The sequence below is a fragment of the Hyperolius riggenbachi genome, chromosome 4 (assembly GCF_040937935.1).
Source record: "Hyperolius riggenbachi isolate aHypRig1 chromosome 4, aHypRig1.pri, whole genome shotgun sequence".
NCBI classification, from domain to species: Eukaryota; Metazoa; Chordata; class Amphibia; order Anura; family Hyperoliidae; genus Hyperolius; species Hyperolius riggenbachi.
Window position 1 is genome coordinate 322464505 of NC_090649.1, and position 144179 is coordinate 322608683.

The window sequence follows — 144179 nt, forward strand, 5'->3', positions numbered from 1 at the left end:
GCAGTTTGAGGTGCACCCACCAGGGAAGGATTTTAAGGTTGCTAAGCCTGACTACATGCTTGTATTCAACTTACATCTAGTAAGTTAATTTTTATTTGCGCAATTTGTTTTAATAAATCGTAGTTACACTATGGAGCACTCCTCTTTTTTTACTTTTAAATAATACCAGTTGCCTGGCAGTCCTGCTGATTTCTTTTGCTGCAGTAGTGGCTGAATCACAGACCTGAAACAAGCATGCAGCTAATCCAGTCTGACTTCAGTCAGAGCACCTGATCTGCATGCTTGTTGAGGGGCTGTGGCTAAAAGTATTAGAGAGATATGATCACCAGGGGTCGGGCAACTGAAAAAATCCATATCCTTCTCAGTTTAGGTTCCCTTTAAGACCAAAGATGATTCGCCGTATCCCTGCGGCCATAGGAGGTCTTTATCCCCCCAAATCCCGGGGCAAAATTCAACGACTTTCAAAGTCGCAGGTTTTGCTGCCCATTGGAGGCAGAGCTTTGCGCTGTAAGCTCTGCCTCCAGTCCATTCAATCACCGCCGATCTCCGCCTCGCCCCGCCCCTCTCAGTGAAAATAGGGGCGGGGACATGCGGCGATCGGGGGTGATTGAATGGACTGGAGGCATAGCTTCAGCACAAAGCTCTGCCTCCTACAGGAAGTACCGGAGAATTTTGTCACAGGGATGTCAGGGGGGATAAAGACCTTGTACGGCCGCGGGGATGCAGCAAATCATCTTTACTCTTAAGGCTGAAGAGCATTCTGAAATAAAGATGTCACAATCTGCATCTGCTGGTAAATTCATGCATGAACTACCTTTGCTTCACCAGCAGATGTCACCAGCCTCCTCTATAAATTTGAAACCTGAACTTTCCTCTGCCCACCAGCAGAGGGCGGACTTTCTAGATATCTCTCCACAGTAGAGTTGGGCGAACAGTTCGGCTGTGTTAGCCGAACTGTTCGCTGCCCAACCTGTCATTTTAATGTGGCTCTTACTACTTCCGGGTCGCAATGTGACGTCACACACATGCGCAGAGAGTGCCCGGCAACGGGAGCGCGATCTAGGACGCGCTCCGCCTCGCCAGCGCAGACGTACTACTCCGGGTCATTGCGACCCGGAAGTAGTAAGAGCCACATTAAAATGCCAGGTTGGGCAGCCGAACAGTTCGGCTAACACAGCCGAACTGTTCGCCCAACTCTACTCCACAGACAGGGAGGAGGCCTGGACTGTCACATGGTCTCTCAGCATGGCATTTAAGCCACACCTGAAAACTCACTAGTTGCTAGCTATTAGAGATGGGAAGTTCGGATCTTTTCAATGATCCGGATGATTCGAATCGGATCATTGAAAAGATCCGGATCTTTGACCCGAATCTCGGATCATTTTACTACCGAAGCATTCGGTGAAATGAATAGCAGGACAGGTCTTTCCCTGCTATGGACAGGAGAAGGGGAGGGGGGGTGGACACACAGAGAAGGAGAGAAGATGGACAGAGGGCAGGGAGTGGACAGAGAAGGGAGGAGGGATGAGCAGAGAGCAGAAATGTTTGCTTGCACACAATACCCACATGCTGCAATCATTATGCTTTACATATATTTCACCTATATGTTCATCTGTATACTCTGAGTGCAAACGTCGCACAGTGAAAGAAAGCATTCCCAGAAGTGAAGTGCAGCTGTTTAGAGCGAGGGCAGGAGGATGATATTGCGCTGCAATCACAGTGCCTGCAAAGTTACTGAGCTGTGCTGAGCTGAGCCAAAAGCTTCCAATGTGTTCACTGTGCACAACTACGGAACAGACAGCCTATAATGAGCAGCACATTTCAGCCAGTATGTGTGCTCTACACATATCTGGCAGTGGCACCCATGTCCCCTCTCTCTCATCTACCTGTCTCCCTGCAAGGCTGGCTCCCATCCAACAGAGCGATCCATCTCAGCTCTGCTTCCAGGACCCCGCTGCCCGCTGAGAGGGGGCGTGTCGCTCCTGGCCCCGCACCTTTTGCGATCCGAATCACTCATTTTCATGATTCGGATGATTCGACTCACAAAATAGATTCGGATCAAAGATCCGAATCGTTCATGATCCGGACAACACTACTAGCTATTTGTTCCTGGTTCTAGCCATCCTGCCCTGAGTTACCTGTTCCCGGTATATTACATTTCCTAGTTCCTTGATTCTCTGCTCTATTGATCTCCCGTGTTGACCTTGTGCTTTGTATTACTGACTATTCTTTGCCTAGCGATTACTGTACTGTTTGATCTCCTGTTGATGACCTATGCTTGCTGACCATCTGTATGTCTTCTCCTTGAGTGTGCATCTTGTACTTGTATATATTTCTAGGTTTATATTGTGGATACTATTCTGGATCCAGGGTCAGTGTGCACACAGTTATATACACTGGGTCTACTCTGCATAAATTGCCTTATGCAGAGAGGTTCTTGTGTGTACATACCCTGATTCTCATACACTTGTATGCTTATTGTATACATCCGCCGGTATCATCATTGCTGTGTATATATGAATATATCTGCCTGTATTATTGCTGCAGTGTATGTATGCCTGTAGAATACTGTGCATGCAAGTCAATGCTGATTGTTTCTGTGCATGAGGTTAATGCACAGCATTACTTTATTTTCATTTAATAATAAATTCTTATTATTCATTTACTCCTGGTTTGTCAGTCCTTTCCTAACAGTGACACTTCTGCCTGGTTGCGGGTTTGTGCGTTTGTTTCTGTTTTGCTCCAGGTGCAGCGCACAAACTCCATGCAAATGTAACAAAAGAGGTAATTTTTTTCACTTCAGACTCTCTTTAAAGGTGCCCATACATCAGCAGATCGACCAAGAGACAGTTTTCTCTCTGATCGAATCGATTGGAGAGAGATCTGTCGCCTGCCCATACACCACAGGCCGATTCCCGATAGATTTCAGAATTAAATTGCTCAGGAATCAGCCTTGTGACTCCGCATCCACTGGTGCCCCCAATGCAAAATGTGCCCCCTGCGCAGTATACGTTAACTGTCTGTCCTGCCTCCCATACAAACACTCTTTATAATTCTGAAGAGATAAGGTAGTGTATGTTTAGATGGATAACAGTACCGCCTACAGCTAGGTCCTAAGGCTATGGAAATATAGTGTCCATATCGCCATGTTATTTCCCTTCTCTCTTCTGTTTTGGATACATTTTTAGACATGTTTCTATACACATATTTTTTATATTTTTATTAAAGGTCCTCACATTCCTTATATGTAGTTTTATGTTGAAATGCTGATATAATTAGATATGAACCAAGTGTTCCCTGGGGTCATACCCTCCATTTCCTGTGACAATTAGGTATATAAACACATTGGGTGCATGGCAGCAACTAGCTTGACAAAGGCGCGGATACGCCGAAACGCGTTGCGAAGTTGCTGCACCCTTTGACCAGAGGAAAGGCTTCCGGTGTCCATTAACATCTAGGACTACTTCCACTGCTGGCCACAGAGGAGGAACAGGTTGCCACCCGGGGTCATTGATTCAGGGTTTTTAACCCATGATATGTCTGATGTTCATCACTTTCTAGTAAGTGTTTTTAACCCTTGCGTGGTTCCTAATTAAAAAGTTTAATACACTACGGAGCGCTCCTCCTTCTTCCATTTTTTTCTTGTGCTCCCATACACGTGCCCTATGTGGCTGCTGGCGCAATGCAGGCGCATGTGGGACGTCACACACGTGCCCACATATATGGCGGCAACCATGTGGGGAATGTTATAGGAGGCAGGACAGAGATGGCGGCGGGCACAGACAGTTAACATCTACTGCACGGGGGAAATTTTACACCTTTGGGGCAGTGCCGGGGGTTTTGTCTCGTTCATTGCTCGCCCCAATATTGCATGCCGTTACTGCTGCGCACCCGATCGAGCATGTCGGCCCTACATCTTGCAGCATGTCAGATACATGCAGCCAATTTTGGCTTGAATTTGGTTGCATCGTCGACTGGGCATGCTCTTGGTGGCATCAATTCTCATCCGATTATAATAATAGAATCAGATGGTCGATTTTCTACCAAGTCGCCAGATGTATGGCCACCTTAAGAGGCCCATTTATAAATTAGTATTAGAGATGAGAAATGTGCCTATTTACAAGGATACGAGTAAGCTCTCTGCTTATGCCTCATCTATAGTGCATAATAAAGGTGGCAAAGGCAACTGAAGTCTATAGAAGTTGCAATAGACCTATCTAAAGTTTGGCAGTGAGCAGAAGCTGACCACTTTCAGGTAGCGGACTTTCGCTCAACTGGCAGACACAAACTGCAGCAAATTGTAATGTGAGTCCAACATTTTCAGTTGTTTGTGAGTACATCACATGACCGAGAGTCAGATAATCAGAGGCCAACAGCAGGAAAAAGCTCAGTGCTGGTAATGACAGCATTTTGAAAAAAAAAAACTAAACAAAACAAAAAACCCTAAAAACAATCATGCCTTTTATATTATAGATAGGGTAACATTCTTTTTGTGAGGTGCTGTTGCAGTGATGCCAGGAGAAATGCAAATGGGTGAAACAGGGCAAACCGATAAAGTACAAGACCGCAGAGAAGAGCATAAGTAACAGTGCATGCACCTCTTCCTTTTACCTCTTGGGTTGGACATGCTGTGATGTTGAAGAATGGACAAATGAATCCACATGAAACATTTTGGGAAGCTTTATAGTTCATGGAGGTGACATTAAAGGACAACGGAAGTGAGAAGATTATGGAGGCTGCCATATTTATTTCCTTTTAAACAATGCACATTGGGCAATCAGGACCTAGCCTTAGCCTGGATCTCCTCCTACTGCTCCTTCACAACATTCTTCAGTGGCCCCTTAGCCACTCCTACACCCCTCTTAGTTGGTGTTCCTCAAGGTTTCATCCTAGGACCACTACTCTTCTCTCTCTACACTGCCTCAATTAGCAAAATCATCTCCTCCATGGGCTTCAATTACCACCTGTATGCCGATGACCCCCAGATATACCTCCACACCCCAGATCTCTCCTCCTCCACCATGGACAAAGTCTCCACCTGCCTCACATCCATTTCCTCCTGGATGGCCGCCAGGTTCCTGAAGCATAATTTGGACAAGAGCTTCTGATATTCCCACCCCGCAGAGCTGCACCCCTCCTAGATTTACACATCACAATCGAAAATACTACCATCCGCCCTACCTCCCAAGCCCGCTGTCTAGGTGTTACCCTGGACTCTGCACTTTCCTTTACACCCCACATCCAAAGTGTTGCCCGATCCTGCAAATTTCACCTCTACAACATCTCCAGGATCTGCTCTTACCTGTCCCCTGACACCACTAAACTCCTCATCCATGCCCTTATCATCTCCCACCTAGACTACTGCAATTCTCTTTTGTCTGGCCTCCCCTCTAATCCCACTTCAATCGGTGATGAATGCAGCAACCAGACTGATACATTTTTCTCCTCACAGCGCCTCTACGACTCCGCTCTGTAGAGCCCTACACTGGCTCCCCATCAGCTTTAGAATCAATTTCAAAATCCTGTGCTTGGCCTACAAATCAGTGCACAAGACCTGCCCGACCTACATCTCTGATCTTGTCACAGGCACATATCAGCCCGTCCCATCCGATCCTCCAATGACCTGCGCCTAGTCGCACCATGCATATCTTACTCCCATGCATAATTGCAGGACTTCACTAGGGCGGCCCCCACTCTCTGGAACTCGCTCCCACCAGCCATCAGACTCGCCCCCAGCTTTAATACATTCAAAGGAGCCCTCAGGACTCACCTTTTCATGCTGTTGGACACCCTCTCAACAGATGCACCTATTGTCTCCACCCCTATCCTTTAGATTGTAAGCCTCTGGCAGGGCCCTCCTCCCTAGTATTTCCAGCTTGATTATGCAATCTTACTGTCAGTCACCCCTCTTGTGGATTAGAACAGTCTCTATTTTAGCCCATGACACTGTACTGTTATCAAATCATTTGCATAATCTTGTTTTTGTTATGAGTTTCCTGTATGTCATCCCATTTATCTATTGTGCAGCGCTGCGTAATATGTTGCCGCTTTATAAATACAATAAATAATAATTTTATTGTTTGGCAGCTCTGCTTGTCTATTTGGCTGCAGTAGTGTCTGATCGCACCACAAAAAAGCATGCAGCTAATCTTGTCAAATCTGACAATAATGTCAGAAACACCTGATGTGCTGCATGCTTGTTCAGGGTCTATGGCTAAAAGCAGAGGATCATCAGTAGAATCAGACAACTGGTATTGCTTAAGGCTACGTTTCCAATGTAGCGTTACATTTTTGCCTGCAAAAAATCGTATAAGATGTTTCTGCTTGGTGAACATTTGCATGAAAATTTTGACGCGTTTTTAGTTAAATTAGTTAAATATAACATAATCTGCCTAGTAACAGCTTAGTCATGACTTCTTACAACTTCCTTATGAAAGTAGTTGTGGAGCGCTCCTCAAGTTCAAGGCGGATGTGCCACGGTTAGACCAGCTGCACTCTGGTTGGTCAATTGTAGAAAGCAGAAAAACTGGCACCATCCATTCAGTATCCAGTAAAGCTCTTTTATTAGCTCTTCAAAGGCATAACAGCAATCATAAGCGACGTTTCAGGGCAACCGCCCCTTTATCAAGCTATGCTGTACAAGAGACAATCTAACAATGAATCCCACCATTTATATATACCCCAGCAGCCCACCAGAACAGCCAATCAAAATATCCCACTAACTGTCTAACCAATCCTTCCGGTCTCACCTTGTGCGGACCTGATGGGTGACTGCTCTCCTGGTTCTGCTATTGGAGGATTCAAACTGTGTTCTCTCCCACCCTCCCCATCTCGCCAACGGACACCTCTATTCCGGCGCACATCCTGCGCTGGAGCCACTCCCACCAGGCCACCTCACCGGCGGACCTGATGGGGAACTGGCTACTGTGACGCGAAGTGCGGAGATAACTCTGCCTTCCGCGTCACCCAGCAACGGCAGACCCAGCAACAGCACCTCACAGTAGCCAGTTCCCCATCAGGTCAGCCGGTGAGGCGGCCTGGTGGGAGTGGCTCCAGCGCAGGATGTGCGCCGGAATAGAGGTGTATACTTCCCGGAGGCATGATAAGGATAATTGGATAACGTATTAAGAACTCGCTGGGCGATTATATCGCCCAAGCGAGTTCTTTTCCACCTGGGGGGGTCTAAAGTTTTATAAGATTAGGCGATGCCCCCATCGCCTAAGTTAAGAACTCGCCAGTGGTTAGCACTGGCGAGTTCAATAGAATATGGCCCTAAGTGTATTACTCTACATTTGTCAGGTACCCTTCCATCTCTGAGCACCCTGGTTACTGTGCTGGACAACGTGTGATCGCTACGCTCCTGGTTTCATGTTTGTATTACGTCTATAAGGATCCCTCCTGTCAGTTGCAGCGGGGCTGCAACCGAGCAGTTTTGATTTCTCTGCCTGCATTTGGTTGCTTGCTTTCACAATGAGTCTCATTGCCATTTGCAGTCACTCTGCAGTTCAGAGTAGCTCAGGATGTTTTCATGAATCCACCTACGGCTTCAGACAGCTCTGGATTTCTTACATGCATGTGGTTGCATAATCTGGCATGCATTTGTAATGAAAGTTTTTTTCCATTCACAGGAAGCGTTTTGCCTTCAATCAGGCTACCACAGGATTGCATGATTACCAATCAGCTGTGTGGGAATCTGCATGTCTGCTCTCATTGGCTGATGTCCATAGAAAAGCCTGCTTTCCCTCTTACACCCTGCCCATCATAGCATTAAGCTTAGCCAAAGTTGATTGCTGGGCTCCTTGTGTGAAGTTTGAATTGTGTATTATTGCATTTCCTTGTCTTGCTCGCTTGGATATTCACTGCACCCGCGGGGGTACAGTAAAGTCTTTCATATCCTGATAGTTTGGAGACTGCCTTCACCACGTTGGTGACTGGTAGTAATCCTGCTAGTTCTGTTCCTGTGGACGTGACTGTAGCAGCAGTTGCTATTAGTTACGCTCCTACTTGTTTATCTTGTCCGTGCCAGTGTGGATGTTTGCTATTGCTGGGGCAGCACTGAGCAACTATTGCGTCTTTTTTTTTGTGATGGTAAACGGAAGCTGGCAAACATTCCATCTGTCTGTCTGTTGTCTTTCTTGTTACTCACTGTTGTGGACATCAGATGCTCAGTGCTGCGGTCGCACTGAGCAACCTTTGTGTCTTGTTCATTTGTGGTGGTTATCGAAAGCCCAGAGCTGCGGTCGCTCAGAGCAATCTTGCTCCCTAGTTCATAGCTCCTGTTTTGATCTGTGTAACTTCCTCCACAAAAGCATTCTGCTCTACTACCTAATATCACCCAGTTGCATTGTCTTGTTTGCTCTGGTGGTACTCTGGCTTTCTTGGCCTCAGCTGCTATATCTTGCATGTTAAGGCCTGGGGGTAACCGAAGGTAGGAGACATATTCAGTGTCCTTGTAAAAACAAAACAGAGGACACCAAGAGCCCAATAGTGCAATATTGTCTGGTAAGCTCAATATATAATGTAAAGTCAAAGGTTCTTATACTCACAAAGGTGGGTTACCATCAGGTAACCACTTGACAGGCAGGTGGGGAGTATTAGTACCTGACCCCACTCAGGTATAAAAGTCGCTCTCTGTAGATAGGAAAATGGGGAAAGAACCCCTCCACCAGGGGTGGACTTAATCGTGCTGTAATATGTACGAACAGAGGCGCCAAGCAGAGTAAAACAATGTTCTAAAAATGATAAAAAGAGGGAAGTCGAGGTGGACTTACGTCCCTCTGGTAGTGGACATATACTCAAATGCAGAGTAAAAAATATACAATTTATTCACAGCTCCATAAAATCGCAACGCGTTTCGCGGTCAACAATCCCGCTTCATCAGGCAGTACAGGAGCATATAAAACTGGTTCAGGTCCATAAAGCATGTGAGTGCCTCTGTCACAGAGGCGCTCACACGCTTTATGGACCTGAACCAGTTTTATATGCTCCTGTACTGCCTGATGAAGCGGGATTGTTGACCGCGAAACGCGTTGCGATTTTATGGAGCTGTGAATAAATTGTATATTTTTTACTCTGCATTTGAGTATATGTCCACTACCAGACGGAGGTAAGTCCACCTCGACTTCCCTCTTTTTATCATTTTTAGAACATTGTTTTACTCTGCTTGGCGCCTCTGTTCGTACATATTACAGCACAATATTCAGTGTCCTGTTCAAGTGGGGGCTTGTCTATAGGTGAAGACGTGGGACGAGATCAGAGCTACGGCACTAGATTGAGGTATAGTGGCTGAAATAGATCTGCCAGACATTACAACATCACAGGTTTTGGACACAGAAAATGATTTTTGAAAAGCAAATTATCTACACACCAGTTTCATGCTTCCAGATGCATCAAGCACTAGAGATACGACTCTATCCTTGTTTTGCAGCACTGCGAAGGTGGGCTCAGTAAACTGAAGGTCAGGCTGTGGTGGAGTAGAGGTAGGAATTGGAAAAATTGTGTGCATTTGTATTGAAGGAAACTTTATGGTGCCAACAAAAGTCCCAACCTGTTCTACTTCTCATTGTGGTCATCTGCACTGACCATTTCCACTTTTCATTACAATTCATTTACAGATGCATTGTTTATTGAGTCATTCACGTGGAACAGACATTTAGGTTCAAGGCCACATTTTTTGAAAGGCCACAAAGGTCCAGGTTTTGGGTAACTGCTGACCAGGGAGGTGGCATTTGCCCAAGAGGGCAAGTGAAAACGAGTAGTTGCTACATATGGAATCATATAATTTGCTAAGTAATATGTTGAGTAGTTAAGCTGTAGGATGTGTTTGATTGCCAGTGAGCTAGCGGGTTATACAGCATGCATATTTTTACTATGACATTTCTTTTTTAAAGGAAACCCGAAGCGAGAGTCATATGGCAGCTGACATATTGATTTTCTTTTAAACAGTGCACACTGTCTGGCTGTCCTGCTCTTCCACTACCTCTAATTCTTTTATCCATAGACCCTGAATAAGCCAATCACAGTTGGCAGGATGCTCAGCGCAGATGCACGTGAGATACCCACTAATCTCCACCCCAGGACTTGACGCGTTAGGCGGTCCTGGGGGAGCCACTCTACTGCCGCAGATCAGCGTTAGGTGGTTTCAGAGTGGTTAACTGCGGGCGGTCCTGTGAAGTATCGTTACTGATAGCTGAGCTGTGGTGATGAACACATATACGCTTCCGGGGTCTAAAGAAAGCCCTAGGTAAGTAAACCTATTTTTTTTGCATTTTGCCTATTTCCTTTAACTGCCACTGCCAGCATGCTGTCCACAATGTGCCCCTTGCCTTGTGTCGCCCTAGGCCACGGCCTTTGTTGGCCTGCTCGGAATCCGGCCATGTCTTTATCCCATAATATTATATCTGTGTGGTTAGAACCTATATAGTTTATTTTCTGTCTAGAAATCTTTGCTTCTTGCTGTGGTAACTAGACCAGAGAAGAGCAGCGGGGGGTGGAGGGGTACTGGAGGCGTGGTAAGTATTTGATTATGCCCACCTACCCAGTACAGGTTTAGTTTTTACCAGATGCCTTCGCATCTGGTATCCTTTAATATTAAGGGTTCCTACACACATCCAATTATGACTGGCTAACTTTAACTCTTCCATGTAGTACGAGAGCTTATTTACACAATCTGTTCAGAGTATTCAAAATCTGTTGGTCCTCATACTGCATTGAAGTGGTAAAATTGGAAAATCATTGGCCAATCAAAATTGTAAGTGTGTACGCACCCAAACACAGCCGGGCAGTAAAAGACACATGAGGAGAGAGGGGTATGGAGGCTGCCATATGTATTTCCTTTTAAACAATGCAAATTGCCTGTCAGTCCTGCTGATGCTCTGCCTCTAATGCATTTAGCCATAGACCCTGAAGAAGCATTCAGATCAGGTGTTTCACTTTAGGTGTGTTTTTTAGACAATGCTGGAAGATCAGCAGGGCTGCCAGGCAACTGGTATTGTTTAAAGTAGGAGGATAAATATAATCAGTAGGTAGGATAAATATAATTATTTATCTAATCAGTTTATTTTTACCTCAGGTTTACGTAAAAAATTACAAGGTCGGACTAAAGTTTCTCATACACTCATCTAATTTCTCATTCAATTCGCTGCAGATTCGATTAATCTTCTGGGAATTCACCAAAATGTAAGTCTGATCAAATTTTGATCGATTTTTTTACCAAAAAATTGTTGAAAGTATCGATCAGACACGAAGGTGAATTTAGATCGATCGTGGGTGGGTGAGAGCGTCGCTATTTCAGTGTTCTCCCCAGGATCAATCAGCCAGGTGGAGAGCCCGGGTACATTTAATCACCGCCCGGCTGGTGAGATTGCATGCCTCGCTGTCACCGTGCCCAAGTAGAATAAAGTATTGCCCGGCTGATGACGCTGTGTCTCTGTCACGGCAAGCCGCATTTGTCGCTGACAAATGCCCATCTGTCAGCATGCTTCTCCTCTGTGTGGTGATTTAGAGCTGCGGCAGGGTGAGCCTGAGGTGCAGAGGCCGACGAGCAGTGGGGAACTTGAGAGAGAGACACGCTGCCCGGACTCATCGCTGCCTCTCCGGACTCCTCTGTGAGTGGATTGTGTAATGCGTAGGAGTGAGACTGGGGGGAAAAAAAACAGACGAACGGGCGCCAGACACAAGCATAGGCCGGAGAGAAGGAAACAGAGAAGGGCGGATGCAGGAAACTGTGATTCGTGGCTTCTGAGAGAGGAGCGCGCACAGGCCGCAGCTGCTGATTACTTCTCACTGAGGCGGGCGGGAAGATTGGATTCTGTGGTGTGAGCTGGTCAGATGACTTTGCTTTCCTCGGTCAGTGAAGCGGGGAAGGTGTAGGCTCTGTATGCCTGCACGAAGTGTCACCAGCGGTACCCGTTCGAGGAGCTCTCTCAGGGCCAGCAGCTGTGTAAGGAGTGCCGAATCGCTCATCCGATTGTCAAATGCACCTACTGCCGATTAGAATTCCAACAGGAAAGTAAAACTAACACCATATGTGCTTGGAAGAACAAAGAGAATTTGAGAGCCCAATATGGTGTAGTATTGTTAAGTTGGTTGTGGTTTAAAGCAAAATATTTAGAAATACTCACAAACATGGGTTACCCATAGGCAACCACTTCAAGTGCAGGTGGGGAGTATTAGAACCTGACCCCACTCAGGTTATTAAGATGCCGCTCTCTGTAGATAGGAAATGGGGTAGCACCCCTCCACCGAGGGTGGAATCAAGATTTCAGCAAGGCTTGGTTTACAGAGGTGCCAGAGTAGAATAAAAATGTTTTAAAACAGTCTAAAAGAGGGGGATGTTCAGGTGGACTTACCTCCTTCAAAAATATAGAACTCAATTGAGTCACAATATATCAATACAAAAAACGTTTTATTTAACTCCACTTAGTGCAACGCGTTTCGCAGGTGTGGTCCTGCTTCAACAGGCAAACAGGAGTATAACTCAATGGGTCTAGATGCAGAAGTGAGCGCCTCTGTCTAGACAGAGGCGCTCACTTCTGCATCTAGACAGAGGCGCTCATATCTGCATTTACGCTCACGCGGTCTGGAGCGTTCTGCGCAGGTGCAGTAGATGCCAGACGGGCGAGGTCGCCATCTGATACGGAGGACTTCCCGGGACAGCGGAGCTGCGGCGAGGGGACAGGACGTCTGCCAGGGGCTGGAGAAAGCCCTGAGTAAGTAGTTCTTTGCTTTTTAACTCCTCGGGCATTTCCTTTAATAAATGATTATATGTGGCCCTTGCACACTATCTGCAATACCTCGCGACCAATGCAACTGGAAACTAAAAGTGGACAGAGATAGATGAGCGTACGCTATGCTGTGGTTGTGCAGCATAGCGTGCTCTGGTAACTTACGCACGCCACCAAATTTCCCCGTGCCGACCCACCCGGCTACTTTTTCATGCCACCCGGCTGAAAATAAAATTCTGGGGAGAACACTGTATCTATTATTATTATTAATTAGTAATTAGTATTTATATAGCGCCGACATTTTCCGCAGAGCCGTACAGAGTATATTATCTTGTCGGGGAGAGAGAGGATAAAGCCAGCACTGCAATTCAGGTAATTTATTCAACAAGTAAAAACAGTAGCACTTACAGTTAGCAAGGTCGGATGCAAAGCGGAAAGGTGGGCGCCAGGTCTATATCCCCCTGCGGACGACCGTTTCGCGCCGCTGGCGCTTGTTCACCGCAACGGGGAAAGTTGGGGGCGGACCGCTTAAGCGTGGGTTACATACCCACGTAGCGGCGGCACTTCCGCCTGCATCAGCTTGTCACGCCCCCAGTTTCTAAGGCAACCAATGGCGCCCACCTCCTCCGTAAAGAAGACGGAGAGCGTCCTTGTAACCAGGCGTTGGAGGACCTGCGCAGCAGCGCCGCCCACCGCACCAATCAGAGCCCAGCTAAGCGCTAAATGTAAACAAAGCGTGGACGCATAGAAGCAATGCGTCCATGTATACAAAAATATGCTTACTATATTAGAAGCAAGAAGGCAGAATAGCACGGGCCATAACAGGGCGGTTGGGGGCGCCGGCGCACAGGAACCCCCACTCCGATATGGCTGCACATAAAAACTAACTGAAGTAGATTCTAAGGAGGAGGAGGGAGGAAGGGAGAAGCAATGATGGCAGGGAGGGAAACCCCAACACATGAGAGAAGGAAAGGGGAAGCAGGGACGGGAAATGAGGAGGAGCCAGGGAGAGAGGAAAAGGGTGTAACACCTAAAGGGGACAGGGTGCATAGTAAGACCCAAAATGGTCCCCAGAAGTAGGATGATGAATAGGGTAACACTGCTCATGCATGTGCGGCCAAAAGGAAGAACACAGGGCATGCGCAGTGAGGAGGCAGTAGAAACCCATGGAGACATAGGGCCCAAAGGACCCACAGAACCAGGATCCCAAACAGCCCAAAAGTGCTGATGTGAAGCCTGTAAAGTTCGTGTATTCAGAAAAAGGGAAGGAGAGAAGAGAAGTGGGCAGGGGTACAGGGCGCAGGTGACCTCAAGGAATAATCAATATCATTTCTCCAAGAAGCAGGCTAACTCATTCTTGTCGTTGAATCCGAGTGGTCCAAGAGCATTAGTTCGTATGATCCAACGGGCCTCGTGCTGCAACAGGGTGCGTTCTCTATCGCCGCCTCTAGTTGTAAAAGATATAGTTTCCAAGGCAAAGAATCTTAAGCAATCGGGATCCCTATTGTGGCAATGGGCCATGTGCTCTATCAGCCTCGTATGTTTGTCCTTGGACTTTAGGGAGCGGAAATGTTCTTTGATCCTGGTCTGTAATTCTCTCGTAGTTTGACCGATATAGTATCTGTGGCATGGGCATATAAGACAATAAACTACAAACTTGGATCTGCATGAGAGGACATCTTTGATTTTGACCGGTGTACCTCCCAGGGTCTGTGATCCATGTTTTAGAATCTGATTACAGATTCCACATGTACCACAGCGATAGTTGCCTGGTTTCTTAAGGGTGTTCAGAGGCTACGATCCCTCACTACTTGAGGAAGCTAAGGACAGAGCTTTTAAGAAATCTAGGAGTGAGTTAATCAAAAGAAAATACCAACATGGGACCCCTAAGAACCACTTGGGTACTGGCACCAGACAGGCGTTTGCGTTTGAGTATTCGCCAATGGCGAATGCAATTAAAGGAATCATCCGCAAAAACTGGCATGTTTTACAGGGAGACCCACTCCTTACAGACGTGACCTCAATGCCCCCTCTGGTAACGTTTAGGAGAGCTCCCACCCTAGGCGATATGTTGACCAGTAGCGAATATAAGGGATCGCAATCAGCCAATTGGCTGAACACCCTTAAGAAACCAGGCAACTATCGCTGTGGTACATGTGGAATCTGTAATCAGATTCTAAAACATGGATCACAGACCCTGGGAGGTACACCGGTCAAAATCAAAGATGTCCTCTCATGCAGATCCAAGTTTGTAGTTTATTGTCTTATATGCCCATGCCAGAGATACTATATCGGTCAAACTACGAGAGAATTACAGACCAGGATCAAAGAACATTTCCGCTCCCTAAAGTCCAAGGACAAACATACGAGGCTGATAGAGCACATGGCCCATTGCCACAATAGGGATCCCGATTGCTTAAGATTCTTTGCCTTGGAAACTATATCTTTTACAACTAGAGGCGGCGATAGAGAACGCACCCTGTTGCAGCACGAGGCCCGTTGGATCATACGAACTAATGCTCTTGGACCACTCGGATTCAACGACAAGAATGAGTTAGCCTGCTTCTTGGAGAAATGATATTGATTATTCCTTGAGGTCACCTGCGCCCTGTACCCCTGCCCACTTCTCTTCTCTCCTTCCCTTTTTCTAAATACACGAACTTTACAGGCTTCACATCAGCACTTTTGGGCTGTTTGGGATCCTGGTTCTGTGGGTCCTTTGGGCTCTATGTCTCCATGGGTTTCTACTGCCTCCTCACTGCGCATGCCTGTGCGGCCCTGTGTTCTCCCTTTTGGCCGCACATGCATGAGCAGTGTTACCTTAATTATCATCCTACTTCTGGGGACCATTTTGGGTCTTACTATGCACCCTGTCCCCTTCAGGTGTTACACCCTTTTCCTCTCTCCCTGGCTCCTCCTCATGTCCCGTCCCTGCTTCCCCTTTCCTTCTCTCATGTGTTGGGGTTTCCCTCCCTGCCATCATTGCTTCTCCCTTCCTCCCTCCTCCTCCTTAGAATCTACTTCAGTTAGTTTTTATGTGCAGCCATATCGGAGTGGGGGTTCCTGTGCGCCGGCGCCCCCAACCGCCCTGTTATGGCCCGTGCTATTCTGCCTTCTTGCTTCTAATATAGTAAGCATATTTTTGTATACATGGACGCATTGCTTCTATGCGTCCACGCTTTGTTTACATTTAGCGCTTAGCTGGGCTCTGATTGGTGCGGGGGGCGGCGCTGCTGCGCAGGTCCTCCAACGCCTGGTTACAAGGACGCTCTCCGTCTTCTTTACGGAGGAGGTGGGCGCCATTGGTTGCCTTAGAAACTGGGGGCGTGACAAGCTGACGCAGGCGGAAGTGCCGCCGCTACGTGGGTATGTAACCCACGCATAAGCGGTCCGCCCCCAACTTTCCCCGTTGCGGTGAACAAGCGCCAGCGACGCGAAACGGTCGTCCTCAGGGGGATATAGACCTGGCGCCCACCTTTCCGCTTTGCATCCGACCTTGCTAACTGTAAGTGCTACTGTTTTTACTTGTTGAATAAATTACCTGAATTGCAGTGCTGGCTTTATCCTCTCTCTCCCCTACACATTCATCAATCTGCCATCAGACAGCCTGTGCACGCTTTCCCAAGGAATTATTCTGCTGCAGTTTCATGCTGAGAGTCGAGTCCAGTCCCCTGCTGTTGTTTTGAGTGTGCTGGAGTTTCATCCTTTCTACCATTTACCTATATTATCTTGTCACTGAACCTTCCCAATCTACCCTATCATAGTCATACGTCTATGTATGTATTGCGTAATGTATGAATCATAGTCTAGGGCCAATTTATGTGGAAGAGAATTCTGTATGTTTTTGTGATGTGGGGGAAACCTGAGTACCCAGAGGAAAGCCACACAGACATGGTGAGAACATACAAACTCCATGCAGATACTACCCTGGCTGAGGTTTGAACCGGGGACCCAGCGCTGCAAAGCAAGAGTGGTAACTATTACACCAATAATAATAATAAACTACCTCTCCAGGTCCCGGCCAATCTCCATTATAAATCTATGGGAGCAACGCCTGGTATAGTAATCCCAGATATAATAAAACTTCTGTTATAGTAAACGTTTTTTGTTCCCTACGTGACGCTGACTCCAGAAGACCTGGAGAGGTAGTTTTCTACACCCTAATGTTTACTACACCAGAGTTCATTTTAATGACATTATACTGTATAGTAAACTTCTGATATAGTAAACCACTTTTCCTGGTTCCTTGGCATTTGCTGTAACGAGATTATACTGCACAAGAGTAAACAGCACACACAATATAGGATCCAATGCTACACAGTATATAGGGGCAGAATGAAACTCTGAGAGGTCCATCCATCCATCCAGGTCATTACAGCAATGTAATGTTAGTAATCACAAAAAGCATCAGAGCCCTGGATACAAGCAAGCAAATGTACCACCATAGGCATCGGATGCTATTTAACAATGTGACCCCATTTGGCAGAGTATATTACTCTTGCGCTGTTTCAGGAAATCCTTTGTCAGAGGGTAACACTATCAGCTCCTATCTGGCTGCTACCCCCATGCTTCCAGTAGACTGATGGCCCAGAGAGTTGCACTGCATTGAACAGTGCAACGTTGTGGTTCGATTGATTTTCAATAGATTCCCTGCTGGAAGCTATTGGAAATTGATGTGCAATGTGTGGTAGAAATAGTTTCCTTTCTGAATTGTTTCTTTTCAGAAATGAATCAATCATTTTGGAACATTAGATGACAATTTGTAAGTGTATGGCCTGCTTAATGCACCATAAACCACTGTGCCCCTCTAAGTGACACACACACACACACACACACACACACACACACACACACACACACTAACAGTTAACTGTTTCCAGGCTCCTGCAGGATAGCGTCTGTAAAAAATAAGAGCCTCAGCCTGCTAACGCAGTTGTGTCCGCTTTTCAGAAACAGAAGAGGGAAACCGAGAGCCCAATATAGTGTAGTAAGTACTGCAAAAATGGATATATGTAAAGAGTACAATATATATACTCACAAGACAGGGTTACCTCCAGGCAACCACTGTATAGGCAGGTGAGGAGATTATCCTGTCCCCACTCAGGAATAAGAAATCGCTCTCTGTAGACAGGAAAAAAGGGGTATCCCCCTCCACCAAGGGTGGATAATTCATATTATGTAGAAAGAACAGAGGTGCCAGCAGGATAAAATCAGGTAATAAAATGTTTAAAAGTGCTTTGGAGGCAGCGGTGGACTTACCTCCTGTAAGCATACACTATAAACTGTCGCGCTCCTGTTGCCGGGCACTTTCTGCGCATGTGCGTGATGTCATGAGTGACGTCACGCTCATGCGCAGAGAGTGCCCGGCAACAGGAGTGCGATATAGGACGCGCACTGCCGGGCCAGCGCAGGCGTACTACTCCAGGTCATTGCGACCTGGAAGTAGTACAAGGCCCAGGGATTCAGAGATGTTCGCTGGCGAACGGTTCGGGAACCGTTTGCAACATCTCTAATTATTTATCACTATACAGCGTCCCCAGTATCCAGCACCAGCGAGGATCGCCGGATGCCGAATACATGTACCTGCAGGTTGCTTGAGCAACTGGCCAAAAAGCAGAAAAACCTCCCCCACAAATACTTAGGCTTTGTTCACATCTAAAATGGAAATCGCTGACGCCAGCATTTTTTGAATTTTTTTTTACCACCTCCCGGCGCTTACCTGCCCGCTGCGATTTCTTTATAAAACTCTTTTCTAAGCGCTTTTGCAGAGTATTCTCTTTTTTCATTTCCTGATGTCAGTCAGGAAGTAAACTCTTTCAACCGGAAATGAACAATGTATTTATTCATGAAAGCGCTGGGGAAATCGCTATACAAAGTGTTTTTTCAAGCGCTTTGTGATTTCCCTATAACTTTTATTGAGACAAATAGTCCCAAAAATCACCCGGAAGTAGTACAAGGCCCAGAGAGATTCGTCCGGTGAACGGTTCGGGCCATCTCTATAAATAATCACATATATAATGAAATATCACCATCTAGTGGTGGGACATTACAATAATGCATTTTCCTATTTTACACATGACCAGATCAAGCAAGATGTTTGGAATTGGGGTGATAGCATTTATTGGCTAATATTATAAAAATGAAGTAGTAAGATTTCATGGATGTGGATGGATTTTCTCTCAGTCTATCATTCTTATGTAAGATGAGTTGAAGTTCTTTGACCATCCTTCTGAAGATCTCAAGATGTGGGTTGTAGGTGACAGCCAGTATGACTGAGGTCTCCTCCAGGATCTGCTCATATTGTTGGGCGTCAGTTAAGAATAAGCACCTTGCTTCCTTAATTTGGGCTTCAGCCATTAGTGGGCTGTATTCTTCTTTGATGAAAGTCTCCTTCAGGTGATTCATGTGGCTGTTTCTGTTACATCAGAATTGAAGAAAACCTCCCTCACTTGGAGACCAAATGTCATCTATAAAACAGAGATAGGCCATGTGCATTAGCAGCATGTACTGAGGTATTACTCTAGTGGTGCCCATAAACGGCACAATAAAAACGTTTAATTTTCCCATCTATTCAAGCAAAACAATCGAATGAAAGTCAAAAGTATTTTTTTTTTTGTAACCAAGAAAAACAAACGATTATCTTGTTTTTTTTTTATAAAAATCCGGTCGGACATGTTGGAAAAATCGGTATATTCAATCTAACAAGATAATTGAGCACAATTCTCTAATAAAAAAAAATTGTACGACGTATGGGCTCCATCGGTTTTATCATAAAAAAGATTTGTATACTGTGGTGGAAATCGTTTGTTCTTGATCAAAAGCTAAGTACCGTATATACTCGAGTATAAGCCACATTTTTGGTACCAAAAAAGTGGTCCCAAAGTGGGGGTCTCGGCTTATACTCGAGTCACCTTTGTTGCTGACCCCTCCCCTGATGGCTGCATGTCCCCTCGGCACATACAGAGCCCTCTCTGCACTGTACCGTGGCTGTATACAGAGAATGGGCATTAGATTACAGCGTTCCGCTCCTCGCCAGACCATGCATACACTCTGTGTTCCTCCTGAGTGTCCCCTGCATAAGCACAGCGCTTTGTGGTTCCTTTAGTTACCGGTCCCGGCAGCGATGTTTTCCCTCTTGCTTGTAAGGCCCAGTCTCTCGTCACTATGATCACTGCAGATGCATCATTGCATCAGACTGCAACTTACAAGCTAGAGATAAAACGGCCAGGATCGGTAAGTAAGGGAACCACATAGCGATGTGCATATGCCGGGGGACACCCGGAGGGAACACAGAGTGTATGCGTCACATCCTGCTCTGGCGAGGGGCGGCACGCGGTAATCTAATGGCCATTCCTTTTATACAGCCAGAGCAGAGATCACTCTCTACGTGCCGAGGGGACATGCAGCCATCGAGGGGGAACAGCAACAAAGGTGACTAGCAGAGAGCGCTCTCTACGTGCCGAGGGGGCATGCAGCCATTGAGGGGGAGCAGCAACAAAGGTGACTTGCAGCGGCACACGGCCGATAAGTAAAGACACCACACAGTGCTGTGCTAATTACTGATGCACTGTAATAGGACTGTGGCAGCTACCGGCTTCCCCAACCTCTTCCTTTGCTTTCTAACTCTGCAGCCCATGATTTAATAATCAATTCATAACTATCTGTGTCCTGAATCCATAGTATTCTACGGTATAGATAATCAAAAGGCCATCCAGTCTCTGCAGTAGAGCAGAATTACAAAATGATTAAAACTGTAATATTAATTAGGGGGCAAATTGTGGTTCGTTTATTATAATTATTTTTAAAAGTGTTTATCCTTGAAAGGTAACCAACTGCAAGAGGAGGCACACAGCCATCTAATGGCCATTAATCTGCAGCGATGTGCCCAATACAGAGCAGAAAGCAATCTGTATATGGTTCTGTAGCCTGCTTCATGTTAGCCTATCAAACATATTGCTGATTTTTTTAGTATTAGCAGTAGGGGGTTTATACCCACGGCTTATACTTGAGTCAATGATTTCCCCCTCTATTGTTAGGTAAAAGTGTGTGATTGGGGGGGGGGGAGGGGGGGGGGGTCGGCTTATACTCGGATCAGCTTATACTTGAGTATATACGGTAATTGTGTTCAAAATAAACCTGAACTTGGAGGGATATAAAGGCTGACATATTTATTTCCTTTTAAACAATGCACATTGCCAGGCTATCCTGCTAATCCTCTGCCTCCATTTTTTTTAGCCATAGACCCACCCTGAACAAGCATGAAGATCAGATGTTTTATAAACCCCAGTTTTCACTAACTGTCCATATATATGTGCACAATGGTTTTTTTTTTTTTTTATTATATGAACAGACATTGCAATGCCCGGCAGCTGTACATGTATCTGATAACTGCTGCGAGTGTCTGGCCTATCAGGTAATGTGAGGCCTGTTGAATAGGCAGATGTATATACATGGCACTCTTTCCATATTGATGTCGGTGGAGGCAGCCATGGTTACCGAGGTGCGGGGCAGCACATGTCCTACGTCGCCCACCACACGGTGCCCCAGTGGCGTACCTAGGACATTTGACACCCGGTGCTGGGTATTAAAAGACACCCCCCCAAAAAAAAAAAATTGGGTGTGGCTATAACCTGCGGCGCACGAAGCGCACTGCGGTGAAAAATGGGCATGGCCATGACCAGATGAGGGCGGAGCTAACTAATTTAAAGTGAACCCGGGATGAGAGTGATATGGAGGCTGCCATATTTATTTCCTTTTAAACAATAGGGATCCTTGCTGATCTATTTGGCTGCAGTAGTGAACTGAATTACACCAGAAACAAGCATGCAACTAATCTCGTCAGTTCTGACAATATTGTCAGAAACCCCTGACCTGCTGCATGCTTGTTCAGGATCTATGGTTGAAAGAATTAGAGGCAGATGACCAGCACGGCAGCCAGGCAACTGGCATTGCTTAAAAGGAGATAAATATGGCGGCCTCAATATTATTCTCACTTCGGGTTCCCTTTAAAAGTGCAATGCAAAGACAGTGGGCCCAAGTTTTGGTGAGCCTTTTCCCAGAAAATTCACATAATTGTGCAGGTTTTCTCAAGAAAATACACGTAAAGGGAGTAGATTTGCCCAGAAAATAAATGCAATCATGGCGGTAGATTTGCCCAGAAAATACATGCAATCATGGCGGCAGATTTTCCCAGAAAATACATGCAATCATGTGGAAGATTTGACCAGAAAATACATGCAATCGTGGCAGACCTGGCCAGAAACCACTTCAATCATGTAGCAGACCTGACCAGAAAATGCATACAATCACGTAGCAAACCTGGCCAGAAAACACTTCAATCATGTAGCAGACCTGGCCAAAATACATGCAATCATGTCGGCAGATTTGACCAGAAAATACATGCAATCATGTGGCAGACGTGGCCAGAAAACACTTCAATCATGTAGCAGACCTGGCCAGAAAATACATGCAAGCATGTGAAAGATTTGACCAGAAAATACATGCAATTATGTGGAAGATTTGACCAGAAAATACTTGCAATCATGTGGCCGACCTGGCCAGAAAACACTTCAATCATGTAGCATACCTGGCCAGAACAGTCGATACACCTGCTAATATAAATAAAAAAAAAAACATTTACTCACCTGAAGCAGCAGCAGACCTCCTGTCCCGGCCTTCGTCCGGCGCAGCTCCCACAATCCTCTGCAGCCAGCCAGCAACTGAAACTCACGCGCTTAGAGCAGGGCTATGGGAAAATGGCGCCCGAAGCCCTGCACTGCAGACTCAAAGTCTCCAGAGCAGGGCTTCAGACGCCATTTTACTGTAGCCCTGCTCTGCCGCAGCTGTGGGCTGCTGCTGTCAGTGAACTGACACGGCGTCTAATAGTTCACGCTGGGGGGTGCTTTAGGGGTGCTTAGAGAATGGCGCTGCCATTGCCCCAGTATAGCTAGTATAGTTGCCCCCAATATAGCTAGTATAGTTGCCCTTAGTGTAGGTAATATAGTTGCCCAAGTATAGCTAGTGTAGTTGCCCCCAGTATAGCTAGTACAGTTGCCCACAGTATAGCTAGTATAGTTGCCCCCAATGAAGTTAGTATAGTTGCCCCAGTATAGCTAGTATGGTCGCCCCCAGCCAGTATAGCTAGTATAGTTGCACCCAGCCAGTATAGCTAATATAGTTGCCCCCAGACAGTATAGCTAGTATAGTTGCCCCCAGTCAGTACAGTTAGTATAGTTGCCCCCAGCCAGTATAGCTAGTATCGTTGCCCCCAGCCAGGATAGCTGCCCCCAGTATAGCTAGTATAGTTGCCCCCCAGCCAGTATAGTTGCCCCAGCCAGTATAGTTGCCCCCAGTACAGTTTAGTTGCCCCCAGTATAGCTTGTATAGTTTAGTTGCCCCCAGTATAGCTAATATAGTTGCCCCCAGTAAGTATAGTTGTCCCCAGTATAGCTAGTATAGTTGTCCCCAGTATAGCTAGTATAGTTGCCCCCAGTAAGCTAGTATAGTTGCCCCCAGTATGGCTAGTATAGTTGCCCCCAGTATGGCTAGTATAGTTGCCCCCAGTATGGCTAGTATAGTTGCCCCCAATATGGCTAGTATAATTGCCCCCAGTAAGCTAGTATAGTTGCCCCCGGTAAGCTAGTATAGTTGCCCCCAGTATGGCTAGTATAGTTGCCCCCAATATGGCTAGTATAGTTGCCCCCAGTAATCTAGTATAGTTGCCCCCAGTAAGCTAGTGTAGTTGCCCCCAGTATGGCTAGTATAGTTGCCCCCAGTAAGCTAGTATAGTTGCCCCCAGTAAGCTAGTATAGTTTCCCCCAGTAAGCAAGTATAGTTGCCCCCAGTATGGCTAGTATAGTTGCACCCAGTAAGCTAGTATAGTTGCCCCCAGTATGGCTAGTATAGTTGCCCCCAGTATAGTTGCCCCCAGTAAGCTAGTATAGTTGCCCCCAATATGTATGGTAGCCCCCAGTAAGCTAGTATAGTTGCCCCCAGTAAGCTAGTATAGTTGCCCCCAGTAAGCTAGTATAGTTGCCCCCAGTAAGCTAGTATAGTTGCCCCCAGTATGGCTAGTATAGTTGCCCCCAATATGGCTAGTATAGTTGCCCCAGTATAGCTAGTATAGTTGCCCCCAGTAAGCTAGTATAGTTGCCCCCAGTAAGCTGGTATAGTTGCCCCCAATATGTATAGTTGCCCCCAGTGTAGGTGCCCCAGGATTGGTAAGCAGGGCTAGATGGAGGGACTGTGGAGGGGTCCCTCACCTAGGACCCCTCCTTCTGTCTCTCTCCCCCTCCAGATAGCGGCGACAAGTGCGGGGCGGCCAAAGGCGTACAGAGAATTACTCACCCGATTTCCGCGTTCCAAGCGTGGGGCGCAGCGTCATGACATTACAGGTCTCCGCCTCCAATGCCGCCCACTGTGCTTCCGCTAATCAGGAAGCACAGTGGGCGGCATTGAAGACGGAGACCTGTAACGTCATGACGCTGCGCTCCACGCTTGGAACGCGGAAATCAGGTGAGTAATTGTCCATACGCCTCCGGCCGCCCCGCACTTGTTGCCGCTAATTTCTGGAGGGGGAGAGAGACAGAAGGAGGGGTCCCAGGTGAGGGAGGGGGGGATATGTCCCCCCTCCCCACCGCTGCCTCCACAGCCCCTCCTTCCAGCCCTGCTTCCCCCTCCTGCTGTGCTGCTGTGGGGGGTCGTGGCGACACCCCCCTGGGTGTCTGACACCCGGTGCGCCACGCCCCCCTGCGCCCTATGGTAGGGACGCCACTGCGGTGCCCACCCATCTTCAGAATCACACTGCTCCATTAGCACTATACACACAGTCAGCGATTAGCGTGTGGCACGTGTGTGATGTCACTCATGCGCCATGTGCTATATGGGCATGCTCTTGACGGCGCCAATTTTCATCCGATTCGACATTTATTATCGAATCAGATGGTGGATTGGCTTCCAAGTTGCCTGATGTATGGGCACCTTTACACCTTGCAGGGCCATGATCCTCACACACTTCTAGCAGTCCTCTAATAGGTAGGGGCCTAACTAGAAATCACTGGGCCCCCCTGCAAAAATTTGGATGCCCATCTGGGAGCCCGCTCAGGGCCGTTTTGGAGGGCAGGAGGGGTCGCAGCATGAGGGGAGAGCATTGGCCCCCACATTGGCGGGGAGGGGGGCTACTCCCTCCCTCCCTCGGGCTCTCCCCTCAGTGCTCCCCTCCTGCTTTAAATAGGTGGCAGCAGTAACACAGTTACTACCGCTGAGATCCGATCTTTTTAAGTGCCACACGCTACTTCCTGTTTATCAGGAAGAAGCGTGTGGCACTTAGAGATCAGACTTCAGCAGTGGAACACAGAGGTATGCCCATGTTATTGCCGCCGCTGCTGCCACCTTTTTAATGCAGGGCTCCCCTCCCCCTCGCGGCAGCCCCTATTGTTATGCCACTAACAGGTGAAGCAGGAAGTACATCTCTACAGCCTATAGGCAAAAGAGACCAGGGCCAATATGCAATTCACTTTTTCTCCTAGCAGATCATTTTTCATGTTATATTTAAAATAACTTCAGCACTTTACAACTGAAAAAGTACTAAAAAGTAGGTGAAAAAGTAATAACAAGATTTCAGTATTTACCTACTTTCTGGTAGTTTAAAAAGCATGGTATTGACACTTTGGAGAAAACTAAGTAGAGAAAGTTAATTGCATATGGCTCCTGGAGCCTTAAAGGGACACTTAAGTAAAAAAAAAAATGTGTTTTACTCACCTGGGGCTTCCAATAGCCCCCTGCAGCTGTCCGGTGCCCTCGCCATCTCCCTCCGATCCTCCTGGACCCGCCGGCAGCCACTTCCTGTTTCGGTGACAGGAGCTGACAGGCTGGGGACGCGAGTGATTCCTCGCGTTCCTGGCCACAATAGCGCCATCTATGCTGCTATAGCATATATCATATACCATATAGCAGCATAGAGGGTGCTAATGTGTCTGGGAACGCGAACAATCACTCACGTCCCCAGCCTGTCAGCTCCTGTCACCGAAACAGGAAGTGGCTGCCGGCGGGGCCAGGAGGATCGGAGGGAGACGGCGAGGGCACCGGAGAGCTGCAGGGGCTATTGGAAGCCCTAGGTGAGTAAAACTCATTTTTTTTTGTTTGACTTAAGTGTCCCTTTAAGGTGCTCATACATTAGGCAAGTTTTGCGGCCAATCAACCAACCAATTCGATCATTATTATTGAATGTGTTGAAAATCTGTTCCATGCTGTACCCGCAGTAGCACGGAGCCACGCATGCAGGAGCAGGGCTGTGCTGTACCTACAGTAGCACGGAGCTGCTCATGCAGGAGCAGGGCTGTGCTGTACCTGCAGTAGAAGGGAGCCACACATGCAGGTGCAGGGCTGTGCTGTACCCGCAGTAGCACAGAGACGCTCATGTAGGAGTGGCTTTGGCTTACTGCACAAGGGGGGCAGTACTTGCCCAGGCACAGTATGGCCGTGTCGTTCCCCTCCTCTTTGCAATAGCACGCGTTTGACAAACACACCCTGATGACGCCAGCAGGAAACTGTGAAATGAGTAGCCAGTTCTAATCCCCTGCCATTTACAGCCACTCACAGCTCTACCTCACTGAATGTATTGAGTCCACATACATCTTTAGCCATCAGAGTAGCCTGTACAGACCACATCTCCACACATGGACGATGGATTGGGTGAGCTCTCCCCATTATAATTATCAGTGATACCGTGTGACAGTCATTTGGCCACCATTTCCAGGCTCATGTCCTGTGGGAATATATACACACACCTAAAGGATTATTAGGAACACCTGTTCAAATAATGCAGTTATCTAATCAACCAATCACATGGCAGTTGCTTCAATGCATTTAGGAGAGTGGTCCTGGTCAAGACAATCTCCTGAACTTCAAACTGAATGTCAGAATGGGAAAGAAAGGTGATTAAAGCAATTTTAAGTGTGGAATGGTTGTTGGTGCCAGACGGGGCGGTCTGAGTATTTCACAATCTGCTCAGTTACTGGGATTTTTACGCACAACAATTCCTATGGTTTACAAATAATGGTATGAAAAGGGAAAAACATCCAGTATGCAGCAGTCCTGTGGGCGAAAATGCCTTGTTGATGCTAGAGGACAAAGGACAATGGGCCGACTGATTCAAGCTGATAGAAGAGCAACGTTGACTGAAATAACCACTAGTTACAACCGAGGTATGCAGCAAAGCATTTGAGGCGGATGAGCTACAACAGCAGAAGACCCCACCGGGTACCACTCATCTCCACTACAAATAGGAAAAAGAGGCTACAATTTGCACGAGCTCACCAAAATTGGGACAGTTGAAGACTGGAAAAACGTTGCTTGGTCTGATGAGTCTCGATAGTCAGAATTTGGCGTAGACAGAATGAGAACATGAATCCATCATGCCTTGTTACCACTGTGCAGGCTGGTGGTGGTGTAATGGTGTGGGGGATGTTTTCTTGGCACACTTTAGGCCCCTTAGTGCCAATTCTGCATTGTTTAAATGCCACGGGCTACCTGAGCATTGTTTCTGACCATGTCCATCCCTTCATGACCACCATGTACCCATCCTCTGATCGCTACTTCCAGCAGGATAATGCACCATGTCACATAGCTTGAATCATTTCAAAATGGTTTCTTGAACATGACAATGAGTTCACTGTACTAAAATGGCCCCCACAGTCACCAGATCTGAACACAATAGAGCATCGTTGTGATGTGATGGAATGGGAGCTTCATGCCCTGCTCAACTGTGAGATGCTATCCTATCAATATGGGCCAGCATTTCTAAAGAATGCTTTCAGCACCTTGTTGAATTAAGACAGTTCTGACGGGGGTCAAACACCGTATTACGGTAGTATGGTGTTCCTAATAATTCTTTAGGTGAGTGTAATGGCACAGTACACCATATGATTACAAACAGGGCTATAATTATCATGGACAGGACTCTGATTCTATGGGAGCGGCTGTGATTGGACCTGTGCCTGTTCACAAGTGTTGTTGGACGGGAACGGCTGTGATTGGGCCTGTGCCGGTTCACAAGTGTTGTTGGACGGGAGCGGCTGTGATTATGCCTGTGCCAGTTCACAAGTGTTGTTGGTCTGGGCTGCAAGTGGGCAGTTTATAATTTATTACCTGTGGCTTCACTGGTGACAACAAACAGATGTTATCATCACCATCAGGATCACCATCTGTGAGTCATTGATATAACACCTGCAATTTGTGCAAAGTCAACAAACCCGTCCTTATGCTGGGAATACACAGTTTGTTTCTGTCGTGCATTTCTGCTCTCGATCGTTTTTGCCGCTCGATTCTGCAGTTGATTCTCTTATCTTCCGCTCGTTTTTCTTATCTTTTTCCATTCACTCAGTGGCGTAGCAATAGGGGGTGCAGAGGTAGCGACCGCATCAGGGCCCTTGGGCCAGAGGGGCCCTGAGGAGTCCACCCTCAACCATAGTATTAGATCTGTATTGGTCCTGTGCTGGTAAAAATCACTTCTATATGTGCTTTTATTAGTAGTAATCATTAGCACATTGTTCCCCATCCCCTCCTTGCACTTCTGACACTGTAGTTGTCCTTGGCAGGTTTTGGTGCGCCGTATCAATTGTTATGCATAGAGCACTTGGGGGGCCCAATGTAAACCTTGCACCAGGGCCCATAGCTCCTTAGCTACGCCACTGCATTCACTTCTATCAGTAATCAAGCGGCAAGAGAATTGAAAGGGAGATCGGACATGTCGGAAATTATCTATCGAACTATCTAATCACCTCAAAAACGAACCGTGTATTCCCAGCATAAGGGCCCATTCAGACTGGGACGATTTGCAGGCATTTATTGACAAATCATCGGCGATCGCTAATGCTTTGAAAAGTGCTAGTTTATATGCCAGTGATCTCACTGCAGCAATCTCCATTGATTCGTGATTTGCAGTAAACAAAAACGTAGTGTATGCAGCACTTTTTTGCATTTTCAGAGAGGTAGAGATTGAAATGTTAAAAAAAGTGATCGCTCAACAATTGCAAAATTGTCCAGTAAAAAAAAACGCATAATGCACAAAAAAAATCCCTGTTGCAAAATGCTAGCGATGTTGCAAGTCTTTTGCAATTCCCAGTGTGAATTGGCCATTAAAGGGGAACTGAAGTAAGAGGTATACGGAGGCTGCCATATTTATTTCCTTTTAATTAATACCAGTTGCCTGGCAGCCGTGTTGGTCTATTTCTCTGCAGTAGTATCTGAAGAACACCAGAAACAAGCATGAAGCTAGTCTTGTCAGATCTGGCATTAATGTCAGAAACACCTGATCTGTTGCATGCTTGTTCAGGGGCTATGGCTAATAGTATTAGAGGCAAAGGTTCAGCAGGGCTGCCAGGCAACTTAGATGGAAATAAATATGGCAGACTCCATATCCCTCTCACTTCAGTTGTCCTTTAATGTGGCAACAACTGTTAAACTGACTGGATTTTAGAAGACACCCACCCTTACTCAAGTCTTCATTGAAAGCACTGAGGTCTGCAGGGTACAATCAATGTCACCAATTCCTAGGCACTACCATCATCAACAATTTGATATGGGGCGAGAACACCACCAAACCCAGAAGAAGGCTCCGCAAAGGTTGTGCTTCCTGAGACAACCGAGAGAGTTCGGTATGAAGCTGGACAGCCGCTGCCGCTATCAAATCTATCCTCTGCTCCTCCATCATCGTCTGCTTCTCACGAACAACTGCAAGGGACAGGCACAAACTTCACAGAGTGATCAGTGCTGCTGAGAGGATCATTGGGTCACTCCCGCCATCGCTGTACCTCTCTCCTCCACACATCCAGACTGAGTAGGTTCCTCAACAGGCCACTGCTACAAGATAGTCCCTGGAACCTCCAGACACAGGAACACCTTCTTCCTCCAAGTGTTGCTCAAGCCCCCCCCCCCCCCCCACACACACACACACACACCAAAACCCCTCAGACTGGAGCAGAGCTTTTCAGCGCTGCTAGATTTGGGCGCAGCCAGTGCCTCCATAAACTACAACAGGAATCACTCCTATTGCAGCGCTCAGTGAGTAACGTCGGAGCTGTCAGCAGACGGAGCCGAGGTTGCTTAAAAACATAATAATTCGGCCTCCAGCAATCGCTGGAAGCCGAATTATTTCATTCCTCCACTATCCATGGCGGCCTGGAGGGGGAATAGTAATTAAATCGGCCCGGACTTGTGCAGAAGCAGGATCAGCCATATACCGGCTGTATTCTGCGCCCAAGTCTACCGGTGCCGATTTCAAATGTACTCCCTCAGACACCCTCTTTAGCCTCCCTGAAATCCTTGCATTACTGAACCTGTGCCTTAATTGATAAATGGGTGTCTTCAATGTTCGCTTTACAATGTTCTTTGCACCTTGATGTATGTTGTTACTATGACCAATGCCACATGCGCACCACAAACAATTCCATTTGCGATACCTGTCGTATTTTATGAATAAAGTTGATTCTGATTTTACAAATGCTGTTGTATGGATTACATACTGAGTGGCCATCAGAAGATCTCTGCAGTTGTGGAACTCTTATGCTACGTACACACATGCGACAACGATCGTTCGTTGAGAACGACGAACGAACTTTTAATTGATGAAAGAACGACCTAAGTAAAGATAGTTTTAAAAGGTGTGTAACGATCTGATCGTTAGAACGAACGTTACATCACAAAAAGCAACTATTGCGCCTGCGCATAAAAATGAGAAGTTTCACGGAGAAATAGTGAAATGCGCATGTCAAGCCTAGTACGAACGATCGTTTCCAACGATGTACTACTTTTGCAAACGATCGTCGTTGGTTAAAATCCGCCGAGACAGAACTTTCTTTTGTAGCGATTTGGCTCGTTTGTCGTTTGCCTTAATAGTCGGTGGTTCGTTTTTTGTAACGATCGTCGTTGGTAAAGATCGGGGAACGATCGTTACAAACGACTATAGTCGCATGTGTGTACGCACCTTTACACCTGCATATACTTGTGGACACTTGTTCAACTAAGTCAGCACTAAGAGAAGGGGGCTGCATTGGCAGGGGTTTTCTATGTATGCGGACACTGATTAAAAAAAAATAATTTTTTTTTGCACAGTGCTTAACCACTTGAGGACTACAGTCTTTACACCCCTTAAGGACCAGAGCCTTTTTTTCCATTCAGACCACTGCAGCTTTAAAGCTAATGGGAACTCATATTTAAATAAAAAAGTCAGATACTCACCTAAGGAGAGGGAGGCTCTGGGTCCCATAGAGCATCCCCTCTCCTCTCTCCCGGTCCTCGTCGTTGCGCTGGCCCCATACCCCCCCCCTTGGTGGTATTTGACCGTTTCGGTCAAATACCGCTTTTCCCCCGCCGAAGGGAGGCTTCGGAAATGCTTTGGGAGCCCGAGTGCTCCCGAAGACCGGCTGCTCTACACTGCGCACGCGCGGAGCGCCCTCTATGACGCACTCGCGTGTGCGCCGCCTGTCTTCGGGAGGACTCGGCTCCCGAAGACTTCCGAAGTCCCCGTGGTGGCGGATGCGAACGGGGGAGCCAGCGCAGCACCAAGGGCACCGGGAGAGGAGAGGTAAGGCTCATTAGGACCGAGCCTTCCCTCTCCTTAGGTGAGTATCTGACTTTGTTTTATTTAAATATGGGGTCACATTAGCTTTAATGTTTTATTGCTCGGTCATACAACCTACCATCTAAATGATTTTTACCTCCTTTTCTTGTCACTAATACAGATTTCTTTTGTTACTATTTGATTGCTGCTGGGTTTTTTAGTTTTTATTATATTCATCAAAAAAGGCATGCATTTTGTGTCTGACATTTTCTGTGCTGACATTTTTCAAATAAAGAAAAATTTCTGTATACATTTTTGTCCAAATGTTTTGTGCTACATGTCTTTGATAAAAAACAAAAAAACATTCAGTGTATATTTATTGGTTTAGGTAAAAGTTAAGCTGGCCATACACTGGCCTGATTTGCCGCCGTTCGACAGCAGATTTGATCACTGGGATCTAATGTGCTGCCAATCGTTCGCGCTAAACGCACCCGCCGATCCGATTTCCTCCCGAAATCGGATCGATCCATCGATCGCGCCGTGCAGGAAATTACCGTCGATTGCCCGCGGGTAGGGAGCACGTCGCTAGCGGCGGCCGATCTGATACAGGTATACATTACCTGACGCCGACTCTTGGGCATCTTCTCCGCGCTGCACCGCTCTGTTCCTGCTCCATCCCAGCGTACATGAACTTCCTGTGTCACTCCAGTGACCAGGAAGTTTAAATAGAGGGCGCACTATTTGAACTTCCTGGTCTTGGAGTGACACAGTGTACGCCGGGATGCGGTGCGGGATGCTGGGATGTGGAGCAGCGTGGAGAAGAGGACCAGGAGCCAGCTTCAGGTAATGTAAACGGGGGGGGGGGGGGGGGGGGGGAACAGGCGGCAGGAGCAGCTCAACAGATTGTGATCGGTTTCAGGCTGAAATCGATTCACAATCTGTTTGCAGTAAAGGCAGCCATACGATCCCTCTGATCAGCTTCGATCAGATAGGGATCTGTCAGTTGGTCGATCTAATGGCAAATCAACCAGTGTATGGCTACCTTTATAGCGTTTACAAACTATGGTGCAAAAAGTGAATTTTCCCATTTTGAAGCATTTCTGACTTTTTTGAGCACCTGTCATGTTTCATGAGGTGCTAGAATTCCAGGATAGCATAAATACTAAATGACCCTATTTTGGAAAGAAGACATCCCAAAGTATTCACTGAGAGGCATGGTGAGTTCATAGAAGATTTTATTTTTTGTCACACATTAGTGGAAAATGACACTTTGTGAAAGAAAAAAAATGTTTTCGTTTCTGCTAACGTGTGACCAAAAAAAAAAAATGAAATCTGCCACAGACTCACCATGCCCCTCTCTGAATACCTTGGAGTGTCTACTTTCCAAAATGGGGTCATTTGTGGGGTGTGTTTACTGGCCTGGCATTTTGGGGGTGCTAAATTGTAAGCACCCCTGTAAAGCCTAAAGGTGCTCATAGGACTTTGGGCCCCTTAGCGCAGTTAGGCTGCAAAAAAGTGCCACACATGTGGTATTGACGTACTCAGGAGAAGTAGTATAATGTGTTTTGGGGTGTATTTTTACACATACAGAGGCTGGGTGGGAGAAATATCTCTGTAAATGACAATTTATTACAGAGGTACCACAAATGACCCCATTTTAGAAAGAAGACACCCCAAGGTATTCCGTTAGAAGTATGGTGAGTTCATAGAAGATTTTATTTTCTTGTCACAAGTTAGCGGAAATTGATTTTTATTGTTGTTTTTTTTTTTACAAAGTGTCGTTTTCCGCTAACATGTGACAAAAAATAAAATTTTCTATGAACTCACCATGCCCCTTATGGAATACCTTGGCGTGTATTCTTTCCAAAAGGGGGTAATTTGTGGTGCCTCTGTAATATTTCTGTAAATGACAATTTTTTGTTTTTTTTACACACATTTGTCCATTTACAGAGATATTTCTCCCACCCAGCATGGGTATGTGTAAAAATACACCCCATAGCACATTATACTATTTCTTCTGAGTACGACGATACCACTAAATTGGCGCAGAAGCCACGCAGTAACGTAGGCACGCACTAGCGTTAAGTCAAGCACTTCCGGCGTAGGGGGGAGGGGGGCACTGCAAAGTGTGACTTTCGCTAGGCAATTTGCCCTAACGCATCGCACCAGTGTGAAATAGCACTTAGAGACCCTTGTGTGCCTACTGCTGTGTCTGGAGTTCCCTACTCTCTAATAGTGTACCTGCTCGTGGTACCTCTCAAAAGACTCCGCTAGGCATAGGCCAGGCTGGCCAGGACAGGTGGGACAGTGAACAGTGGTGTCCTCGTCGTTGCGCTGGCTCCCCCGTAGTGGTATTCGACCGTTTCGGTCAAATACCGCTGTTCCCCCGCCGAAGGGAGGCTTCGGAAATGCTTTGGGAGCCCGAGTGCTCCCGAAGACCGGCCGCTCTACACTGCGCACGTGCAAGCGCCCTCTATGACGCACTCGCGTGTGCGCTGCCTGTCTTCGGGGGGACTCGGCTCCCGAAGACTTCCAAAGTCCCCATGGCGACGGATGCGAACGGGGGAGCCAGCGCAGCACCGAGGGCACCGGGAGAGGAGAGGTAAGGCTCATTAGGACCGAGCCTTCCCTCTCCTTAGGTGAGTATCTGACTAGATACTTCTAGTCAGCCTTCCCTCTCCTTAGGTGAGTATCTGACTTTTTTTTTATTTAAATATGGGGTCACATTAGCTTTTTTTTTTTTCAAAAATCAAGTTTTATTGATTTTATAAAAGGTTTGCAAATGACAACAAAGGTACAGTGGTTACATACAAGTAACAGTAAAGGAAATACCATGCAAATTGTACAACCATAAGCCTGTAAAGCCTGAAGAAGAGTTGAACAAGAAGGCACCTAAAGCAATACTGAGGTATAGGCAAGTCGTACCATAACAAATCTCCGAGAACTGGAGAAACTAATTGGACCAGTATCATTATGGGGAGGAGAAGGATTGGGGGGGGGGGGGGGGGACAGGGTAGTTAGGGAGGGGGAGGGGGCGAGGGAGGCATCTCCCATACGGAGAGCAGGTAGGTGCGCAGGTGGAAGAGGGGGGAGGGGAAGAGGGGGGAGGGAAGGAGGAGGGATATGGGGAACCCTTATCTTCTTGGCAAGCGTAAATATATCAGGTTAGTGGCTGAGGTTAACTATAGCCGGTAGGTAGATAAGGGGGGACACTTATGGCTTGCAGGCTCCTAGCTGTTATGTAGATAAGTAGTGAGTTTATCAGAATCACAAAACTCCACCCAGATGGCCCAGCGTGTTACAAAGATATCGTTTTTATCCTGGGCGGATAGTAATAGTTCGTCCATTCTTTTGAGATGATTGATCTGCACAATTAATTCAGCCTTAGAGGGGAAGGTTTGTTGTTTCCATTTTCTAGTGAGTAATAGGCGAGCCCCAATAAGGATATATCTGAAAATGGATTTTTTAGCTTTGGAAATGGAGCCAGGTAAGGCAGACAGGAGAGCTATTTCAGGGGTGCAGGGCATAGGAATTAGGTATAGAAGATTGTGCAGTTCAAAAACATCTGACCAGAATGGGCGAATATGTTTGCATTTCCACCATATATGGTAATAGTCTCCTATTTCTTTTTCGCATCTCCAGCAAAGATTTGAAGAAGAGGGCTGGAACTTAGCTAGCCGGGCTGGGTCTTTATACCACCTACATATGATTTTGAAGTTTCTCTCTTGAGCATCCACAGACGGGGATAGTTTGTGGGCTAGTGTAAATATTTTGTCCCATTCCTCATTGTCGATTTCTCTACCTAGGTCTTTATGCCAGGTGTCCTGTAATTTCTGTAGGCCTTCAGAGCCATTGGATGCATTTAAAATAGAGTAAACTTGGGCTAGCATATGAGAGGGCCTGTCTTGCATACAGCATAGTTGTTCAAAGGGGTAGAGGGCTCTATGTAGTTTAGATCATGGGAGAAGGGAAGCATAGAACTTTCTCAATTGAGAGGCAGTAAGCCAGTCTGGTTTGGGTGATTGGGTATTATAAGACCACCTATTAGGGGGGAGCAAAGAGGAGTTATCAGTAAAGTGTCTTATCTGTGGCCACTTGGATCTATCGTGGCCTAAGAATGTTTTCCTAGCCATCCCTATACCAAAATCACAGTTGTCAAGCAGGGGGGTGAGCGGGCTGGGAATGGTGGACAGGTGGTGTCTGGAGCAGTAAAGGTCCCATTTTGCTAATAATACCGAGGACCAATAGGGAAGTGAGTTGAGTGGAGGACGTTTAGATTTCGGGGTCCAGGGTAAGGCCCTTTGGTCCAGATCATGAGATCCTTTTCTAAAGAGACCCACTGTTTCTGTTGCCTACCATGGAACCAGTCTAGGATCAGGATTGAGCAGCAACATGGTATTTCTGTATATCAGGGAGGCCCAATCCACCTTCATCCTTAGGTCTATGAAGGAGTTTAAGTCTGACCCTTGGTTTCCTACCGTTCCAGATAAAGTTACTTATTCTACGTCTTATCAATTTTAAAAACGTGTGAGGCAGAGAAATGGGTATAGCCTGCAGTACATATAGAAGTCGCGGGAGGATATCCATTTTTATGATGTGCACTCTTCCTATCCAAGACAAATGTAGTTTATCCCAGGATTGAAGATCTTTGTGAATTTTATTGAGAAGTGGTGGGAAGTTTAGGGTGTAGAGCTTAGAAAGGTCCGCCGGGATAAATATTCCCAAATACTTTAAGGCATCTGCCTGCCATTTAAAGGGGAGTGCCTTTTTAAGACTGGGGACTGAAGCAGGTGGTAAAGAGATATTTAAGACCTCTGTCTTGGACAAATTAATTTTGAAGTTACTGAGGTTGCCAAATGTTTCGGCTTCCTTGAGGAAATTAGGAAAGGAGATGTGTGGAGATGTTATGTATAATAAAAGATCATCAGCATAGAGTGATCCATCAACCTGGATTCCTCGTATATCAGGATTGGCTCTCAGTGCATTGGCAAAGTGTTCCATGCACAGGATATAGAGGAGGGGAGACAGGGGGCATCCTTGCCTCGTGCCATTGTTGATGTGGAAGGCATCCGACAGGATCCCGTTTACTCTAACCCGAGCCGAGGGGGAGCTGTATAGGCCCATAATTTTTTGCAGCAGGCCAGGGCCGATGCCAATCTGTATTAGGGATTCCCTCATAAACTCCCAGTGGATCCTGTCGAACGCCTTCTCTGCGTCAACTGACAACACACACATAGGGATCTTGTGATGTTGAGCTCTGTGGATCAAGGATACTGTTTTCAGGGTGTGTCCCTGGCCTCTTCTAAGGGGCGTAAGGCCCACCTGGTCTGTGTGGATAATCTGGGGCAAGGAGTCTTTGAGTCTGTCTGCTATAATTTTGGAATAGAGTTTGACATCCAGGTTGATGAGCGAGATAGGGCGATAACTCCCACAGGAGTTAGGGTCTTTTCCCGGTTTCGGGATGACCACTATGTGGGCCTGTAGTGTCTGTTTTGGGAAAGGGGAGTCCTGTGTGATAGAATTAAAGGCAGAAGTAAGTAGAGGCACCAGTTCTTTTGAGAATGTTTTATAAAAGGCACCAGTGAACCCATCAGGGCCTGGGCTCTTGTTAGATTTCATACAACTGATTCCTGAAAGAACCTCCACCTCAGAGAACTCTTTTTCAAGTTCCGTAATCGTGTCAGGGGAGAGTGCAGGCAATCTGGTATTTGATCTTTGCTGATAGAGCAGGGCGATCAAGGTCTTTGAATTTGCCTGGGAGATTGTATAGTGATTGATAGAAAATTCGAAAAGACTCTGCTATATCTGTAGGTTTGTGTTTTATTGTTCCTGACTGGGAGGAGATAGAGGGAACAAAAGTAGTATTGGTCCTGGGGTGTAGATAGCGTGCCAGAGCAGTGCCACATTTGTTTGCTTGTGCATAGCGCATGATTGAATTCTCTCTCGGTGTCTAAGAGATTGCTCATCAAGCAGGGAGAGGATTTGGTGGCGGATCTTAGAAAGCTCCACCGTAGTGGACGGAATTCTACTGTTTTCCGTTTTGTGTTTGGCTTCTAGCAAGGTAAGCTTGGATAGGAGTTCAGCCAACTTTATATTTTTAGTTCTTTTTAGCCTTGTACCATGGGAAATGAATTGGCCTCTTATAGTGTACTTAAGAGCCTCCCATTTCACTGCCTCAGACGTCTCGTCGTTTGCATGGTTTGCCATGAAATCTGCAATGGTCCCTCGTATATCCTGCAGACACTCAGGGTCTTTGAGTAGATTGTTATTAAGTCTCCAAATAAATTCCCCTTTTGTGGACTGCAGGATATCCAGGGAACAATATACTGGTGCATGATCTGACCAGAGCTTCACTCCTATATCAGAGGCGAGTCTTGAAAAGTAATTTCGTTGTGTTACACAATGACAATAAAGTGAATTGAATTGAAATGTGTTTTGGGGTGTATTTTTACACATACAGAGGCTGGGTGGGAGAAATATCTCTGTAAATGACAATTTCTTACAGAGGTACCACAAATGACCCCATTTTAGAAAGAAGACACCCCAAGGTATTCCGTTAGAAGCATGGTGAGTTCATAGAAGATTTTATTCATTTGTCACAAGTTAGCGGAAATTGATTTTTATTGTTTTTTTTTCACAAAGTGTCATTTTCCGCTAACTTGTGACAAAAAATAAAATTTTCTAGGAACTCACCATGCCCCTTATGGAATACCTTGGCGTGTATTCTTTCCAAAATGGGGTCATTTGTGGTACCTCTGTAATATCTCTGTAAATGACAATTTTTTGTTTTTTTTACACACAATTGTCCATTTACAGAGATATTTCTCCCACCAAGCATGGGTATGTGTAAAAATACACCCCATAGCACATTATACTACTTCTCCTGAGTACGACGATACCACTAAATTGGCGCAGAAGCCACGCAGTAACGTAGGCATGCAATAGCGTTAAGTCAAGCACTTCCGGCGTAGGGGGGTCACTGCAAAGTGTGACTTTCGCTAGGCAATTTGCCCTAACGCATCGCACCAGTGTGAAATAGCACTGAGAGACCCTTGTGTGCCTACTGCTGTGTCTGGAGTTCCCTACTCTCTAATAGTGTACCTGCTCGTGGTACCTCTCAAAACACTCCGCTAGGCATAGGCCAGGCTGGCCAGGACAGGTGGGACAGTGAACAGTGGTGTCACGCCCTAATCCAGCACTGCTGCAGACACGACAACGTTTTCTTCGGATGCGTTGACCTGGGGTACTCTGAATCGGATAGGCGTAATGCCTAACATGCAGCCGGCTAGTTGCATTTGGGGGTTGGGCCACAGCACCTCCTGGATACAGGAGTTCCGTAACGATCTGTTCCTGAAATTTAAGGAAAGATCCAGTTCTCCCAGCCTTACTGTAGAGAACAAAGCTGTTGTAAACTGCCAATTGAATCAGATAAAAAGACACTTTTTTATACCAGCGTCTTGTTTTCTGGGAAACTAAATAGGGCGCTAACCTCTGGTCATTGAAGTCCACCCCTCCCACGTTAGTATTATAGTCATGGATGACAAGGGGTTTTTCAATTACCTCAGTTGCCCGTTGAATTTGGACTGTTGTGTCTGTGTGAATGGTGGACAGAAAGTAAATGTCCCCTTTGTCCTTCCATTTCACTGTGAGCAGGTCGTCAGTACACAAGGCGGCCCTCTGCCCCCGTTGAAGTCTGGTGTTAACGAGCCATTGGGGGAAGCCCCGGCGACTAGGCCTCACGGTGTCACAGCATCGGATTCCTTCTATCTTTAAGTGCTGATAGAGGGCCACACTTGTGTAATAGTTGTCCACATAAAGATGATACCCCTTCTGGAACAAGGGTGACACCAAGTCCCACACAACCTTTCCACTGCTCCCCAGGTAGTCAGGGCATCCGACCGGCTCCAATTTTGAGTCTTTTTCCTCATAGACCCTAAAACCATAAGTATAGCCTGTGGCCCTTTCACAGAGCTTATACAGTTTCACCCCATACCGGGTGCGCTTGCTTGGGATGTACTGTTTGATGCCAAGACGCCCGGTAAAACATATGAGGGACTCGTCTACCCAGATGTTCTGTTCAGGGGTATAAGCACCTGCAAATTTGGATGACAGGTGGTCTACGAGGGGCCGAATTTTGTGGAGCCGGTCATAAGCAGGGTGGTCACTTTGATGACAGGTTATGTTGTCATTGAAGTGCAGGAAGCGCAGGATGTTCTCAAATTGTGTCCTGGACATGGCAGCAGAGTACAAGGGAACGTGATGTATTTGGTCCGTAGACCAATAAGACCGCAATACATTCTGTTTGACTAGACCCATGTGAAGGAGAAGGCCCAAAAAATTTGAACCACTTTGCATCCAGACCTTGTTTTCAACTTATTGACCAGAGCAGTTTTGAGTTTAGCTATGTCCCTATTTAATCAGAAATAACTTTATCCCTACTTATGACACAGAAATGAAATATGGCTAGGCTTTCATTGTATGCCATTTTTTCCCTCAAACAATTTGGTTTTCTATGAATTTTAATGGGAAAACAAAGAAAAAATTAAAAAAAACATGTATTTCTCAGTTTTACCAATTCCAGTTTAAAAATAAAAAGTGCTACTGTAGATAAAAAACACAAATTTTGTTTGGCTATTCTTATTGCTTATCATAAAACTTAGATCATGTTCCGGTCACAATTTATGGTGAAGATATTTGATTCTGAAATAATGCTACAGAGTGTGTTTTTCACTATGAATGAGAAAATAAAAGTATTTTTAATAGTAAAAATCAATCTCCTTAGCTCAGGAAACTTATATTTTCATTCACCAATTAGTCCTGCATCAGATAGTGCCAGAAATGTGCACAGGAGCAAGCCCAATCCTGCACAGCACTGCTTCTGGACAGGTCCGTAGATCTACTGACCTGTGGCTTAGATGAAGTCTCAGAGGACGTATATCTACTGACGTGTGGACGAAGTGGTTAAGTTCGGAAACTTGGACTGGTTTCCACCAAAAACACTGGGCAAGGAAGCTATTCGGATTGGCGGTTATAAATTGTGTGGCGTAACGGTTGGTCTCAGACACAATTAAGTCGTAGAGATCCTCAGTGATGAACAGATGAAAAAAGTCTGGGGCCGATCCTAGATGAGTTGTCTCCACCTGGATTCCAGACTGGGCGGTGAAAGGGGGCGGTGAAAGGGGGCAGTATGGGTGCGGCAGAAACAGGGGATTTGCCAGCACCTCTGGTAAACTAGAGGTAGTACGGGCCCGTCTTCTTGGTGGCTGCGACCGGGGTCTTAATGCATGTGCCACCGAACCAGTTTCAACTTCCATGCTGGCGCTCGCCACTTCACCAGGGTATAAGGAAGCACTGGTGCTAAGTCCAGGAGATGCTGTGCTGCTGGCGCCTGCCTTACCATGAAATATCAGAACAGCACTAGCACCACTCTGCTGCCCTTGAGGAAGATCTTGCGCTACCTGCGGTCCAACGACATGGGGTGTGGTACGCCTGGCTCTAGCCAGGACCTCAACCTCGTCGTCGCTATCGGTCAGCGAGCCACTGCTCTCTACAGGTACGAACTCTGACCCAGAAGATTCGTCGAATTAGTCGTCCCAATCGTCCTCATCCGACTAGGCCATGTACCTGTACAACTCATCATCGGAATACCCCTTTCTTGCCATGGTGGACTGCTAAATTTAGGGGGTATTCCTCTGAGACTAACCAGGTAAAAGAGCACCTACCTAGCAAAAGGGAGTACTTGCGGAACAGAAAGCTATAGTCACTGAGTTTTGATTAAAAAAAAATCAAAACTGATCTTTACAGTGCCACAGCTATTGTACGGTGTTTTTTGCAGTGATCAGAAAAAAAATTCTGTCACCGCGGTGGGGCGGGCTGAACGCAAGTGCAGGCGAATGATCAGGCCTGATCGGGAAAACACTGCGTTTTTAGTTGATCCTAGTGACCCTAATATAGATCTGACTGCGATCAGTAATGATCACTTACAGATACTATACTAACTGCTAACACTAGTAATACTAAAAAGTGACAGTTTTCACTGATCACTGTTTTTAGATCACCAGGAAAAGGGGGGGGGGGGGGAGTATGGGTGGGGGGTGGTGGCGAGTGGGGAATCAGAGGCAATCAGAAACAATCACGGGACAACCAAAGCCAATCACGAGAAATCAAAGCCAAATCACAAGGTAATCAAAGTCAATCACAGGACAATCGCAGGCCAATCACAGCCAATCGCGGGGCACTAAAAACTATGGGACAATCAAAGCCAATCACGAGAAAACAAAGCCAATCACAGGCCAACCACAGGCCAATCACGGGGCACTCAAATCACGGGACAATCAAAGCCAATCGCGGGACAACCAAAGCCAATCGCGGGACAATCAAAGCTGATCACGGGACAATCAAAGCCGATCACGGGACAATCAAATCCAATTACAGCACAATCAAATCCAATTACAGCACAATCAAATCCAATGCACTGGGAAGGTGATGGGGGGGGGGGGGGTCTGAGGGCGATCTGAGGGTGTGGGGGGTTGATTAGGTGCCCACACGGGGCAGATTGAGTCCTGATCTGATGGGTGGCAGACACAGGGGGTGACCGATGGGAGATAAGTGGGTGATTGCAGGAGAGAATAGATGTAAACAATGCACTGGGGAGGTTATCAGGAAGGGGTTCTGAGGACGATCTGAGGGTCTGGGCGGGTGATCTGGCGCCCCCAAGGGACAGTTTAGGGTCTGCTCTGATGGGTGGTGGTGACAAGGGGTGATAGACAGGTGATCAGTGGGTGGTCAGTGAGTAAGATAGATAGGTACACAAATGTATACAGTATATGGGGGGTAGTCTGGGGGGATCTGAGGGAAGGGAGGGTGATCAGGGGCCCTTAGGGGGCAGTTAGGGACCTAATCTAGGGTATAGCGTCGACAGTTAGTGACAGTTAGTAATTGATGGGTTTTTAGGGGGGTGCTTGGGTGCAAACTGTGGTCTGATGGGGTGATCAGGGGGGGGGCTGAGGGGTGGGGGGGGTGATCGGGGGTCTGTGTGTGTGAATGTATGTGTGCTTGTACTTACAGGGTTTCCATCCTCTCTGGTGGTCGCTCGAACAAAGAGACCGCTAGGGGAGAAGGCAGCCTGTATAATACACTTTGTTAAGTAAACAAAGTGTATTATACACTTTAATTGGCCAGATCGTGTATTTTTAAACCCGCTGGCGCTGCTAATTGGCCGGCGGGTTAGTGCGTCAGGTGGGCGGTAACTATGGCCGGCGGAAGCGTGCGTCACCAGTGACACGATCGCCGGCCAAACACGCCCCCAGGAGCCGCCGACGTTGGGCGTATTGCGGTCCTTGCGGGGTCCATTTTGCTGCCGCCCATAGGTAGTGGGCGGTTGGCAAGTGGTTAAGTTGTGTATATTAATAAAAATTATTTTGAATTATAATATTGAGGCTGGCTGCACACTGCAGATTGGTGGGGGCCGCACTGCCAAAAACAGGCCTTTGTTGGCCTACCTTGTTGGTACGCGGTAATCCCTGTCTGGCAGTCAGCCAAGCAGGTAGTGACGCTCACTTCCTGTGGCTGATGCGATCACGATTGCAAAAAATATGCTTGTGCACGTGCGCGATGCGTAAAACCTTTTGCGGGTTTTCACATTGACACACGTCGCCATTGACTTACATGACTTCCGGTCCTCTACACGTCAACGCAGAACCACACAGTAACGTAGATCTGTCCAAGCATCAGTGATGCAGCGAAAACATCACTTCTGTCGCATCACGCTGTACTGCGTCAGTGTGAAAGTCTCCATCGGCTTTCATTGCCCTGCAGTGGGGTATGGTAAAACCGCCCCAATGTAAAAAGGCCCTGGAGGATATCAATGTGTCATTTGATCAGAGGGATTAAAGTATCTGGTTTTACTTTTCAAAAAAAATGTACGGTATTCAGATTTACAACAGGGTGCAGAATAACACAATCAGTGAACATATGGCTCATAGGAATGCCTGGTATGCTCAGCCTCACACAAGGTGACGGAACTTTCACAGACAATTTAAGTAGATACCGGTAGCACAAAGGGCATCATATACTGGTATCCATATACCCCCCCCCCCCCGGCACTTTTTTCACTTCGCAGGGTCTCTAACATTTCCATTTACTAAAAACAAATCGAATGTCTGGCAAGGTAGATCTAGCAATCAGAAATGTGATCATGTTAAAGCAGATCTTTACTTATGACACAAGTAAAAAAAAATTGACATTATCTGTAGCGTCAAATAAAAAATAGTACTGTACCACAGTATACATCCACTTCTACTTCAGTCGTGTGACCAGTTTCTACTGCTGCGTACCTGAAATAAAAGGGGACCTGGAGATTTGGATGCCCAAAAAAGCCAATGGAATATGGAAAAGTTACCACTAAATGCACGCTTTATCAGAGAAAGTGAAGCATACTTTTTATTGACTGAAGGCTTCATTGTACCATATCCAAATTGAGCATAACGCGCAGCGCCACTGTTCCGATCCATTGTGCAGGATGCTCCCAGTGGTGGGAGTGTGAATGAGGACGCGCAAAGTTCCCTTTAAAGAAGCTCTCTCTAACCCACAGACAAAAATAAATTAATAAATACATTTAAGAGCACCTGAAAAGAAACCTAAAGTGAACATAAAAAAAAAAGTTTCACTTACCTGGAGCTTCTTCCAGCCCCCTGCAGCCGCCCTGTGCCAGCGTTATCATGGAACAATCCGCCGATCCACCGCAGTGACTAAGTGTCGGTTTTGTCAAACGGTGCAGGCACAGGGCGGCTGCAGGGGGCTGGTAGAAGCCTCAGATAAGTGAAACTTTTTTTAAGTTCATTTTAGGTTCCATTAAAGTATGCTCAACAATAAAAGTGGCATCGTTGTGTAATAAAAAAAAAAAAAAAAGAAATCAGCAATTGATACTGTATATTGCTCACTTGGCCTAATACATGCTAAGTGCCTGAAACAGCCTGTTGCTCAGCAGCCGTGGCCTTATCGTGCAAGAGTCCTCCTCTCCTCAAGAATAAATCACGTGATTAGGCTATTGCAGTGGGGGTGACCACAGAGCTGGGGCTGGTCAAGCAAGGCTTTAGGAGAACAACCAGGAAAGAGGAGGGGTTACGGCAGGGTTTCAGGCACTTAGCTTGATACATCTTCCATTTCCAATTCTTTATCGTTACTACATGTAAATGACATCACTTTTATTGTGGAGTACACTTCAGGTGCTCTTTCATGTCTTAGGCCAGTTCACACGGGCATCTAAATGCTGCATTTGATGGTCAAGCAATGTATGGGGGCGATTAATATATCACAGTTACGGCTTTTCGCATCGTTCGCATAAATTACACGATAGATCCTGGTGTCTCGTCTTGGACGCGACATAATTGGCTACATTCGTACTTCCATGTCCCCCTAGGGGGCTCAAAAGTTGACAGTGGAATGACGGGAACTAATAGAAAACACTTTTCTGCTCTGTTGCAGAAAAGCGTTCAGCATTAGCTAAACAAGACGCTGGCAAGAGCCCATGTGAACCGACCCTTCGGCCTCTTTTCCACGCGTGACTGAACTACTCGCTTGTTGGGCAGTTAAGCCCCCCAGCCACAAAGCGCCTTTTGGCTGCAATTACATGCAGCAAAATGGCAGACTGTTTAGTAAACCACTGGTCACATGACACACAGCAGAATGACCGGGCGACAAAATACCATCTCATGTCGGGTCCACTCCATGGGGACGCTTATACAATGCCTGTGCCGAGCGCTAGCAAGCGGCTGACCGGTAAATGGGCGTAGCTGTGAGGTGCTGAATTCACCGCCTTCAGCTGCCTGTGGATAAGGGGCCTCATAGACAATGCTTAGCTTGTACGTATATATATATAGCTTTCTATATACAGTACATGAACTTTACGCATACATTGCTACACGATACACATACAGCACAGCAGTATACACAGCTCAGGAAATATGGGTGCCCGCTATCGGAGGAAGATTTCACCGCTGACATAGGCACTCATTCAAATATAGGTTTTTTAAAGAAATTTGCAAAAAATCGGTTCTATTTGGGGTTTTTTCCCTTTTACAGTGGGTTGAGGGAAAGGGGGGGGGGGGGATAGTTAAGGTTAGCCATGGGGGGTAGGTGGTCAAGTTCTCGGTATTACCGGGCACGCTTTTTGCATAGATGCCTCAGCACATGCTCCCTCATATTTCCCAGTTTACATGTAATGCCTCGCCTCCACATAGCTCTGTCTTCAGCAATAATACAGGACGTGCAGAGAGGCTATTGCTGGTGACAGACTGGAACTGGAGCTGTATTTACCTTCTAGCACAGTGAGGTACAGATTAACCAGCAAGCTCATGGTGAACCAGAACTCATTGGAGTGTGTGAGGAGCTACAATGGTCCTAAAAGCCCCCTTACTAAAATACTAAGGAAAACAAGAGTTTGCTTTCTTAAAATAGAAAGAATTTGTGATAATTCAGGTTGGAGTGAGCTTGAGATGTCTCCCAGTGCATCATTGCTGAATATATGCAAATTAACCATTGTTGCCCTTAGAAGCTTGGCTCTTTAGCTACCTATACTACCTATATGAAAATGTATAAAACTGGAAATTTGGGCACCCAGCTAGCGACGGATGTTTGGGCGCTGCGATACCACCCATTTAGATATTGAGGGGAAACCTTAAAGTGTACCAGAAATAGGGCCTCCGCCATAAAAGATACATTCCTGGAGCTTCCTCTAGTCACATATACATGGCTCTCTGGCTACCTATATGGGAGACTAAAAAACAGGAAATTTGCGCACCCTGCTAGCAGTGGAAGTTTGGGCACTGACATACTGTAGGCGCCCATTTAGATATTGACATGGAGGTGAAATTCGGCGCTAGAATTTCCCCATAACCTCCCTGTTGTTCAATTTATGCAGGATTTTTGTAGCAAAAGATATACAATTGTTTTTAAGCGCTTCTTTATACTGTACGCTTTTTTGACGGACCACTGTGAAGTCGCAGCCTTGCAAGCTGACTGCAAGTAAGCAATATAAAGAAAGCACCTTTTTTATTTTTTTTCTTTATTGTTTGCTCTTATGAGCAGTAGTGTTGCCCATATTTTCTTTTTTTTTACACTTTGAATTTTTCATATTTATTTATTGTATTTATAAAGCGCCAACATATTACGCACCGCTGGACATTAGTTTAGGTTACAGACAATATTTAGGGGTAACATACAGCAATATGACAATACATGAATACATGAAAAACCAGATCATGCAGCACAGTATGAGTACAAGGTAATGCTTAGTCAAAATTCAAAAAGCGACACAGCACTCACCACCTCTTGTAAAGTCCTTCCAATATGCAGCTAACTGCCAAAAAGAGCAAAACCAATCAGTTCTCCTCACAGCAAAAGTATATCGTTCACAGCAGCGCTTCTGGAGTTAACTCCTGTGCTGTATTAGAAACCTGTGTCAAAAAGAGAGCAGGCACATAGCGGGTAATCCTTAAACACTCGTACACCCTGTGTCAACACAACACACCATGCTCTGGGAAAAGACACCGCATGCAGGAACGGGGGTCACACTCCCCCCCTCAATCCCCTGCTCACCAAATCTCTGCTTTGTATTCAGGCAAATATATAATCACTACAACAGGTGGCTAGAAGAAAACATAAGACATCCGCTTCTCATTGCGTAAAATCCTTATTTAATATGGGTCTAGCCCCTAATAAAAGCATATGCGTACCATGTACAATAAAAACAAAGGCTCATCTCACATGTCCGGCTAACCGGCATTGATGTCCTCCACGTTTCCACGCCGCAGCGCTGGTAGTTCCGTCCTCCGTGTCAGGTTGGTAAAGCGTGCGTGTCCAGGCTCCGTCCTGGACTGCTTAGTCAGTCACTGGATGGGAGCATAGAGATTAGGCAAGTTAGGTTCACTCAAATGCATAGCATGGGTTCACAGTAATGGAGGTGCATGATCAGGTAGGACACAAAAGGAGGAGGACCCTGCCCAAAGGCTTACAATCTAGAGAGAGGAAGGGACACGAAAGGTAGGGGACCAGAGTTCAGCTGTGGGTTTAGAGCACTTGTGAGCGGTAGTAGGCCAGAGTGAAAAGGTGAGTTTTGAAGGCCTTCTTGAAAATGTTGAAAGAGGGGGCTGCCCTAATGGGTGGAGGTAGGGACTTCCATAGTGTTGGAGCAGCTCTTGAGAAGTCCTGAAGGCGTGCATGGGACTGGGTGATGTGGTGGGGGGGGGCGGTCAGGTGAAGTTCATTGGAAGAGCGGAGCGAGCGGCTAGATGTGTACCTCTGAGTAAGATCAGAAATGTAGGTTGGACAGGTTTTGTGGACAGATTTGTAGGTCAGACAAAGTATATTGAATCTGATTCTAGACTGGATAGGAAGCCAGTGGAGGGATTCAAGGAGGGGATCCGCCGTGGTGGAGCGATGGGAGCAGTGGATAATTCTGGCTGCCGCATTCATGATGGACTGCAGTGGGGCTATTCGGGTCATAGGGAGACCAGACAGAAGGGCATTGCAGTAGTCAAGGCGGGAAATTATGAGGGTATGGTTGAGGAGTTTGGTGGTGGCAAAGGTCAGGAAAGGGCGAATCTTACAGATGTTACGGAGGTGGAAGTTGCAGGTCTTTGTGAGGTTTTGGGGAGTGAAGGAAAGTGAGGAGTCCAGGGTGACACCCAGACAACGGGCTTGAGAGGTAGGGCGAATGGTAGTGTGGTTAACAGTGACATGCACATCTGGGAGGTTCATGGATGGCTGGGGTGGGAAGATCATAAATTCCGTTTTGTCTAGATTTAGTTTCAGGAACCTAGAGGACATCCAGGAGGAGATGGCTGATAGGCAGGAGGAGACCTTGTCCATGGTAGTGGTGGATATATCAGGGGTGTGGAGGTAGATTTAGGTGTCATCTGCATACAGATGATAGTTAAATATTGGATCTAATACAGATTGCATTGCATCCAATACAAAAAAATTTGAATTTTCTGCCCAATGTGATGCCGCTGTATACGCCCGACAGCAGAGGCTGCTGGGGGACATGTGATTGCCAAGGAACAGGAAGTGATGAACAAGAAAGAATGGAGATTGCCAACAGGGATTGCCGAGAAGACGTCGGAAATGTGCTCGCAGAGAAGCCGCGATGTGCTAACGAGGGATCCCACATACCAGCAATGCCGCAGGTGAGTAATTGTAATTGTTGGACAAGCCTGACTCGTCCATACCAATCCTAGCTAGTTTTTCATGGATGAGCCAGGCTTGTCCTTGACGCAAGGAAGGTTAACGCCGATATTTGAATGGGCACCTCTGGCAGCACCGGGAAAATTTTTGGGGGGATGATTGGTGGCTGGGGAAGGTTTAAGGTTAGCCGTGTGGGAGGTGGTGGTTAAGGTTAGCCGGTACGTGGAAGTGGTTAAGGTTAAGCATCCATAATGTTCAGTGTGGGAATAGGGTTCTGTTTAGCTGTAGTAAAATATTGGTATGTATGACTGATATTTTACTATCGTCATTTCCACTATGATAGAAGAATATCGATAAATTTACCAATATTCTACTCTCTGCTTTTCTGGGTGCCCAAATTTCCCAGGCACTCCTTTTTCGATGTAGCGTTGGCTCTCTGGCTACCTATCTACCTCAGAAGCTGAGAGACGTCTCTTCCCACGCTAGGCAAAGTAGGGGAATGTAACAAATATATTCCCCTACTGATTGCATGGCTTGTCCCTTTCGGACACGTAATTGGGGTCTGGCTATTGTGCTGACATGACCTGATTAACTGGCTACCTATCCTGGGGGACTCTCTAGCTACCTGAACATTGGGGGGTTCCTCTGTCTACCTATACTGGGGGGTCTAGCTACATATATGGGGGTGCACTCTGGCTACCTATACTAGTGGCACACTCTCTTGCCACCTTATACTAGGGGGCTCTCTCTTGCCACCTTATCCTGGGGGCCCTCTTTGGCTAACAATAATGGGGGCTCCACATCTAGTTACATGTACAGGTGACTACCTAACACTGGGGGCTCCTCTTGCTGCGGATTCACAGGGTTTCTGTGGGGGGGGGGAATTATTTTACAGCTGTGCTCTGAGAGCTATTCAACTTAGAATCTGCCCTGACCTTCTCTCCCATCTCCTCACTAGCCTAATGCTGGGCATACACAGGTCGATCCGGCGGCTAATCGGATCGACTCCTGCCGTGTCCCCGCTTGTGCACCTGAATCGATTCCCGCTCGTACCCGCCGGCGCTTTTTATCTCCCAATTGATTCGCCGCTATTGTCCGCCTGCGGGGATCAAGCGCGGAATCGATCCCCGCGGCGATCAGACACGTCGGATATTATCAATCAAGCCATCAGCGGCTTGATTGATAAGGGGGCATCGAGCCATGTATGCCCAGCATAACTCTCTCCTCTAGACCATTAAAAAGCCGCTATCTCTCTCCCCTTCCACTCCCAGCATCCCCAGTAGGCCACTCTCTCTCTTTTACAGATCACATTACAGGCATGCCATGTGTGGTATTTTATTGCTATAAACAGAGAAAAACCGAGAGCCCAATATAGTGTAGTATGTACTGGAATCAGGAGAAAAATGACAAGTATGTATTATACTCACAAACAAGGGTTACCGCATAGGCAACCACTGTATAGGCAGGTGGGGAGATTAGACCTGTCCCCACTCAGGATTAAGATGTCGCTCTCTGAAGAAGAAAGAGGGGTATATCACCCTTCCACCAGGGTGGAAAATTTTGATCATAAGATGTACAGAGGCGCCAAAAAGATAAAAGTACGCTAAAAAGTTTAAAACATTCGGGTGTCGGTGGTGGACCGGTCACTCCAAAAAGGACATGAAATTGTCGCTTGATAAAAAGACAATTTATTCACATACTCCACAAACAATTATTTTATTGCTGTCATTGTATGTATTTATGCATGTAGAATAATTCCTCCTTTTCGGTGTTGTCTCTCTTTTGCTTTCCTACAAATCGCATTCAACAAGTACTTTTCATTTTGAAGCAGAGCTGGTCACGTGACCCATTGAGACATACATTTTTTCCTCATCCTTCAACTTTCTTTGCTCTTTATCTCTCGCTTCATTCTCTTTTTTAGCAGTGTTCTCCCCAGAATTTTTTTCCAGCCGGGTGGCATAAAAAAGTAGCCAGGTAGGGAAGTAAGGGCCCCTTTCCACTAGGAAGCGCAATCACGCTGAGATCGCGTAAGCTACAATTTCCACTACCTGTGATTGTGCTGTTTAGCTGCCGGAAACGGAGCACAATCACCCGACGGTTTAGATTTGGAAAAACATGACGTACGCTACTGGGAAATGAGCACTGCAATTTACACGTTATCACATGGCCCATTGCGATCATCATGACTGCTGCTTTCTGAAGCAGATCACAGCTAGTGGAAAAAGGCCCTAAGGTCAAGCTGGGTGGAAAGGGAGGGTCACACCGAAGAGTGTGTGTGTGTGTGCCAAAGACCCCCACTCCCCCCCCCCCCAATGGCATTTGCGAGATCCTCAAACACCTCTTTCAGACGGAGAGCCCCCCCCTAAGTACATGTGGCAATGCCACAGCCAGTACAATGTCACCCTGGCAACCCTGTCCCCTCATCCAGATCCCCTGTACAGTGCATTACTCAGGGTCCAAGGAGTCAGATCAGTCAGGGCAGAGATAGCCCCCCCCCCCCCATGCATCCAGGGCCGGATTTCTGGGAAGGTCACAGAGGCCAAGGCCTAGGGCGATAAAAATTAGCAGGGCGCAGGACTTGGAGAGATAAGAGGTCACATGTCAAAGTAAATCACCTCTCCTGCTTTGCTCTGGTCTGCCTGAATTCCAGAGATCCCTGCATCTCTCTTACTTGTACAAAGTGTGTGTTATGGCAGTCAGAATCTGCTGTTACCTGTATGATAAGAGGGGACAAACAATCTGCTGTGAGAAGAAAAATATATCGGCTCAAGTAGCAGAACTCTTGAGTTCCGATAAGTTTTTTTCATGCAGCACGCATTCACTCACGGGAAGGAATTAGCAGCTCTCCCTCTCGCTGACTGATGTTAGTTTATTATTAGTAGGTCAATGCTGTTAAAGACCTCAGACCTGTCAAATTTATGGCTTTTTTTTTCCTATTAGAGAATGACAACAACATTCTTTGTCCTACAGTTTAACTCTTTCCTGGCATTTTTTGCCTGCAAAGTAATGTGTTAGCCGTCAGTGAAAACAGGATGATTTGAAACAGAATGACAACTGTGTTACATTTATTTACATTTACAAAACAATCAATGGATCTCCTGCTGACTGTATATATAGCTGTGTCCCTAACATCTTGTACACAAGTCTGAAGACGGCTCTCACTGTTTTTCTTTTGGTTAGCCAATAAAAAGTGTTATTCTGTTACAAAACTTCCTGCTGACTGATTTTGAGATCTGTCTTAAGTGCTAAATTGTCACTGTGTAAAGTACACCTGAGCTTATGCTGGGTAAACACAATGCAATTTTCTGACAGATTTACTGTCACATCGACTATTTCCAACATGTCCGATATGCTTTCCAATCAATTTTCTGAATGTTTTTTCATAGAAGTGAACAGAAAATTGATCGAAAAATTGAAATTAGATCAGACATGATGGAAATAATCGACCTGACATTAAATCTGTCCGAAAATTGCATCATGTGTACCTAGCATTACACTACATCTATGCCAGTGTGTGTAGTGTCAGAACCTTCTACTTACCTGGACTCTGTTTTGGATGGGCTTCTCTCCATTGCACTGCTCTGTCCCGTTTGTGGCTCTGACTACAGCTAGTCGCACAGAGCACAAAGAAGCAGCGCTGTCCACTGGGGCTCCTTGTGATTTTGCGCTCCTGTATGCATGTGCACAGGAGCCGAGGGAGTGTTATGGGTATGTGTACTTGACAAGTGCTGCTGAGTGCTCACACATGAGCATCATTTCTGAAGTATGCAAGCCCAGAACACTATCGCCTGCTGTGCATGCAGACAGGAGCGCAAAATTACATGGAGTGGACAGAGCATGCACTGCTTCTTTGTTGAACGGGCAGGGCCGAGCCGAGGCACAGGCTGGAGAGGCTCCAACCTCAGGGCGCAGTGTAGGAGGGGGCGCACAATTCATTCAGCTGTCATTCCTAATTGTGTATGAAGCAGAAAGAAATAAGAAAAGGAGATACATGGAAGTGACAACAAGCCAGATAACTAGAGATTAAGGTGTTGGGGGCCCTGGGGCACCTCTTAGTCTAATAGCAATCAGTGTGTGAGGGCTGGGGTGGAGAGATGGAGGGGCGCACTTTGGTGTCTCAGCCTTGGGTGCTGGAGGACCTTGTCCCGCCTCTGTGAACAGGGCAAAGCAGCAAAACAGAGGGGGGCGTTCAAACTAGTCAGAGTTGGACAGAATGGGGGGGGGCGGTTGGTGACAGCTGGCCTAGGGCGCTGGAAAGTACAAATCCGGCCCTGCATGCATCACTGGCTCCCTAGCGGTAAGCGGCTACATCCTTCTGCCTGTGCCCCTGCCCCCCCTCTTCTTCTTGCCGGGCAGGGGCTAATTAAGTCAGCTGGGCTTCTGCCAATTTTACCTAGGCGGAATGCCTGGCCAATAGGCTCTGGGAAGAACACTGCTTGTACCATTGTACCACAAAGCACCCCCTAAACATCCATAGACAAACAGACTACATGTAATGTTGAACACTCTATAAACACAGTACATACATCACTATTCAGCTGTCTTTACAAAATGATGAGCACAAGACTCTTACAATATCAAATTTGGTAAACATTATCCATCTTTAACAAAATGTATTTTGTACATTGCTCTTAAAGGATATCTGAGCTGAAAAGTAAAAGTTAAGTTTTACTTACTTGGGGCTTCTTCCAGCCCCTTGCAGACTGTTTGGTTTGTTGCTGCAGTTCAGCTGCCCTCCAATGCACAACTTTTCCCCTCCATAAGCTTGCCAACTCCAGCTGTGGTTGCGGCCTTCTGCGGATGTATGGGCGTATCCAAGCACCTCTCGCATTCTCGTGAGATTGTGAAAGGCACGCAGAGATGCCCTCGTATGTGCAGAAGACCGTGACCACAGCTGGAGTTGGTGATCTTACAAAGGGGCTAGCGGCGCACTGCAGGGCAGCTGAACTGCAGTAACGGACCACACAGACTTCTAGGTGCTGGAACTTTTACTTTTCAGCTTGGATAGCCTTTAAAGCAGAGGTCCCCAACCTTTTTGAGCCCGGGGCCCACTATCCCGACCAAAATTTTCTCCGGGGCCCCCCCTGGGAGGGCGGGGGGGTTGGGGGGCGTGGTTAGTGGCGGCGGCTGCTCCCCCTTTTCCCCCCGATTTTGAGTGTAATATATAGGTAAGTAGGTATCTAGGTATAGTTGCCCCCAGTATAGTTAGCTAACACAGTTGCCCCTGTATAAGGACTATAGTTGCCCCAGTATAGTTAGTTAGGTAGTATAGTTACCCCAATATAGTTAGTATAGTTACCCCAGTATAGCTAGTACAGTTAGCCCAGTATAGCAAGTACAGCTACCACAGTATAGCAAGTATAGTTAGCCCAGTATAGCAAGTACAGTTAGCCCAGTATAGCAAGTACAGTTAGCCCAGTATAGCTAGTAGAGTTACCCTAGTATAGCAAGTACAGTTACCACAGTATAGCCAGTACAGTTAGTCCAGTATAGCAAGTACAGTTAGCCCAGTATAGCAAGTACAGTTGTCACAGTATAGCAAGTACAGTTAGCACAGTATAGCTAGTACAGTTAGCCCAGTATAGCTAGTACAGTTAGCCCAGTATAGCAAGTACAGTTATCCCAGTATAGCAAGTACAGTTAGCCCAGTATAGCAAGTACAGTTACCACAGTATAGCAAGTACAGTTAGCCCAGTATAGCAAGTACAGTTAGCCCAGTATAGCTAGTACAGTTAGCCCAGTAGAGCTAGTACAGTTAGCCCAGTATAGCAAGTACAGTTAGCCCAGTATAGCTAGTACAGTTAGCCCAGTATAGCTAGTACAGTTAGCCCAGTATAGCAAGTACAGTTACCCCAGTATAGCAAGTACAGTTAGCCCAGTATAGCAAGTACAGTTAGCCCAGTATAGCAAGTACAGTTAGCCCAATATAGCAAGTACAGTTAGCCCAATATAGCAAGTACAGTTAGCCCAATATAGCAAGTACAGTTACCACAGTATAGCAAGTATAGTTATCCCAGTATAGCTAGTACAGTTAGCCCAGTATAGCTAGTACAGTTACCACAGTATAGCAAGTATAGTTTGCCCAGTATAGCAAGGTAACAGGAGCGACGGCCGCGGGGGGGTTGGGGGAAGGAAGGGGGAAGGAAGAGGGCACCTCTCCTAGTTACACTGGGGCAGCTATACTGGGGTAACTACTGGCTACACTGGGCTAACTACTAGCTAGTAGTTAGAAGAAAGTTGAAAGTTCAAAACGCTCTACCCCCTATATAACAAACCAGTGGGTGCAGGATCAGGTAAGCCAAGCCAGTCCACAAATGTACACAGAGGGATCCGCAAACCGACCATTGGTTGAAAAAAGCTGGTATTCTTTATTCAGGAATTCCACATTACAAATGCATAAAACCACAAGGTTCAACTGACGCGTGTCAGGCTTACAATCTGCCCTTAGTCATAGCTAAAAGTGAACCTGCAAGGGGAGGGCTTTAAGTAGGTGGGAGAGCAACAAACTCCACCCTATACCTCAGTCAGCCATCACCTTAAAGGAGACATTACAAATACACACAATGTATGAATACATAGAAAAATATTATCATTAATAACAATAGTCAAATGGTATTAAAAGATATAATGTATAAAAAGTCACTTCTGGAAGAAACATTAAAGCTTCAAGTAACAAATAGCAAACTATATAGAAAAGAAAAAGAGTAAAAAACATACTTGAATTCTGTATGACAGGAGCAAAAATAGAGGAGGCAAAATTAGCAATCATAAACTAGATTTAGATCCCAACGTGTGTTGAGACCCCTTGGAGTGCGAGTGTCCATCTTGTGGATCCAATATGCTTCTCGCCTCAAAAGTAATTTGTGAGTGTCACCGCCTCTCTTAGGACTCACTATTTGTTCTACCCCTTGAAAAGCAAAAGAAGAGAGATCACCCTTATGGATGTTTTCAAAATGTTTAGAAACTGCCAACTTCTTAAAAGTTTTCCAGTTTGTACCACAATAATGATCAGCAATGCGAGCTCTCAAGTTGCGAGTGGTGCACCCCACATATTGCAAGCGGCACGAGGTGCAAGAAATAACATAAATAACGCACCTCGTGTTGCAATTTACATACTGTTTAATGGGGAAAGTGCTACCAGTCGCAAAAGAGAGGATGGACGATCCCTTTTTATGACAGTGGCAATATTTACAGGTAGAAAACCCACAGGGATAAGATCCCACTGTTGCAAGCCAGGTAGGGGTACGAGACGGAAGGGCGGACTGAAAACAACTGGGCGAAAGGATAGATCCCAAGGTGCGTGCCCTTCTGGCGGAGAAGCGACACCCCTTCTTTAAAATTGCCCTGAACTTAAAATCGGAATCCAGCACTGGAAGATATTTCTTCACAATGTTTGTGATTTTATTAAACTCAAGGCTGTACTCAGTTATAAAAGTCACCGTGTCGTCTCGGTCCCCAGTCCGGCTCCTAGTTTGTAAAAGTTCACTCCGTGGTTTCCTTGTGCCCCTGAGTCGTCCCCAAGCTAACTGTTTCCTAGTGTACCCTCTTTGTCTTAATCTTTCCTCAACCAAATTGCATTCCTGTTCCAATACCACTGGGTTGGAGCAGTTGCGGCCTGCCCGAGTGAATTCCCCTGTGGGAATGGCATTTATGGTATGTCTAGGATGACAAGAACTGGCAAAGAGTATAGAATTTCCTGCTGTGGGCTTACGATAAGTCCTGGTGGAAACTCAGTGAAGTAAAGTGTCTCCAGTCAGGGTCAGGTCCAGATAGTCAATATGTATATTATGATGGCTCATAGTAAAATTCAGATTGAGTTCATTACAATTGACATAAGCCAAAAAATCCTCCAAAAGGCTGGGAGCCCCCCCCCCCCCCCCCACACACACACCAAAAGCAAATCGTCTATAAACCTGCCATACCAAACGATATGGGAGGCAAAGGGGTTCTCATCTCCAAAGATGCGGAGCTCCTCCCACCAGCCCATGTATAGGTTGGCCAAGGAGGGGGAAAACGTTGCCCCCATGGAAGCTCCGCATCTCTGGAGATAGAACCCCACATCAAACATAAAATAGTTGTGCGTGAGGAGGTACTCCACAGCCCTCACAAGGTAGGATTGCAAATAGGCATCAAAGGCTGAATATTTCCCAAGATGGAAACATAGAGCCTTCAAGGCAAGTCCTTGCGGAATGGAGGAATATAAAGAGGTGACATCCAAGGTCACCCAATGAAAATGTTCTTCCCACATCTGCAAAACTGGACAAAACGTGGCGAGTGTCCTGTAAGTACCCTGGCAATCTCAAAACAAGGGGCTGTAGATGTGAATCGACCCACTCACCCAGGCGCTCGCCCATGGAGCCAATACCACCTGGAGCACAGTACTGAATATACTTACCTATAGTTTTCTCCAAGCTGAAGCATGCACCCAGGAGAGGATAGATGACGTGCTGTGACCCTCAGTATCTCTGCACAGGATACCCCAATGTATCTATAGCAATAGAGTCAGCACCGTCCAGTATTCTTAAGCTCTTTTATTAGTTAAAATAGCATGATGTATGCTGCCAGCATACATCATGCTATTTTAACTAATAAAAGAGCTATATATACTTACCTATAGTGACATCTCCAGGTCACAGGTGATGCTCCATGCCCTCCTTAGCAACACAGTCATGGCTATGTTTCTGATGAAGACTGTTGAAGCTCTTTGGAAACCTCCACCTGCCCTGCCGCGGCACGACCCCACCTATTAAAGGACAACTGTAATGAGAAGAATATGGAGGCTTCCATATTTATTTCCTTTTAAGTAATACTAGTTACATTGCTATCCGGCTGGTCCTTTGCCTCTAATACTTTTAGCCATAAACCCCGAACAAGCATGCAGCAGATGAGGTGCTTCTCACTTACCTGGAGCTTCTTCCAGCCCCCTGCAGCCGCCCTGTGCCAGCGTTATCATGGAACAATCCGCCGATCCACCGCAGTGACTAAGTGTCGGTTTTGTCAAACGGTGCAGGCACAGGGCGGCTGCAGGGGGCTGGTAGAAGCCTCAGATAAGTGAAACTTTTTTTAAGTTCATTTTAGGTTCCATTAAAGTATGCTCAACAATAAAAGTGGCATCGTTGTGTAATAAAAAAAAAAAAAAAAGAAATCAGCAATTGATACTGTATATTGCTCACTTGGCCTAATACATGCTAAGTGCCTGAAACAGCCTGTTGCTCAGCAGCCGTGGCCTTATCGTGCAAGAGTCCTCCTCTCCTCAAGAATAAATCACGTGATTAGGCTATTGCAGTGGGGGTGACCACAGAGCTGGGGCTGGTCAAGCAAGGCTTTAGGAGAACAACCAGGAAAGAGGAGGGGTTACGGCAGGGTTTCAGGCACTTAGCTTGATACATCTTCCATTTCCAATTCTTTATCGTTACTACATGTAAATGACATCACTTTTATTGTGGAGTACACTTCAGGTGCTCTTTCATGTCTTAGGCCAGTTCACACGGGCATCTAAATGCTGCATTTGATGGTCAAGCAATGTATGGGGGCGATTAATATATCACAGTTACGGCTTTTCGCATCGTTCGCATAAATTACACGATAGATCCTGGTGTCTCGTCTTGGACGCGACATAATTGGCTACATTCGTACTTCCATGTCCCCCTAGGGGGCTCAAAAGGTGACAGTGGAATGACGGGAACTAATAGAAAACACTTTTCTGCTCTGTTGCAGAAAAGCGTTCAGCATTAGCTAAACAAGACGCTGGCAAGAGCCCATGTGAACCGACCCTTCGGCCTCTTTTCCACGCGTGACTGAACTACTCGCTTGTTGGGCAGTTAAGCCCCCCAGCCACAAAGCGCCTTTTGGCTGCAATTACATGCAGCAAAATGGCAGACTGTTTAGTAAACCACTGGTCACATGACACACAGCAGAATGACCGGGCGACAAAATACCATCTCATGTCGGGTCCACTCCATGGGGACGCTTATACAATGCCTGTGCCGAGCGCTAGCAAGCGGCTGACCGGTAAATGGGCGTAGCTGTGAGGTGCTGAATTCACCGCCTTCAGCTGCCTGTGGATAAGGGGCCTCATAGACAATGCTTAGCTTGTACGTATATATATATAGCTTTCTATATACAGTACATGAACTTTACGCATACATTGCTACACGATACACATACAGCACAGCAGTATACACAGCTCAGGAAATATGGGTGCCCGCTATCGGAGGAAGATTTCACCGCTGACATAGGCACTCATTCAAATATAGGTTTTTTAAAGAAATTTGCAAAAAATCGGTTCTATTTGGGGTTTTTTCCCTTTTACAGTGGGTTGAGGGAAAGGGGGGGGGGGGGATAGTTAAGGTTAGCCATGGGGGGTAGGTGGTCAAGTTCTCGGTATTACCGGGCACGCTTTTTGCATAGATGCCTCAGCACATGCTCCCTCATATTTCCCAGTTTACATGTAATGCCTCGCCTCCACATAGCTCTGTCTTCAGCAATAATACAGGACGTGCAGAGAGGCTATTGCTGGTGACAGACTGGAACTGGAGCTGTATTTACCTTCTAGCACAGTGAGGTACAGATTAACCAGCAAGCTCATGGTGAACCAGAACTCATTGGAGTGTGTGAGGAGCTACAATGGTCCTAAAAGCCCCCTTACTAAAATACTAAGGAAAACAAGAGTTTGCTTTCTTAAAATAGAAAGAATTTGTGATAATTCAGGTTGGAGTGAGCTTGAGATGTCTCCCAGTGCATCATTGCTGAATATATGCAAATTAACCATTGTTGCCCTTAGAAGCTTGGCTCTTTAGCTACCTATACTACCTATATGAAAATGTATAAAACTGGAAATTTGGGCACCCAGCTAGCGACGGATGTTTGGGCGCTGCGATACCACCCATTTAGATATTGAGGGGAAACCTTAAAGTGTACCAGAAATAGGGCCTCCGCCATAAAAGATACATTCCTGGAGCTTCCTCTAGTCACATATACATGGCTCTCTGGCTACCTATATGGGAGACTAAAAAACAGGAAATTTGCGCACCCTGCTAGCAGTGGAAGTTTGGGCACTGACATACTGTAGGCGCCCATTTAGATATTGACATGGAGGTGAAATTCGGCGCTAGAATTTCCCCATAACCTCCCTGTTGTTCAATTTATGCAGGATTTTTGTAGCAAAAGATATACAATTGTTTTTAAGCGCTTCTTTATACTGTACGCTTTTTTGACGGACCACTGTGAAGTCGCAGCCTTGCAAGCTGACTGCAAGTAAGCAATATAAAGAAAGCACCTTTTTTATTTTTTTTCTTTATTGTTTGCTCTTATGAGCAGTAGTGTTGCCCATATTTTCTTTTTTTTTACACTTTGAATTTTTCATATTTATTTATTGTATTTATAAAGCGCCAACATATTACGCACCGCTGGACATTAGTTTAGGTTACAGACAATATTTAGGGGTAACATACAGCAATATGACAATACATGAATACATGAAAAACCAGATCATGCAGCACAGTATGAGTACAAGGTAATGCTTAGTCAAAATTCAAAAAGCGACACAGCACTCACCACCTCTTGTAAAGTCCTTCCAATATGCAGCTAACTGCCAAAAAGAGCAAAACCAATCAGTTCTCCTCACAGCAAAAGTATATCGTTCACAGCAGCGCTTCTGGAGTTAACTCCTGTGCTGTATTAGAAACCTGTGTCAAAAAGAGAGCAGGCACATAGCGGGTAATCCTTAAACACTCGTACACCCTGTGTCAACACAACACACCATGCTCTGGGAAAAGACACCGCATGCAGGAACGGGGGTCACACTCCCCCCCTCAATCCCCTGCTCACCAAATCTCTGCTTTGTATTCAGGCAAATATATAATCACTACAACAGGTGGCTAGAAGAAAACATAAGACATCCGCTTCTCATTGCGTAAAATCCTTATTTAATATGGGTCTAGCCCCTAATAAAAGCATATGCGTACCATGTACAATAAAAACAAAGGCTCATCTCACATGTCCGGCTAACCGGCATTGATGTCCTCCACGTTTCCACGCCGCAGCGCTGGTAGTTCCGTCCTCCGTGTCAGGTTGGTAAAGCGTGCGTGTCCAGGCTCCGTCCTGGACTGCTTAGTCAGTCACTGGATGGGAGCATAGAGATTAGGCAAGTTAGGTTCACTCAAATGCATAGCATGGGTTCACAGTAATGGAGGTGCATGATCAGGTAGGACACAAAAGGAGGAGGACCCTGCCCAAAGGCTTACAATCTAGAGAGAGGAAGGGACACGAAAGGTAGGGGACCAGAGTTCAGCTGTGGGTTTAGAGCACTTGTGAGCGGTAGTAGGCCAGAGTGAAAAGGTGAGTTTTGAAGGCCTTCTTGAAAATGTTGAAAGAGGGGGCTGCCCTAATGGGTGGAGGTAGGGACTTCCATAGTGTTGGAGCAGCTCTTGAGAAGTCCTGGAGGCGTGCATGGGACTGGGTGATGTGGTGGGGGGGGGCGGTCAGGTGAAGTTCATTGGAAGAGCGGAGCGAGCGGCTAGATGTGTACCTCTGAGTAAGATCAGAAATGTAGGTTGGACAGGTTTTGTGGACAGATTTGTAGGTCAGACAAAGTATATTGAATCTGATTCTAGACTGGATAGGAAGCCAGTGGAGGGATTCAAGGAGGGGATCCGCCGTGGTGGAGCGATGGGAGCAGTGGATAATTCTGGCTGCCGCATTCATGATGGACTGCAGTGGGGCTATTCGGGTCATAGGGAGACCAGACAGAAGGGCATTGCAGTAGTCAAGGCGGGAAATTATGAGGGTATGGTTGAGGAGTTTGGTGGTGGCAAAGGTCAGGAAAGGGCGAATCTTACAGATGTTACGGAGGTGGAAGTTGCAGGTCTTTGTGAGGTTTTGGGGAGTGAAGGAAAGTGAGGAGTCCAGGGTGACACCCAGACAACGGGCTTGAGAGGTAGGGCGAATGGTAGTGTGGTTAACAGTGACATGCACATCTGGGAGGTTCATGGATGGCTGGGGTGGGAAGATCATAAATTCCGTTTTGTCTAGATTTAGTTTCAGGAACCTAGAGGACATCCAGGAGGAGATGGCTGATAGGCAGGAGGAGACCTTGTCCATGGTAGTGGTGGATATATCAGGGGTGTGGAGGTAGATTTAGGTGTCATCTGCATACAGATGATAGTTAAATATTGGATCTAATACAGATTGCATTGCATCCAATACAAAAAAATTTGAATTTTCTGCCCAATGTGATGCCGCTGTATACGCCCGACAGCAGAGGCTGCTGGGGGACATGTGATTGCCAAGGAACAGGAAGTGATGAACAAGAAAGAATGGAGATTGCCAACAGGGATTGCCGAGAAGACGTCGGAAATGTGCTCGCAGAGAAGCCGCGATGTGCTAACGAGGGATCCCACATACCAGCAATGCCGCAGGTGAGTAATTGTAATTGTTGGACAAGCCTGACTCGTCCATACCAATCCTAGCTAGTTTTTCATGGATGAGCCAGGCTTGTCCTTGACGCAAGGAAGGTTAACGCCGATATTTGAATGGGCACCTCTGGCAGCACCGGGAAAATTTTTGGGGGGATGATTGGTGGCTGGGGAAGGTTTAAGGTTAGCCGTGTGGGAGGTGGTGGTTAAGGTTAGCCGGTACGTGGAAGTGGTTAAGGTTAAGCATCCATAATGTTCAGTGTGGGAATAGGGTTCTGTTTAGCTGTAGTAAAATATTGGTATGTATGACTGATATTTTACTATCGTCATTTCCACTATGATAGAAGAATATCGATAAATTTACCAATATTCTACTCTCTGCTTTTCTGGGTGCCCAAATTTCCCAGGCACTCCTTTTTCGATGTAGCGTTGGCTCTCTGGCTACCTATCTACCTCAGAAGCTGAGAGACGTCTCTTCCCACGCTAGGCAAAGTAGGGGAATGTAACAAATATATTCCCCTACTGATTGCATGGCTTGTCCCTTTCGGACACGTAATTGGGGTCTGGCTATTGTGCTGACATGACCTGATTAACTGGCTACCTATCCTGGGGGACTCTCTAGCTACCTGAACATTGGGGGGTTCCTCTGTCTACCTATACTGGGGGGTCTAGCTACATATATGGGGGTGCACTCTGGCTACCTATACTAGTGGCACACTCTCTTGCCACCTTATACTAGGGGGCTCTCTCTTGCCACCTTATCCTGGGGGCCCTCTTTGGCTAACAATAATGGGGGCTCCACATCTAGTTACATGTACAGGTGACTACCTAACACTGGGGGCTCCTCTTGCTGCGGATTCACAGGGTTTCTGTGGGGGGGGGGAATTATTTTACAGCTGTGCTCTGAGAGCTATTCAACTTAGAATCTGCCCTGACCTTCTCTCCCATCTCCTCACTAGCCTAATGCTGGGCATACACAGGTCGATCCGGCGGCTAATCGGATCGACTCCTGCCGTGTCCCCGCTTGTGCACCTGAATCGATTCCCGCTCGTACCCGCCGGCGCTTTTTATCTCCCAATTGATTCGCCGCTATTGTCCGCCTGCGGGGATCAAGCGCGGAATCGATCCCCGCGGCGATCAGACACGTCGGATATTATCAATCAAGCCATCAGCGGCTTGATTGATAAGGGGGCATCGAGCCATGTATGCCCAGCATAACTCTCTCCTCTAGACCATTAAAAAGCCGCTATCTCTCTCCCCTTCCACTCCCAGCATCCCCAGTAGGCCACTCTCTCTCTTTTACAGATCACATTACAGGCATGCCATGTGTGGTATTTTATTGCTATAAACAGAGAAAAACCGAGAGCCCAATATAGTGTAGTATGTACTGGAATCAGGAGAAAAATGACAAGTATGTATTATACTCACAAACAAGGGTTACCGCATAGGCAACCACTGTATAGGCAGGTGGGGAGATTAGACCTGTCCCCACTCAGGATTAAGATGTCGCTCTCTGAAGAAGAAAGAGGGGTATATCACCCTTCCACCAGGGTGGAAAATTTTGATCATAAGATGTACAGAGGCGCCAAAAAGATAAAAGTACGCTAAAAAGTTTAAAACATTCGGGTGTCGGTGGTGGACCGGTCACTCCAAAAAGGACATGAAATTGTCGCTTGATAAAAAGACAATTTATTCACATACTCCACAAACAATTATTTTATTGCTGTCATTGTATGTATTTATGCATGTAGAATAATTCCTCCTTTTCGGTGTTGTCTCTCTTTTGCTTTCCTACAAATCGCATTCAACAAGTACTTTTCATTTTGAAGCAGAGCTGGTCACGTGACCCATTGAGACATACATTTTTTCCTCATCCTTCAACTTTCTTTGCTCTTTATCTCTCGCTTCATTCTCTTTTTTAGCAGTGTTCTCCCCAGAATTTTTTTCCAGCCGGGTGGCATAAAAAAGTAGCCAGGTAGGGAAGTAAGGGCCCCTTTCCACTAGGAAGCGCAATCACGCTGAGATCGCGTAAGCTACAATTTCCACTACCTGTGATTGTGCTGTTTAGCTGCCGGAAACGGAGCACAATCACCCGACGGTTTAGATTTGGAAAAACATGACGTACGCTACTGGGAAATGAGCACTGCAATTTACACGTTATCACATGGCCCATTGCGATCATCAAGACTGCTGCTTTCTGAAGCAGATCACAGCTAGTGGAAAAAGGCCCTAAGGTCAAGCTGGGTGGAAAGGGAGGGTCACACCGAAGAGTGTGTGTGTGTGTGCCAAAGACCCCCACTCCCCCCCCCCCCCAATGGCATTTGCGAGATCCTCAAACACCTCTTTCAGACGGAGAGCCCCCCCCTAAGTACATGTGGCAATGCCACAGCCAGTACAATGTCACCCTGGCAACCCTGTCCCCTCATCCAGATCCCCTGTACAGTGCATTACTCAGGGTCCAAGGAGTCAGATCAGTCAGGGCAGAGATAGCCCCCCCCCCCCCCATGCATCCAGGGCCGGATTTCTGGGAAGGTCACAGAGGCCAAGGCCTAGGGCGATAAAAATTAGCAGGGCGCAGGACTTGGAGAGATAAGAGGTCACATGTCAAAGTAAATCACCTCTCCTGCTTTGCTCTGGTCTGCCTGAATTCCAGAGATCCCTGCATCTCTCTTACTTGTACAAAGTGTGTGTTATGGCAGTCAGAATCTGCTGTTACCTGTATGATAAGAGGGGACAAACAATCTGCTGTGAGAAGAAAAATATATCGGCTCAAGTAGCAGAACTCTTGAGTTCCGATAAGTTTTTTTCATGCAGCACGCATTCACTCACGGGAAGGAATTAGCAGCTCTCCCTCTCGCTGACTGATGTTAGTTTATTATTAGTAGGTCAATGCTGTTAAAGACCTCAGACCTGTCAAATTTATGGCTTTTTTTTTCCTATTAGAGAATGACAACAACATTCTTTGTCCTACAGTTTAACTCTTTCCTGGCATTTTTTGCCTGCAAAGTAATGTGTTAGCCGTCAGTGAAAACAGGATGATTTGAAACAGAATGACAACTGTGTTACATTTATTTACATTTACAAAACAATCAATGGATCTCCTGCTGACTGTATATATAGCTGTGTCCCTAACATCTTGTACACAAGTCTGAAGACGGCTCTCACTGTTTTTCTTTTGGTTAGCCAATAAAAAGTGTTATTCTGTTACAAAACTTCCTGCTGACTGATTTTGAGATCTGTCTTAAGTGCTAAATTGTCACTGTGTAAAGTACACCTGAGCTTATGCTGGGTAAACACAATGCAATTTTCTGACAGATTTACTGTCACATCGACTATTTCCAACATGTCCGATATGCTTTCCAATCAATTTTCTGAATGTTTTTTCATAGAAGTGAACAGAAAATTGATCGAAAAATTGAAATTAGATCAGACATGATGGAAATAATCGACCTGACATTAAATCTGTCCGAAAATTGCATCATGTGTACCTAGCATTACACTACATCTATGCCAGTGTGTGTAGTGTCAGAACCTTCTACTTACCTGGACTCTGTTTTGGATGGGCTTCTCTCCATTGCACTGCTCTGTCCCGTTTGTGGCTCTGACTACAGCTAGTCGCACAGAGCACAAAGAAGCAGCGCTGTCCACTGGGGCTCCTTGTGATTTTGCGCTCCTGTATGCATGTGCACAGGAGCCGAGGGAGTGTTATGGGTATGTGTACTTGACAAGTGCTGCTGAGTGCTCACACATGAGCATCATTTCTGAAGTATGCAAGCCCAGAACACTATCGCCTGCTGTGCATGCAGACAGGAGCGCAAAATTACATGGAGTGGACAGAGCATGCACTGCTTCTTTGTTGAACGGGCAGGGCCGAGCCGAGGCACAGGCTGGAGAGGCTCCAACCTCAGGGCGCAGTGTAGGAGGGGGCGCACAATTCATTCAGCTGTCATTCCTAATTGTGTATGAAGCAGAAAGAAATAAGAAAAGGAGATACATGGAAGTGACAACAAGCCAGATAACTAGAGATTAAGGTGTTGGGGGCCCTGGGGCACCTCTTAGTCTAATAGCAATCAGTGTGTGAGGGCTGGGGTGGAGAGATGGAGGGGCGCACTTTGGTGTCTCAGCCTTGGGTGCTGGAGGACCTTGTCCCGCCTCTGTGAACAGGGCAAAGCAGCAAAACAGAGGGGGGCGTTCAAACTAGTCAGAGTTGGACAGAATGGGGGGGGGGCGGTTGGTGACAGCTGGCCTAGGGCGCTGGAAAGTACAAATCCGGCCCTGCATGCATCACTGGCTCCCTAGCGGTAAGCGGCTACATCCTTCTGCCTGTGCCCCTGCCCCCCCTCTTCTTCTTGCCGGGCAGGGGCTAATTAAGTCAGCTGGGCTTCTGCCAATTTTACCTAGGCGGAATGCCTGGCCAATAGGCTCTGGGAAGAACACTGCTTGTACCATTGTACCACAAAGCACCCCCTAAACATCCATAGACAAACAGACTACATGTAATGTTGAACACTCTATAAACACAGTACATACATCACTATTCAGCTGTCTTTACAAAATGATGAGCACAAGACTCTTACAATATCAAATTTGGTAAACATTATCCATCTTTAACAAAATGTATTTTGTACATTGCTCTTAAAGGATATCTGAGCTGAAAAGTAAAAGTTAAGTTTTACTTACTTGGGGCTTCTTCCAGCCCCTTGCAGACTGTTTGGTTTGTTGCTGCAGTTCAGCTGCCCTCCAATGCACAACTTTTCCCCTCCATAAGCTTGCCAACTCCAGCTGTGGTTGCGGCCTTCTGCGGATGTATGGGCGTATCCAAGCACCTCTCGCATTCTCGTGAGATTGTGAAAGGCACGCAGAGATGCCCTCGTATGTGCAGAAGACCGTGACCACAGCTGGAGTTGGTGATCTTACAAAGGGGCTAGCGGCGCACTGCAGGGCAGCTGAACTGCAGTAACGGACCACACAGACTTCTAGGTGCTGGAACTTTTACTTTTCAGCTTGGATAGCCTTTAAAGCAGAGGTCCCCAACCTTTTTGAGCCCGGGGCCCACTATCCCGACCAAAATTTTCTCCGGGGCCCCCCCTGGGAGGGCGGGGGGGTTGGGGGGCGTGGTTAGTGGCGGCGGCTGCTCCCCCTTTTCCCCCCGATTTTGAGTGTAATATATAGGTAAGTAGGTATCTAGGTATAGTTGCCCCCAGTATAGTTAGCTAACACAGTTGCCCCTGTATAAGGACTATAGTTGCCCCAGTATAGTTAGTTAGGTAGTATAGTTACCCCAATATAGTTAGTATAGTTACCCCAGTATAGCTAGTACAGTTAGCCCAGTATAGCAAGTACAGCTACCACAGTATAGCAAGTATAGTTAGCCCAGTATAGCAAGTACAGTTAGCCCAGTATAGCAAGTACAGTTAGCCCAGTATAGCTAGTAGAGTTACCCTAGTATAGCAAGTACAGTTACCACAGTATAGCCAGTACAGTTAGTCCAGTATAGCAAGTACAGTTAGCCCAGTATAGCAAGTACAGTTGTCACAGTATAGCAAGTACAGTTAGCACAGTATAGCTAGTACAGTTAGCCCAGTATAGCTAGTACAGTTAGCCCAGTATAGCAAGTACAGTTATCCCAGTATAGCAAGTACAGTTAGCCCAGTATAGCAAGTACAGTTACCACAGTATAGCAAGTACAGTTAGCCCAGTATAGCAAGTACAGTTAGCCCAGTATAGCTAGTACAGTTAGCCCAGTAGAGCTAGTACAGTTAGCCCAGTATAGCAAGTACAGTTAGCCCAGTATAGCTAGTACAGTTAGCCCAGTATAGCTAGTACAGTTAGCCCAGTATAGCAAGTACAGTTACCCCAGTATAGCAAGTACAGTTAGCCCAGTATAGCAAGTACAGTTAGCCCAGTATAGCAAGTACAGTTAGCCCAATATAGCAAGTACAGTTAGCCCAATATAGCAAGTACAGTTAGCCCAATATAGCAAGTACAGTTACCACAGTATAGCAAGTATAGTTATCCCAGTATAGCTAGTACAGTTAGCCCAGTATAGCTAGTACAGTTACCACAGTATAGCAAGTATAGTTTGCCCAGTATAGCAAGGTAACAGGAGCGACGGCCGCGGGGGGGTTGGGGGAAGGAAGGGGGAAGGAAGAGGGCACCTCTCCTAGTTACACTGGGGCAGCTATACTGGGGTAACTACTGGCTACACTGGGCTAACTACTAGCTAGTAGTTAGAAGAAAGTTGAAAGTTCAAAACGCTCTACCCCCTATATAACAAACCAGTGGGTGCAGGATCAGGTAAGCCAAGCCAGTCCACAAATGTACACAGAGGGATCCGCAAACCGACCATTGGTTGAAAAAAGCTGGTATTCTTTATTCAGGAATTCCACATTACAAATGCATAAAACCACAAGGTTCAACTGACGCGTGTCAGGCTTACAATCTGCCCTTAGTCATAGCTAAAAGTGAACCTGCAAGGGGAGGGCTTTAAGTAGGTGGGAGAGCAACAAACTCCACCCTATACCTCAGTCAGCCATCACCTTAAAGGAGACATTACAAATACACACAATGTATGAATACATAGAAAAATATTATCATTAATAACAATAGTCAAATGGTATTAAAAGATATAATGTATAAAAAGTCACTTCTGGAAGAAACATTAAAGCTTCAAGTAACAAATAGCAAACTATATAGAAAAGAAAAAGAGTAAAAAACATACTTGAATTCTGTATGACAGGAGCAAAAATAGAGGAGGCAAAATTAGCAATCATAAACTAGATTTAGATCCCAACGTGTGTTGAGACCCCTTGGAGTGCGAGTGTCCATCTTGTGGATCCAATATGCTTCTCGCCTCAAAAGTAATTTGTGAGTGTCACCGCCTCTCTTAGGACTCACTATTTGTTCTACCCCTTGAAAAGCAAAAGAAGAGAGATCACCCTTATGGATGTTTTCAAAATGTTTAGAAACTGCCAACTTCTTAAAAGTTTTCCAGTTTGTACCACAATAATGATCAGCAATGCGAGCTCTCAAGTTGCGAGTGGTGCACCCCACATATTGCAAGCGGCACGAGGTGCAAGAAATAACATAAATAACGCACCTCGTGTTGCAATTTACATACTGTTTAATGGGGAAAGTGCTACCAGTCGCAAAAGAGAGGATGGACGATCCCTTTTTATGACAGTGGCAATATTTACAGGTAGAAAACCCACAGGGATAAGATCCCACTGTTGCAAGCCAGGTAGGGGTACGAGACGGAAGGGCGGACTGAAAACAACTGGGCGAAAGGATAGATCCCAAGGTGCGTGCCCTTCTGGCGGAGAAGCGACACCCCTTCTTTAAAATTGCCCTGAACTTAAAATCGGAATCCAGCACTGGAAGATATTTCTTCACAATGTTTGTGATTTTATTAAACTCAAGGCTGTACTCAGTTATAAAAGTCACCGTGTCGTCTCGGTCCCCAGTCCGGCTCCTAGTTTGTAAAAGTTCACTCCGTGGTTTCCTTGTGCCCCTGAGTCGTCCCCAAGCTAACTGTTTCCTAGTGTACCCTCTTTGTCTTAATCTTTCCTCAACCAAATTGCATTCCTGTTCCAATACCACTGGGTTGGAGCAGTTGCGGCCTGCCCGAGTGAATTCCCCTGTGGGAATGGCATTTATGGTATGTCTAGGATGACAAGAACTGGCAAAGAGTATAGAATTTCCTGCTGTGGGCTTACGATAAGTCCTGGTGGAAACTCAGTGAAGTAAAGTGTCTCCAGTCAGGGTCAGGTCCAGATAGTCAATATGTATATTATGATGGCTCATAGTAAAATTCAGATTGAGTTCATTACAATTGACATAAGCCAAAAAATCCTCCAAAAGGCTGGGAGCCCCCCCCCCCCCCCCCACACACACACCAAAAGCAAATCGTCTATAAACCTGCCATACCAAACGATATGGGAGGCAAAGGGGTTCTCATCTCCAAAGATGCGGAGCTCCTCCCACCAGCCCATGTATAGGTTGGCCAAGGAGGGGGAAAACGTTGCCCCCATGGAAGCTCCGCATCTCTGGAGATAGAACCCCACATCAAACATAAAATAGTTGTGCGTGAGGAGGTACTCCACAGCCCTCACAAGGTAGGATTGCAAATAGGCATCAAAGGCTGAATATTTCCCAAGATGGAAACATAGAGCCTTCAAGGCAAGTCCTTGCGGAATGGAGGAATATAAAGAGGTGACATCCAAGGTCACCCAATGAAAATGTTCTTCCCACATCTGCAAAACTGGACAAAACGTGGCGAGTGTCCTGTAAGTACCCTGGCAATCTCAAAACAAGGGGCTGTAGATGTGAATCGACCCACTCACCCAGGCGCTCGCCCATGGAGCCAATACCACCTGGAGCACAGTACTGAATATACTTACCTATAGTTTTCTCCAAGCTGAAGCATGCACCCAGGAGAGGATAGATGACGTGCTGTGACCCTCAGTATCTCTGCACAGGATACCCCAATGTATCTATAGCAATAGAGTCAGCACCGTCCAGTATTCTTAAGCTCTTTTATTAGTTAAAATAGCATGATGTATGCTGCCAGCATACATCATGCTATTTTAACTAATAAAAGAGCTTAAGAATACTGGACGGTGCTGACTCTATTGCTATATATACTTACCTATAGTGACATCTCCAGGTCACAGGTGATGCTCCATGCCCTCCTTAGCAACACAGTCATGGCTATGTTTCTGATGAAGACTGTTGAAGCTCTTTGGAAACCTCCACCTGCCCTGCCGCGGCACGACCCCACCTATTAAAGGACAACTGTAATGAGAAGAATATGGAGGCTTCCATATTTATTTCCTTTTAAGTAATACTAGTTACATTGCTATCCGGCTGATCCTTTGCCTCTAATACTTTTAGCCATAAACCCCGAACAAGCATGCAGCAGATGAGGTGCTTCTGACAAAATTGTCAGATCTAGACACCACAGCAGCCAAATAGACCAGCAGGGCTGCCAGGCTACTGGCATTATTTAAAAAGAAATAAATATGGCAGCTTTCATATTCTTATGACTACAGTTGTCCTTTAAGCAGTGGCTGCTGAGCTAGGGGCAGGCAGTGGCAATGCAGATGGGGGTGGCCAGAGCCTCGGAAGCCACTTTGAAGAAAAAAAGAAAATGGCAAGGGCCCTTTTTCCTAAGGGAGGCAAAGCAGTTGCTCTTTGGAGGGATGACGCTAGAACAGGTTAAGTATTTAACCGCACGACACCCCTTCTCCCCAATTAATACTCATCATCAAGTCAGAGCCTGTCAAGACTCAAGTACTCTTTATGTCCTACACAAGCGTAAATACTAAAACAGGGAGACTGGTCGGTAGCACATACAAGAAAGCCTGCAATGAATACATCCAGCACACTTTTGCAGGTAGAGTGCTACTGCGCCTGCACAGAATGCTCCCGGCGGTGGAAGCGCACTTGTGACGAAGACCCCAACCCACTACGGAGCTGAGAGCGGGAGCGTGAAGCCCAAGCGGACCTGCAGAGAGGGACTCACAGACTTCTATGGGCTGAAAGAAACCCCAGGGCAGTAAATCTGCATATATGTTCAACTGAGAATATGCAGGGTGCAAGATAAAGTAGTTTTGGGTGCGGGGCTAGTGGGAGAACAATGCATTTGGGGGTTGTCCAGGAGCACTAAAGATCCAGCATGCTGGCTCTTAAAATGTACATCAATAATAACAAAAAAAACCCCATACAAACCTGGGGCTCCCTCAGCCACCTTCGTCATGATTGCTCCCTCCCCATCCTTTTTCGCCTTCCTGATGATCCGTTATGGATATCCCAGATATGAATATGGATAACCCAGTAACTTAAGCCAGTCGGGGCCGGTAGTACACCTCAGACGCAGAATGCTCCTGGTGGCGTTAGTGCGGCAGGGCATGCGGCCAGGCTTGCGCAGTAAGCACCAACTCCAGAAGTTAGCGGAAGCCATAATGAAGGATGCAGGATGCGGAGGATAGCGGCGACGGCCGGATCAGGCTTATCAAGAGCTGCTCCAACACTATGGAACTCCCCCCCCCACACACACACACACACCATTAGGGTTTCCCCCTCATTCAACATCTTTAAGAAGGCCCTCAAAAATCACCTTTTCACTCTGGCCTACATCCCCCCCCCCCCCCCCCTAGTGCTCTAAACCCGCAGCTGAACTCTGGTCCCCTACCTTTTGTGTCCCTACCTCTCGCTGTAGAATGTAAGCCCTTGGGCAGGGTCCTCCTTGAATTAGGTTTCCCCTTCATTCAACATCTTTAAGAAGGCCCTCAAAAATCAACTTTTCACTCTGGCCAACCCCCCTCCCCCCCGCCCACTAGTGCTCTAAACCCGCAGCTGAAATTTGGTCCCCTACCTTTTGTGTCCCTACCTCTCGCTGTAGAATGTAAGCCTTCGGGCAGGGTCCTCCTCCTTACGTCTCCTACCTGTTCATGCACCTCCATTACAGTACACCCATCCTATGAATCTGAGTGAACTTAACTTGCCTAATCTCCATGCTCCCATCCAGTGACTGACTAAGCATTACTTTATACTCATACTGTGCTGCGTGATCTGGTTTGTAGATATTCCTGTATTGTCTTATTGCTGTATGTCACCCCTAAATATTGTCTGTAACCTTAACTAATGTCAATCACTGAGTAATATGTTGGCACTTTATAAATACAATAAATAAATAAATAAACCAATAAAAGCACTTGCTCTGTATACTCATCCACACACTGTAAGCACCTGTGTTGTACACTTAACCATCCACTGTAAGCACATGCACTGTATTCTTACACACCTCCTGTAACTATGCAACATGCTTCACCACCTGGTGGACCCATTCTGTGGCCTGGCTGAACTATTGTTGCACCTTAAAAGCCACTTGAAGTGAGAGGGATATGGAGGCTGCTATTTTTATTTCCTTTTAAAGAATGCAAATATCATGACTGTCGTGCTGATCCTCTGCCTCTACTACTTAAAGCCATAGAACCTGAACGAAGCATGCAGATAAGATGTTAAAGACTTAAAGGGAACCCAAACTGAGAAGGATATGAATTTTTCCTTTTAAAATAATACCAGTTGCCTGACTCTCCTGCTGATCCTGTGTTTCTAATACTTTTAGCCACAACCCCTCAACAAGCATGCAGATCAGATGCTCTGACTGAAGTCAGACTGGATTAGCTACATGCTTGTTTCAGCTGTGTAATTACCAGTACTGCAGGCAAATAGATCAGCAGGACTGCCAAGCAAATGGTATTGTTTAAAAGGAAACATCCATATCCCTCTCAGTTTAGGTTCCCTTTAAGTTTCACTGCATTTGCCGCATGCTTGTTTCAGGCGTGTGATTCAGACACTACGGATGCATGAAAGATCAGCAGGATGCCAAGCAACTGATAGGAAAAAAAAAACTTACCTCAGGAGGAGAAAGACTCTGTATCCTGAAAAGGCTTCTCCCATCCTCGTCAGCGAGCTTGATCCAGCACTGGAATCCCCGATCAGTAGCAGCTTTACGTTACAGCTCTGGCGGAACGGAAATAGCCCGGCTGGATCCGCTCTGTAGACCGGATCGGGCTCAGCTATTTCTGACGGAGCCCAAGCAGAAAGATGCTATTGCACATGTGTGCAGCGCTGACAAGAGGACTTTCAGGGTCCCACCACTGGATCGCCTCTGCTGAGGACAGGGGAAGCCTCTTAAGGATCCAGATGCTTTCCCCTTTCTAGGTAAGTACCCCCCTAGCAGGGGCGTTACTAGAAATTGCTGGGAACCCCTGAGAAATTTTGAATTGGGGCCCCCCTACCCTCCCCCCACCCTGTCGGTTTCAGCACAGGTAAACTGAGAACCAATGTTAATAAATTGGCTAGTGCACCCTTAAATGTGTTTCCCCATGCAGATAAAAACTGACAGCAGTCAGCCACTGCATGCATTTTCTCTATCAATTACATTAGCTTCTGTGATAAAACGTGCATATTTTCACACATACAGACACACATGGGGCTTGATTCATTAAACCGTGATAACTCAGATATCACACCTTATGGAAAGATATCATATCTTATGGAAAGATATCACACCTTATCAATGTAAACATGCCTTATCAGAGTAGTATAGCGAGCACTACGAACCCGCAGGGGCTCAGGGCAGGACCAAGTGCCATTGCCAATTAGCAGGCATAAGTTAGTATCGCTCGCTATGCTACCCTGATAAGACATGTTCACTTTGATAAGGTGTGAAATCTTTTCATAAGGTGTGATATCTTGTCATAAGGTGTGATATTTGAGTTATCACGGTTTAGTAAATCAAGTCCAAGGTGTGCAGAAAACACATACAGAAAACCGACAGACCAGTGTTCTCCCAGCCTCAGCTTATTACACTCAGTCCTCTTCTGATGGAGCAGAACTGGCTCTGCGGGCTTCTCCAGCATCACTACAGTACACAGCACTTGGAAAGGGGGTTGAAAGGCTTGGGCAGGGCCATGTATACACGAGCCTGATTCACACTAAATAGGGACTGTCTACAAAACTTTGTATGATTCCTAATCAGTAGCTGAGCAGATGCAGTCATGAGGTACAATTGTGCAGAGAGCAGAAAGCTTTTTCTCTCCATGCCCTTAGTTGTCAGTCTCTCAGGACAGGGAAAAGAATCTTCACCACGGGGCCCCCTGTGGCTGCATCCCCTGCATGATCTATTGTTACGCCCCTGCCCCCTGGGCACTTTTTTTTTTTTACTTCAGGGTCTCTAATATTTTCACTTACTAAAAACAAATCGAATGTCTGGCATGGTAGGTCTAGCAATCATAAATGTGATCATGTTGAAGCAGATCTTTACTTATGACAGAAGTAAAAAAAAGTGACATCTGTAGCATCAAACCAGTTTCTACTGCTGCGTACATGAAAAAAAAGGTCACCTGGAGATTTGGACGCCCACAAAAGCCAACGGAATATGGAAAAGTTACCACTAAATGCACGCTTACCAGAAAAAGTCAAGCATACCTTTTTATGACTGAAGACTTCACTGTACCGGATACAAAGTGAGCATAATGTGCAGCGCTACTGTTCTGATCCATTGCGCATGCACAGGACGTTCCCAGTGGTGGGAGTGTGAATGAGGACGTGCGCAGTTCCCTTTAAAGAAGTTCTCCCTAACCCACAGACAAAAAAAATAAATAAATACATTTAAGAGCACCTGAAAAGTAACCTAAAGTGAACATAACCTGGAGCTTCTACAAGCCCCCTGCAGTCGCCTGTGCTTGCGTCATCACGGAACAATCCTCTGAACCCCCACAGTGACTAAGTGTCGATTTCGTCAAACGGTGCAGGAACAGGGTGGCTGCAGGGGGCTGGTAGAAGCCTTAGGTGAGTGAAACTTTTTTTTACATTCATTTTAGGTTCCCTTGAAGTGTACTTAACAATAAAAGTGGCGTCGTGTAGTAATAGAAAAAAAAAAAAGCAGCAATTGAAACTGTAAAACATGCTAAGTGACTGAAACAGCCTGTTGCTCAGCAAAATTAAGAACACCTGAAGTGTGCTCACAATAAAAGTGACATCACTGTGTAATAAAAAATAAATAAAAATCAGCAATTGAAACTGCACATTACTTACTTGGCCTAAAAGTGACCGAAACAGCCTGTTGCTCAGCAGCCGCGGACTAATCGTGTAAGAGTCCTCCTCTCCTCAAGAATGAATCACGTGATTAGGCTATTGCACTGGGGGTGACCACAAAGCTGGGGCTGGTCCAGCAAGGTTTTAGGAGAACAACCAGGAAAGAGGAGGGGTTACGGCAGGGTTTCAGGCACTTCGCTTGATACACTTCGCTTGATACATCTTCCATTTCCAATTCTTTATCGTTACTACATGTAAATGATATCACTTTTATTGTTGAGTACACTTCAGGTGCTCTTTCATGTCTTAGGGACAGTTCAAATGGGCATTGCTGTGTTTGCTGTTCAAGCAGTGTATGGGTGCAATTAATAAACGACAGTTATGGCTTTTCGCATCATTTGTATAAACAACACAACAGATCCTGGTGTCTCGGTCCATGTCCCCCTAGGGTGCTCAAAAGGTGTCGATGGAATGACGGGAACCGATAGCAAACACTTTTCTTCTCTGTTGCAGAAAAGCGTTCAGCATTAGCTAAACAAGACACTGTCAGGAGCCCGTGTGAACCGACCCTTCGGCCTCTTTTCAACGGGTGACTGAACTACTCGCTTATCGGGCAGTTCCGCCTCTCGGCCACAAAGTGCCTTTTGGCTGCAATTACATGCAGCACAATGGCAGACTGTCACATGATGCGCAGCAGAATGACCGGGCGACAAAATACTGTCTCATGTCATGTCCGCTCCATGGGGCGCTTATACAATGCCTGTGTTAGCAAGCGACAGGCCGGTCAACGGGAACAGCTGTAAGGCGGTGAATTTACCGCCTTTAACTGCCTGTGGATAGATGGCCTTCTAGCCCATATTTAGCTTGTACACATATATAGCTTTCTATATACATGAACTTTACACAAGGAAATATCAATACATTGCTAAATGATACGCATACACAGCTCAGCACATGGGTTAGGAAATAAGGGCGCCCGCTATTGGAGAAAGAGTTCACTGCGGATGTAGGCACTCATTAAAATATTGTTTTTAGGTGGAAATTTGCCATGAGGGGAAGGTGGTTAAGTTTATATATGGAAGAGGGGGTGTTAAGGTCAGCCATCAGTTGAGGGATGGTTCAGAGTGAGAATAGGATTTTTAGCTCTGATTACCCCCCCAAAACAATTTCGGTTTTACCGTCCCAATTTTATCCTCAGTGCATTTTTTGCATAGATGTCTCAGCACACGCTCCCTCATCTTTTCCAGTTTACATATAATGCATCACCTCCATCCTCCACATAGCTCTGTCTTCAGCAATGAGTGCAGAGAGGCTACTGCTGGTGACAGACTGGTATTAGAGCTGTATTTACCTTCTAGCACAGCAATAGCAGAGGGGCTGTGGTCACGTGGGTTGCATGTGCCATCCTCAGCGGCACCACCAGCACAGGCACGTCACGAGAGCTGACATGACATCGTCCTTCCTGGCACACATCTCGAGCGACAGCGGCGGAGACAGACGTGTCCCTTCACTCTGCATCCCCAATAGACCGGAGAAAACAAGCGGCTGTCCTAACAGTGAAGAAAACTGTAACAAGAGCTCCCCCTAGCGGCCGGAGCTAGAAATGGCAGTGGTGAGTTAGAATGGATGCAATAGAATTACATTTCTGGGGGCAGAAATTAGTTTACAGATTGTTGACACTGAATCGCGCCACTGAGCCCCGCCCCCACATCGGCCTGAAAACCCTGAGAGGCGAGTTCAGTCAGTCACATATACATGGTGCCTCGCTGGTCACAGATAAATGTCTCTCTGGCCACCGATATGGGAGGTTAGAAACCTGGAAATGTGCGCAGCCTGCTAGCGATGGAAGTTTGGGCTCTGACATAGGTGTCCAGTTAGATATCACCATTGAGGGGAAATTCGGGTGTCTAAATTTCCCCGTAACCTCCCTGGCACAGCACACACTTCCCCATCTGTCCCAGTTTACATGCATCACCTCCACATAGCTCTGTATTCAGCAATAATACAGGGCATGCAGAGAGGCTATTGCTCGTGACAGAATGGAATTATTAGAGCTGTATTTACCTTCTAGCACAGCAATAGCAGAGGGGCTGTGGTCACGTGGGTTGCATGTGCCATCCTCAGCGGCACGCGTGCGGCCACCAGCACAGGCACGTCACAAGAGCTAACATGACGTCACCCTTCCTGGCACACATCTCGAGCGACAGCGGCGGAGACAGACGTGTGTCTCTTCGCTCTGCATCCCCCGATAGACCGGAGCTCTCAGGCCCGTTGTGGTGAAATTTTTTGCAACTTTATCAGATTTTGCAACCGGTTGCACTTATTTATAGGTATAGTTATCAGAAAGTGCAACCTAACCATTGACTTTAACCTATCTGTATCAGAAAATGCAACCCAACCAAATCCTATTCTCACACAGAACCCTCCCCTCTTGCTTAACTAATAACCTCCCCTGGAGGGAACAAACCCCACCTCTTGCTCAACTAATAACCCCCCCTGGAGGAAACAATCCCCCCTCTTGCTCAACTAATAACCCCCTCCCCCCGAGGGAACAGTCCCCCTCTTGCTCAACTAATAACACCCCTGGAGGGAACAATCCCCCTTCTAGCTCAATGGGATCTGTGGTTGCAAAAAATTACAGGCGTGTTAACAGAGAGGAGCCACGCCTACACAGTCATACACTGTTCTCTATGGCAAGTTGCAAAATATGATGGGTAGCAAAATTTTTCACTACACTGTCACCTAGCGGCAGAAGCTGCAGGAACAAGAAGAGAAAACAAGCAGCTGTCCTAATAGTGAAGAAAACTGCAACTGGAGCTCCCCCTAGCGGCTGGAAGTAGAAATGGCAGTGGTGAGTTAGAATGGATGCAATAGAATTAGATTTCTGAAATTATAGATTGTTGACATTCATCCATAGTCCATAGCTTATAGAAGACACAATATTCCGCTCTGAGGGTGTGCAGGGGGGCCGCTCGGAGCCCTGTCCCCAAATCGCCACAAGCTCCGCCCCCACATTGCAGTGCTGAGCCCCGCCTCCAAGCCACCATGAAGCTCCTCCCCCACAGCTGGCTGTAAACCTGGAGAGGCAAGTTCTTTCACCCCACTGCTGTACACTGCTTTGGTAGGGAGGAAAGGAGGGGGGGGGGGGGCTGCGATGGGATTTCTAGTCACGCATACATAGCTGTCTGACTACCTATAAGGGACGGGAGGATAGAAAACTGGAAATTTGGGCACCCTGCTAGTAATGTCAGTTTGGGCACTTCTATAGGTGACCATTTATATATCGCCATTGAGGGGAAATTCGGGAGTCCAAATTTCTCCTTAACCTCCTTTGTATTCAATTTATGCAAAAAAAATTTTTTTTTACCAAAAGAGATACAATTATTCTTAAGGGTTTCATTATAATGTTAGCATTTTAGCGCACCGCTTGCAAGTTGTGATCTTACAAGCTATCTGCAAGCATGCGTACAAATAAAAAAAAAGAACTTTTTTTAAATTTTGAGTAATATATATATATATATATAGTATAAAAATTAAAAAAGTATATAAAAAAAAATATGGGCAGCACTAGTACATATAGCAGCAATATATATATATATATATATATATATATATATATATATATATATATATATATATATATATATTTTATTGGAATTCCCTGTGAAAGACCAATACAAAGTGGTGTACACGTGAGAAGTGGAATGAAAATCATACATGATTCCAAACATTTTTTACAAATCAATAACTGCAAATTGGGGTGTGTGTAATTATTCAGCCCCCTGAGTCAACACTTTGTAGAACCACCTTTTGCTACAATTACAGCTGCCAGTCTTTTAGGATATGTCTCTACCAGCTTTGCACAACTAGAGACTGAAACCCTTGCCCATTCTTCTTTGCAAAACAGCTCCAGCTCAGTCAGACTAGATGGACAGCGTTTGTGAACAGCAGTTTTCAGATCTTGCCACAGATTCTCGATTGGATTTATATCTGGACTTTGACTGGGCCATTCTAACACATGAATATGTTTTGTTTTAAACCATTCCATTGTTGCCCTGGCTTTATGTTTAGGGTCGTTGTCCTGCTGGAAGGTGAACCTCCACACCAGTCTCAAGTCTTTTGCAGACTCCAAGAGGTTTTCTTCCAAGATTGCCCTGTATTTGGCTACATCCATCTTCCCATCAACTCTGACCAGCTTACCTGTCCCTGCTGAAGAGAAGCACCCCCAAAACATGATGCTGCCACCACCATATTTGACAGTGGGGATGGTGTGTTCAGAGTGACATGCAGTGTTAGTTTTCCGCCACACATAGCGCTTTGCATTTTGGCCAAAAAGTTCTATTTTGGTCTCATCTGACCAGAGTACCTTCTTCCACATGTTTGCTGTGTTCCCCACATGGCTTGTGGCAAACTGCAAATGGGACTTCTTATGCTTTTCTGTTAACAATGGCTTTCTTCTCGCCACTCTTCCATAAAGGCCAACTTTGTGCAGTGCACGACTAATAGTTGTCCTATCGACAGATTCCCCCACCTGAGCTGAAGATCTCTGCAGCTCGTCCAGAGTCACCATGGGCCTCTTGACTGCATTTCTGATCAGCGCTCTCCTTGTTCGGACTGTGAGTTTAGGTGGACGGCCTTGTCTTGGTAGGTTTACAGTTGCCTCTGAGGCCGTCACAGAGCAGCTGTATTTGTACTGACATTAGATTACACACAGGTGCACTCTATTTAGTCATTAGCACTCATCAGGCAATGTCTATGGGCAATTGACTGCACTCAGACCAAATGGGGCTGAATAATTACGCACACCCCACTTTGCAGTTATTGATTTGTAAAAAAAATTTGGAATCATGTATGATTTTCGCTCCACTTCTCATGTGTACACCACTTTGTATTGGTCTTTCACGTGGAATTCCAATATTCTTGGGGTATTAGCCAATAAATGTGTGAATTCCACTGTTGAGATAATTGTTTCCTTCACCCCCTTCAATAAGATTTCCTTCAAACACCATTTGTATTCAACCAAGGGGTTATCCGGGAGGGGCTTATATGTCTCATTGTCACTCAATATTCTTAACATCTCATCATTATATTGTGTTTGACTTAGAATGATTAGTCCTCCCCCTTTGTTGGTGGGCTTCAGGATCAAATCTTTACTGTCCACTAGTTCTTTAGTCTGCTCATTAATCATCTGCATACCTTTAGGTTTTTTCATTTCCAGATTATCCAGCTCCATAAGAAACACCTTTTTAAAATTTCCAATAGTGCTATCTTTATACATGTCAGGAGGGTTAAACAAAGACTTATTTTTTAGATTAGAATGTGAATATTCCGGTGACACAGGATTAGCCCTAGTAGATTGTCCTGGGGCCAGTAGTACAGCGCAGATGCAGAATGCTCCTGGTGGTGTTAGTGTGGAACGGCATGCGGCCAGGCATGTGCAGTAAGCTCCAACTCCCAAAGTTAGCAGAAGCCATAATGAAGGATGCAGGATGCAGAGGATAGCGGCGACGGCCGGATCAGGCCCGAATGGGGCTGGAGGAAGCCCCAGGTATGTATGATTTTTTTTTTTATTATTCATCTAAGGTTGTTATTATTATTCATTTAAGGCCACATTTGGGGAGCTCACATACACACACATTTTCACATTAGATTCTCGCCCGAGACTGTCTTTATCAGCCGCCCTAGCTGTGTTTAATCTAGCGTGTATATGTAACTTTAGATATTTTCTAATAGCACCATAGTCTCTGTTTGCAAAACTGTCCCTGCAAAAACAGACATTTCATACTAATATACTAAATATGTTACTGTACAACATCTCTGTTTTCCCAAAGCTGCCTATAGATGTGTTCATTTTTTATGAATTCCCCGTCAATTCCATTACACAGATCTATTCTTCCAAACATCCATTGCTCCCACAAATCTGATCAATTTGCTCGCCATGCATTTTGGCCACTTTATGAAATGAAAGTCTGATAATCGGATATGTTAGAAAATGTCAGGGAATGGCGGGAGATCAATGATCCCATAGACTTGCACTGTATTGCACAACATTTTCAGTTTGACCTATGCTAAAATCTATTAAAATGTAGATTGCCACATATGGAAGGATTCAATTACTATCAAATGGAATCCCAATCACATAGGGATCAACAGCTGTAACATATACAATACATTTACCTATTCAATGTAAGCACACACCCAGCACACTTATCCATGTGCTGTAAGCAGACATGCTACATACTTATCCATCCACTGTAAGCACATATGTTGCTTACCCACCCCTTACAAGCAGGTGTGATGTACAATTATCCACCCACTGCATGCACATGCAATGTATACTCACAAATAACCCCCACCCCACCCCGCAAACACTTGCGCAGTACCCTGACTGCCAGTGCACATGCTGCAAATTACTGCACATACTGTAACCACATGTTGTACATTGATCCGACCAACTGTTAACCACACTACCATTCACCCTATCTCTCAAGCCCTCTGTCTGGGTGTTACACTGGACTCTGCACCCTCCTTCACCCCCCACAATCCAAAACATCACAAAGTCCTGCAACTTCTGCCTCCGTAACATCTGCAAGATCCGCCTTATCCCGACCTCTGTCGCCACCTAATCAGCAAAGTGCTGAAGAATTGCCAAGTGTGAACCAGCTTTCACTCTAAAGTGTAGAGAAACCGAGAGCCCAATATAGTGTAGTATTTTAAGCATAAATGAAGTAAAGGTTATCATGAGAAAATTATACTCACAAACGTGGGTTACCACAAAGGCAACCACTGTATAGGCAGGTGAGGAGATTAGACCTGTCCTCACTCAGGGATAAGAAGTCGCTCTCTGTAGATGCGAAAGGGGGTAGATCACCCCTCCACCAGGGGGAGACACGGTATAGCAGTAGGAGAACAGAGGCGCCAGCAGGATAAAAGCAGATAAAAACTTTAAAGGGACTCTGTAACAAAAATGTCATTGTGCTTTCTACCATCCTACAGGTTCCTAAACCTATTATAATGTGCTCTGGCTTACAGCAGCACTTTATACTATCACCATCTCTGTAATAAATCAGCTTATCTTTCCCCTGTCAGACTTGTCGGCCTGTGCCTGGAAGGCTGCCAACTCTTCAGTGTGATCTGCTATGCATGCCCCCTCTATGCACACTCCCCTGTGTGTGTGTGTAATTTACATTAGCCAGCTTTTCTCCGCTCTCTTATCTTTTACAAGCTGGATAAATCCTCTGTTCACATACTGATGAGTCACATACTGCAGATTTCAGACAACCGGGCAGAGCTGTCTGCAAGAGTAAACAAACAATCAGCTTGTAACTCTTCAGTGAGCTGAAGGGGGAAAGAAACACACAAATGATCTCTTGAGATTCAAAAGGAAGGCTGTATACAGCCTGCTTGTGTATGGTTGTATTTTCTATGTGTGGACATACTGTACATCAACCTACGTCCTGTTTTGGTGGCCATTTTGTTTGTTTACAAACAAACTTTTTAAAACTGTTTTTGACTACTTTTAATGCAGGGGAGCGGCGAAATTGTGACAGAGGGTAATAGGAGATGTCCCCTAACACACTGGTATGTTTACTTTTGTGTGATTTTAACAATACAGATTCTCTTTAAAGTTTGCTGGGAGGAAGTGGTGGACTTACCTCCATAAAGCAGACACGAAAGACTGTCTGAATAGTAGCAATCACATTTATTAACTAGTACCCCAAAACAGTGCAACGCGTTTCGCAGGCCCAGCCCGCTTCATCAGGCAATAAACATGGGGACAAGACAGAATTTCAGCAATAGCAGGTGTAGCACCTCTGTTCTCCTACAGCTTTCACTCTGCTCCTCCAATGAACTTCGCGTCCCCCCCCCCCCCCCCCCCGCAAACACCAAATCCCATGCAGGAGTCCAGGACTTATCAAGAGCTGCTCCAACACTATGGAACTCCCCCCACCATTGGGGTTTCCCCCTCCTTCAACATCTTTAAGAAGGCCCTCAAAACTCACCTTTTCACTCTCGCCTACCCCACCCCCTCACTAGTGCTCTAAACTCGCAGGTGAACTATTTTCTTACTTTTCGTGTCCCTACCTCACCCTCTAGATTGTAAGCCTTTGGGCTGGGTCCCCCTCCTTATGTCTCCTACCTGTTCATGCACCTCCATTACTGTACACCCATCCTATGAATCTGAGTGAACTCAACTTGCCGAATCTCCATGCTCCCCTCAAGTGACTGACTAAGCATTACCGTATACTCATACTGTGCTGCGTGATCTGGTTTGTAGATATTCCTGTATTGTCTTATTGCTGTATGTCACCTCTAAATATTGTCTGTAACCTTAACTAATGTCAATCACAGCGTAATATGTTGGCACTTTATAAATACAATAAATAAACCAAAATAGGCACATGCTCTGTATACTCATCCACACACTGTAAGCACCTGTGTTGTACACTTAACCATCCACTGTAAGCACATGCACTGTATTCTTACACACCTCCTGTAACTATGCAACATGCTTCACCACCTGGTGGACCCATTCTGTGGCCTGGCTGAACTATTGTTGCACCTTAAAAGCCACTTGAAGTGAGAGGGATATGGAGGCTGCTATTTTTATTTCCTTTTAAAGAATGCAAATATCTTGACTGTCGTGCTGATCCTCTGCCTCTTCTACTTAAAGCCATAGAACCTGAACGAAGCATGCAGATAAAGACTTAAGTTTCACTGCATTTGCCGCATGCTTGTTTCAGGCGTGTGATTCAGACACTACGGATGCATGAAAGAAGACTCTGTATCCTGAAAAGGCTTCTTCCATCCTCGTCAGCGAGCTTGAACCCCTTTCTAGGTAAGTACCCCCCCGGCAGGGGCGTAACTAGAAATCGCTGGGAACCCTTGCGAAATTTTGAATTGGGCCCCCCTACCCAGGTAAACTGAGAACCAATGTTAATAAATTGGCTAGTGCACACTTTAGTGTGTTTCCCCATGCAGATAAAAACTGACAGCAGTCAGCCACTGCATGCATTTTCTCTATCAATTACATTCGTTTCTGTGATGAAACGTGCATGTTTTCACACATACAGACACACATGGGGCTTGATTCACTAAACCGTGATAACTCAGATATCACACCTTATGGAAAGATATCACACCTTATCAAAGATATCACATCTTATCAAAGTTAACACGCCTTATCAGAGTAGTATAGCGAGAGCTACGAACGCGCAGGGGCTCAGGGCAGGACAAGTGTCATTGCCAATTAGCAGGCATAAGTTTGTAGCGCACGCTATGCTACTCTGATAAAGCATGTTAACTTTGATAAGGTGTGATATCTTTTCATAAGGTGTGATATCTTTGATAAGGTGAGATATTTGAGTTATCACGGTTTAGTGAATCAAGCCCATGGTGTGCAGAAAACACATACAGAAAACCGACAGACCAGTGTTCTCCCAGCCTCAGCTTATTACACTCACTCAGTCCTCTTCTGATGGAGCAGAACTGGCTCTGCAAGATCCTCCAGCATCACTACAGTACACATCACTTGGGAAGGGGGTGGAAAGGCTTGGGCAGGGCCCTGTACACACAATCCTGATTCACACTCAATAGGGACTGTCTACAAATCTTTGTCTACAAAACTTTGTATGATTCCTTATCAGTAGCTGAGCAGATGCAGTCATGAGGTACAATTGTGCAGAGATCAGAAAGCTTTTTCTCTCCATGCCCTTAGTTGTCAGTCTCTCAGGACAGGGAAAAGAAACTTTGCCATGGGACCTCCTGCGGCTTCTGGGCACCCCTGCGCTGCATCCCCTGCATGGTCCATTGTTACGCCCCTGCCCCCCTGGCCCTTTTTTTTACTTCAGGGTCTCTAACATTTCCACTTACTAAAAACAAATCGAATGTCTGGCATGGTAGGTCTAGCAATCAGCAATGTGATCATGTTAAAGCAGATCTTTACTTATGACAGAAGTAAAAAAAAGTGACATTATCTGTAACATCAAACCAGTTTCTATTGCTGCGTACATGAAAAAAAAAGGGCACCTAGAGATTTGGACGCCCAATAAAGCCAATGGAATATGGAAAAGTTACCACTAAATGCACGCTTACCAGAAAAAGTAAAGCATACTTTTTATTGACTGAAGACTTCACTGTACCGGATCCAAAGTGAGCATAATGTGCAGCGCTACTGTTCAGATCCATTGCGCATGCACAGGACGCTCCCAGTGGTGGGTGTGTGAATGAGGACGCGCGAAGTTCCCTTTATAGAAGCTCTGCCTAACCCACAGACAATAAATAAATAAATACATTTAAGAGCACCTGAAAAGGAACCTAAAGTGAACATTTAAAAAAAAAAAGTTTCACTTACCTGGAGCTTCTACCAGCCCCCTGCAGTCGCCCTGTGCCCGCGTCATCACGGAACAATTATCTGATCCCCTGCAGTGATCCCCTGCAGTGTCGATTTCATCAAACGGTGCAGGCACAGGGCGGCTGCAGGGGGCTGGTAGAAGCCTTAGGTAAGTAAAACTTTTTTTTACATTCATTTTAGGTTCCCTTAAAATGTGCTCAACAATAAAAGTGACGTCACTGTGTAATAAAGAAAAAAAAAAGCAGCAATTGAAACTGTATATTACTCACTTGGCCTAAAACATGCTAAGTGACTAAAATAGCCTGTTTGGCAGCTGCGGCCTAATCTTGCAAGAGTCCTCCTCTCCTCAAGAATGAATCACGTGATTAGGCTATTGCACTGGGGGTGACCACAGAGCTGGGGCTGGTCCAGCAAGGCTTTAGGAGAACAACCAGGAAAGAGGAGGGGTTACGGTAGGGTTTCAGGCACTTAGCTTGATACATCTTCCATTTCCAATTCTTTATCGTTACAACATGTAAATGACATCACTTTTATTGTTGAGTACACTTCAGGTGCTCTTTCATGTCTTAGGGCCAGTTCACACGGCATCGCTGTTTCCTGTTCAAGCAGTGTATGGGAGCGATTAATAAACGTCAGTTATGGCTTTTCGCATAATTTGTATAAACAACACAACAGATCCTGGTATCTCGGTCCATGTCCCCCTAGGGTGCTCAAAAGGTGTCGATGGAATGACGGGAACTGATAGCAAACACTTTTCTTCTCTGTTGCAGAAAAGTGTTCAGCATTAGCTAAACAAGACACTGTCAGGAGCCCGTGTGAACCGACCCTTCGCCCTCTTTTCAACGGGTGACTGAAATACTCGCTTATCGGGCAGTTCTCGGCCACAAAGTGCCTTTTGGCTGCAATTACATGCAGCACAGTGGCAGACTGTTTAGTAAACCACAGGTGTCACACGATGCGCAGCAAAATGACCAGGCGTCAAAATACCGTCTCATGCAAGGTCCGCTCCATGGGGCGCTTATACAATGCCTGTGTTAGCAAGCGACTGGCCGGTCAACGGGAACAGCTGTAAGGCGGTGAATTTACCGCCTTCAGCTGCCTGTGGATAGACGGCCTTATAGCCCATATTTAGCTTGTACATATATATAGCTTTCTATATACATGAACTTTACACACGGAAATTTCAATACATTGCTACATGATACACATACAGCACAGCAGCATATGCAGCTCAGCACACAGGTTAGGAAATATGGGTGCCTGCTACTGGAGAAAGAGTTCACTGCTGACGTAGGCACTCATTCAAATATCGTTTTTAGGGGTAAATTTGCAAAAATTAGCTTTTAATTTCGTCTTTTCCCTCTTACAGTGGATTAGGGAAAGGGGGGTGGGGTAGTTAAGGTTAGCCATAAGGGGAAGGTGGTTAAGTTTATCTATGGGAGAGGGTGTTAAGGTTAGCCATCAGTTAAGGAATGGTTCAGAGTGAGAATAGGATCTTTAGCTCTAATTACCCTCCCAAAAAAATTTCGGTTTTACCGGCCCGATTTTATCCTTTGTGCATTTTTTGCATAGATGTCTCAGCACTCGCTCCCTCATCTTTCCCAGTTTACATATAATGTATCACCTCCATCCTCCACAAAGCTCTGTCTTCAGCAATTAGTGCAGAGAGGCTACTGCTGGTGACAGACTGGTATTAGAGCTGTATTTACCTTCTAGCACAGCAATAGCAGAGGGCAGAGCAGGGACAAGGTCCTCCAGCACCCAAGGCTGAGACACCAAAGTGCGCCCCTCCATCCCTCCCACCCCAGCCATCACACACTGATTGCTATTAGACTAAGAGGGCCACAGGGCCCACAACCTCCCCAACACCTTAATATCTAGTTATATGGATTGCAGTCACTGCCATGTATCCCCTTTTCTTATTTCTTTCTGCTTCAAACACAATTAGGAATGACAGCTAAATGAATTCTGCGCCCCCTCCTACACTGCGCCCTGAGGCTGGAGCCTCTCCAGCCTATGCCTCGGCCCGGCCCTGGCAGAGGGGCTGTGGTCACGTGGGTTGCATGTGCCATCCTCAGCGGCACCACCAGCACAGGCACGTCACGAGAGCTGACATGACATCGTCCTTCCTGGCACACATCTCGAGCGACAGCGGCGGAGACAGACGTGTCCCTTCACTCTGCATCCCCAATAGACCGGAGAAAACAAGCGGCTGTCCTAACAGTGAAGAAAACTGTAACAAGAGCTCCCCCTAGCGGCCGGAACTAGAAATGGCAGTGGTGAGTTAGAATGGATGCAATAGAATTACATTTCTGGGGGCAGAAATTAGTTTACAGATTGTTGACACTGAATCGCGCCACTGAGCCCCGCCCCCACATCGGCCTGAAAACCCTGAGAGGCGAGTTCAGTCAGTCACATATACATGGCGCCTCGCTGGTCACAGATAAATGTCTCTCTGGCCACCGATATGGGAGGTTAGAAACCTGGAAATGTGCGCAGCCTGCTAGCGATGGAAGTTTGGGCTCTGACATAGGCGCCCAGTTAGATATCACCATTGAGGGGAAATTCGGGTGTCTACATTTCCCCGTAACCTCCCTGGCACAGCACACACTCCCCATCTGTCCCGGTTTACATGCATCACCTCCACATAGCTCTGTATTCAGCAATAATACAGGGCGTGCAGAGCGGCTATTGCTCGTGACAGAATGGAATTATTAGAGCTGTATTTACCTTCTAGCACAGCAATAGCAGAGGGGCTGTGGTCACGTGGGTTGCATGTGCCATCCTCAGCGGCACGCGTGCGGCCACCAGCACAGGCACGTCACAAGAGCTAACATGACGTCACCCTTCCTGGCACACATCTCGAGCGGCAGCGGCGGAGACAGACGTGTGTCCCTTCGTTCTGCATCCCCCGATAGACCGGAGCTCTCAGGTCCGTCACCTAGCGGCAGAAGTTGCAGGAACGAGAAGAGAAAACGAGTGGCTGTCCTACCAGTGAAGAAAACTGCAACCGGAGCTCCCCCTAGCGGCTGGAAGTAGAAATGGCAGCGGTGAGTTAGAATGGATGCAGTGTAATATACAGGATCTTCTAAAAAATTAGCAAATTGTGATAAAGTTCATTATTTTCTGTAATGTACTGATAAACATTAGACTTTCATATATTTTAGATTCAAATACACACAACTGAAGTAGTTCAAGCCTTTTATTGTTTTAATATTGATGATTTTGGCATACAGCTCATGAAAACCCAAATTTCCTATCTCAAAAAATTAGCATATTTCATCCGACCAATAAAAGAAAAGTGTTTTTAAAACAAAAAAAGTCAACCTTCAAATAATTATGTTCAGTTATGCACTCAATACTTGGTCGGGAATCCTTTTGCAGAAATTACTGCTTCAATGCGGCGTGGCTTGGAGGCAATCAGACTGTGGCACTGCTCAGGTGTTATGGAGGCCCAGGATGCTTCGATAGCGGCCTTAAGCTCATCCAGAGTGTTGGGTCTTGCGTCTCTCAACTTTCTCTTCACAATATCCCACATATTCTCTATGGGGTTCAGGTCAGGAGAGTTGGCAGGCCAATTGAGCACAGTAATACCATGGTCAGTAAACCATTTACCAGTGGTTTTGGCACTGTGAGCAGGTGCCAGGTCGTGCTGAAAAATGAAATGTTCATCTCCATAAAGCTTTTTAGCAGATGGAAGCATGAACCCACTTTTGAACCAGAAACAGCGGCAGAAGCGCCTGACCTGGGCTACAGAGAAGCAGCACTAGACTGTTGCTCAGTGGTCCAAAGTACTTTTTTCGGATGAAAGCAACTTTTACATGTCATTTGGAAATCAAGGTGCCCACGTCTGGAGGAAGACTGGGGAGAGGGAAATGCCAAAATGCCAGAAGTCCAGTGTCAAGTACCCACAGTCAGTGATGGTCTTGGGTGCCATGTCAGCTGCTGGTGTTGGTCCACTGTGTTTTAGCAAGGACAGGGTCAATGCAGCTAGCTATCAGGAGATTTTGGAGCACTTCATGCTTCCATCTGCTGAAAAGCTTTATGGAGATGAAGATTTTATTTTTCAGCAGCACGACCTGGCACCTGCTCACAGTGCTAAAACCACTGGTAAATGGTTTACTGACCATGGTATTACTGTGCTCATTTGGCCTGCCAACTCTCCAGACCTAAACCTCATAGAGAATCTGTGGGATATTGTGAAGAGAAAGTTGAGAGACGCAAGACCCAACACTCTGGATGAGCTTAAAGGGGAACTGAAGAGATAGGTATATGGAGGCTGTCATGTTTATTTCCTTTTAATCAATACCAGTTGCCTGGCAGCCCTGCTGGTCTATTTCTCTGCAGTAGTATCTGATTAAAACCAGAAACAAGCATGCAGCTAGTCTTGTAAGATCAGACTTATAAGTCTGAACCACTGAAACACCTGATCTGCTGCATGCTTGTTCAGGGGCTATGGCTAATAGTATTAGAGGCAGAGGATCAGCAGGGCTGCCAGGCAACTGGTATTGTCTAAAAGGAAATAAACATGACAGCCTCCATATACCTCTCTCTTCAGTTCCCCTTTAAGGCTGCTATCGAAGCATCCTGGGCCTCCATAACACCTGAGCAGTGCCACAGGCTGATTGCCTCCATGCCACGCCGCATTGAAGCAGTCATTTCTGCAAAAGGATTCCCGACCAAGTATTGAGCGCATAACTGAACATAATTATTTGAAGGTTGACTTTTTTTGTTTTAAAAACACTTTTCTTTTATTGGTCAGATGAAATATGCTAATTTTTTGAGATAGGAAATTTGGGTTTTCATGAGCTGTATGCCAAAATCATCAATATTAAAACAATAAAAGGCTTGAACTACTTCAGTTGTGTGTATTTGAATCTAAAATATATGAAAGTCTAATGTTTATCAGTACATTACAGAAAATAATGAAGTTTATCACAATATGCTAATTTTTTGAGAAGATCCTGTACATGCAAACACATGGGGCTTGATTCACAAAAGAGTGCTAACTGTTAGCACGGCCGCTTTCACGCGAATTTTTGCATTGCGCGCGATCGAGAATTTTCCCGCGAAACGATAACGGTTTCGCGTGCAAACGCGAATGTTCCCGCAAAATCGATATCGTTTTCGTGCGAATTGCATTTGCGCTCGAAAACGTTATCGTTTCGCGTGAAAATTTGCGGTCGCGCGCGATGTGAAAATTCGCGCGAAAACGGCAGTGCTAACAGTTAGCACTCTTTTGTGAATCAAGCCCATTGTATGCATGCCATGTGTACTTCAGTATAGTATAGTCTATTTTTCATTGTATATATTTATGCATGTAAGATTTTTTTTTTTTCTGTTCTGTGTTGTCTTCATTCTTTTCTCTTACAGATTGGGATGCACAAATACTTTACGTTTTAAAGCAGAAGTGGGTATGTGAATTGTTTAGACATGATTTTTTTTTTTTTGCTCTTTTCCTTCATTTCTTTCTTTCTTTCTCTTTTTCAGTGTAAAATACATGCAAACACGAACCATCTTTTTTTTTTTTTTAAAACATGTTTTATTAATTTTCCAATATTGTTTATCCACAAAGTGTACAAAGCGGGCAGAATAATGTTACATTGCAACAAGCATTGGCGTATCTAATGTGGTTGTCCCCCCCCCCCCCCCAGCCTTCCCTTGGCTGCCCTGAACCCCTTCCCCCAACCAATACCCTCTCCCCCCCCCTCACCACTCTCTGATCATATTATATCTAAGTGTAAGTCTATAACTCCTTGGGTTAATTGGCTTTATTAAATCCGTATACTGTAGCATTGGTCATACGCCAAAGTCCAAGCGTCCTAGCGTACCAGCTATGTGAGCTTTCAAGTACCATGTGGTATATTTAAACGGGGTCACGATTTTGTTTAAATCTGAGTCTGAGTAGACGTCCAACATGAAAGGTTTCCATTTTTTGAAGAACTTTTTAGTGCCCTTTTCCTTATTTAAACTAGCGTCCAGTTTTTCTAACAGCATAAGATGCCTTAGTTCTTCCTGTAGGTCCCAGGTAGTTGGAGGAGTAGGGTAGATCCATCTGTTGTATATTACTTTTCTGGCTGCTACAAATAGAACATGTAGTAAAGTGGAAACTTTGATTGTATTATCTTCTTTTGCAATGGAATTGAATAATAGGATCATAGGGTCTTTTGGCACAGTAACCTTGCCTATTCTCCTAGCATATTTTAAAACCTCATCCCAATATCTTTGTATCTGTGGGCAGTTCCACAGGCTATGGAACATGTCAGCTTGGGCCATTTTACATTTCGGGCAGTGGTCTATGTAACCCGGTCTGGGAGAGCGGTATCTAATATTGAATGCATATTTAGCATAGAATATCATAAGTAGGTGTGATTCTCTCCATCTCTCACTTACACTTTTTTGCCTAACGCAATTGTTTCCATATATTATCCTCTGTTCTAGATCTGGGACTGTTAAGAATTTATTCCATTTTGCCATATTTCTGACGGCTAAATGTTGGGCTCCTAAGTTGGCCAATTCTTTTTGAATGTCTGATAATGATTTTTTGCCACCTTCTGGCCTCAAGAATTTATCAAAGGGGTGGATACGGGCTAGTACTGAGATTTCTCTAATCTGAGCTCCCACAAATGATCTGACCTGTCTATATGCTAGGAAGTCTGATTTAGGGATTCCATATTGCCGAGCCACCTCCGCGAACGTAAGCCACGTATGTGTTCTTAGGTCTAGTAGATTTCCCAATTTAGTGATACCCCTGTCCTTCCATTTAAGATAATTTAGATGCATTAAACCCGGTGGAAAGCCCGGGTTACCCTCAAAGGGGGTATATTTAGAGATTTTCCATGGCAAGCCAAATAATTTTCTGATTTCCCTCCAGGCTATGAGAGTGTCTCTGTAGATAATATTGTGTTTCAAACGCAATGGTAGATCGGCCCAACCAGTATGTAGAATACCAATTAGATCGAAGGGCTCGGCAACATGTCCCTCCAAGGTAGTATTGGAAAATTCTTCTGTGCCGATTAACCAGTCTCGAGTATGTCGAAAGACACATGACAGATTATATTTTCTTATGTTTGGGAAACCTAGTCCTCCCATCTCCTTTGGGAGTTGCAGTCTGCTTAGCTTTATGCGGGGTCTCCTATTATTCCAAACGAACTTACTAAAGGCTTTGTTTAGTGACGCTATGTCTACATGTTTCCATAATAATGGTAATACTTGCATTGGATAACACGAACCATCTTTTTTTTACAATTATATTGTAGGCATGCCATATGTAGTATTGTATATCTGTAATTGTATCTATTTTTACATGTCAGATGCTTGTTATTTTTCTGTTTTGTCTTGATTGTGTTCTCTTACAGATTGGGATCATTTTGTACATGAATTGCATCTTGACAGGCATCAGATATCTTACACCGGTTAGAAGCCCAATTCATGTGCTGAGTGTGGGAAATGTTTTGGAATCAACGCAAACCTTCTCAGAGATGAGGTAACTCACACTGTTGAAATGCCGTATTCATTTGCTGAGTGTGGGAAAAATTTTGAACACAAATCATATCTTGCAATACATAAGAAAAAATGTTAGCCATTTTTTTACGTCACCTTTTTAGCATTTAATGTGTACGGTTTTATATCTGCTATTGTATGTGTTTATGTACAGATCACCTTTTTATTATGCCATGTGTACTGTTGTGTAACAATAACAATAACAATAATATTTATATAGCGCTTTTCTCCCTGGGGACTCAAAGCGCTGTGACCCTGCATTATACAGTCTCAAAGGCTAGGGAAAAGAGGTGAGTTTTTAGCCTTTTTTTAAAGCTGTCCAGAGAGGGAGCCTCTCGTACTGATTGTGGAAGTGAGTTCCATAGAGTAGGGACTGCGTAGGAAAAGGCCCGAGCACCAAATGTTAAGTGTATCCTGGGAATAATCAGCTTCATCTTGTTGGCAGAGCGGAGTGTGCGTGGAGGGGCATAAAGTTCCAATAGATCCGCTATGTATTTGGGTCCCATGTGGTGTAGAGCCTGAATGTCAGCAGGCAGATCTTAAAATTGATTCTCCATTTTACTGGCAACCAGTGAAGAGTTTGCAGTACTGGGGTGATGTGTGAGCTGCGGGGGGCATTGGCTAGGAGTCTGGCTGCAGCATTCTGTACTAGCTGTAAGGGGCGCAGAACCTTTTCTGTAGATCCGATGAACAGGGGGCGTTGCAGTAGTCTAGGCGGAAGGATACAAATGCATGAACCAGGGCAGGTAGGTCTTCAGCTGGGATAAGGGGGAGGGGGGGAAAAATTGGAATGAGGGGGGGGGGGGGGAATGGGCAGTTAACAGGTAGGAGAGAGGTAATGGTTTCTAACAGGGGGGAGGGAGTGATAGGTAAGGAGTACCTTACCCCCCTGTTAGAAACCATTACCTCTCTCCTACCTGTTAACTGCCCATTTCCCCCCCCCCCCTTCATTCCAATTTTTTTCCCCTCCCCCTATACAACATTAACATTTACCTATCGCACTATAGTTTTCTATCATAGGGATAAGGTTTCATATGTATATATTTGGGATATTACAGATTGACATGAAAATCGCTCATAAATACATTGTTTATGGTTATTGAAATAATTATATAACTTTGGATTTTCAGACTTAGTCCCACCTCATACCAGTATTGATAACATATAAATTTGGTGTCTTCGTTACACATTATTTATTGATACAGATTGTATAGTTCATAAGTCCAGGGTCACGGTATTAGACCCTCTTATGTATAAGTCACGGTTGTCAATACCACATTATTGTCATACTGTTACGCCACACACGGTCTTCTAATTGTTGCTTTTTATCTCTGTCGTCATTTTTAGTGTATCACTCCTGTTGTTTATTGCCTGAGGAAGCGGGATTTTGCCCGTGAAACGCGTTGCAACTTGTCTTTGGAGTATATAAATACATTATTTATTACTTGAATCGACAGTACCTGTGTCTGTTTTGGGTTGGCTGGTCCACCACCGCATCCCGAACGTTTTAAACATTTTAGTGACTTTTATCGTATTTCCGCCTCTGTACAGCTCTACACATTAAGGGCTTGATTCACAAAGCAGTGCTAACCTACTTAGCACGTCTAAAGTCTTTAGACGCGCTAACCAGGGTGCTAAGTAGGTCAGCACCGGATTTCTCAATCAGATCGCGCGCTAACTTTGCGCGCGCAAAGTTTTACGCGCGCAAAGTTTTATGCGCGCTAAGTCCCATAGGCTTTAATGGGCACTTCGTGCGGAGCGCCCTGCGCTCTGTGCAGTACGCGCGTAAAGTTTTATGCGCATAAAGTTTTGCGCGCGTAAAGTTTTATGCGCGAAAAGCTTGTTTAGACGTGCTAAGGGGGTTTTCACAGGCGTGCTAACAGTTAGCACCGCTTTGTGAATCAAGCCCAAAGAATCCACCCTTGGTGGAAGGGTGGTACACCCCCTTTTTTTCCTCTATCCACAGAGAGCGACGTCTTAATCCTGAGTGGGGACAGGCTTGGTCTCTCTACCTGCCTTTTCAGTGGTTGCCTTGGAGGTAACCCTGGTTTGTAAGTACAATACTTACGTTTCATCATTATCATTCACACTCCTCCAATACAAGCTACACTATATTGGGCTCTCGGTTTTCTACCTTTTGATTTTTGCTATATTTCTTAGATGGAAGAAGGAAGACTTGACGATAGCCGATATCTGCTGTTTGAGTTTTAGATTTCCATCCAGGATCACCCCAAGGTTTTGCACAGAGTCTTTATACTGTACAAAGTAGACGGTGGGGAGAGGCACACCTTACCGTAGTGTGGGTGCATAACCATGGATGTCAGCAGCATCCAGAAATCAGTCCAAAGTAGTAAGAATTGGTTAGCACTCCAGCTTCTCAAATGAGCAAGTATTTTATTCTTCAATCATGTGTCAACACTTAGGTAACCTAAGTGTTGGCTGATAGTGTAATGGTTAAGGGCTCTGCCTCTGACACAGGAGACCAGGGTTCGAATCTCGGCTCTGCCTGTTCAGTAAGCCCCCACTAATTCAGTAGGAGACCTTTGGCAAGTCTCCCGTACACTGCTACTGCCAATAGAGCGCGCCCTAGTGGCTGCTGCTCTGCTCTAGCGCTTTGTGTCCGCAAGGAGAAAAGCGCAATATAAATGTTATTTGTCTTGTCTTGTCTTGTCTTGAGAAGCTGGAGTGCTAACCAATTCTTACTACTTTGGTCTTTATACTGTACAGTATCTCCCCCAATTGCTAGTTTGAGGTGGTGAGCGTTTTGAACTTTATCCATCATGTGTGGACCACCTACCACCAACACCTCTGTTTTGTCAGAGTTCAGCCTCAGCCAGCTGGTGTTCATCCAATTTTGTAAATCCACTAGACACGCATTTTTGGATGCTGATGGGTCTTGGGTGCCAGGCTTGAAGGACAGATACAGTTGTGTGTCATCAGCATAACAATGGTATCCTAGGCCATAGTTCTGGATTATTTTGCGCAGTGGGAGCATGTAGACTGCAAAGAGTAATGGTGATAGTACAGAACCCTGAGGAACTCAATAGGGAAGTGGCACTGGATTAGAGTAGTGTGTGCCCAGACATACTTGCTGTGTATCTGTTGTATGTATTAATGCATGTGAGATGGTTTGTTCTGTTCTGTTTTCTCCATTTTTTTCTCTTACAGATGGGGAACAAGTACTTTTCGTTTTGAAGATGATTTGGGTATGTGAACAGTTTAGGCATGATCGTTTTTCTCTACCTTCATCTTTCTTCCTCTCTTCTCTCTTTCATTGTCTTCTTCAGTGTAAAATGCATACAAATTTAGCTATGTTTTTTTACAGGTCTCATCGTAGGCATGCCATATGATATCTGTCTTTGTATTTATTTATGCATGTTAGATTGTTTTTTCTGTTCTGTGCTTTCTTCATTCTGTTTTCTTACAGATTGGGATCATCAAGTACTTTACGTTTTGAAGCAGAGTTGGGTATGTGAACAGTTCAGACATTAATTTTTTACTTCCTTCTTCATCTTTCTTTCCCTCTTTCTCACTTTCATTCTCTTCTTTAGTGCAAAATACATGCAAAAGTTAGCCATGTTTTCTTTACAGGTCTCCGTGTTAGCAAGATATGTGTATTATTTTGTCTCTGTTAATGTAAATTTTTTATGCATGTTAGTTGGTTCTGTCCTGTGTTGTCTTCATTCTGTTGTCTTACAGATTTGGATCGTCAAGTACTTCTCCTTTTCAAGCAGAGTTGGGTATGTGAACTGTGTCGACATGTTTTTTGTTTTTTTTTCTTCATCTTTCTACCCCTTTTTCTGTCTTTCGTTCTTTTTTTTCAGTGTGAAATACTTGCAAACATGAACCATCTTTTTTAAAGGTCACATTGTAGGCATGCCATGTGTACTACAGTATAGTATTGTCTATCTTTCATTGTATGTATTATACATGTAATATTTTTGTTTTGTTTTTTTCTGTTCTGTGTTGTATTCATTCTTTTCTCTTACAGATTGGGATCAACAAATACTTTACGTTTTGAAGCAGAAGTGGGTATGTGAATTGTTTAGACATGATTTTTTTTTTTTTTTTGCTCTTTTCCTTAATTTTTCTTTACAATTCAATTCATATCTTGCAATACATAAGAAAAAATGTTAGCCATTTTTTTTACATGTCACCTTTTTAGCATTTAATGTGTACAGTTTTATATCTGCTATTGTATGTGTTTATGTACAGGTCACCTTTTTAGCATGCCATGTGTACTGTTGTATATCTGTTGTTGTATGTATTAATGCATGTGAGATGGTTTGTTCTGTTCTGTTTTCTCCATTTTTTTCTCTTACAGATGGGGAACAAGTACTTTGCATTTTGAAGATGATTTGGGTATGTGAACAGTTTAGACATGATCGTTTTTCTCTACCTTAATCTTTCTTCCTCTCTTCTCTCTTTCATTGTCTTCTTCAGTGTAAAATGCATACAAATTCAGCTATGTTTTTTTACAGGTCTCATCGTAGGCATGCCATATGAACTATTGTATATCTGTCTTTGTATTTATTCATGCATGTTGGATTGTTTGTTCTGTTCTGTGCTTTCTTCATTCTGTTTTCTTACAGATTGGGATCATCAAGTACTTTACGTTTTGAAGCAGAGTTGGGTATGTGAACAGTTCAGACATTAATTTTTTACTTCCTTCTTCATCTTTCTTTCCCTCTTTCTCACTTTCATTCTCTTCTTTAGTGCAAAATACATGCAAAAGTTAGCCATGTTTTCTTTACAGGTCTCCGTGTTAGCAAGATCTGTGTATTATTTTGTCTCTGTTAATGTAAATTTTCATGCATGTTAGTTGGTTCTGTTCTGTGTTGTCTTCATTCTGTTGTCTTACAGATTTGGATCGTCAAGTACTTCTCCTTTTCAAGCAGAGTTGGGTATGTGAACTGTGTCAACATGTTTTTTGTTTTTTTTTCTTCATCTTTCTACTCCTTTTTCTGTCTTTCGTTCTTTTTTTTTCAGTGTGAAATACTTACAAACATGAACCATCTTTTTTAAAGGTCACATTGTAGGCATGCCATGTGTACTATAGTATAGTATTGTCTATCTTTCATTGTATGTATTATACATGTAATATTTTTGTTTTGTTTTTTTCTGTTCTGTGTTGTCTTCATTCTTTTCTCTTACAGATTGGAGTCAACAAATACTTTACATTTTGAAGCAGAAGTGGGTATGTGAATTGTTTAGACATTACTTTTTTTGCTCTTTTCCTTCATTTCTCTTTCTTTCTTTCTTTCTTTCTTTCTTTCTTTCTTTCTTTCTTTCTTTCTTTCTTTCTTTCTTTCTTTCTTTCTTTCTCTTTTTCAGTGTAAAATACATGCAAACACGAACCATCTTTTTTTTTTTACAGGTTATATTGTAGGCATGCCATATGTAGTATTGTATATCTGTAATTGTATGTATTTTTACATGTCAGATTCTTGTTCTTTTTCTGTTGTGTCTTGATTGTGTTCTCTTACAGATTGGGATCATTTTGTACATGAATTGCATCCTGAGAGACATCACATATCTTACACCGGTTAGAAGCCCAATTCATGTGCTGAGTGTGGGAAATGTTTTGGAATCAACGCAAACCTTCTCAGAGATGAGGTAACTCACACTGTTGAAATGCCTTATTCATGTACTGAGTGTGGGAAATGTTTTGAATACAAATCATATCTTGCAATACATAAGAGAAAAATGTTAGCCATTTTTTTACATGTCAACTTTTTAGCATTTAATGTGTACAGTTTTATATCTGCTATTGTATGTGGTTATGTACAGGTCACCTTTTTAGCATGCCATGTGTACTGTTGTATATCTGTTGTTGTATGTATTAATGCATGTGAGATGGTTCTTTACAGGTCTCCGTGTTAGCAAAATATGTATATTATTTTGTCTCTGTTAATGTAAATTTTTTATACATGTTAGTTGGTTCTGTCCTGTGTTGTCTTCATTCTGTTGTCTTACAGATTTGGATCGTCAAGTACTTCTCCTTTTCAAGCAGAGTTGGGTATATGAACTGTGTCAACATGTTTTTGTCTTTTTTTCTTCATCTTTCTACCCCTTTTTCTGTCTTTCGTTCTTTTTTTTCAGTGTAAACATGAACCATCTTTTTTAAAGGTCACATTGTAGGCATGCCATGTGTACTACAGTATAGTATTGTCTATCTTTCATTGTATGTATTTATGCATGTAATATTTTTGTTTTGTTTTTCTCTGTTCTGTGTTGTCTTCATTCTTTTCTCTTACAGATTGGAGTCAACAAATACTTTACATTTTGAAGCAGAAGTGGGTATGTGAATTGTTTAGACATTACTTTTTTTGCTCTTTTCCTTCATTTCTCTTTTTTTCTTTCTTTCTTTCTTTCTCTTTTTCAGTGTAAAATACATGCAAACACGAACCATCTTTTTTTTTACAGGTTATATTGTAGGCATGCCATATGTAGTATTGTATATCTGTAATTGTATGCATTTTTACATGTCAGATGCTTGTTCTTTTTCTGTTTTGTCTTGATTGTGTTCTCTTACAGATTGGGATCATTTTGTACATGAATTGCATCCTGAGAGGCATCAGATATCTTACATCGGTTAGAAGCCCAATTCATGTGCTGAGTGTGGGAAATGTTTTGAAATCAACGCAAACCTTTTCAGAGATGAGGTAACTCACACTGTTGAAATGCCGTATTCATGTACTGAGTGTGGGAAATGTTTTGAATACAAATCATATCTTGCAATACATGAGAAAAAATGTTAGCCATTTTTTTCACATGTCACCTTTTTAGCATTTAATGTGTACAGATTTATATCTGCTATTGTATGTGTTTATGTACAGGTCACCTTTTTAGCATGCCATGTGTACTGTTGTATATCTGTTGTTGTATGTATTAATGCATGTGAGATGGTTTGTTCTGTTCTGTTTTCTCCATTTTCTTCTCTTACAGATGGGGAACAACAAGTACTTTTCGTTTTAAAGATGATTTGAGTATGTGAACAGTTTAGACATGCTCGTTTTTCTCTACCTTCATCTTTCTTCCTCTCTTCTCTCTTTCATTGTCTTCTTCAGTGTAAAATGCATACACATTTAGCTATGTTTTATTTTACAGGTCTCATCGTAGGCATGCCATATGATATCTGTCTTTGTATTTATTCATGCACGTTAGATTGTTTTTTCTGTTCTGTGCTTTCTTCATTCTGTTTTCTTATAGATTAGGATCATCAAGTACTTTACGTTTTGAAGCAGAGTTGGGTATGTGAACAGTTCAGACATTAATTTTTTACTTCCTTCTTCAACTTTCTTTCCCTCTTTCTCACTTTCATTCTCTTCTTTAGTGCAAAATACATGCAAAAGTTAGCCATGTTTTCTTTACAGGTCTCCGTGTTCGCAAGATATGTGTATTATTTTGTCTCTGTTAATGTAAATTTTTTTATGCATGTTAGTTGGTTCTGTTCTGTGTTGTCTTCACTCTGTTGTCTTACAGATTTGGATCGTCAAGTACTTCTCCTTTTCAAGCAGAGTTGGGTATGTGAACTGTGTCAACATGTTTTTTGTTTTTTTTTCTTCATCTTTCTACCCCTTTTTCTGTCTTTCGTTCTTTTTTTTCAGTGTGAAATACTTGCAAACATGAACCATCTTTTTTAAAGGTCACATTGTAGGCATGCCATGTGTACTACAGTATAGTATTGTCTATCTTTTATTGTATGTATTATACATGTAATATTTTTGTTTTGTTTTTTTCTGTTCTGTGTTGTCTTCATTCTTTTCTCTTACAGATTGGAGTCAACAAATACTTTACATTTTGAAGCAGAGGTGGGTGAGTGAATTGTTTAGACATGACGTTTTTTTTGCTCTTTTCCTTCATTTTACTTTCTTTCTCCTTTTCAGTGTAAAATACATGCAAACACGAACCATTTTTTTTTACAGGTTATATTGTAGGCATGCCATATGTAGTATTGTATATCTGTAATTGTATGTATTTTTACATGTCAGATTCTTGTTCTTTTTCTGTTTTGTCTTGATTGTGTTCTCTTACAGATTGGGATCATTTTGTACATGAATTGCATCCTGAGAGACATCACATATCTTACACCGGTTAGAAGCCCAATTCATGTGCTGAGTGTGGGAAATGTTTTGTAATCAACGCAAACCTTCTCAGAGATGAGGTAACTCACACTGTTGAAATGCCTTATTCATGTACTTAGTGTGGGAAATGTTTTGAATACAATTCATATCTTGCAAAACATAAGAGAAAATGTTAGCCATTTTTTTTAAATGTCACCTGTTTAGCATTTAATGTGTACCGTTTTATATCTGCTATTGTATGTGTTTATGTACAGGTCACCTTTTTAGCATGCCATGTGTACTGTTGTATATCTGTTGTTGTATGTATTAATGCATGTGAGATGGTTTGTTCTGTTCTGTTTTCTCCATTTATTTCTCTTACAGATGGGGAACAAGTACTTTTCGTTTTGAAGATGATTTGGGTATGTGAACAGTTTAGACATGATCGTTTTTCTCTACCTTCATCTTTCTTCCTCTCTTCTCTCTTTCATTGTCTTCTTCAGTGTAAAATGCATACAAATTTAGCTATGTTTTTTTACAGGTCTCATCGTAGGCATGCCATATGATATCTGTCTTTGTATTTATTCATGCACGTTAGATTGTTTTTTCTGTTCTGTGCTTTCTTCATTCTGTTTTCTTACAGATTGGGATCATCAAGTACTTTACGTTTTGAAGCAGAGTTGGGTATGTGAACAGTTCAAACATTAATTTTTTACTTCCTTCTTCATCTTTCTTTCCCTCTTTCTCACTTTCATTCTCTTCTTTAGTGCAAAATACATGCAAAAGTTAGCCATGTTTTACAGGTGTCCGTGTTAGCAAGATATGTGTATTATTTTGTCCCTGTTAATGTAATTTTTTTATGCATGTTAGTTGGTTCTGTTCTGTGTTGTCTTCATTCTGTTGTCTTACAGATTTGGATCGTCAAGTACTTCTCCTTTTCAAGCAGAGTTGGGTATGTGAACTGTGTCAACATGTTTTTTGTTTTTTTTCTTCATCTTTCTACCCCTTTTTCTGTCTTTCGTTCTTTTTTTTCAGTGTGAAATACTTGCAAACATGAACCATCTTTTTTAAAGGTCACATTGTAGGCATGCCATGTGTACTACAGTATAGTATTGTCTATCTTTCATTGTATGTATTATACATGTAATATTTTTGTTTTGTTTTTTTTCCTGTTCTGTGTTGTCTTCATTCTTTTCTCTTACAGATTGGAGTCAACAAATACTTTACATTTTGAAGCAGAAGTGGGTATGTGAATTGTTTAGACATGACATTTTTTTGCTCTTTTCCTTCATTTCTCTTTCTTTCTTTCTTTCTTTCTTTCTTTCTTTCTTTCTTTCTTTCTTTCTTTCTTTCTTTCTTTCTTTCTTTCTCTTTTTCAGTGTAAAATACATGCAAACACGAACCATTTTTTTTACAGGTTATATTGTAGGCATGCCATATGTAGTATTGTATATCTGTAATTGTATGTATTTTTACATGTCAGATTCTTGTTCTTTTTCTGTTTTGTCTTGATTGTGTTCTCTTACAGATTGGGATCATTTTGAACATGAATTGCATCCTGAGAGGCATCAGATATCTTACACCGGTTCGAAGCCCAATCCATGTGCTGAGTGTGGGAAATGTTTTGGAATCAACGCAAACCTTCTCAGAGATGAGGTAACTCACACTGTTGAAATGCCGTATTCATGTACTGAGTGTGGGAAATGTTTTGAATACAATTCATATCTTGCAATACATAAGAAAAAATGTTAGCCATTTTTTTTAAATGTCACCTTTTTAGCATTTAATGTGTACAGTTTTATATCTGCTATTGTATGTGTTTATGTAAAGGTCACCTTTTTAGCATGCCATGTGTACTGTTGTATATCTGTTGTTGTATGTATCAATGCATGTGAGATGGTTTGTTCTGTTCTGTTTTCTCCATTTTTTTCTCCTACAGATGGGGAACAAGTACTTTTCGTTTTGAAGATGATTTGGGTATGTGAACAGTTTAGACATGATCGTTTTTCTCTACCTTCATCTTTCTTCCTCTCTTCTCTTTTTCATTGTCTTCTTCAGTGTAAAATGCATACAAATTTAGCTATGTTTTTTACAGGTCTCATCGTAGGCATGCCATATGATATCTGTCTTTGTATTTATTCATGCACGTTAGATTGTTTTTTCTGTTCTGTGCTTTCTTCATTCTGTTTTCTTACAGATTGGGATCATCAAGTACTTTACGTTTTGAAGCAGAGTTGGGTATGTGAACAGTTCAGACATTAATTTTTTACTTCCTTCTTCATCTTTCTTTCCCTCTTTCTCACTTTCATTATCTTCTTTAGTGCAAAATACATGCAAAAGTTAGCCATGTTTTTTTTACAGTTCTCCGTGTTAGCAAGATATGTGTATTATTTTGTCTCTGTTAATGTAAATTTTGTATGCATGTTAGTTGGTTCTGTTCTGTGTTGTCTTCATTCTGTTGTTTTACAGATTTGGATCGTCAAGTACTTCTCCTTTTCAAGCAGAGTTGGGTATGTGAACTGTGTCAACATGTTTTTTGTTTTTTTTTCTTCATCTTTCCACCCCTTTTTCTGTCTTTCGTTCTTTTTTTTCAGTGTGAAATACTTGCAAACATGAACCATCTTTTTTAAAGGTCACATTGTAGGCATGCCATGTGTACTACAGTATAGTATTGTCTATCTTTCATTGTATGTATTATACATGTAATATTTTTGTTTTGTTTTTTTTTCTGTTCTGTGTTGTCTTCATTCTTTTCTCTTACAGATTGGAGTCAACAAATACTTTACATTTTGAAGCAGAAGTGGGTATTTGAATTGTTTAGACATGACGTTTTTTTGCTCTTTTCCTTCATTTTTCTTTCTTTCTTTCTCTTTTTCAGTGTAAAATACATGCAAACACGAACCATTTTTTTTACAGGTTATATTGTAGGCATGCCATATGTAGTATTGTATATCTGTAATTGTATGTATTTTTACATGTCAGATTCTTGTTCTTTTTCTGTTTTGTCTTGATTGTGGTCTCTTACAGATTGGGATCATTTTGTACATGAATTGCATCCTGAGAGACATCACATATCTTACACCGGTTAGAAGCCCAATTCATGTGCTGAGTGTGGGAAATGTTTTGGAATCAACGCAAACCTTCTCAGAGATGAGGTAACTCACACTGTTGAAATGCCGTATTCATGTACTGAGTGTGGGAAATGTTTTGAATACAATTCATATCTTGCAATACATAAGAAAAAATGTTAGCCATTTTTTTTAAATGTCACCTTTTTAGCATTTAATGTGTACAGTTTTATATCTGCTATTGTATGTGTTTATGTACAGGTCACCTTTTTAGCATGCCATGTGTACTGTTGTATATCTGTTGTTGTATGTATTAATGCATGTGAGATGGTTTGTTCTGTTCTGTTTTCTCCATTTTTTTCTCTTACAGATGGGGAACAAGTACTTTTCGTTTTGAAGATGATTTGGGTATGTGAACAGTTTAGACATGATCGTTTTTCTCTACCTTCATCTTTCTTCCTCTCTTCTCTCTTTCATTGTCTTCTCCAGTGTAAAATGCATACAAATTTAGCTATGTTTTTTTACAGGTCTCATCGTAGGCATGCCATATGATATCTGTCTTTGTATTTATTCATGCAAGTTAGATTGTTTTTTCTGTTCTGTGCTTTCTTCATTCTGTTTTCTTACAGATTAGGATCATCAAGTACTTTACGTTTTGAAGCAGAGTTGGGTATGTGAACAGTTCAGACATTAATTTTTTACTTCCTTCTTCATCTTTCTTTCCCTCTTTCTCACTTTCATTCTCTTCTTTAGTGCAAAATACATGCAAAAGTTAGCCATGTTTTCTTTACAGGTCTCCGTGTTAGCAAGATATGTGTATTATTTTGTCTCTGTTAATGTAAATTTTTTATGCATGTTAGTTGGTTCTGTTCTGTGTTGTCTTCACTCTGTTGTCTTACAGATTTGGATCGTCAAGTACTTCTCCTTTTCAAGCAGAGTTGGGTATGTGAACTGCGTCAACATGTTTTTTGTTTTTTTTTCTTCATCTTTCTACCCCTTTTTCTGTCTTTCGTTCTTTTTTTTCAGTGTGAAATACTTGCAAACATGAACCATCTTTTTTAAAGGTCACATTGTAGGCATGCCATGTGTACTACAGTATAGTATTGTCTATCTTTCATTGTATGTATTATACATGTAATATTTTTATTTGTTTTTTTCTGTTCTGTGTTGTCTTCATTCTTTTCTCTTACAGATTGGAGTCAACAAATACTTCACATTTTGAAGCAGAAGTGGGTATGTGAATTGTTTAGACATGACTTTTTTTTGCTCTTTTCCTTCATTTTTCTTTCTTTCTTTCTTTCTTTCTCTTTTTCAGTGTAAAATACATGCATACACGAACCATTTTTTTTTTACAGGTTATATTGTAGGCATGCTATATGTAGTATTGTATATCTGTAATTGTATGTATTTTTACATGTCAGATTCTTGTTTTTTTTCTGTTTTGTCTTGATTGTGTTCTCTTACAGATTGGGATCATTTTGTACATGAATTGCATCCTGAGAGACATCACATATCTTACACCGGTTAGAAGCCCAATTCATGTCCTGAGTGTGGGAAATGTTTTGGAATCAACGCAAACCTTCTCAGAGATGAGGTAACTCACACTGTTGAAATGCCGTATTCATGTACTGAGTGTGGGAAATGTTTTGAATACAATTCATATCTTGCAATACATAAGAAAAAATGTTAGCCATTTTTTTTAAATGTCGCCTTTTTAGCATTTAATGTGTACAGTTTTATATCTGCTATTGTATGTGTTTATGCACAGGTCACCTTTTTAGCATGCCATGTGTACTGTTGTATATCTGTTGTTGTATGTATTAATGCATGTGAGATGGTTTGTTCTGTTCTGTTTTCTCCATTTTTTTCTCCTACAGATGGGGAACAAGTACTTTTCGTTTTGAAGATGATTTGGGTATGTGAACAGTTTAGACATGATCGTTTTTCTCTACCGTCATCTTTCTTCCTCTCTTCTCTCTTTCATTGTCTTCTTCAGTGTAAAATGCATACAAATTTAGCTATGTTTTTTTACAGGTCTCATCGTAGGCATGCCATATGATATCTGTCTTTGTATTTATTCATGCACGTTAGATTGTTTTTTCTGTTCTGTGCTTTCTTCATTCTGTTTTCTTACAGATTGGGATCATCAAGTACTTTACGTTTTGAAGCAGAGTTGGGTATGTGAACAGTTCAGACATTAATTTTTTACTTCCTTCTTCATCTTTCTTTCCCTCTTTCTCACTTTCATTCTCTTCTTTAGTGCAAAATACATGCAAAAGTTAGCCATGTTTTCTTTACAGGTGTCCGTGTTAGCAAGATATGTGTATTATTTTGTCCCTGTTAATGTAATTTTTTTATGCATGTTAGTTGGTTCTGTTCTGTGTTGTCTTCATTCTGTTGTCTTACAGATTTGGATCGTCAAGTACTTCTCCTTTTCAAGCAGAGTTGGGTATGTGAACTGTGTCAACATGTTTTTTGTTTTTTTTCTTCATCTTTCTACCCCTTTTTCTGTCTTTCGTTCTTTTTTTTCAGTGTGAAATACTTGCAAACATGAACCATCTTTTTTAAAGGTCACATTGTAGGCATGCCATGTGTACTACAGTATAGTATTGTCTATCTTTCATTGTATGTATTATACATGTAATATTTTTTTTTTTTTTTTTTTGGTTCTGTGTTGTCTTCATTCTTTTCTCTTACAGATTGGAGTCAACAAATACTTTACATTTTGAAGCAGAAGTGGGTATGTGAATTGTTTAGACATGACATTTTTTTGCTCTTTTCCTTCATTTCTCTTTCTTTCTTTCTTTCTTTCTTTCTTTCTTTCTTTCTTTCTTTCTTTCTCTTTTTCAGTGTAAAATACATGCAAACACGAACCATTTTTTTTACAGGTTATATTGTAGGCATGCCATATGTAGTATTGTATATCTGTAATTGTATGTATTTTTACATGTCAGATTCTTGTTCTTTTTCTGTTTTGTCTTGATTGTGTTCTCTTACAGATTGGGATCATTTTGAACATGAATTGCATCCTGAGAGGCATCAGATATCTTACACCGGTTCGAAGCCCAATCCATGTGCTGAGTGTGGGAAATGTTTTGGAATCAACGCAAACCTTCTCAGAGATGAGGTAACTCACACTGTTGAAATGCCGTATTCATGTACTGAGTGTGGGAAATGTTTTGAATACAATTCATATCTTGCAATACATAAGAAAAAATGTTAGCCATTTTTTTTAAATGTCACCTTTTTAGCATTTAATGTGTACAGTTTTATATCTGCTATTGTATGTGTTTATGTAAAGGTCACCTTTTTAGCATGCCATGTGTACTGTTGTATATCTGTTGTTGTATGTATCAATGCATGTGAGATGGTTTGTTCTGTTCTGTTTTCTCCATTATTTTCTCCTACAGATGGGGAACAAGTACTTTTCGTTTTGAAGATGATTTGGGTATGTGAACAGTTTAGACATGATCGTTTTTCTCTACCTTCATCTTTCTTCCTCTCTTCTCTTTTTCATTGTCTTCTTCAGTGTAAAATGCATACAAATTTAGCTATGTTTTTTTACAGGTCTCATCGTAGGCATGCCATATGATATCTGTCTTTGTATTTATTCATGCACGTTAGATTGTTTTTTCTGTTCTGTGCTTTCTTCATTCTGTTTTCTTACAGATTGGGATCATCAAGTACTTTACGTTTTGAAGCAGAGTTGGGTATGTGAACAGTTCAGACATTAATTTTTTACTTCCTTCTTCATCTTTCTTTCCCTCTTTCTCACTTTCATTCTCTTCTTTAGTGCAAAATACATGCAAAAGTTAGCCATGTTTTTTTTACAGTTCTCCGTGTTAGCAAGATATGTGTATTATTTTGTCTCTGTTAATGTAAATTTTGTATGCATGTTAGTTGGTTCTGTTCTGTGTTGTCTTCACTCTGTTGTTTTACAGATTTGGATCGTCAAGTACTTCTCCTTTTCAAGCAGAGTTGGGTATGTGAACTGTGTCAACATGTTTTTTGTTTTTTTTTCTTCATCTTTCTACCCCTTTTTCTGTCTTTCGTTCTTTTTTTTCAGTGTGAAATACTTGCAAACATGAACCATCTTTTTTAAAGGTCACATTGTAGGCATGTCATGTGTACTACAGTATAGTATTGTCTATCTTTCATTGTATGTATTATACATGTAATATTTTTGTTTTGTTTTTTTTTCTGTTCTGTGTTGTCTTCATTCTTTTCTTTTACAGATTGGAGTCAACAAATACTTTACATTTTGAAGCAGAAGTGGGTATTTGAATTGTTTAGACATGACGTTTTTTTGCTCTTTTCCTTCATTTTTCTTTCTTTCTTTCTTTCTCTTTTTCAGTGTAAAATACATGCAAACACGAACCATTTTTTTTACAGGTTATATTGTAGGCATGCCATATGTAGTATTGTATATCTGTAATTGTATGCATTTTTACATGTCAGATTCTTGTTCTTTTTCTGTTTTGTCTTGATTGTGTTCTCTTACAGATTGGGATCATTTTGTACATGAATTGCATCCTGAGAGACATCACATATCTTACACCGGTTAGAAGCCCAATTCATGTGCTGAGTGTGGGAAATGTTTTGGAATCAACGCAAACCTTCTCAGAGATGAGGTAACTCACACTGTTGAAATGCCGTATTCATGTATTGAGTGTGGGAAATGTTTTGAATACAATTCATATCTTGCAATACATAAGAAAAAATGTTAGCCATTTTTTTTAAATGTCACCTTTTTAGCATTTAATGTGTACAGTTTTATATCTGCTATTGTATGTGTTTATGTACAGGTCACCTTTTTAGCATGCCATGTGTACTGTTGTATATCTGTTGTTGTATGTATTAATGCATGTGAGATGGTTTGTTCTGTTCTGTTTTCTCCATTTTTCTCTCTTACAGATGGGGAACAAGTACTTTTCGTTTTGAAGATGATTTGGGTATGTGAACAGTTTAGACATGATCGTTTTTCTCTACCTTCATCTTTCTTCCTCTCTTCTCTCTTTCATTGTCTTCTTCAGTGTAAAATGCATACAAATTTAGCTATGTTTTTTTACAGGTCTCATCGTAGGCATGCCATATGATATCTGTCTTTGTATTTATTCATGCAAGTTAGATTGTTTTTTCTGTTCTGTGCTTTCTTCATTCTGTTTTCTTACAGATTAGGATCATCAAGTACTTTACGTTTTGAAGCAGAGTTGGGTATGTGAACAGTTCAGAAATTAATTTTTTACTTCCTTCTTCATCTTTCTTTCCCTCTTTCTCACTTTCATTCTCTTCTTTAGTGCAAAATACATGCAAAAGTTAGCCATGTTTTCTTTACAGGTCTCCGTGTTAGCAAGATATGTATATTATTTTGTCTCTGTTAATGTAAATTTTTTATGCATGTTAGTTGGTTCTGTTCTGTGTTGTCTTCACTCTGTTGTCTTACAGATTTGGATCGTCAAGTACTTCTCCTTTTCAAGCAGAGTTGGGTATGTGAACTGTGTCAACATGTTTTTTTTTTTTTTTTTATATTAAAATTTTTATTAGAATAGGTTCAGTCAGTATACAAATAACAAGCATTGTATGATTATGATTAACACATATCCATATAGGCAATTCTGATAAGCTATTCATTATATATAATGTGATTGAAATCCAACGATTTTCACTTTAACTCTTACTGTGCCTACGTATGGAATTATAGAACCAAATTTTTCAGTAGAACCTCAATAAGCATATTATCACCTAATTATGAGAGGAGGGAGACACCTGAGGCACCCCCCTCCCCACCCCGTAGATAAAGAGAAGTAGAGAAAGAGGGAAGAAAGAAGGGGAACTAAAAGAAAACTAAGGAAGTGTCAGCCAAGGGGCCTAGAACCAGCTGTTGTATAATATCGTATATTTTGCATTTAAAAAGATACATTGCCCCAAACCCTGGAGAAAGAGAACATCTTATCCTGGAGTCTAGCCGTCAGATATTCCAAATTATACACATATTTCAATCTAACCTGGAGTTCTGCTATTGTAGGAGGTTGAGCGTCCTTCCAATGTCTGGAGATCAAACATCGAGCTGCTGTTAGAAAATGATTTATTAACCTTGATGAGGAGCTTTTGCGCTTAGGCAAGGGTTTAGCAAGCAGGCAGATCCATGGATCAAGAGGAACTTCTATGTCAGTATGTCTTTTTATGAATGTTATAACTTCCAACCAAAAAGGTTGTATTTCAGGACAGTCCCACATGATATGATGTAAAGAGCCAGTATCTCCACAGTTCCTCCAGCATGCCGAAGATATTGAGGGCAGCCATTTATTGAGTCGTACGGGGGTTTTGTACCACAGCATCATAATTTTGTAAATGTTCTCCTTGGTTTGAACGCAGATGGATGATTTAGCTGCATTTTGCCATATCTTCGACCAGATGTCTGGTGTGGTTGTGGTGTGGAAAGCTTGATCCCAGTATTGCATGTATTTATGTTGGATCTCAGGATGAAATCTCTTAGGGTCATTCAGCCATGTATATAGCAAAGAAATTAAGCCTTTTTGCTTGGGGCCTCCCTCCCAGATAGACTCCAGATCTGTTTTTTTGGGGAATTCCAGGGTAGAGGATAGAGAGCTTATAAAATGGCGGATTTGAAGATACTGTAGAAAATAAGTATCTGTTAAGTTCAGTCTCTCTTTTAGTGTGTCAAATGAGTATAACTTTCCAGTGAAAGGATCCAGTAAATCTCTGATGCTTAGAATGTGTTTAAGCTTCCATATCGAGTTCTCTGCTGTATTTAAACCAGGGGGAAAGTTAGGATTACCAAACACCGGGATATAGCTAGAGTTTTTCGAAAACAGTGACAATCTTTTTCCTAGAGAGGAGCATAAACGTACATTAGATGATATTGAGGAATATATTTGATATGCTGGGAATTTATTGCCCAACATACCCCACAGTAGTACACTAGGATGATGTGGTTTAAGAACGTGAAATTCCATTTGAGCCCACCTAGCATGTGGGCTACGTTCCCACCATGCAACCATTTGCCTAACCTGTCCAGCTATATAGTAGTTATGTAGGTTTGGGACCGACAGTCCCCCAGCATGTTTTTGAAGAGTAAGAATAGACCTTGCAATGCGTGGGGGTCTGCTGTGCCAAATGAATCTGAACAGTGATTTTTGTAAAGGGAGCAGAAAAGATTTAGAGATCCAAAAAGGTATTGCTGAAAAAACATATAATAGTTTAGGGAGGGAGTTCATTTTAAAGGCCGCCATACGGCCAAACCAAGAGATATTGTAGTCCTCCCATTTACGTAGATCTATAATTACCTTATTAATTACGTGGGTGACATTGCATCTAATAAGATTAGAAGTATATGTGGGGATTTGAATTCCTAAATATTTTAGGCTGTCGATTTGCCATTTATAAGAGAAATTGGTCTTCAAGGTGTTCATTAGGTGTACCGGGAGGTGGAAAGGTAGTATTTCGGATTTGCTAGCGTTTATTTTATAATTAGACAGTGATCCATATCTGGAGAGCTCTGCATGCAACATTGGGAGGGAGATGATAGGGTTTGATAGAGATAGTAAGACATCGTCTGCATATAATGATATTTTAAAGGTAGATTTTCCTATTGTAATACCAGTGATATCAGGGTTGTCCCTTATTCTCGCAGCCAACGGTTCTATAGATAGAGCAAAGAGCAGAGGGGACAGGGGACAACCCTGCCTCGTCCCGTTAGAAATTGTAAAATAATCATTGGGGTCAGTGTAAGGTATCTTGAGGGCTACACTTGGTTGTAGGTACAGTTTATGAATGGCATTTAGAAAGATGCCCCCTATTCCCATTTTATCCAGAGTTTGGAACAAAAAGTCCCAACTTAGCCGATCGAAGGCTTTTTCTGCGTCCAGCCCCAAAAATACTGACGGTATTTTGTAGAAATTTATATGGTCTACCAGGTTTATTGCTCTGCGGATGTTATCCCCTGCATATCTACCTGTTATGAAACCCACTTGATCTGCGTTAACTAAAAATGGCATCATGGGAGAGAGTCTGTTTGCTAAAATTTTTGCGAAAATTTTTAGGTCAGCGTTTAAGAGTGAGATTGGCCTATAGTTAGGCATTTCCAGCGGGTCCCTACCTGGTTTGGGAATGAGGACCATGTGTGATTGTGTCATGGTTGGGGGTATAGGCTCTGCTCCCATGAAGCCATTAAAGAGAGTGGTTAGTTTCGGAACGAGAATAGACTTGAACTTTTTATAATAAGTCACTGAGAAGCCGTCTGGCCCTGGTGCCTTGTGTGGCTTTAAATTTTTAAGGACCTCAAAGACCTCCTCGCTATCTATGTCCCTATTAAGGGATTCTAGTTGAGTTGGTGTGATGCTGGATAGCCTACAGGAGCCTAAATACTTAGATATATCGCCCAGTATAGGTTTCTGCTGTCGAGTTGAGTCCATTATATTATAAATAGATTTAAAGTAATCTTTAAATAAAATGGATATTCTTCGGAGGTCATAGTGGATGGAGCCCCTTTTATCTTTTAATGCGAAAACTGCGTTTCTGGATTTTATGTCTCTTAGTTTTTTGGCGAGAATGGTATGTGCCCTATTACCTTTTTCATAGAATAGCTGTTTAGTGAACAGAAGTGCTTTTTCTACTCTGGCAAATTGCAGATCCGATAATTCTTTACGTTTAGACTCTAATTGGGCATATATTATTTTATTTGGGGATTTTTTATGGCTTTCCTCTAATTCTAGAATGTTATCAAGTAAGCTAGTGATTTTTTTTTTATATTCCTTCTTTCTGGCGCTAGTAATGCCTATCATTTTCCCTCTAATGCAAGCTTTATGGGCCTCCCATACAGTAGAAAATTGTGAGACAGATCCTTCATTGGTTTCAAAATAAAATTTGAGGTTTTCCTCAATATTGAGTGCTGTTTCTTCATCAGTTAAAATGCTATCATTCATTCTCCAGACTGTAGGTGTATGGGGGCTTTGTGTTAAATTAAGAAGCATCTCTACTGGAGCGTGGTCAGACCACGTTATTGGACCTATTGTAGATGAGCTTAGTGCTGAAAGCAGATGTGGGGATATAAAAAAATAGTCAAGTCTCGAGTATGTAGATGAAGTGTGCGAGAAGAAAGTGAAATCTAATTCAGTTGCATGCAGGACTCTCCAGGCATCCAGATACCCAAATTGTTTGAGTAGTAGTCTAAATTGACGTGAGGTCTTGCATATAGTAGGGAATGAAAGTGGTTGGAGTTCGGATTTCCTATCCCTTATAGGTGAAATTATTAAATTAAAATCCCCTCCCAGAATTATATTAGGACATCCCAATTTCTCAATTTTTAATAGTGTTTTTTCTATAAATTGCAGTTGGTGGTCGTTAGGGGCGTAAATGGAAGCTAAAACCAAATGAATTCCATGTAATGTGCCTTGGACAATAAGATAACGTCCCCTGGGATCACTATGCACCTTAGAGACTATAAACGGGCATTTATGATGTATTAAAAGGGCTACCCCTGCTTTCTTGACACTGGCGCTAGCTAAGTATGAAACTGGGTATTTTTTGCTTTTTAAATATCCAGGCTTTTGTGATGAAAACCTGGTTTCCTGTAAAAATACAAAATCTGCATTGGATCTCTCTATGTCTTTTAAGGCTAAGTATCTTTTTCGTACCGAGTTTAATCCTTTAGTGTTTATTGTTAGTAGTTTCACCATTTTATTTTGTGTGAAAATAGCTCATCTTGAATGCCTGGATCCCAGGGGAGGTCTAAACAGACAAAGATATGATTTATTTGGTGGACCCCATGGCTGACTGAAGGAATAGGACAGAAAGGAAAGATGGAGGACAGAGAGGAAAAAGAGAAGTAGAATCCCTGGGGGTAGGAGACCCCCTTAAATAACAAGCAAAAACTATTACATTTGCATACTATCACAGAGCCTGTGGAAAAAAGTATGATGAGCAATAACATGTAGAATGCAAATAACTCTTTAGTAGTAACCTTAATAATTGAGTTTGCAGGGGTGCTGGTATCCCCTACTTGGACGCGACCCACTTCGCGCCACATGGGAGGTAGCATGAGGGCAACTTTAGAGTCTGGCCGGTCAGGCCTATCCTGGCTAGGCCTTAGCTTAAATTCTGAGGTAAGTAGTTCTCCACATGGTTATTAATAAATTGGGACAAAGTTAGTCTCGGAGATGTTACTGTCAATCAGGTGGACTGGTGATCATGAGAGTCCTCAGAAAGAAGAGTCGGAGACACATTTCCTTTTGGTTTGTTTTGGGTGGTTTTTGTAGCCTTCGGCATGTTGAGGCCAAGTCCCTTTAAGAGATCTGATGCATCATCTGGGTTTGATATGGCATGGTATTTGCCCTCCTTTATAGCTATTATCTTGAACGGGTATCCCCAGCGATATTGAATCCCCTTGTCTCTTAATAAGGTAGTAACCGGTTTCAGTTTGCGGCGTTTCGCCAGCGTGATTGGGGAGATGTCACTGAAGATCTGTATATCATGATCTTTGAAAGTATAATATGACATATTTCTTATTGCTGTGGATATAGCATCTTTCGCCTCAAAATAATGAAACCGAGCTACAATGTCCCGCAATAAAGGAGCTCCCTCAGGCCTGGGGCCTATCGCTCTATGCGCTCGATCGAAGCGCCACATAGACTGGGCCATATCCGGGCAGATGGTGCTGCATAGCTCGGTTAAGTAAAACTTAATGTCAGCGGGTTTAATTGAGTCAGGGACCCCCCTGAATCTTAAGTTGGATCTGCGATCCCGGTTTTCTTGATCCTCCTGGGCCCTTTGCATATCCGCCACTGTATCTGATAGCTTACCGTTCTCTTCTTCGAGCTGGGTACAACGTTTTTGTAAGTCCTCCACGTCCAGCTCTACCCTCGAGGTGCGGGCCGCCACCGAGGCGACCTCTGACCGAAGGTCAGCTAGTGCAGCCGAGACTGCTTCCTTCACGGTCGAGGAGATTCTGCCTTGGAAGTCCGTGAAGCATGTTTCCAGTACCTGCCGTGTAACAAAGTCCGCGGATTCTCCCTTCTGTGCCTTAGACGCCATCTTAGGTGGGGCCGTGTGCTGTGTAGGCCTCAGGAAGTAAGAGCCCAGATTATGTTTGTCAGGGGCTGTCAGCCTCTTGGATCGTCTCATACGGGATCTGCAGGGCTTCCCGAGCTAGATTCCGGTATGTCCAGTCTTGTTGCGCGGTTTGTGTAATAGAACGAAGGCTTTATGTTGCGGCCACGCCACGGAGCTCTCAGCCTAAGCAGCCATCTTCCTCCGCGCCACGCATGCGCCCCCGTTTTTTGTTTTTTTTTCTTCATCTTTCTACCCCTTTTTCTGTCTTTCGTTCTTTTTTTTCAGTGTGAAATACTTGCAAACATGAACCATCTTTTTTAAAGGTCACATTGTAGGCATGCCATGTGTACTACAGTATAGTATTGTCTATCTTTCATTGTATGTATTATACATGTAATATTTTTGTTTGTTTTTTTCTGTTCTGTGTTGTCTTCATTCTTTTCTCTTACAGATTGGAGTCAACAAATACTTCACATTTTGAAGCAGAAGTGGGTATGTGAATTGTTTAGACATTACTTTTTTTTGCTCTTTTCCTTCATTTTTCTTTCTTTCTCTTTTTCAGTGTAAAATACATGCATACACGAACCATTTTTTTTTTACAGGTTATATTGTAGGCATGCTATATGTAGTATTGTATATCTGTAATTGTATGTATTTTTACATGTCAGATTCTTGTTCTTTTTCTGTTTTGTCTTGATTGTGTTCTCTTACAGATTGGGATCATTTTGTACATGAATTGCATCCTGAGAGACATCACATATCTTACACCGGTTAGAAGCCCAATTCATGTCCTGAGTGTGGGAAATGTTTTGGAATCAACGCAAACCTTCTCAGAGATGAGGTAACTCACACTGTTGAAATGCCGTATTCATGTACTGAGTGTGGGAAATGTTTTGAATACAATTCATATCTTGCAATACATAAGAAAAAATGTTAGCCATTTTTTTTAAATGTCGCCTTTTTAGCATTTAATGTGTACAGTTTTATATCTGCTATTGTATGTGTTTATGCACAGGTCACCTTTTTAGCATGCCATGTGTACTGTTGTATATCTGTTGTTGTATGTATTAATGCATGTGAGATGGTTTGTTCTATTCTGTTTTCTCCATTTTTTTCTCCTACAGATGGGGAACAAGTACTTTTCGTTTTGAAGATGATTTGGGTATGTGAACAGTTTAGACATGATCGTTTTTCTCTACCGTCATCTTTCTTCCTCTCTTCTCTCTTTCATTGTCTTCTTCAGTGTAAAATGCATACAAATTTAGCTATGTTTTTTTACAGGTATCATCGTAGGCATGCCATATGATATCTGTCTTTGTATTTATTCATGCACGTTAGATTGTTTTTTCTGTTCTGTGCTTTCTTCATTCTGTTTTCTTACAGATTGGGATCATCAAGTACTTTACGTTTTGAAGCAGAGTTGGGTATGTGAACAGTTTAGACATTAATTTTTTACTTCCTTCTTCATCTTTCTTTCCCTCTTTCTCACTTTCATTCTCTTCTTTAGTGCAAAATACATGCAAAAGTTAGCCATGTTTTCTTTACAGGTCTCCGTGTTAGCAAGATATGTGTATTATTTTGTCCCTGTTAATGTAATTTTTTTATGCATGTTAGTTGGTTCTGTTCTGTGTTGTCTTCATTCTGTTGTCTTACAGATTTGGATCGTCAAGTACTTCTCCTTTTCAAGCAGAGTTGGGTATGTGAACTGTGTCAACATGTTTTTTGTTTTTTTTTCTTCATGTTTCTACCCCTTTTTCTGTCTTTCGTTCTTTTTTTTCAGTGTGAAATACTTGCAAACATGAACCATCTTTTTTAAAGGTCACATTGTAGGCATGCCATGTGTACTACAGTATAGTATTGTCTATCTTTCATTGTATGTATTATACATGTAATATTTTTGTTTTGTTTTTTTCTGTTCTGTGTTGTCTTCATTCTTTTCTCTTACAGATTGGAGTCAACAAATACTTTACATTTTGAAGCAGAAGTGGGTATGTGAATTGTTTAGACATGACGTTTTTTAGGCTCTTTTCCTTCATTTTTCTTTCTTTCTTTTTTTCTCTTTTTCCGTGTAAAATACATGCAAACACGAACCATTTTTTTTACAGGTTATATTGTAGGCATGCCATATGTAGTATTGTATTTCTGTAATTGTATGTATTTTTACATGTCAGATTCTTGTTCTTTTTCAGTTTTGTCTTCATTGTGTTCTCTTACAGATTGGGATCATTTTGTACATGAATTGCATCCTGAGAGACATCACATATCTTACAACGGTTAGAAGCCCAATTCATGTGCTGAGTGTGGGAAATGTTTTGGAATCAACGCAAACCTTCTCAGAGATGAGGTAACTCACACTGTTGAAATGCCGTATACATGTACTGAGTGTGGGAAATGTTTTGAATACAATTCATATCTTGCAATACATAAGAAAAAATGTTAGCCATTTTTTTTAAATGTCACCTTTTTAGCATTTAATGTGTACAGTTTTATATCTGCTATTGTATGTGTTTATGTACAGGTCATCTTTTTAGCATGCCATGTGTACTGTTGTATATCTGTTGTTGTATGTATTAATGCATGTGAGATGGTTTGTTCTGTTCTGTTTTCTCCATTTGTTTCTCTTACAGATGGGGAACAAGTACTTTTCGTTTTGAAGATGATTTGGGTATGTGAACAGTTTAGACATGATCGTTTTTCTCTACCTTTATCTTTCTTCCTCTCTTTCATTGTCTTCTTCAGTGTAAAATGCATACAAATTTAGCTATGTTTTTTTACAGGTCTCATCGTAGGCATGCCATATGATATCTGTCTTTGTATTTATTCATGCACGTTAGATTGTTTTTTCTGTTCTGTGCTTTCTTCATTCTGTTTTCTTACAGATTAGGATCATCAAGTACTTTACGTTTTGAAGCAGAGTTGGGTATGTGAACAGTTCAGACATTAATTTTTTACTTCCTTCTTCATCTTTCTTTCCCTCTTTCTCACTTTCATTCTCTTCTTTAGTGCAAAATACATGCAAAAGTTAGCCATGTTTTCTTTACAGGTCTCCGTGTTAGCAAGATATGTGTATTATTTTGTCTCTGTTAATGTACATTTTTTATGCATGTTAGTTGGTTCTGTTCTGTGTTGTCTTCACTCTGTTGTCTTACAGATTTGGATCGTCAAGTACTTCTCCTTTTCAAGCAGAGTTGGGTATGTGAACTGTGTCAACATGTTTTTTGTTTTTTTTCTTCATCTTTCTACCCCTTTTTCTGTCTTTTGTTCTTTTTTTTCAGTGTGAAATACTTGCAAACACGAACCATCTTTTTTAAAGGTCACATTGTAGGCATGCCATGTGTACTACAGTATAGTATTGTCTATCTTTCATTGTATGTATTATACATGTAATATTTTTGTTTTGTTTTTTTCTGTTCTGTGTTGTCTTCATTCTTTTCTCTTACAGATTGGAGTCAACAAATACTTTACATTTTGAAGCAGAAGTGGGTATGTGAATTGTTTAGACATGACGTTTTTTAGGCTCTTTTCCTTCATTTTTCTTTCTTTCTTTTTTTCTCTTTTTCCGTGTTAAATACATGCAAACACGAACCATTTTTTTTACAGGTTATATTGTAGGCATGCCATATGTAGTATTGTATTTCTGTAATTGTATGTATTTTTACATGTCAGATTCTTGTTCTTTTTCAGTTTTGTCTTGATTGTGTTCTCTTACAGATTGGGATCATTTTGTACATGAATTGCATCCTGAGAGACATCACATATCTTACACCGGTTAGAAGCCCAATTCATGTGCTGAGTGTGGGAAATGTTTTGGAATCAACGCAAACCTTCTCAGAGATGAGGTAACTCACACTGTTGAAATGCCGTATTCATGTACTGAGTGTGGGAAATGTTTTGAATACAATTCATATCTTGCAATACATAAGAAAAAATGTTAGCCATTTTTGTTAAATGTCACCTTTTTAGCATTTAATGTGTACAGTTTTATATCTGCTATTGTATGTGTTTATGTACAGGTCACCTTTTTAGCATGCCATGTGTACTGTTGTATATCTGTTGTTGTATGTATTAATGCATGTGAGATGGTTTGTTCTGTTCTGTTTTCTCCATTTGTTTCTCTTACAGATGGGGAACAAGTACTTTTCGTTTTGAAGATGATTTGGGTATGTGAACAGTTTAGACATAATCGTTTTTCTCTACCTTCATCTTTCTTCCTCTCTTCTCTCTTTCATTGTCTTCTTCAGTGTAAAATGCATACAAATTTAGCTATGATTTTTTACAGGTCTCATCGTAGGCATGCCATATGATATCTGTCTTTGTATTTATTCATGCACGTTAGATTGTTTTTTCTGTTCGGTGCTTTCTTCATTCTGTTTTCTTACAGATTAGGATCATCAAGTACTTTACGTTTTGAAGCAGAGTTGGGTATGTGAACAGTTCAGACATTAATTTTTTACTTCCTTCTTCATCTTTCTTTCCCTCTTTCTCACTTTCATTCTCTTCTTTAGTGCAAAATACATGCAAAAGTTAGCCATGTTTTCTTTACAGGTCTCCGTGTTAGCAAGATATGTGTATTATTTTGTCTCCGTTAATGTAAATTTTTTATGCATGTTAGTTGGTTCTGTTCTGTGTTGTCTTCACTCTGTTGCCTTACAGATTTGGATAGTCAAGTACTTCTCCTTTTCAAGCAGAGTTGGGTATGTGAACTGTGTCAACATGTTTTTTGTTTTTTTTCTTCATCTTTCTACCCCTTTTTCTGTCTTTCGTCCTTTTTTTTCAGTGTGAAATACTTGCAAACATGAACCATCTTTTTTAAAGGTCACATTGTAGGCATGCCATGTGTACTACAGTATAGTATTGTCTATCTTTCATTGTATGTATTATACATGTAATATTTTTGTTTTGTTTTTTTTCTGTTCTGTGTTGTCTTCATTCTTTTCTCTTACAGATTGGAGTCAACAAATACTTTACATTTTGAAGCAGAAGTGGGTATGTGAATTGTTTAGACATGACGTTTTTTTGCTCTTTTCCTTCATTTTTCTTTCTTTCTTTCTTTCTTTCTTTCTTTCTTTCTTTCTTTCTTTCTCTTTTTCAGTGTAAAATACATGCAAACACAAACCATTTTTTTTACAGGTTATATTGTAGGCATGCCATATGTAGTATTGTATATCTGTAATTGTATGTATTTTTACATGTCAGATTCTTGTTCTTTTTCTGTCTTGTCTTGATTGTGTTCTCTTACAGATTGGGATCATTTTGTACATGAATTGCATCCTGAGAGACATCACATATCTTACACCGGTTAGAAGCCCAATTCATGTCCTGAGTGTGGGAAATGTTTTGGAATCAACGCAAACCTTCTCAGAGATGAGGTAACTCACACTGTTGAAATGCCGTATTCATGTACTGAGTGTGGGAAATGTTTTGAATACTATTCATATCTTGCAATACATAAGAAAAAATGTTAGCCATTTTTTTAAAATGTCGCCTTTTTAGCATTTAATGTGTACAGTTTTATATCTGCTATTGCACGTGTTTATGTACAGGTCACCTTTTTAGCATGCCATGTGTACTGTTGTATATCTGTTGTTGTATGTATTAATACATGTGAGATGGTTTGTTCTGTTCTGTTTTCTCCATTTTTTTCTCTTACAGATGGGGAACAAGTACTTCTCTTTTTGAAGATGATTTGGGTATGTGAACAGTTTAGACATGATCGTTTTTCTCTACCTTCATCTTTCTTCCTCTCTTCTCTCTTTCATTGTCTTCTTCAGTGTAAAATGCATACACATTTAGCTATGTTTTTTACAGGTCTCATCGTAGGCATGCCATATGATATCTGTCTTTGTATTTATTCATGCACGTTAGATTGTTTTTTCTGTTCTGTGCTTTCTTCATACTGTTTTCTTACAGATTGGGATCATCAAGTACTTTACGTTTTGAAGCAGAGTTGGGTATGTGAACAGTTCAGACATTAATTTTTTACTTCCTTCTTCATCTTTCTTTCCCTCTTTCTCACTTTCATTCTCTTCTTTAGTGCAAAATACATGCAAAAGTTAGCCATGTTTTCTTTACAGGTCTCCGTGTTAGCAAGATATGTGTATTATTTTGTCCCTGTTAATGTAATTTTTTTATGCATGTTAGTTGGTTCTGTCCTGTGTTGTCTTTATTCTGTTGTCTTACAGATTTGGATCGTCAAGTACTTCTCCTTTTCAAGCAGAGTTGGGTATGTGAACTGTGTCAACATGTTTTTTGTTTTTTTTCTTCATCTTTCTACCCCTTTTTCTGTCCTTCATTCTTTTTTTTCAGTGTGAAATACTTGCAAACATGAACCATCTTTTTTAAAGGTCACATTGTAGGCATGCCATGTGTACTACAGTATAGTATTGTCTATCTTTCATTGTATGTATTATACATGTAATATTTTTGTTTTGTTTTTTTTCTGTTCTGTGTTGTCTTCATTCTTTTCTCTTACAGATTGGAGTCAACAAATACTTTACATTTTGAAGCAGAAGTGGGTATGTGAATTGTTTAGACATGACTTTTTTTGCTCTTTTCCTTCATTTTTCTGTCTTTCTTTCTTTCTTTCTCTTTTTCAGTGTAAAATACATGCATACACGAACCCATTTTTTTTTTACAGGTTATATTGTAGGCATGCCATATGTAGTATTGTATATCTGTAATTGTATGTATTTTTACATGTCAGATTCTTGTTCTTTTTCTGTTTTGTCTTGATTGTGTTCTCTTAGAGATTGGGATCATTTTGTACATGAATTGCATCCTGAGAGACATCACATATCTTACACCGGTTAGAAGCCCAATTCATGTGCTGAGTGTGGGAAATGTTTTGGAATCAACGCCAACCTTCTCAGAGATGAGGTAACTCACACTGTTGAAATGCCGTATTCATGTACTGAGTGTGGGAAATGTTTTGAATACAATTCATATCTTGCAATACATAAGAAAAAATGTTAGCCATTTTTTTTAAATGTCACCTTTTTAGCATTTAATGTGTACAGTTTTATATCTGCTATTGTATGTGTTTATGTACAGGTCACCTTTTTAGCATGCCATGTGTACTGTTGTATATCTGTTGTTGTATGTATTAATGCATGTGAGATGGCTTGTTCTGTTCTGTTTTCTCCATTTTTTTCTCTTACAGATGGGGAACAAGTACTTTTCGTTTTGAAGATGATTTGGGTATGTGAACAGTTTAAACATGATCGTTTTTCTCTACCTTCATCTTTCTTCCTCTCTTCTCTCTTTCATTGTCTTCTTCAGTGTAAAATGCATACAAATTTAGCTATGTTTTTTTACAGGTCTCATCGTAGGCATGCCATATGATATCTGTCTTTGTATTTATTCATGCATGGTAGATTGTTTTTTCTGTTCTGTGCTTTCTTCATTCTGTTTTCTTACAGATTGGGATCATCAAGTACTTTACGTTTTGAAGCAGAGTTGGGTATGTGAACAGTTCAGACATTAATTTTTTACTTCCTTCTTCATCTTTCTTTCCCTCTTTCTCACTTTCATTCTCTTCTTTAGTGCAAAATACATGCAAAAGTTAGCCATGTTTTCTTTACAGGTCTCCGTGTTAGCAAGATATGTGTATTATTTTGTCTCTGTTAATGTAAATTTTTTATGCATGTTAGTTGGTTCTGTTCTGTGTTGTCTTCACTCTGTTGTCTTACAGATTTGGATAGTCAAGTACTTCTCCTTTTCAAGCAGAGTTGGGTATGTGAACTGTGTCAACATGTGTTTTTTTTTTTTTTTTCTTCATCTTTCTACCCCTTTTTCTGTCTTTCGTTCTTTTTTTTCAGTGTGAAATACTTGCAAACACGAACCATCTTTTTTAAAGGTCACATTGTAGGCATGCCATGTGTACTACAGTATAGTATTGTCTATCTTTCATTGTATGTATTATACATGTAATATTTTTGTTTTGTTTTTTTTCTGTTCTGTGTTGTCTTCATTCTTTTCTCTTACAGATTGGAGTCAACAAATACTTTACATTTTGAAGCAGAAGTGGGTATGTGAATTGTTTAGACATGACGTTTTTTTGCTCTTTTCCTTCATTTTTCTTTCTTTCTTTCTTTCTTTCTCTTTTTCAGTGTAAAATACATGCAAACACGAACCCTTTTTTTTTTACAGGTTATATTGTAGGCATGCCATATGTAGTATTGTATATCTGTAATTGTATGTATTTTTACATGTCAGATTCTTGTTCTTTTTCTGTCTTGTCTTGATTGTGTTCTCTTACAGATTGGGATCATTTTGTACATGAATTGCATCCTGAGAGACATCACATATCTTACACCGGTTAGAAGCCCAATTCATGTCCTGAGTGTGGGAAATGTTTTGGAATCAACGCAAACCTTCTCAGAGATGAGGTAACTCACACTGTTGAAATGCCGTATTCATGTACTGAGTGTGGGAAATGTTTTGAATACAATTCATATCTTGCAATACATAAGAAAAAATGTTAGCCATTTTTTTTAAATGTCGCCTTTTTAGCATTTAATGTGTACAGTTTTATATCTGCTATTGTACGTGTTTATGTACAGGTCACCTTTTTAGCATGCCATGTGTACTGTTGTATATCTGTTGTTGTATGTATTAATGCATGTGAGATGGTTTGTTCTGTTCTGTTTTCTCCATTTTTTTCTCTTACAGATGGGGAACAAGTACTTTTCTTTTTGAAGATGATTTGGGTATGTGAACAGTTTAGACATGATCGTTTTTCTCTACCTTCATCTTTCTTCCTCTCTTCTCTCTTTCATTGTCTTCTTCAGTGTAAAATGCATACAAATTTAGCTATGTTTTTTTACAGGTCTCATCGTAGGCATGCCATATGATATCTGTCTTTGTATTTATTCATGCACGTTAGATTGTTTTTTCTGTTCTGTGCTTTCTTCATACTGTTTTCTTACAGATTGGGATCATCAAGTACTTTACGTTTTGAAGCAGAGTTGGGTATGTGAACAGTTCAGACATTAATTTTTTTACTTCCTTCTTCATCTTTCTTTCCCTCTTTCTCACTTTTATTCTCTTCTTTAGTGCAAAATACATGCAAAAGTTAGCCATGTTTTCTTTACAGGTCTCCGTGTTAGCAAGATATGTGTATTATTTTGTCCCCGTTAATGTAAATTTTTTATGCATGTTAGTTGGTTCTGTCCTGTGTTGTCTTTATTCTGTTGTCTTACAGATTCGGATCGTCAAGTACTTCTCCTTTTCAAGCAGAGTTGGGTATGTGAACTGTGTCAACATGTTTTTTGTTTTTTTTCTTCATCTTTCTACCCCTTTTTCTGTCTTTCGTTCTTTTTTTTCAGTGTGAAATACTTGCAAACATGAACCATCTTTTTTAAAGGTCACATTGTAGGCATGCCATGTGTACTACAGTATAGTATTGTCTATCTTTCATTGTATGTATTATACATGTAATATTTTTTGTTTTGTTTTTTTTCTGTTCTGTGTTGTCTTCATTCTTTTCTCTTACAGATTGGAGTCAACAAATACTTTACATTTTGAAGCAGAAGTGGGTATGTGAATTGTTTAGACATGACTTTTTTTTGCTCTTTTCCTTCATTTTTCTTTCTTTCTTTCTTTCTTTCTCTTTTTCAGTGTAAAATACATGCATACACGAACCCTTTTTTTTTTTACAGGTTATATTGTAGGCATGCCATATGTAGTATTGTATATCTGTAATTGTATGTATTTTTACATGTCAGATTCTTGTTCTTTTTCTGTCTTGTCTTGATTGTGTTCTCTTACAGATTGGGATCATTTTGTACATGAATTGCATCCTGAGAGACATCACATATCTTACACCGCTTCGAAGCCCAATTCATGTGCTGAGTGTGGGAAATGTTTTGGAATCAACGCAAACCTTCTCAGAGATGAGGTAACTCACACTGTTGAAATGCCGTATTCATGTACTGAGTGTGGGAAATGTTTTGAATACAATTCATATCTTGCAATACATAAGAAAAAATGTTAGCCATTTTTTTTAAATGTCACCTTTTTAGCATTTAATGTGTACAGTTTTATATCTGCTATTGTATGTGTTTATGTACAGGTCACCTTTTTAGCATGCCATGTGTACTGTTGTATATCTGTTGTTGTATGTATTAATGCATGTGAGATGGCTTGTTCTGTTCTGTTTTCTCCATTTTTTTCTCTTACAGATGGGGAACAAGTACTTTTCGTTTTGAAGATGATTTGGGTATGTGAACAGTTTAAACATGATCGTTTTTCTCTACCTTCATCTTTCTTCCTCTCTTCTCTCTTTCATTGTCTTCTTCAGTGTAAAATGCATACAAATTTAGCTATGTTTTTTTACAGGTCTCATCGTAGGCATGCCATATGATATCTGTCTTTGTATTTATTCATGCATGGTAGATTGTTTTTTCTGTTCTGTGCTTTCTTCATTCTGTTTTCTTACAGATTGGGATCATCAAGTACTTTACGTTTTGAAGCAGAGTTGGGTATGTGAACAGTTCAGACATTAATTTTTTACTTCCTTCTTCATCTTTCTTTCCCTCTTTCTCACTTTCATTCTCTTCTTTAGTGCAAAATACATGCAAAAGTTAGCCATGTTTTCTTTACAGGTCTCCGTGTTAGCAAGATATGTGTATTATTTTGTCTCTGTTAATGTAAATTTTTTATGCATGTTAGTTGGTTCTGTTCTGTGTTGTCTTCACTCTGTTGTCTTACAGATTTGGATAGTCAAGTACTTCTCCTTTTCAAGCAGAGTTGGGTATGTGAACTGTGTCAACATGTTTTTTGTTTTTTTTTTCTTCATCTTTCTACCCCTTTTTCTGTCTTTCGTTCTTTTTTTTCAGTGTGAAATACTTGCAAACATGAACCATCTTTTTTAAAGGTCACATTGTAGGCATGCCATGTGTACTACAGTATAGTATTGTCTATCTTTCATTGTATGTATTATACATGTAATATTTTTGTTTTGTTTTTTTTCTGTTCTGTGTTGTCTTCATTCTTTTCTCTTACAGATTGGAGTCAACAAATACTTTACATTTTGAAGCAGAAGTGGGTATGTGAATTGTTTAGACATGACGTTTTTTTGCTCTTTTCCTTCATTTTTCTTTCTTTCTTTCTTTCTTTCTCTTTTTCAGTGTAAAATACATGCAAACACGAACCCTTTTTTTTTTACAGGTTATATTGTAGGCATGCCATATGTAGTATTGTATATCTGTAATTGTATGTATTTTTACATGTCAGATTCTTGTTCTTTTTCTGTCTTGTCTTGATTGTGTTCTCTTACAGATTGGGATCATTTTGTACATGAATTGCATCCTGAGAGACATCACATATCTTACACCGGTTAGAAGCCCAATTCATGTCCTGAGTGTGGGAAATGTTTTGGAATCAACGCAAACCTTCTCAGAGATGAGGTAACTCACACTGTTGAAATGCCGTATTCATGTACTGAGTGTGGGAAATGTTTTAAATACAATTCATATCTTGCAATACATAAGAAAAAATGTTAGCCATTTTTTTTAAATGTCGCCTTTTTAGCATTTAATGTGTACAGTTTTATATCTGCTATTGTACGTGTTTATGTACAGGTCACCTTTTTAGCATGCCATGTGTACTGTTGTATATCTGTTGTTGTATGTATTAATGCATGTGAGATGGTTTGTTCTGTTCTGTTTTCTCCATTTTTTTCTCTTACAGATGGGGAACAAGTACTTTTCTTTTTGAAGATGATTTGGGTATGTGAACAGTTTAGACATGATCGTTTTTCTCTACCTTCATCTTTCTTCCTCTCTTCTCTCTTTCATTGTCTTCTTCAGTGTAAAATGCATACAAATTTAGCTATGTTTTTTTACAGGTCTCATCGTAGGCATGCCATATGATATCTGTCTTTGTATTTATTCATGCACGTTAGATTGTTTTTTCTGTTCTGTGCTTTCTTCATTCTGTTTTCTTACAGATTGGGATCATCAAGTACTTTACGTTTTGAAGCAGAGTTGGGTATGTGAACAGTTCAGACATTAATTTTTTACTTCCTTCTTCATCTTTCTTTCCCTCTTTCTCACTTTCATTCTCTTCTTTAGTGCAAAATACATGCAAAAGTTAGCCATGTTTTCTTTACAGGTCTCCGTGTTAGCAAGATATGTGTATTATTTTGTCTCTGTTAATGTAAATTTTTTATGCATGTTAGTTGGTTCTGTTCTGTGTTGTCTTCACTCTGTTGTCTTACAGATTTGGATAGTCAAGTACTTCTCCTTTTCAAGCAGAGTTGGGTATGTGAACTGTGTCAACATGTTTTTTGTTTTTTTTTTCTTCATCTTTCTACCCCTTTTTCTGTCTTTCGTTCTTTTTTTTCAGTGTGAAATACTTGCAAACATGAACCATCTTTTTTAAAGGTCACATTGTAGGCATGCCATGTGTACTACAGTATAGTATTGTCTATCTTTCATTGTATGTATTATACATGTAATATTTTTGTTTTGTTTTTTTTTCTGTTCTGTGTTGTCTTCATTCTTTTCTCTTACAGATTGGAGTCAACAAATACTTTACATTTTGAAGCAGAAGTGGGTATGTGAATTGTTTAGACATGACGTTTTTTTGCTCTTTTCCTTCATTTTTCTTTCTTTCTTTCTCTTTTTCAGTGTAAAATACATGCAAACACGAACCATTTTTTTTACAGGTTATATTGTAGGCATGCCATATGTAGTATTGTATATCTGTAATTGTATGTATTTTTACATGTCAGATTCTTGTTCTTTTTCTGTTTTGTCTTGATTGTGTTCTCTTACAGATTGGGATCATTTTGTACATGAATTGCATCCTGAGAGACATCACATATCTTACACCGGTTAGAAGCCCAATTCATGTGCTGAGTGTGGGAAATGTTTTGGAATCAACGCAAACCTTCTCAGAGATGAGGTAACTCACACTGTTGAAATGCCGTATTCATGTACTGAGTGTGGGAAATGTTTTGAATACAATTCATATCTTGCAATACATAAGAAAAAATGTTAGCCATTTTTGTTAAATGTCACCTTTTTAGCATTTAATGTGTACAGTTTTATATCTGCTATTGTATGTGTTTATGTACAGGTCACCTTTTTAGCATGCCATGTGTACTGTTGTATATCTGTTGTTGTATGTATTAATGCATGTGAGATGGTTTGTTCTGTTCTGTTTTCTCCATTTGTTTCTCTTACAGATGGGGAACAAGTACTTTTCGTTTTGAAGATGATTTGGGTATGTGAACAGTTTAGACATAATCGTTTTTCTCTACCTTCATCTTTCTTCCTCTCTTCTCTCTTTCATTGTCTTCTTCAGTGTAAAATGCATACAAATTTAGCTATGTTTTTTTACAGGTCTCATCGTAGGCATGCCATATGATATCTGTCTTTGTATTTATTCATGCACGTTAGATTGTTTTTTCTGTTCGGTGCTTTCTTCATTCTGTTTTCTTACAGATTAGGATCATCAAGTACTTTACGTTTTGAAGCAGAGTTGGGTATGTGAACAGTTCAGACATTAATTTTTTACTTCCTTCTTCATCTTTCTTTCCCTCTTTCTCACTTTCATTCTCTTCTTTAGTGCAAAATACATGCAAAAGTTAGCCATGTTTTCTTTACAGGTCTCCGTGTTAGCAAGATATGTGTATTATTTTGTCTCCGTTAATGTAAATTTTTTATGCATGTTAGTTGGTTCTGTTCTGTGTTGTCTTCACTCTGTTGCCTTACAGATTTGGATAGTCAAGTACTTCTCCTTTTCAAGCAGAGTTGGGTATGTGAACTGTGTCAACATGTTTTTTGTTTTTTTTCTTCATCTTTCTACCCCTTTTTCTGTCTTTCGTTCTTTTTTTTCAGTGTGAAATACTTGCAAACATGAACCATCTTTTTTAAAGGTCACATTGTAGGCATGCCATGTGTACTACAGTATAGTATTGTCTATCTTTCATTGTATGTATTATACATGTAATATTTTTGTTTTGTTTTTTTTCTGTTCTGTGTTGTCTTCATTCTTTTCTCTTACAGATTGGAGTCAACAAATACTTTACATTTTGAAGCAGAAGTGGGTATGTGAATTGTTTAGACATGACGTTTTTTTGCTCTTTTCCTTCATTTTTCTTTCTTTCTTTCTTTCTTCCTTTCTTTCTCTTTTTCAGTGTAAAATACATGCAAACACAAACCATTTTTTTTACAGGTTATATTGTAGGCATGCCATATGTAGTATTGTATATCTGTAATTGTATGTATTTTTACATGTCAGATTCTTGTTCTTTTTCTGTCTTGTCTTGATTGTGTTCTCTTACAGATTGGGATCATTTTGTACATGAATTGCATCCTGAGAGACATCACATATCTTACACCGGTTAGAAGCCCAATTCATGTCCTGAGTGTGGGAAATGTTTTGGAATCAACGCAAACCTTCTCAGAGATGAGGTAACTCACACTGTTGAAATGCCGTATTCATGTACTGAGTGTGGGAAATGTTTTGAATACTATTCATATCTTGCAATACATAAGAAAAAATGTTAGCCATTTTTTTTAAATGTCGCCTTTTTAGCATTTAATGTGTACAGTTTTATATCTGCTATTGTACGTGTTTATGTACAGGTCACCTTTTTAGCATGCCATGTGTACTGTTGTATATCTGTTGTTGTATGTATTAATACATGTGAGATGGTTTGTTCTGTTCTGTTTTCTCCATTTTTTTCTCTTACAGATGGGGAACAAGTACTTCTCTTTTTGAAGATGATTTGGGTATGTGAACAGTTTAGACATGATCGTTTTTCTCTACCTTCATCTTTCTTCCTCTCTTCTCTCTTTCATTGTCTTCTTCAGTGTAAAATGCATACACATTTAGCTATGTTTTTTACAGGTCTCATCGTAGGCATGCCATATGATATCTGTCTTTGTATTTATTCATGCACGTTAGATTGTTTTTTCTGTTCTGTGCTTTCTTCATACTGTTTTCTTACAGATTGGGATCATCAAGTACTTTACGTTTTGAAGCAGAGTTGGGTATGTGAACAGTTCAGACATTAATTTTTTACTTCCTTCTTCATCTTTCTTTCCCTCTTTCTCACTTTCATTCTCTTCTTTAGTGCAAAATACATGCAAAAGTTAGCCATGTTTTCTTTACAGGTCTCCGTGTTAGCAAGATATGTGTATTATTTTGTCCCTGTTAATGTAAATTTTTTATGCATGTTAGTTGGTTCTGTCCTGTGTTGTCTTTATTCTGTTGTCTTACAGATTTGGATCGTCAAGTACTTCTCCTTTTCAAGCAGAGTTGGGTATGTGAACTGTGTCAACATGTTTTTTGTTTTTTTTCTTCATCTTTCTACCCCTTTTTCTGTCCTTCGTTCTTTTTTTTCAGTGTAAAATACTTGCAAACATGAACCATCTTTTTTAAAGGTCACATTGTAGGCATGCCATGTGTACTACAGTATAGTATTGTCTATCTTTCATTGTATGTATTATACATGTAATATTTTTGTTTTGTTTTTTTTCTGTTCTGTGTTGTCTTCATTCTTTTCTCTTACAGATTGGAGTCAACAAATACTTTACATTTTGAAGCAGAAGTGGGTATGTGAATTGTTTAGACATGACTTTTTTTGCTCTTTTCCTTCATTTTTCTGTCTTTCTTTCTTTCTTTCTCTTTTTCAGTGTAAAATACATGCATACACGAACCCATTTTTTTTTTTTACAGGTTATATTGTAGGCATGCCATATGTAGTATTGTATATCTGTAATTGTATGTATTTTTACATGTCAGATTCTTGTTCTTTTTCTGTTTTGTCTTGATTGTGTTCTCTTACAGATTGGGATCATTTTGTACATGAATTGCATCCTGAGAGACATCACATATCTTACACCGGTTAGAAGCCCAATTCATGTGCTGAGTGTGGGAAATGTTTTGGAATCAACGCCAACCTTCTCAGAGATGAGGTAACTCACACTGTTGAAATGCCGTATTCATGTACTGAGTGTGGGAAATGTTTTGAATACAATTCATATCTTGCAATACATAAGAAAAAATGTTAGCCATTTTTTTTAAATGTCACCTTTTTAGCATTTAATGTGTACAGTTTTATATCTGCTATTGTATGTGTTTATGTACAGGTCACCTTTTTAGCATGCCATGTGTACTGTTGTATATCTGTTGTTGTATGTATTAATGCATGTGAGATGGCTTGTTCTGTTCTGTTTTCTCCATTTTTTTCTCTTACAGATGGGGAACAAGTACTTTTCGTTTTGAAGATGATTTGGGTATGTGAACAGTTTAAACATGATCGTTTTTCTCTACCTTCATCTTTCTTCCTCTCTTCTCTCTTTCATTGTCTTCTTCAGTGTAAAATGCATACAAATTTAGCTATGTTTTTTTACAGGTCTCATCGTAGGCATGCCATATGATATCTGTCTTTGTATTTATTCATGCATGGTAGATTGTTTTTTCTGTTCTGTGCTTTCTTCATTCTGTTTTCTTACAGATTGGGATCATCAAGTACTTTACGTTTTGAAGCAGAGTTGGGTATGTGAACAGTTCAGACATTAATTTTTTACTTCCTTCTTCATCTTTCTTTCCCTCTTTCTCACTTTCATTCTCTTCTTTAGTGCAAAATACATGCAAAAGTTAGCCATGTTTTCTTTACAGGTCTCCGTGTTAGCAAGATATGTGTATTATTTTGTCTCTGTTAATGTAAATTTTTTATGCATGTTAGTTGGTTCTGTTCTGTGTTGTCTTCACTCTGTTGTCTTACAGATTTGGATAGTCAAGTACTTCTCCTTTTCAAGCAGAGTTGGGTATGTGAACTGTGTCAACATGTTTTTTGTTTTTTTTTTCTTCATCTTTCTACCCCTTTTTCTGTCTTTCGTTCTTTTTTTTCAGTGTGAAATACTTGCAAACATGAACCATCTTTTTTAAAGGTCACATTGTAGGCATGCCATGTGTACTACAGTATAGTATTGTCTATCTTTCATTGTATGTATTATACATGTAATATTTTTGTTTTGTTTTTTTTTCTGTTCTGTGTTGTCTTCATTCTTTTCTCTTACAGATTGGAGTCAACAAATACTTTACATTTTGAAGCAGAAGTGGGTATGTGAATTGTTTAGACATGACGTTTTTTTGCTCTTTTCCTTCATTTTTCTTTCTTTCTTTCTCTTTTTCAGTGTAAAATACATGCAAACACGAACCATTTTTTTTACAGGTTATATTGTAGGCATGCCATATGTAGTATTGTATATCTGTAATTGTATGTATTTTTACATGTCAGATTCTTGTTCTTTTTCTGTTTTGTCTTGATTGTGTTCTCTTACAGATTGGGATCATTTTGTACATGAATTGCATCCTGAGAGACATCACATATCTTACACCGGTTAGAAGCCCAATTCATGTGCTGAGTGTGGGAAATGTTTTGGAATCAACGCAAACCTTCTCAGAGATGAGGTAACTCACACTGTTGAAATGCCGTATTCATGTACTGAGTGTGGGAAATGTTTTGAATACAATTCATATCTTGCAATACATAAGAAAAAATGTTAGCCATTTTTGTTAAATGTCACCTTTTTAGCATTTAATGTGTACAGTTTTATATCTGCTATTGTATGTGTTTATGTACAGGTCACCTTTTTAGCATGCCATGTGTACTGTTGTATATCTGTTGTTGTATGTATTAATGCATGTGAGATGGTTTGTTCTGTTCTGTTTTCTCCATTTGTTTCTCTTACAGATGGGGAACAAGTACTTTTCGTTTTGAAGATGATTTGGGTATGTGAACAGTTTAGACATAATCGTTTTTCTCTACCTTCATCTTTCTTCCTCTCTTCTCTCTTTCATTGTCTTCTTCAGTGTAAAATGCATACAAATTTAGCTATGTTTTTTTACAGGTCTCATCGTAGGCATGCCATATGATATCTGTCTTTGTATTTATTCATGCACGTTAGATTGTTTTTTCTGTTCGGTGCTTTCTTCATTCTGTTTTCTTACAGATTAGGATCATCAAGTACTTTACGTTTTGAAGCAGAGTTGGGTATGTGAACAGTTCAGACATTAATTTTTTACTTCCTTCTTCATCTTTCTTTCCCTCTTTCTCACTTTCATTCTCTTCTTTAGTGCAAAATACATGCAAAAGTTAGCCATGTTTTCTTTACAGGTCTCCGTGTTAGCAAGATATGTGTATTATTTTGTCTCCGTTAATGTAAATTTTTTATGCATGTTAGTTGGTTCTGTTCTGTGTTGTCTTCACTCTGTTGCCTTACAGATTTGGATAGTCAAGTACTTCTCCTTTTCAAGCAGAGTTGGGTATGTGAACTGTGTCAACATGTTTTTTGTTTTTTTTCTTCATCTTTCTACCCCTTTTTCTGTCTTTCGTTCTTTTTTTTCAGTGTGAAATACTTGCAAACATGAACCATCTTTTTTAAAGGTCACATTGTAGGCATGCCATGTGTACTACAGTATAGTATTGTCTATCTTTCATTGTATGTATTATACATGTAATATTTTTGTTTTGTTTTTTTTCTGTTCTGTGTTGTCTTCATTCTTTTCTCTTACAGATTGGAGTCAACAAATACTTTACATTTTGAAGCAGAAGTGGGTATGTGAATTGTTTAGACATGACGTTTTTTTGCTCTTTTCCTTCATTTTTCTTTCTTTCTTTCTTTCTTCCTTTCTTTCTCTTTTTCAGTGTAAAATACATGCAAACACAAACCATTTTTTTTACAGGTTATATTGTAGGCATGCCATATGTAGTATTGTATATCTGTAATTGTATGTATTTTTACATGTCAGATTCTTGTTCTTTTTCTGTCTTGTCTTGATTGTGTTCTCTTACAGATTGGGATCATTTTGTACATGAATTGCATCCTGAGAGACATCACATATCTTACACCGGTTAGAAGCCCAATTCATGTCCTGAGTGTGGGAAATGTTTTGGAATCAACGCAAACCTTCTCAGAGATGAGGTAACTCACACTGTTGAAATGCCGTATTCATGTACTGAGTGTGGGAAATGTTTTGAATACTATTCATATCTTGCAATACATAAGAAAAAATGTTAGCCATTTTTTTTAAATGTCGCCTTTTTAGCATTTAATGTGTACAGTTTTATATCTGCTATTGTACGTGTTTATGTACAGGTCACCTTTTTAGCATGCCATGTGTACTGTTGTATATCTGTTGTTGTATGTATTAATACATGTGAGATGGTTTGTTCTGTTCTGTTTTCTCCATTTTTTTCTCTTACAGATGGGGAACAAGTACTTCTCTTTTTGAAGATGATTTGGGTATGTGAACAGTTTAGACATGATCGTTTTTCTCTACCTTCATCTTTCTTCCTCTCTTCTCTCTTTCATTGTCTTCTTCAGTGTAAAATGCATACACATTTAGCTATGTTTTTTACAGGTCTCATCGTAGGCATGCCATATGATATCTGTCTTTGTATTTATTCATGCACGTTAGATTGTTTTTTCTGTTCTGTGCTTTCTTCATACTGTTTTCTTACAGATTGGGATCATCAAGTACTTTACGTTTTGAAGCAGAGTTGGGTATGTGAACAGTTCAGACATTAATTTTTTACTTCCTTCTTCATCTTTCTTTCCCTCTTTCTCACTTTCATTCTCTTCTTTAGTGCAAAATACATGCAAAAGTTAGCCATGTTTTCTTTACAGGTCTCCGTGTTAGCAAGATATGTGTATTATTTTGTCCCTGTTAATGTAAATTTTTTATGCATGTTAGTTGGTTCTGTCCTGTGTTGTCTTTATTCTGTTGTCTTACAGATTTGGATCGTCAAGTACTTCTCCTTTTCAAGCAGAGTTGGGTATGTGAACTGTGTCAACATGTTTTTTGTTTTTTTTCTTCATCTTTCTACCCCTTTTTCTGTCCTTCGTTCTTTTTTTTCAGTGTAAAATACTTGCAAACATGAACCATCTTTTTTAAAGGTCACATTGTAGGCATGCCATGTGTACTACAGTATAGTATTGTCTATCTTTCATTGTATGTATTATACATGTAATATTTTTGTTTTGTTTTTTTTCTGTTCTGTGTTGTCTTCATTCTTTTCTCTTACAGATTGGAGTCAACAAATACTTTACATTTTGAAGCAGAAGTGGGTATGTGAATTGTTTAGACATGACTTTTTTTGCTCTTTTCCTTCATTTTTCTGTCTTTCTTTCTTTCTTTCTCTTTTTCAGTGTAAAATACATGCATACACGAACCCATTTTTTTTTTTACAGGTTATATTGTAGGCATGCCATATGTAGTATTGTATATCTGTAATTGTATGTATTTTTACATGTCAGATTCTTGTTCTTTTTCTGTTTTGTCTTGATTGTGTTCTCTTACAGATTGGGATCATTTTGTACATGAATTGCATCCTGAGAGACATCACATATCTTACACCGGTTAGAAGCCCAATTCATGTGCTGAGTGTGGGAAATGTTTTGGAATCAACGCCAACCTTCTCAGAGATGAGGTAACTCACACTGTTGAAATGCCGTATTCATGTACTGAGTGTGGGAAATGTTTTGAATACAATTCATATCTTGCAATACATAAGAAAAAATGTTAGCCATTTTTTTTAAATGTCACCTTTTTAGCATTTAATGTGTACAGTTTTATATCTGCTATTGTATGTGTTTATGTACAGGTCACCTTTTTAGCATGCCATGTGTACTGTTGTATATCTGTTGTTGTATGTATTAATGCATGTGAGATGGCTTGTTCTGTTCTGTTTTCTCCATTTTTTTCTCTTACAGATGGGGAACAAGTACTTTTCGTTTTGAAGATGATTTGGGTATGTGAACAGTTTAAACATGATCGTTTTTCTCTACCTTCATCTTTCTTCCTCTCTTCTCTCTTTCATTGTCTTCTTCAGTGTAAAATGCATACAAATTTAGCTATGTTTTTTTACAGGTCTCATCGTAGGCATGCCATATGATATCTGTCTTTGTATTTATTCATGCATGGTAGATTGTTTTTTCTGTTCTGTGCTTTCTTCATTCTGTTTTCTTACAGATTGGGATCATCAAGTACTTTACGTTTTGAAGCAGAGTTGGGTATGTGAACAGTTCAGACATTAATTTTTTACTTCCTTCTTCATCTTTCTTTCCCTCTTTCTCACTTTCATTCTCTTCTTTAGTGCAAAATACATGCAAAAGTTAGCCATGTTTTCTTTACAGGTCTCCGTGTTAGCAAGATATGTGTATTATTTTGTCTCTGTTAATGTAAATTTTTTATGCATGTTAGTTGGTTCTGTTCTGTGTTGTCTTCACTCTGTTGTCTTACAGATTTGGATAGTCAAGTACTTCTCCTTTTCAAGCAGAGTTGGGTATGTGAACTGTGTCAACATGTTTTTTTTTTTTTTTTTTCTTCATCTTTCTACCCCTTTTTCTGTCTTTCGTTCTTTTTTTTCAGTGTGAAATACTTGCAAACATGAACCATCTTTTTTAAAGGTCACATTGTAGGCATGCCATGTGTACTACAGTATAGTATTGTCTATCTTTCATTGTATGTATTATACATGTAATATTTTTTGTTTTGTTTTTTTTCTGTTCTGTGTTGTCTTCATTCTTTTCTCTTACAGATTGGAGTCAACAAATACTTTACATTTTGAAGCAGAAGTGGGTATGTGAATTGTTTAGACATGACGTTTTTTTGCTCTTTTCCTTCATTTTTCTTTCTTTCTTTCTTTCTTTCTCTTTTTCAGTGTAAAGTACATGCAAACACGAACCCTTTTTTTTTTACAGGTTATATTGTAGGCATGCCATATGTAGTATTGTATATCTGTAATTGTATGTATTTTTACATGTCAGATTCTTGTTCTTTTTCTGTCTTGTCTTGATTGTGTTCTCTTACAGATTGGGATCATTTTGTACATGAATTGCATCCTGAGAGACATCACATATCTTACACCGGTTAGAAGCCCAATTCATGTCCTGAGTGTGGGAAATGTTTTGGAATCAACGCAAACCTTCTCAGAGATGAGGTAACTCACACTGTTGAAATGCCGTATTCATGTACTGAGTGTGGGAAATGTTTTGAATACAATTCATATCTTGCAATACATAAGAAAAAATGTTAGCCATTTTTTTTAAATGTCGCCTTTTTAGCATTTAATGTGTACAGTTTTATATCTGCTATTGTACGTGTTTATGTACAGGTCACCTTTTTAGCATGCCATGTGTACTGTTGTATATCTGTTGTTGTATGTATTAATGCATGTGAGATGGTTTGTTCTGTTCTGTTTTCTCCATTTTTTTCTCTTACAGATGGGGAACAAGTACTTTTCTTTTTGAAGATGATTTGGGTATGTGAACAGTTTAGACATGATCGTTTTTCTCTACCTTCATCTTTCTTCCTCTCTTCTCTCTTTCATTGTCTTCTTCAGTGTAAAATGCATACAAATTTAGCTATGTTTTTTTACAGGTCTCATCGTAGGCATGCCATATGATATCTGTCTTTGTATTTATTCATGCACGTTAGATTGTTTTTTCTGTTCTGTGCTTTCTTCATACTGTTTTCTTACAGATTGGGATCATCAAGTACTTTACGTTTTGAAGCAGAGTTGGGTATGTGAACAGTTCAGACATTAATTTTTTACTTCCTTCTTCATCTTTCTTTCCCTCTTTCTCACTTTCATTCTCTTCTTTAGTGCAAAATACATGCAAAAGTTAGCCATGTTTTCTTTACAGGTCTCCGTGTTAGCAAGATATGTGTATTATTTTGTCCCCGTTAATGTAAATTTTTTATGCATGTTAGTTGGTTCTGTCCTGTGTTGTCTTTATTCTGTTGTCTTACAGATTCGGATCGTCAAGTACTTCTCCTTTTCAAGCAGAGTTGGGTATGTGAACTGTGTCAACATGTTTTTTGTTTTTTTTCTTCATCTTTCTACCCCTTTTTCTGTCTTTCGTTCTTTTTTTTCAGTGTGAAATACTTGCAAACATGAACCATCTTTTTTAAAGGTCACATTGTAGGCATGCCATGTGTACTACAGTATAGTATTGTCTATCTTTCATTGTATGTATTATACATGTAATATTTTTTGTTTTGTTTTTTTTCTGTTCTGTGTTGTCTTCATTCTTTTCTCTTACAGATTGGAGTCAACAAATACTTTACATTTTGAAGCAGAAGTGGGTATGTGAATTGTTTAGACATGACTTTTTTTGCTCTTTTCCTTCATTTTTCTGTCTTTCTTTCTTTCTTTCTCTTTTTCAGTGTAAAATACATGCATACACGAACCCTTTTTTTTTTTACAGGTTATATTGTAGGCATGCCATATGTAGTATAGTATATCTGTAATTGTATGTATTTTTACATGTCAGATTCTTGTTCTTTTTCTGTTTTGTCTTGATTGTGTTCTCTTACAGATTGGGATCATTTTGTACATGAATTGCATCCTGAGAGACATCACATATCTTACATCGGTTAGAAGCCCAATTCATGTCCTGAGTGTGGGAAATGTTTTGGAATCAACGCAAACCTTCTCAGAGATGAGGTAACTCACACTGTTGAAATGCCGTATTCATGTACTGAGTGTGGGAAATGTTTTGAATACAATTCATATCTTGCAATACATAAGAAAAAATGTTAGCCATTTTTTTTAAATGTCACCTTTTTAGCATTTAATGTGTACAGTTTTATATCTGCTATTGTATGTGTTTATGTACAGGTCACCTTTTTAGCATGCCATGTGTACTGTTGTATATCTGTTGTTGTATGTATTAATGTATGTGAGATGGTTTGTTCTGTTCTGTTTTCTCCATTTTTTTCTCTTACAGATGGGGAACAAGTACTTTTCGTTTTGAAGATGATTTGGGTATGTGAACAGTTTAGACATGATCGTTTTTCTCTACCTTCATCTTTCTTCCTCTCTTCTCTCTTTCATTGTCTTCTTCAGTGTAAAATGCATACAAATTTAGCTATGTTTTTTTACAGGTCTCATCGTAGGCATGCCATATGATATCTGTCTTTGTATTTATTCATGCACGTTAGATTGTTTTTTCTGTTCTGTGCTTTCTTCATTCTGTTTTCTTATAGATTAGGATCATCAAGTACTTTACGTTTTGAAGCAGAGTTGGGTATGTGAACAGTTCAGACATTAATTTTTTACTTCCTTCGTCATCTTTCTTTCCCTCTTTCTCACTTTCATTCTATTCTTTAGTGCAAAATACATGCAAAAGTTAGCCATGTTTTCTTTACAGGTCTCCGTGTTAGCAAGATATGTGTATTATTTTGTCCCTGTTAATGTAATTTTTTTATGCATGTTAGTTGGTTCTGTTCTTTGTTGTCTTCATTCTGTTGTCTTACAGATTTGGATCGTCAAGTACTTCTCCTTTTCGAACAGAGTTGGGTATGTGAACTGTGTCAACATGTTTTTTGTTTTTTTTTCTTCATCTTTCTACCCCTTTTTCTGTCTTTCGTTCTTTTTTTTCAGTGTGAAATACTTGCAAACATGAACCATCTTTTTTAAAGGTCACATTGTAGGCATGCCATGTGTACTACAGTATAGTATTGTCTATCTTTCATTGTATGTATTATACATGTAATATTTTTGTTTTGTTTTTTTCTGTTCTGTGTTGTCTTCATTCTTTTCTCTTACAGATTGGAGTCAACAAATACTGTACATTTTGAAGCAGAAGTGGGTATGTGAATTGTTTAGACATGACTTTTTTTGCTCTTTTCCTTCATTTCTTTTTCTTTCTTTCTCTTTTTCAGTGTAAAATACATGCAAACACGAACCATTTTTTTTACAGGTTATATTGTAGGCATGCCATATGTAGTATTGTATATCTGTAATTGTATGTATTTTTACATGTTAGATTCTTGTTCTTTTTCTGTTTTGTCTTGATTGTGTTCTCTTACAGATTGGGATCATTTTGTACATGAATTGCATCCTGAGAGACATCACATATCTTACACCGGTTAGAAGCCCAATTCATGTCCTGAGTGTGGGAAATGTTTTGGAATCAACACAAACCTTCTCAGAGATGAGGTAACTCACACTGTTGAAATGCCGTATTCATGTACTGAGTGTGGGAAATGTTTTGAATACAATTCATATCTTGCAATACATAAGAAAAAATGTTAGCCATTTTTTTTAAATGTCGCCTTTTTAGCATTTAATGTGTACAGTTTTATATCTGCTATTGTATGTGTTTATGTACAGGTCACCTTTTTAGCATGCCATGTGTACTGTTGTATATCTGTTGTTGTATGTATTAATGCATGTGAGATGGTTTGTTCTGTTCTGTTTTCTCCATTTTTTTCTCTTACAGATGGGGAACAAGTACTTTTCGTTTTTAAGATGATTTGGGTATGTGAACAGTTTAGACATGATCGTTTTTCTCTACCTTCATCTTTCTTCCTCTCTTCTCTCTTTCATTGTCTTCTTCAGTGTAAAATGCATACAAATTTAGCTATGTTTTTTTACAGGTCTCATCGTAGGCATGCCATATGATATCTGTCTTTGTATTTATTCATGCACGTTAGATTGTTTTTTCTGTTCTGTGCTTTCTTCATTCTGTTTTCTTATAGATTAGGATCATCAAGTACTTTACGTTTTGAAGCAGAGTTGGGTATGTGAACAGTTCAGACATTAATTTTTTACTTCCTTCGTCATCTTTCTTTCCCTCTTTCTCACTTTCATTCTATTCTTTAGTGCAAAATACATGCAAAAGTTAGCCATGTTTTCTTTACAGGTCTCCGTGTTAGCAAGATATGTGTATTATTTTGTCCCTGTTAATGTAATTTTTTTTATGCATGTTAGTTGGTTCTGTTCTGTGTTGTCTTCATTCTGTTGTCTTACAGATTTGGATCGTCAAGTACTTCTCCTTTTCGAACAGAGTTGGGTATGTGAACTGTGTCAACATGTTTTTTGTTTTTTTTTCTTCATCTTTCTACCCCTTTTTCTGTCTTTCGTTCTTTTTTTTCAGTGTGAAATACTTGCAAACATGAACCATCTTTTTTAAAGGTCACATTGTAGGCATGCCATGTGTACTACAGTATAGTATTGTCTATCTTTCATTGTATGTATTATACATGTAATATTTTTGTTTTGTTTTTTTCTGTTCTGTGTTGTCTTCATTCTTTTCTCTTACAGATTGGAGTCAACAAATACTGTACATTTTGAAGCAGAAGTGGGTATGTGAATTGTTTAGACATGACTTTTTTTGCTCTTTTCCTTCATTTCTCTTTCTTTCTTTCTTTCTTTCTCTTTTTCAGTGTAAAATACATGCAAACACGAACCATTTTTTTTACAGGTTATATTGTAGGCATGCCATATGTAGTATTGTATATCTGTAATTGTATGTATTTTTACATGTCAGATTCTTGTTCTTTTTCTGTTTTGTCTTGATTGTGTTCTCTTACAGATTGGGATCATTTTGTACATGAATTGCATCCTGAGAGACATCACATATCTTACACCGGTTAGAAGCCCAATTCATGTGCTGAGTGTGGGAAATGTTTTGGAATCAACGCAAACCTTCTCAGAGATGAGGTAACTCACACTGTTGAAATGCCGTATTCATGTACTGAGTGTGGGAAATGTTTTGAATACAATTCATATCTTGCAATACATAAGAAAAAATATTAGCCATTTTTTTTAAATGTCACCTTTTTAGCATTTAATGTGTACAGTTTTATATCTGCTATTGTATGTGTTTATGTACAGGTCACCTTTTTAGCATGCCATGTGTACTGTTGTATATCTGTTGTTGTATGTATTAATGCATGTGAGATGGTTTGTTCTGTTCTGTTTTCTCCATTTTTTTCTCTTACAGATGGGGAACAAGTACTTTTCGTTTTGAAGATGATTTGGGTATGTGAACAGTTTAGACATGATCGTTTTTCTCTACCTTCATCTTTCTTCCTCTCTTCTCTCTTTCATTGTCTTCTTCAGTGTAAAATGCATACAAATTTAGCTATGTTTTTTTACAGGTCTCATCGTAGGCATGCCATATGATATCTGACTTTGTATTTATTCATGCACGTTAGATTGTTTTTTCTGTTCTGTGCTTTCTTCATTCTGTTTTCTTATAGATTAGGATCATCAAGTACTTTACGTTTTGAAGCAGAGTTGGGTATGTGAACAGTTCAGACATTAATTTTTTACTTCCTTCTTCATCTTTCTTTCCCTCTTTCTCACTTTCATTCTATTCTTTAGTGCAAAATACATGCAAAAGTTAGCCATGTTTTCTTTACAGGTCTCCGTGTTAGCAAGATATGTGTATTATTTTGTCCCTGTTAATGTAATTTTTTTATGCATGTTAGTTGGTTCTGTTCTGTGTTGTCTTCATTCTGTTGTCTTACAGATTTGGATCGTCAAGTACTTCTCCTTTTCGAACAGAGTTGGGTATGTGAACTGTGTCAACATGTTTTTTGTTTTTTTTTCTTCATCTTTCTACCCCTTTTTCTGTCTTTCGTTCTTTTTTTTCAGTGTGAAATACTTGCAAACATGAACCATCTTTTTTAAAGGTCACATTGTAGGCATGCCATGTGTACTACAGTATAGTATTGTCTATCTTTCATTGTATGTATTATACATGTAATATTTTTGTTTTGTTTTTTTTCTGTTCTGTGTTGTCTTCATTCTTTTCTCTTACAGATTGGAGTCAACAAATACTGTACATTTTGAAGCAGAAGTGGGTATGTGAATTGTTTAGACATGACTTTTTTTGCTCTTTTCCTTCATTTCTCTTTCTTTCTTTCTTTCTCTTTTTCAGTGTAAAATACATGCAAACACGAACCATTTTTTTACAGGTTATATTGTAGGCATGCCATATGTAGTATTGTATATCTGTAATTGTATGTATTTTTACATGTCAGATTCTTGTTCTTTTTCTGTTTTGTCTTGATTGTGTTCTCTTACAGATTGGGATCATTTTGTACATGAATTGCATCCTGAGAGACATCACATATCTTACACCGGTTAGAAGCCCAATTCATGTGCTGAGTGTGGGAAATGTTTTGGAATCAACGCAAACCTTCTCAGAGATGAGGTAACTCACACTGTTGAAATGCCGTATTCATGTACTGAGTGTGGGAAATGTTTTGAATACAATTCATATCTTGCAATACATAAGAAAAAATGTTAGCCATTTTTTTTAAATGTCACCTTTTTAGCATTTAATGTGTACAGTTTTATATCTGCTATTGTATGTGTTTATGTACAGGTCACCTTTTTAGCATGCCATGTGTACTGTTGTATATCTGTTGTTGTATGTATTAATGCATGTGAGATGGTTTGTTCTGTTCTGTTTTCTCCATTTTTTTCTCTTACAGATGGGGAACAAGTACTTTTCGTTTTGAAGATGATTTGGGTATGTGAACAGTTTAGACATGATCGTTTTTCTCTACCTTCATCTTTCTTCCTCTCTTCTCTCTTTCATTGTCTTCTTCAGTGTAAAATGCATACAAATTTAGCTATGTTTTTTTACAGGTCTCATCGTAGGCATGCCATATGATATCTGTCTTTGTATTTATTCATGCACGTTAGATTGTTTTTTCTGTTCTGTGCTTTCTTCATTCTGTTTTCTTATAGATTAGGATCATCAAGTACTTTACGTTTTGAAGCAGAGTTCGGTATGTGAACAGTTCAGACATTAATTTTTTACTTCCTTCTTCATCTTTCTTTCCCTCTTTCTCACTT

At 42.0% G+C, this 144179-nt stretch overlaps 1 long non-coding RNA gene across 1 annotated transcript; it reads right to left on the bottom strand.

The window, feature by feature from the left end:
* Window positions 1-18821: 18821 nt before the first annotated feature.
* Window positions 18822-77032, bottom strand: LOC137570805 (uncharacterized). The gene is made up of 2 exons (XR_011031191.1): window positions 76840-77032; window positions 18822-19192 (listed from the first exon to the last, which is right to left on the bottom strand). It is a non-coding gene; the product is annotated as an uncharacterized lncRNA (long non-coding RNA).
* Window positions 77033-144179: the final 67147 nt, after the last annotated feature.